The 118646-nt window shown below is 50.6% G+C and overlaps 2 protein-coding genes across 7 annotated transcripts; both read left to right on the top strand.

Annotated features, from left to right (window-relative positions):
• The first annotated feature begins 22519 nt into the window (after window positions 1–22519).
• On the top strand, window positions 22520–36712 carry PDLIM4 (PDZ and LIM domain 4). Of its 5 annotated transcripts, none has more exons than XM_062189776.1 (7): window positions 22520–22612; window positions 27170–27321; window positions 31192–31273; window positions 35362–35543; window positions 35765–35928; window positions 36211–36325; window positions 36419–36712. In XM_062189776.1, exons 1-7 carry the CDS (start codon window positions 22520–22522, stop codon window positions 36621–36623), a joined length of 993 nt encoding a protein of 330 aa, XP_062045760.1. In that variant the 3' UTR covers window positions 36624–36712. The 5 variants fall into 5 exon arrangements, with proteins under 5 accessions (XP_062045760.1, XP_062045759.1, XP_062045763.1 ...); XM_062189775.1 differs by having other exon boundaries at window positions 36138–36325; XM_062189779.1 differs by lacking the exon at window positions 36211–36325 and having other exon boundaries at window positions 36419–36569.
• Window positions 36713–52578: 15866 nt separating this feature from the next.
• On the top strand, window positions 52579–96842 carry SLC22A4 (solute carrier family 22 member 4). Of its 2 annotated transcripts, none has more exons than XM_062189203.1 (10): window positions 52579–53130; window positions 67332–67435; window positions 68514–68668; window positions 75017–75188; window positions 81144–81270; window positions 84955–85055; window positions 87484–87698; window positions 88551–88733; window positions 91354–91489; window positions 95915–96842. In XM_062189203.1, exons 1-10 carry the CDS (start codon window positions 52738–52740, stop codon window positions 95988–95990), a joined length of 1662 nt encoding a protein of 553 aa, XP_062045187.1. In that variant the 5' UTR covers window positions 52579–52737; the 3' UTR covers window positions 95991–96842. The 2 variants fall into 2 exon arrangements, with proteins under 2 accessions (XP_062045187.1, XP_062045186.1); XM_062189202.1 differs by having other exon boundaries at window positions 95895–96842.
• Window positions 96843–118646: the final 21804 nt, after the last annotated feature.

Genomic DNA, 118646 nt, shown 5'->3' with positions numbered 1-118646 from the left:
TGCAGCTGGAGAGGGGCCACCTAGTGGTAACCTTAAAGCTTCAGAAACAGTCTGTCTGGGACTGTGGTCCTATGGCCTGGTACTGGACCCTAGAGGAGGAAAAGGGAATCTGACAAAATTTCTAGAAGCCTGTGGGGCCAGCCCTGGGCAGGGCCAACTGGACCCCAAGAGGCTGTCCTTTTCCCCAACCCCTGAGCCCACTTGTGGGTGCAAACCTGAATCAGACCCCTAGAATGGCTACAAGTTCATTCCAGCTGCCTCCCCAGGGGACTTGCCATCTAAGACAGCAGGGCCAGCACTGGCTGAGCAACTGTTAAAGCACCCAGGCCCTTCAAGGGAAGTAACTACCCAGCAGGCCCAAGACAGACTCCCCACAGTAAAGAGAGTAGGCTTGGACATTAGCTCCACCTCATCAAGTCTCCAACTTGTATAAAAGGCTCTGAACTTGTGCAAAAGTCCCAAAGACCAGGAGTCAGCTGGGTAGGGTGCTTATAAGTGCTGATGTTCTGATGCATACAGTGTGGAGCACACTTTTTTTTTTTTTTTTTTTTTTTTTTTTTTTTTTTGACAAGCAGTTAGACAGTGAGAGAGAGAGACAGAGAGAAAGGTCTTCCTTCCGTTGGTTCACCCCCTAAATGGCTGCTACGGCCAGTGCGCTGCGCCGATCCGAAGCCAGGAGCCAGGTACTTCCTCCTGGTCTCCCACGCAGGTGCAGGACCCAAGCACTTGGGCCATCCTCCACTGCCTTCCCGGGCCACAGCAGAGAGCTAGACTGGAAGAGGAGCTACCAGGACAGAACCGCGCCCCAACCAGGACTAGAACCTGAAGCGCCAGCACCACAGGCAGAGGATTAGCCTAGTGAGCCACGGCGCTGGCCAAGCACATTTTTAAATGTTTATTTTTTTCAGAATTGCACCTCCCTCCCTTTTCTCTCAGCTGTAAGCCCTATTGAGGCTGCTTGAGGACTAGGGCTGGGTGGGGGTGAGGCTTGAGGAAAGCTGCTGGGCACTGGACTTAATCTACTATTCAAACGGCCTGGGCTTCAAGGGGGATAACAGTGTTTTAAGTATTGTCAAAAAGTCTGGAAGAGGGCCGGCACCGTGGCTTACTTGGCTAATCCTCCGCCTGCGGTGCTGGTGCCCCAGGTTCTAGTCCCGGTTGCTTCTCTTCCAGTCCAGCTCTCTGCTATGGCCTGGGAGGGCAGTGGAGGATGGCCCAAGTGCTTGGGTCCCTGCACCCACGTGGCAGACTGGGAGGAGGCACCCAGCTCCTAGTTTCGGATCAGCACAGTGCCAGCCATAGTGGCCATTAGGGGAGTGAACCAACAAAAGGTAGACCTTTCTCTCTGTCTCTCTCTCACTGTCTATAACTCTCTCTCTGTCTCTTTCTCTCACTGTCTAACACTCTGCCTGGCAAAAAAAAAAAAAAAAAAAAAAGTCTGGGAGCAAGAAGAGTAGTGGTGGTGGTGGGGTAATGACAGGTAAAGCTTCAGATGCCCCAGAGGTGGACACCTGGGACTTCAAGGGACCCAGAAAAAAATCAGATGCTGACAGCATGAAGCAGCCACCCCAGAACAAAAGCCAGAAAAGGGCAGGCTCAGACTGGGATTTCAGAGGGGCACCTCCTCCATCGCGCGTGCAGGAAGGGGAGAATTAAGAACAGGGCTTGAAGCCGGCGCCGTGGCTCAACAGGCTAATCCTCCGCCTTGCGGCGCCGGCACACCGGGTTCTAGTCCCGGTCGGGGCACCGATCCTGTCCCGGTTGCCCCTCTTCCAGGCCAGCTCTCTGCTGTGGCCAGGGAGTGCAGTGGAGGATAGCCCAAGTGTTTGGGCTCTGCACCCCATGGGAGACCAGGAGAAGCACCTGGCTCCTGCCATCGGAACAGCGCGGTGCGCCGGCCGCAGCGCGCTACCGCGGCGGCCATTGGAGGGTGAACCAACGGCAAAAGGAAGACCTTTCTCTCTGTCTCTCTCTCTCACTGTCCACTCTGCCTGGCAAAAAAAAAAAAAAAAAAAAAAAAGAACAGGGCTTGAGGGTGACTGGGGAGGGGGCTGGAGCCATCCAGGTGATGTGAATTGAGGAATGGCGTCTGGAAGAGCAGTAAATAGATTTTTTTAAAGATTTATTTTTTATTTATTTGAAAGTCAGAGTTGCAGAGAAAGGTAGAGGCAGAGAGGTCTTCCATCCGCTGATTCACTCCCCAGATGGCCAGCAACGGCTAGAGCTGCACAGATCCAAAGCCAGGAGCCAGGAGCTTCTTTCAGGTCTCCCACATAGGTGCAGGGGCCTAAGGACTTGGGCCATCTTCTACTGCCTTCCCGGGCCATAGCAGAGAGCTGGATCTGAAGAGGAGCAGCCAGGACTAGAACTGGTACCCATATGGGATGCCGGTGCTTCAGGCCAGGGTTTTAACCCACTGCAACACAGCGCCAGCCCCGTGCAGTAAATAGATTTAAGAGTCAGTGAGGAGGGGCCGGCACCATGGCGCATTAGGTTAATCCTCTGCCTGTAGCACCAGCATCCTATATGGGCGCCGGTTCTAGTACCGATTGCTCCTCTTCCAGTCCAGCTCTCTTCTGTGGCCTGGGAAAGCAGTGGAAAATGGCCCAACTCCTTGGGCCCTTGCACCCGTGTGGGAAACCTGGAAGAAGCTCCTGGCTCCTGGCTTCAGATCGGCACAGCTCTGGCCATTTCGGCCATTTGGGGAGTGAACCAACGAAAGGAAGACCTTTCTCTCTCTTTCATTGTCTGTAATTCACCTGTCAAATAAATAAATAAAAAATATTTAAAAAAAAAAAAAGAGTCAGTGAGGAGTCATCAGCCTTATGGTACAGCAAATTAAGCTACTACCTGTGATGCTGTTATCCTATAAGAGTGCCTGTTGGGGACTGCTCTGATTCCAATTTGGCTCCCTGTTAATACAGTTGGAAAAGTAGTGGGAAATGACCCAAGTAGTTGGGCCCTTGTCACTCTCTTGGGAGACCTAGATGGAGTTCCTGACTCCTGGCTTTGGCTTGGCCCAGCTCTGTCCATTGCTGTTTTTTGGGGAGTGATCCAGCAAAAAAAAATTTCTCTCTCTCTCTTTCAAATAAACAAATCCTTAAAAAAAAAAAAAAAAAGAAACATTAACAAGGAGTCTCTTGGCTTTAGGGCTATCTTCTTTTTTTTTTTTTTTAAAGGATTTTTTTTTTTTTTGACAGGCAGAGTGGATAGTGAGAGAGAGACAGAGAGAAAGGTCTTCCTTTGCCGTTGGTTCACCCCCCAATGGCCGCTGCGGCCGGCGCATCTCGCTGATCCGAAGCCAGGAGCCAGGTGCTTCTCCTGGTCTCCCATGCGGGTGCAGGGCCCAAGGACTTGGGCCATCCTCCACTGCACTCCCTGGCCACAGCAGAGAGCTGGCCTGGAAGAGGGGCAACCGGGATAGAATCCGGCACCCAAACCGGGACTAGAACCCGGTGTGCCGGCACCACAAGGCGGAGGATTAGCCTGTTAAGCCACAGCGCCGGCCTAGGGCTATATTCTTAGAAACCTCCATGCCATGAGAGCCAAGAGGAGGAAGAAGTGAACACAAGGCTGAAATGTAAAAGATGAGACAGAAGTCCAATTACACTGTGAGTTTGTGTACATGATGGCCAAAGCAGCAGAAGTGAGGAATGGTGGCGGCCAGGCGCAAGTTGGGCACAAATTGCTGGGCTGCCCACTGCTCTCTACAGCTTGTCCCCTGAAGGGTCTGAAGCTCCCAGCACCACTGGATTGCCAGAATCACCAGTGAGACACCCACCTTGCTGACACCAAAATACCTGATGGCCCTTTGCCCTGGGCCAGTTCTGTTCTCAGTTGTGGCTGAGGCTACCACAGGTACAATAAACCATTTCTGTGCTGGTTAACCAAAGAATAATAATAATAATAATAATAATAATTAATGAGGTGGTAAAACAGGAGAGGCTGTGTGCCTACACTCACTCGTTAGAATGCTCTGACCCCCAAGCTGAAGTCTGTTTTTGGAATGAGGCCCCCACTCATCATCCAGACCCCCTCAACCCTGTCACCCTACAGCAGGTCCCACTCACTGAAGTAGTGGCAGCCCCAAAACAATGCCAGAACAGGACAGGGGCGGAGAAGCTGGCTTCCCCAGGAGCACACGTCAGCGCTTCTGGGTTTCAGGCTGACATGGAATCCTCATCACCACATCTCCTTCCCTCAGTTGCAGACTGCTTGCCTTGTAAGGTAACCACCCACTTAATGATGGCTTCAGCATCTACTCTCCTGGCGCCACCCTTCCTCTCCCCGTGGCTCACCCCCCCCCCCCCTTATTTTTAAATGAATGCACTTCATCTTGCTGCAGTGACCCGTGAGTGAGGCAACAGGCATCCTTTTTTTCGGAGTGAGACAGATCATCCACGAGTGTGCCTAGGCCGATCAAGTCGTAGAGTGGTGCCCTGTGTGGCACAGGGGGCTCGTTTGCATCCCAGACATCCTGGATTTGCATAGTCATTATAACCACTTTGCAGCAAAGGGAAACAAAGTGAATTGAAACAGGACCTGGCTTTTGCTACATTGCACAAAATCACCATGTTCTAGCTAGCAGCAGCTGGTCCTAACAACAAACTCCCACCATATAATCACAGGAGCCCAAGTCACCAGTTTCACAGAGGCCAACTCACACCTGCCTCAAAGACCCCACCCTCCGTGACCCTTTCCTGTCCTCAACTACTCTGCTGATTTCAATTCTGCTTGTGCCTCTGACCCTCCCCCGTCACTTGAGTAGACATCATCATTTGAATTTGCTCTGAGAGCCCCGTGGGACACTGTGCAAGGACTCTGACCCACCACAAGGAGGCCAGGGCACTCATTCTTCTAGAGGCTAGATGACTCACACCACTTCAAACATATCCCAGTACATATCCTGCAGAAACATGTTCTGTGCATGACCAGGAACACATGGCTGGGCTTCAGGTGACAGTTTCCATGATCTAATGTTACATTTATTGGCATTTAGCATGCACATTTACTTTTCTAAAGTTTACAGCACTTTTTCAAGTCTCAAATGCTGGCATAAATCTGTGAGAAGCTTGATTCTCGCGCCTGAAAAACAGTGACCTAGTGAGACATGACTCCTAGAAACAGGGCCCTTACCCATGACACACACATGCACGCACACAGAGAGGGATTCACAGGCATACACAAGCCTCTCCTATGATGAGGAGGAGGTTCTATCGTTTGTCCTCTGACTGCATTTAACCTTGACTCTGGTCCAGAACCTGATGTTGCTTTGAAACAGAATCTAATCTTATTCCTTATCCTGAACCTGCCTGGAAGGAGGAAGATGTTTACCTCCGTTATCTGCTGTAATCAGAGACCCCAGAGAGTGCACACATGGACAGCATGCTTTCCTGGTTGAAGAGTGGTGAGGGCAGAAAGATGGCTTTATTAAACTGGCTGAGCCATCAGACACCACCATTGGTGGTATCAGTCATGAGGGCTTCCATCCTGACGTTGCCCACAGCTAATAGGCCAGGGTGACCCCTTGCCTTCATTCCCGCGCACCCCACTCAGGGGGCCTTCTGCGAGCTTTGCTGCCCAGACGGCTGTGTCTGCACAAACGAGGATGGCCACCAGAGGGCGCACGGAGCCCTCCACGGGACACCCAGCGACAGGCGCTGCCCCGACCTGGCTCCAAGAGCCCTTTAGGGGCTTAGTCGGTGGCCCCGCCATCCCCCCCACCCCACCACCACCACCACTTGCCAGAATTTAGCTGTAACCCTTGCCTCGAGCTACGTGAGCATAAACGACTGAGCGGATGGAGTTTTCCAGGCCCCAGGGAGCGGCTCCAGTGCTGAGACCCCTAGTGGAGAGGAAGACACCGACGACGCCGGGAAGGCCCAGCCAGCAGCGTTGCGGTACAGCCCTGGGGGAAGCCTCAGGCCGCAGGAGCCAGGGGCCCTGAGGACCAAGGGCTGGCGGTGCGCTCAAGCTGGGGAAGGAGATGGGATAGGGAGGCCGTCACAGGACCCCGGGCCCGCGCGGAGTCCCGTGGAGCTGAGCCCCCTGAGGACAGGGGCCACAGGCGCAGGACATGGCGTCCTGGTCTGGCTTCCTGTGAGGCCCGGCTGCTTCTGCGAGTGGTGAGCTGTCCGGGCACCGAGTAACCTAACGGCAGATGGGCACGCTCTGTGCGGGAGCCCGCCTGCTTGTCCTCAGTTCCCTCCCTCCGCCCCGCCCGCTCTGTGCCCTGACCTTGCACTGTGGACGTCCACGAGTCACCTGGGGGTCCACCAACGAAGAGAACCGAGACAAGGTCTGCGGGCAGGTGGAGGCCGGCGCTGGTCAAGCGCCTGCGGCCTGGCCTCTGAGGGAGACGCCGGCTGCCCTAGCCGGGCTGGGGCGCCACAGACGCATGCGCTCTGGAGCCCTCGGCGCCCCCACAGGTGACCCCACAGGTGGTCAGCCCATAAGCGTCCTCTGCTGCCCAGACTGGCCAGGCCGGGGCCCCAGGGACTCAGGAGTCAGACAGAACTCCTGGCTGCGTGGAGTGCGTGTGGTTTTGGGTTTTGAGAGGAGAGGAGGCACAGGTGAGGAGACTAACGGTGAACCCCGGGGCCTGAGGGGACCCTCAGAAGGGGCACCCCCTGTGCTGCGTGGTCGGCGTAGGGCGTGGATCTCCCTGAGGAGGCACCCGGCGGGAGGGCTGGCTGTCTGGGAGAACCGTGGTGTTCTGGCCGAGGAGACGGGGGAGAGGTGGCCCAGTCTCTGGGAGGTCGTAGGACGTGGTGCTGCTCACCACTTAGATGTGTTGTAAGTAACGTGGTGTGTTATTATGAAGGAATGCGCTGTCACTTTAAATAGTCAATATTCCTTTATCTTACCCACTTATTTGCGTTTTCGTAAGTTGTTTGTTGTGTTACATGTTTCCATATGGAATTCTCTTCCTTTGGCCTGACAAACATCCTTTAGAATTTCTTACAGTGAAGTTCCGCCTGTGACAAATTCAGCCTTGGGTTGTCAGAAATGTCTTTAATTTGCCTTCATTTTGAGGGATATTTTCACTGGGTAAACACATCCATGTTTCCAGGGTTTTTCTTTCTCTAATTTAAAGATGTCATTCCACTGTCCACGAATCCTGTCATTTCTGTCTAAAAGATAGTTGACAGTCTTAGAATGGTACTGAGAGTAATAGGCCTGCTTCCTCACTTGGACAACTTTCAAGTTTTTTTTTTTTTCTTTGTTTTTCAGCAATTTGACTATAATGCGCCTGCAAAACAAAACAAAACAAAAACAAAAACAAAAAACCCTACAAGGCTTTCTTTTTTAAAATCTGTGAGTCGATGTTTTTTTTTTTTTTTTGAAGATTTATTTATTTATTTGAAAGTCAAAGTTACACAGAGAGAGGAGAGGCAGAGAGAGAGAGATAGAGGTCTTCCATCCGCTGGTTCACTCCCCAGTTGGCCACAACGGCCAGAACTGCGCTGATCAGAAGCCAGTAGCCAGGAGCTTCTTCTGGGTCTCCCACGTGGGTGCAGGGGCCCAAGCACTTGGACCATCTTCTACTGCTATCGCAGGCCATAGCAGAGAGCTGGGTCGGAAGTGGAGCAGCCAGGTCTTAAACCAGCTGGGATGCCGGTGCTTCAGGCCAGGGTGTTAACCCACTGAGCCACAGCACTGGCCCCGATGTCTATTTTTTTTTTAAAGATTTATTTTATTTATTTGATAGGCGGAGTGACATACAGGGAGAGAGAGATCTTCTATCTGCTAATTCACTCCCTAAATGACCACAATGGCCAGGGCTGTGCCAGGCCAAAGCTAGGAGCCTGGAACTCTATCTGGGTCTCCCATTTGGATGGCAGGGACCCAAGTCCTTGGGGTATCTTTGCTGCCTTCCCAAGAGCATTATCAGGGAGCTGAAACAGAAGCAGGCTTCCGGAACTTCAACGGGTACTCTGAAAAGGGACACAAGTGTCTCAGGTGGCAGCTTAACCTGCTGTGCTACCAAATCAGCCCCTTCTATTGGTTTTTAAAAATGTTTGGTAATTAACTTTTTTGTTCTAGAGATTTATTTATTTATTCGACAGGTAGAGTTATAGACAGAGAGAGGGAGACAGAGAAAGAGAGAGAAAGATCTTCTATCTGCTGGTGCACTCCTCAAATGGCCTCAATGGCCAGAGCTGGGCCAATGCGAAGCCAGGAGCCAGGATCTTCTTCCTGGGCTCCCACACGGGTGTAGGGACCCAAGCACTTGGGTCATCTTCTACTGCTTTCCCAGGCCATAGCAGAGAGCTGGATGGGAGGAGGAGCAGCGGGACATGAACTGGTGCCTATATGGGATGCTTTACCCACCACACCACAGCTGGCCCCAGCAATTATGTTTTTAATATCGTCCTGATACCTTGTCTCATCTCCTTCTGGGATGCAGATTACACCTGCATCAGTCCTTTTGCTCATGTTTCACAGTTCTCTTATTCTCTGCTGTATTTTCTTTCCTTTTGTTTCCTTCTGTCTGCTTCATTCTGGAGATTTTCCTGTTTACTTCCCCTGTCTTCTGCCATATCCAGCCTGCTGCTACATCTGTGTATACTAGGAGTTCTTACTTTCAGATGTTATATTCTTAGTTCTATATTTCCATTTGACTCTTTTTTATATATTATAATTCTATTTTTAAATTTTCCAATTTTCATCTATTTTATTCTTTTCCCCTACTGACCATTTTAATTATGACTATTTAAAGGCACTCGTGGGGCTGACGTGGTGAAGTAGGTTAAGCCTCTCCCTGCGAAGCCTGCATCCCATATGGGTGCCAGTTTGATTACTGGCTGCTCCATTTCTGATCCAGCTCCCTGTTAATGTGTCTGGAAAAGCAGCAGAGGATGGCCCAAGTGCTTGGGCCCCTGAGCTCAACTGGGAGACCCAAAGAAGCTCCTGGCTCCTGACTTCATATAGGCTCAGCTGTGGCTGTTGCAGCCATTTGGGGAGTGAAGCAGAGGGTGGAAGACCTCTCTCTGTGTATTTCTCTGTCTCTGTCTCTGTAACTCTAGCTCTCAGAAATATAAATAAATCTTAAATACATATATGTATATATCCACTCATTTCTGAAACATCCATAGGTTTCTTTCCATTAACTGATTTTTCTCTTGATTTTCATTTTTTTTTAGCATGACTCATACTTTTCTATTGGCTGAAACACATTTTGAATACAAAATTAGAAAGACTCTGGATGATGCTATCTTCATCCAGAAAAAAACAGTATTAAGTAAACAGGTTGACGAACAGTGTTAAGAATGCATGATGCTGTGCCTTCTTATCTGTGCCTCCATGGCAACCAGACAAGTCCCAGTGATAGATATGTTTCCTACTGGTCCACAGGCCCAGTAAGGCTGATGCATTTTCTGCTGGGTAAGTCCTTGGCTAATGCCCGCTACTGAGTAACCCATATGAAAGGAACCAGCCATGTGGGCTGCTACTACTGCTGCGGCTGCCTGAGTCAAGAATCCCCCACCTCCTACAGCTCCGTGAGTGGTCTTGCAGTTCTCACCTCCCCGTGCCTCAGTGTCCCCAGTGACCCAGCACGAGTCCGACAGCTGGGTTCTGATAGATCACCTTACTTCTTTTGAGGCTTGGTTTTCTGCTGTGATTAGGCTGACATGGTTCACTTTGGTCCTAGGGCATAACTCGAACTCTTTCCTAGGGTGTGACCCTTCTGGGGACTCAGGTGAAACCAAGGTGTTTACCCAGGCCTCTCCACCTTAAAAGAACTTCAGTTCCAATTGGTCTCCCCGGCACGTTGAGGCTTTCTAACACCTGCTCGGTTCTTTGGACTTCAAGCCACTGTTCCAAAGCAGGACAATCAGTTCTGAGGTTTGTGTGCAGCTCTTTGGCTCCATCTCTGCTGTTTCCTCCTCTCTGCAAGGTTCCAGCCCCTTTGGCAGTCCAACTCCGACCTCTGTGTTCTCACTCTAGTAAGATTGATGCTTTCTGCATGGTCCCTGCATGGAAGAGCCAGAACATAAGTGGACCCCACCACACAATGCTCCCTTTTCTCAAGAATCAGAAACCCTCAGTTCTCACCTGAATTGGTTGTTCTCCCATGGCTTCCAACAGCTGGCATCGATGTTTTGTCCAACTTTCATAGCTGTTTTTGACAGGAGGGTTAGTCTTGTTACAAGACTGACTTCTATCTGTCTTGTCTGGAGTTGGAAGTTGTATTCAGTCCAATTTTGATGCCACGTCAGAGAGAACTGAAGAGGGGTAGGCCCACCTGGCCCAGCTGCTGTCAGCAAAAACTTGCATCTCAGGCCCCCGAGGCCTCAGATCCGCAACCCGAGTTCAGGCTCCCTATTATGCTCTCCTCCCCATTCCCCTTTTAATGTTTAAACTTTTCTTGGGTTCCAGTTATGATGGAGCAACTGGTAATAAACTTACCTCCCATTGCAAACAACTATAAAACTAGATAAAATGTGTATAGCAGTTGAACGAAGGCATTGGACGTCAAAGAGTGCTTATCCTCTAACGGAGCAAACTACACAAGATGAGCTCCTCATTCACCAAAGTTCTTTGCCTGGTATCCTTTTCAAACTGTGGCAGAGAGAGCTGGAGCCCACACAGACAGCAAGGACTTCAGTGTAGGCCACCAAGGTAATAGTTGGAGGGTGCTGAGGAGCTGAAATTTGTTGTGGAAGGAACCAGAGGAGTGAGCCGCCCAGAGCAGGAGCACTAGGGAGCTACACAGGGACCCTCACCAGGTCTTGCCTGAGTGGCACACATGCCGGACAGGATCTCCTGATGCCTGGCAGACAGAAACTTCCCAGGTTTCTGTGAACTAAGTGGGGACTCTGGAGGTCACACAGAGCTGATATCTGTTCTCAACAGCAAGAGTGGAAAGATCTCACTGAATATTCTGTTTTGATTAAATTAACCCATTAGCAAGTCCGCACCTTAGGAAAAGAGCTACTTTATCCCTACAGTATGCACTGCTTTTAGACCTGCCTCAGTGACATCCAAAACCAAACTTCAGTAGGATCAAATCGAGCCTCTTTTTACTGCCCAACAAAACAAACTCAACACTCTTCAAAGGACACTACGTAATCCAGACTCTCAGCAACGAATTAATTCCCAGCCTTATAAAGAAAAGAGAGATCTGTTACTGAGAGGAAAATAATCAATAGAAACAGATCCAGAGGCAACACCAATAATCGCAATTAGCAGATGAGGGCTTTGAGACAGCTATTACAAATATGTTCAAGAATCTTAAATGACAAAATGAACTTAATAAATGAACACATAAGCCGTCTCAGCAAAAAATGTAAACTACCAAGAAAAAAAAAAACCCAAATTGGAAATTCTGGAAGTGAAAAATATCATGTTAAAAATGAAAACTTTGGGGGTCTGTGTTGTGCTGTAGCGAGTAAAACCACTGCCTTTAGTGCTGACATCCCATGTGGGTGCCAATTCGAGTCCCAGCTGCTTCACTTCTGATTCAGCTCCCTGCTAATGTGCCTCGGAAGGCAGCAGAAGATGGCTGAAGTGCTTGGGCCCCTGCACCCACATGGGAGGCTTGGAAGAAGCTCCTGGTTCCTTGTTTCAGTCTGGTTCAGCCCTGGCTGTTGGGCCACTTGTGGAGTTGAACCAGCAGATGGCAGCTCACTTTCTCTCTCTCTCTCCCTCTCTCTCTCTCAATCTGCCTTTCAAATAAATAAAATAAATCTTAAAAATAAATGAAAGATTTGCTAAATGCACATAAGAGCAGACTAGACATTGCAGAGAAAAGATCACTTAATCTGAAGTCAAGTCAGTAGAAACCATCTGAGTAGAAACAGGAAGAGAGGCTGGCACCGTGGCTCAACAGGCTAATCTAGTCCCGATCGGGGCGCTGGATTCTGTCCCGGTTGTCCCTCTTCCAGGCCAGCTCTCTGCTGTGGCCCGGGAGTGCAGTGGAGGATGGCCCAAGTGCTTGGGCCCTGCACCCCATGGGAGACCAGGAGAAGCACCTGGCTCCTGCCATCGGATCAGCGCGGTGTGCTGGCCGCAGCGCGCCAACCGCGGCGGCCATTGGAGGGTGAACCAACGGCAAAGGAAGACCTTTCTCTCTGTCTCTCTCTCTTTCACTGTCCACTCTGCCTGTCAAAGAAAAAAGCTTAAGATGCCATTTGGGATAGCCACAACCCATGTCAGGATGCTTAGTTTGAGTCTCAGCTCCACTGCCAACTCCAGCTTCTTGGGAATGCCCGCCTTGGCAGACAGCAGGTAATGGCTTATGGACTTAGGTCCCTGCCAACCACGTGGGATACATAGAGTGAATTCTGGGCTCCTGGCTTTGGCTTAGCCCAGCCGAGCTGTTGCAGGCATTTGGGGAGTGAACCAGTTGATGAAACACCCCCCCACACACACTTTCAAATAAAATGAACAATTAAATACATTATTTAAGACAAAAATGATACAATACATACAAATAACATAGGGACAACAAGATAAGAATTACCATTTAGAGACATGTTTAATGGCATAGTCAGTCAAGCCACTGCTTGGGACACCCACATTTCATATCCCAGTAACTGGTTGAAGTCCTAACTATGCTGTGCTTCCAACTCAGCTTCCTGCTAATGCGCCTGGGAGGCAGAAGGTGATGGCTCAAGTGCTTGGACTCCTGCCACCCATGTGGAAGGAAAAACCTCCTGACTCCTAGCTTCGGCTTGTTAAACCCTGACTGTTGTGGCCATGTGGGGAGTGAACCAACAAATGGAAGATCGATCTCTCTCTCTCTCTCTCTCTCTGTCTCTCCCTCTCTCTGTAACTCTGACATTCACATAGAAATAAATACATCTTTAAATAAATAAATAAATAAAAAGAAATAATTTTTGGATTAAACAAGTGGAACGAATTTATTATCAGTAGTTCTGCACTACTGGACATGTTAAAGGAAGTTCTTAATGCTGAAAGGAGGTGATGCTGAGGGAAATTGAGCTGTCCACAAAGTAAATAAAACTAGTAAATAGGAAACAGATGTTCTTGATTTTAAATCACTTAAAAAACAGTTGAATGATTAAAGCAAAAATTGTCACGATAATTTATGTACAATTACATAAATCATGGTAATTTATGTACAGTTTACAGCATGTGTAGAGGTAAATGCATAACAACAGCAGCACAAAGGAAGGGAGAGGTAGTAAAATATATTATTGTAAGGTTCTTACCTAGGAAGTAATTCTGATCCTTTTCTTGTCTTTGTTTTCCTTTTGATTATCTTTATTTTTCTAGTCACAGACATAATGCAAACTTATTTATGTAAAAAAACACTATAGAAGTACACAATATGTAGGAAAAGTAAATGTCCCAAAATGCCACACCCAGAAATCACAACTACCAATAATTTGCAGCATGTGTCTCTGATATTTTAAATCTCTGTGTAACAGAAAAACATAAAGAATTTATCTTGATGGAAAAGATGTTTCCCACACCAACATTATAAAATATTTATCCATATTCTCTATCAGTCCTTTTTTGAGTCTAAGTGCCTAGGTGGTTTTCAAACACATTCATGTTGGAAAAATTGAAATACATAGGTCGTTAATACTTGAAATTCATTTTATAGCTTGGAAAATTCTACAGTACAGAAGATTATAACTTGTTTTTTTTTTCTGTGTAGATAAGCGACAGACCTTATTTGCTGAATAAACTGTCCTATGAATTACAGTCACATGCTATGCACTCTCTTGTTTTCCATGGATATATTTGTGGGTTTTTTTTTTTTTTTGCTGCTTTCTCACTCTGAATTATTTTTAGCTTTATTGCATATGTGCTTTGATGTCTGAAGGACAAATCTCACCTTGTTAGTCTTTTAATCCAACATTTTATTTTTCTTCCATATTTAATTTTTTAGTTGATCCTTAGAATTATCTTAACTCCTTCCACCCAAATAAATTGAATGGAGTTGATTAGAATTTATCAACTAGTAAATTGAAAATATTAAGTTGTTGTTGTTGTTATTGTTTTTTTTGACAGGCAGAGTGGACAGTGAGAGAGAAAGAGACAGAGAGAAAGGTCTTCCCTTTCCACTGGTTCACCCCATAGTGGCTGCTCTGGAGGCGTGCTGCGGCCGGTGCACAGCGCCGATCCGAAGCCAGGAGCCAGGTGACTCTCCTGGTCTCCCACGCGGGTGCAGGGCCTAAGGACTTGGGCCATCCTCCACTGCCCTCCCAGGCCATAGCAGAGAGCTGGCCTGGAAGAGGAGCAATCGGGACAGAATGCAGCACCCTGACCGGGACTAGAACCCAGGGTGCCAATGCCGCAGGCGGAGGATTAGCCCAGTGAGCCGCGGTGCCGGCTGAAAATATTAAGTTTTCTAAGAGAATTGCATGCATCTCCATTTATTTGCTTCTTTTAAATATACCCTGGATAAAAGTTTATAGGCTTTCAATGTGCCCTAAATTCATTTCAAGATATTTTTCATGGTTGATTGTTACTGTGAACAGTGAATGGCTTTGGTTTTGCTTCCTAAATGGTTTTAACACTTCTAAAAGCAATGAAAACATATATGCATAAATGAATTTACCTTACTCTGTCCTGTCCTACTGGATCCTCCTACTGGCCATAACAGTCTCTCAACTGAGTCTCTTGTGGAGGTACAATCATAGTAACATCTGCAAACAATCATCATGTTGACTTTCTATTATCTAATACTTGTTTTGCTTACTTTTCCTTCATTTCTTTTTTTGACCTGATTGTGCCAGTTAGGACCGCCAGAGCAACACTGAGCAATAGTTGTGGAAAGGACACTGTTTGGATTCCCATAGTTTTTTTTAAAAGGCTGATGTGTTTATTTGACAGGCAGAGTGACAGAGGGAGAGAGAGATGGAAAGAGAGAGATCTTCCAACCGCTCATCTACTCCACAAATGACTGCAACAGCCAGGTCTCCGCTAGGCCACATCCAGGAGCCAGGAGCCGCATCCTGGTCTCCCACATGGATGGCAAGGGCCCAAGCACCCAGGCCATCCTCCACTGCCTTCCCAGGTGCACCAGCAGGAAGCTGGATTGGCAGTGCATGATCAGGACTTCAACAGATGCTCTAATATGAGATGCCAGTGTTGCCAGCAGCAGCTTAACCCACTTGACCACAACACCAGCTCCTGCGTTCCCATACTAATGGAACTTTCTAGACCGTTAAGTCCAACACTGGCTTTGATTTCTGATATATGTTCTTTATTGTTAAGATCAATTCCTTCTCCTTAGTTTTCTCAACTTTCTAGTGTGAAAGACTGATGAAATTTATCAAATGCCTTTTGAGATGATGGAATCTTCCTTTTAACCTGATAGATTAATCATTTGATTTCTTTCATGAGAAAAGTCTCCAGTTTGGTAACAGTGTTTTAACATATCATGGAAACCAATTTGCAATACTCACAAATTAGATGTGTCCACCGTTTTCTTACCGGTGTAAGGACAAAGAGGTCTTCCCAAAGGCTGTGGAAACTCTCCCTGTCTCTCCAGCTCCGGAATGCCAGGATCCCCAAGGGAGAACATGCATGCTCCTTCCCTGGGCCAGCAATGCTTCATGCTTCAGTGCTGCATGTCACAGCTCTTTGTGGTCAGCTTGTCTTAGTCCTAGATGGAGCTACTTCTCAGGCTCTGCCAGTCCCACAGTGCTGAACTCCCACACCCACCTCCAGCCCAGACCCAGCCTTTTGTCCTCCTCTTTGCTGAGATGAGACAGCTTCTTGTTTAACTCTCAGCATGCAGAGTTCTCATTATCCTGGTGCTTGTTATTCTCGTACATTCTCTTGGAGCAATCTGGTTTCTGGTTCAGGTGAGGCGGGGCAGGTCTACCTTCCCATTAAAACAGTGATCTCACAGGCAGCAAACAATCTGACAGCCACCCTCCTGGTGGGGGCGGGCTGGAGTCCCATGAACGCACCTGCCATCGTGGGTGGGTGCTAGGAGCCTGACCTGCACAGAGGAGTCTGCCTCCTGCTCCACACCACTGAGTCTGGCTCAGCAAGCTATGGATCTTGCTTTCGAAGGGGAAGTGGGAAAAAATTGTGAAGACTCTTGGGAGCCAAGAGATTAGCCACCAGGGACATGAAGCTCTGTTTTGACCCATTCTCCTGTAGGGCCTCCAGCAAACTCAGCCCAGCTCCATCCTCCTGGGCCTGGATCTGGCTCTCCCAGCTCTAATCCCCGTGGCCCCCTGCACCTGGATTCCCAGACCTCTGGGCCAGCTGGCAGCCTCTGGACTCTGGTAGCCTGGCTCTGCCCTGCTCTCCCAGCCACACGGGCGGCCAGGCTCACACCAGGTGGCCACAGCTGGGGTGTCCAGTGGCCAGGCCCGGAGGTGAGGTCAGCCAGAACAGTGCCTGCCAGCCTGTGATTCATTCACCACTGGCAGTGCTGGGCACCACTGGACAGAACACACCCCCAAAACCAGTGGCTCAAGGAGCTAACCCTACATGGGAGCAGGCCGACCATCAAGGACAGAAAGAAGTGTAGGGGTCTTCACTGTGATGTAGCGAGTAGAGCTGCCGCCTGCAGTGCCAGCATCCCATATGAGTGCTGGTTCAAGACCTAGCTGTCCCACTTCCAATTTGACTCTCTGATACGGCCTAGGAAAGCAGTGGGAGATGGCCCAAGTGCTTGGGCCCCTGCAACCATGTGGAAGACCTGGAGGAAGCTCCTGGCTCCTGGCTTTGGATCAGCGCAGCTCCAGCCATTGTGGTCATCTGGGGAGTGAACCAGCGGATGGAAAACCTCTCTCTCTCTCTCTCTCTCTCTCTCTCTCTCTCTGCCTCTCCTTCTCTCTGTGTAACTCAAATCAATAAATAAATCCTTTTTTTTTTTTACAGGTAGAGTTATAGACAGTGAGAGAGAGAGACAGAGAAAAAGGTCTTCCTTCTCCCCAAATGGCCACTACAGCTGGTGCTGTGCCAATCCGAAGCCAGGGGCTAGGTGCTTCTTCCTGGTCTCCCATGCGGGTGCAGGAGCCCAAGCACTTGGGCCATCTTCACTGCCCTCCCAGGCCACAGGAGAGAGCTGGACTGGAAGAGGAGCAACCAGGACTAGAACCCAGTGCCTATATGGGATGCCGGCGCTGCAGGCAGAGGATTAACCAAGTGAGCCACGGCGCCGGCCCCTAAATAAATCATAAAAAAACCACAAAAAACAGGAAGAAAGCAGTGTAGGCTGGAGGCAGGTTGACGCTAGCAGGATTCCTGAGCAAGCATTCACCGCCTGTCCATCTGCATCACAGCCCCTGTGGCTCTCAGAAGCAGAGGAGAGAGGCCTGATGTCAGGGGGAAGCCGAAAGCTGAGAGCACAGGGTCAGGCCTCTAGCTGGGGCTACAGGTCGAATGGAAGCTTTCTTTTGCTGGGGGAGTGTGGGTGATCTTGGGCAGGCTGCCTGCACCTCAATGAGAAAGGAAAGAGTGTAAGGAGGAAGGGTCTCCTTGAGGCGGGGGTGAGGCTGGGCACCTTGACAGCTGCTTTCCCGAGGCCCCAGTTGCTCAACACTCCGAGACATGGGCCTCCTGCCTCTGCTGACAGCCTGTTCTGTGGCTTCCCTGCCTGGGCTGGGCCAGGCCGCCTCTGGCGCTCCCACCTGTCTGCTGCCTCCCCTGTGTGAGACACCACTCCTTCCAACAGCCTTCTACTCCCAGGCCTCAGGCCCAGGGCCTCCCCGGACCCAGCTGGGTAAACCTGCCCCCGCCCTGTCACCTGGCAGCCCCCTTGTTTCTAGTTTTCTCTTTGAAAACAGAGAAGGAGCAGATCTGCCAGGGGTGCTATGGGCTGAGACACATCCAGTCCCTTGTGCAAGGGGCGTGCACAAATGCAGCAATACAGGGTCCCAACCCCACACCTTACTGTTTGCAGTGTGAGCCTGCAAGGTCACTCACCCTCCCCCAGGCTGTTTCCTGAAGAGAATCGGTTCTGTTTTTGTGCGGTCCCTGGATTCTGGCAGAATCAGCTTTGTCCCTGTTTGGACCCTCGGAGACGGGCTCCCTCCAGAGCGCCCACCCTCTCCACCCCCAGGGAAGTGTGGCAGCGTGGGGAGTCCCCCCCACACCCCCAAGTCTGGCTGACCAGGTCTGCGCTGAACATGGAGTGCTTGGTATTTGTTCAGGGGTTGAATGGCGCCAAATGAGCTGGGGAACTCCCTTGGTCACGCCCGCTGTGTGTGCTCTGCAGAAGCAAACACAACTCAAAGACCAGCTTTGTTGCTTCCTGGACCAAGTCCTGTCCTCCAAGGACAAGCTGGCCATCAGTGCCCAAGCTGCTTCGCAGGCCCCAGACCTTCTTCCTTCTGGGTGCCCAATCGTGCCTATGCCCCTGGCTGCCTCCAAGCCTTCCAGAACCCCTTCCAGATTCTCCTAGGGTCTACCCTGGTTCCCTTTTTCATAAGCTCCAAGTTTATTTCATTTTATTTTTTAAGATTTATTTATTCACTTGAAAGAGTTACAGAGAGGGAGAGATGGAGAGAGACAGACAGACAGACAGATCGATCTTCCATCTGCTGGTTCACTTCCTAGAAGGCCACTACAGCTAGGACCGAACCAGGCTGAAGTCAGGAGCCAGGAGCTTCATCCGGGTCTGCCACATGGGTGGCAGGGTCCCAAGCAGTTGGGCCATCTTCTGCTGCTTTGCCCAGATCACAAGGAGGGAGCTGGATTGGAAGTGGAGCAGCAGAGACTTGAATCAGAGCCCAAACGGGATGCCAGCACTGCAGGCAATGTTTTTACCTGCTCCACCACAACGCAGACCACATAAGGCCCCAGTACAGCCCTGTGGGAGGCCCCTACATGCAGCTCTGCCCTTCTACAGACTCACAGGCTCTTTGCCTTGACCAGCAGTTAGGCCTCTTGGAGAGCAGACCCCTAGGGAGGCCGGGTCCCCGGAGCCTGGAGCTGGGCCAGACAGACCACACTAAAATAAGAACTTCTTGAATTTTCGCCCCTGACTGCTCTCCAGGGCCCTGGAGTAGTCAGTGCTGTCGACTGGGCATTCTAAGAAGGAGGAAACCAGTGATTCAGATCTCTCTGGAATCCAGGCTGTTGACTGGAGGAAAGGAACTGGCCCTTGAAGGAGGGAGATGTCAGCTTCCAGGAGCTGAGCCTGAATGGGCAGACGCCACTCAAAGACCTGTGACCCCTGGGCCAGGGTCCATCAGGTGTCTGAGCTGTCTGGGCAGCCCCACTGCCTCACCGGAGGCACCCTCAAGCGCAGGCTCACCCCTCACCCAAGGCTTGGGGCAGTCTTCTGGGCTGGCCTCTAAGCTGACCTCACGGTCAGCCTGAGGTTGTTCCTGCCCCACCCCTTCCCTCTCCCTCCCTCTAGGCTCAGGCCCAAGGGCATCTCCCAAGGGTGTCTGCTCCAGCTGCAGCCTGCCAGCCCTGTCTGCACATGGAAGAAAGAGCCTCGAGGTTTCTCCTGACCTTGGACAGATCTGGCCACATACAGGCGGCCTGAGCATTGCACCCTGAGCCTCTTGGGGTTCCCCGGAAGAACGAGGTTACCGAGTATGGCCTCCAAGGCAGCAGCAGCAAAAGCCTGCACCCTGTTAAATCTCCCTCGTGGGGCCGGCACTGTGGTGCAGTGGGTTAATGCATCCCTATGGGCACCGGTTCGAGCCCCAGCTGCTCTGCTTCCAATCCAGCTCTCTGCTATAGCCTGGGATAGCAGTAGAAGACGGCCCAAGTCCTTGGGCTCCTACACCCATGTGGGAGACCCAGAAGAAGCTCCTGGCTCCTGGCTTCGGACTGGCGCAGTTCTGGCTATTGCGGCCAATTGGAGAGTGAAGCAGTGGATGGAAGACCTCTCTCTTTCGCTCTGCCTCTTCTCTCTCTGTGTAACTCTGACTTTCAAATAAATAAATCTTTTTTTAAAAAAGCACCTATTTCAAAATCAAGAACAACAGCTAAGAAGCAGTGTTTAAAAAAAAAATCTCCCTCGTGCCTTCCCTGCCTCACTCTGGGTCGTAGCCAAGGGGTGAGCTAAGATAGTAACTCCTATAACAGTGATAATGTTGTTAATAGCACATGTTGGTGAACACCTTGTGTGTGCCAGCCTCTCTGCTGGGTGCTAGGGAAACAGAAATAAACAGACACAGCCCCCGCCTCCGTGGATGCTTTGACCCAGCCATGGGCAGGCACAGGCCTCAATACATACATTGAGGCACAGCACTCAATACATATCTGTTGAATGAATGACGAATACATGAAATGAGCAGTCTGGTTGTACCCTGTAGCACAGATACCTGGTAGGGTACACAGCAAAGATGTGAAGCCCATGAAGGCACACAGGAGGCAGGACCCTCCACCACCCATCCCCACTTTGGAGAGGGCTCCCAGACCCAGTGGTGGTGCCCAGTGCCATACAGACTCCACAACACAGCAGTCCCTGAGAACCAAGGCCATGAAAGGGGAAAGGAAATCCTGAGCGCTTACTGGAGGGAGTTTTGGGGGGAAATGGTAGGATCTGCTCTCTGGAACCCAAGCAACCTCAGGAGTGCTCTGCAGTGTGGACCTTAAGGTCTGCTCCAGCCTCTGGGCACACAGTCTGGCCCAGGCCTCTCTCAGAGGTGAGCCTCTGATGTTCTCTCAAGTCAGAGAGGCTGTCAGGGGCCCATGTGGGGGACAGAAGGCACGGACCTGGGCATCTTGTGTATCAGATTCTCGAGGGGTTATTCCCCACCCCACCCATTGTCCAGGGGGTAGGAAGAACATGCTGCAGAGTACCCCTGCTGGGAGGGGTTACACACACACCAGACAGAGGCAAACAGGCAATCAGGGGACTTCAGAATGGGGGGAGGAAGGGAGGCAGCCCCGGGATGTACTCACTGGGAGAACAAAGCCAAGTCTGAAGTGGAGATTCAGGAGTCCACTAAGGGGTACCCAGGATGGAAGCCATCAGAGTGCCATGTGTCCCTTCTCCGAGCAAGGTTCTGAACTGTTGGCATTCACCGTGGCTCCTGACCCAGAGGACAGTCTCAGACCACGGCAGCCAGTGACGAGGGGTGGTTGCCCTCACTCTCCACCCCCTTTACAGGGTCTTGGTTCTGGAGGGCTTCTGGGCTATGGACCTCAGAGAGACCGTCTCCTACAAGCCCTTCCCCCTGCATCTACCTGGGCCCAAGAATGCAGGGGGCTGAGCAAAAACCTCCTCCACCACAGAGTACTGAGAGCCCTATGGCTGCTGTTCTGTGGGTCCAGACATCCCCAGATACACAGTACACCTACTACACACACACACACACACACATCATGGCCGCACACACACTCATGGGGCTTTCTCTCCCAGCTGAACACAGAGCAGCATCCCACCTCCCAGGAAGGCATCCACATTCCACCCAGAAGGAGCCCCCTTCCTTGGACCACCCTAGCTTTGCACTTCTCAAGTCTCCCCCCTCCTTGGGTGTTAGAGACCCAGGGAACATGCCTCACCCTGCAATCTGTGAGCATCCTCAGAGCAGCGCAGCCCTAACAGGAGCTTGGATAAGAGGACACGGACCCCTCAAGAACATTGGATGAACTGGGGCCTCAAAGAGCTGTGCAAAGCGGCAAATCATTCCCTGGATGTAGCCACACAGAGTGCCCAGCCAGTCAGCGGGCCTCCGCCACGCCAGGGGCATCCCTGGAGGCTGTTCAAGGACATCTGTGGAGGACAATGGTTGAGAGTGGAGAAGGGCTCTGGGTAGGGCTGCCCACACTTCCACCTCTTCCACTCCACAGCCACTGCCCCAGCCATGCTAGCTGTTTCTCTCCTAGGAAAATTAGGCAAAAGCAACTGGCACAGGAGGCGGGGAGGGGGCTGTGCAGAGAGATGGCCCCGGAGGTAGTGGCAGCAAAGAAGGCCTGAGTGTCCCAGGGAAGCTGGGACACCTAGAAAGACAAAGACCTTGCTTCTGTTCGGCTCTGGGGCCACCTCTTCCAGGTAGCTTTCCTGGCCTCCTCAATCTAGTTTGGGCTTCTTTTCGGGTCTACCCCTATACTTGTCCCGCCCCTGGCCTGCTCAGGCCCAGAGTCCCTGCGATCGGTGCTCCGTTCCAAGGGCTCCTATCGCGGAGGGTTGGGACTGCAGGTTCAGTTGCAGAGACCTGGAGGAGGTTTTGGAGCCAGGCGCAGTCCCATCCCCCATCTGGGCCGACCCCCCGCGCCCCAGCCCTCCTCTGACTGGGCGCCGCCCCGCAGAAGCGACATCAAAGGGCCTGTGCCGGGAGCTCCCGCACCCAGGCTCGGGTCCGCGGCCTGCAGCTCAGAGGCCCCGGCAGGACCCTGAACGTCGGGGCCACCCCCACCTGGGGGGGGTCTCTGGGAACCGGGTTGGGGGCCGAGTTACCGAACCCGGGCTCGGGGGCGGGCCCACGGAGCCCCCCGGAGTGGGAGGGTCGCACGGCCGCGGGGCCAATCCCGGCGCGCAGGGCGCGGGGGCGGGGGCCGGGCGGCGGGGGCCGGGGGCGGGCGGCGGGGGCGGGGCGCGGCGTCCGGGCGGCGGCGGCGGCGGCTCCTCAGTGTCCGGCTCCGGCTCTTGCGGCGGCTCCTGCCCGCGATGCCCCACTCCGTGACCCTGCGCGGCCCTTCGCCCTGGGGCTTCCGCCTGGTGGGCGGCCGGGACTTCAGCGCGCCCCTCACCATCTCGCGGGTGAGTCCGGCAGCCGCGGGGCGGAGGGGCGGTGCGGGGTCTGAGACTAGGTCCTCGCAGTCCACCCTGGACGCAGATCCCCGACGTGTCCGAGGCTTGAAAGCAGAGGGCTGGCCCGGGTGACCCGCGTGTGCCGTGGCGGCCTGCGGGCAGGCCAGCGCCGCGCCGTCCCCTCCCCGCCCCGCGCGGGGCATACCATCCGGTCCGGTCCGGTCCCAGCCCGTCCTTGGAGGATCGCCCTGGTTCGCACGCCGGTCCCCCGGTGGCCGCAATCGCTGGGGAGTCCCCGAGGGCTAGGGGAGGACCTGCAGATACGGGCCGGGGGTCTGGAGAAACTTGCAGAGGCCCAGACCCAACCCTACCCAAGATTTGGGGCAAAATGAGCGAGGGCGCCCCGCCCCCATGGAGGGGCCCTGCGGGGAGCCCTGGTGGCTCTGGGGGTCTGAGTCCTCTGCGAGTCCCAGAGGAGAAGGATCCGGCCACTCCCCACTCTGGGCTTCAGTCTCTCTCCTGCCCTCAGTCCTCCTAAGGGGGAAGTGACCAGGAGGAAGCTCTCGAAAGGGACACCTCAATCCGAGACTGTGAGACGGACCACCTCCCTGTAGACCACCCAGGGCCAGGAGCAGGGATAGCTTGGAGCCCAGCTCCTCAAGGCCCCCCAGGGTGCAGCTCTGCCCCAGCTTGGGACAGAGGAGGAAGAGCAGGGAGCACGACCGCAGGGGGCCTGGGGAACTTTGAGGAGAGAGGGCAGAGCAGGGGACCTGTGCCCATTCTGTGGGACATAGGTCCTGGCCCCGTCTTGGAGTCCCATTTTTGGAGGAACAGAAGAGAGGACTTGGGTGCTGCCTTTGGGAATACTCCGCCCAGGGGACAAAAGAGGAGAGAAACCAGGCCCTGGCCTTACAGAGTCCCAATCTGGAGGGGCCCGGGGCCACCCCCTTGCCCCACAAAGGCCCTGGTCCTTGGGGACCTGTGTCAGGGGAACTGAAACCACCTGGCCCCACCCAGCTGCCACCTCCTGCTCAGGGTTGGGCGGGGCCACTGGGCTCTGGGAGACTTCTGTGCAGTTCTTGGGAGGGGGTGGCACTGAGCAGAGCGTGGAATCCTGGAATCCGTTTCTGGGGACTGGGGTGACAGGCAGGCCCAGCTGTCCCAGGAGCTTCTCACATCTGCCCTCACAGCCAGGTCCCTGGGGCTGGGGGAGGTGGGCCTACAACACATCCGGGGGCCTTTGAAGTGCCCTGTCCCTGCGGGATCCGTGCTGGCTGTGTGTGCGCACGCAAGCGTCTGCGTCTGCCTGTGTGTGTCCCCGCGGTGCGGGCTGGTGGGGCGCTAGGCGGGCCAGCAGGCCAGGCACCCTGGGCGTGAGGCCGCTGACAGGCTGGGCTGCAGCGGCTGACGGCCACAGGCGGCAGAGAGCTGAGACATCTGTTGCCCACGCGGCCGCCTGCCCGCGGAGGAGAGGCCGCCACACGTCACAGCGGCGGCAGCGGCGGCGGTGGGCGGCCTTGTTTGGAGCTGATCGGGATACAGGGCCCTGGCAGACAGGCAGTGTGGGAGAGGGTTTGCCAAGAAGAGCCCCCCCTGTTCCCCAAAGTCACGCGGCTGCAGCTCAAGCCTAAGGAGCCGGGATGGCTGAGCCTAGATTTGGTTGAGATCTGGGGGGATTTACAGGACTGGGGATGCACAGGCCACAGCTTGCCTAGCAAGGTACCTACAGGGATGGGGTGATACGTGGGAGTGTTCTCACCAAGGGGGCTAGGATCCAGTCCTTGTGCTGTGCTCCCAGGCTCCCCCTCCCAGAGGAGGCTGGCCGCCTGGCCGGGCTACAGACTTCAAGCCCAGCCCTGAAGCTCTGGGGATCCCCGAGCACATTGTCCAGGACTCCTTCCCCACAGACAAACCGTAGTGATGGCTGCCTTTGGCTGAGCACCCACTGCATGCCAGGCCCCACCCTCGTGGGTGTTGATACCAGCCCCCCAGCAACCAGTCCCTGGAAGCAGCTGCACTGCACCACATGCCTGACTTCCTGTGAGGGCTGTTGGTACCCTGATTGTCTCTGGTAGTCCCACAACGACTTTGAGAACGGAGCAGTCCTCTGGCCTCACATTGAGCATGGAGATACTGAGGCACAGAGAGGTACATTAGGTGGTGTACCCAGAGAAGCAGAGTAAGGGCAGGGATCCATGCATGGCCAGGGTTTGCTGTGATGGTATGGGGACCATGTGGCATCTGACTCTGATTGTGACCCCCTGCCCACCACGGTGTCTGAGCTGGCTGGAACAGATGCTGCGATGCAGCTGCTGCGGGGGCCTGCTACCTGCCCTCACTGCCCTGTCTCCCTTCCTTTTATCAGTTTATCCTGCACTCAGCAGCTCGAGGGCCTGGCCTGGATTCAGTTCCGACCTGTCATTTCCCTGTTTAGAACTTTCCGTAGTCCCCAGTCACCCATCAGAAAAGGCCCTGCAGGATGTGGCCTCCACCTGGTCTCTCACCTCACCTGCCGACTGTTCCCGCACCAACAATGATGCAGCCACACAAACATCCCTCTACTGTCTCCTTGTGTGTGCTGGTCTGTCTACCTGGAACATTCGCTCCACACAGGATACTGTGTCTCCTCTTCCTCTGCAGACAAGCGTAGTGGTTAAGAGCATAGGTTTGGGTTGGGAATTGGTGGACCTGGAATAAAATCCCGAGTCAGCTGTTTATCAATCCCAGGTCCTTGTGTGCTTCTCTGGACTTTGGGTCCTTCGTCTGGGAAATGGGCTTGCCTTGAGGATGAAGACAATGCCTGTCAGGGTGGCTGGGAGAGTCAGGGTTTCCTGGCCTCGTGCCCTCTCTGACCAGAACTCTGCTAGCTAAACGGGGCTGGCGGCGGCCCAGCCGCCCCTGCTTTCAAGAACTTCCTCCGCCCACAGGGGCCTGAATGGACCCCTTGTGCTGGCTGAGTCATCCTGCAGCTAGCTGCCCCCTGAGGAAGAAGACTCCTCCAGTGTGGGGACTCGGGCGGGGCACCCTCTTTTTTCATCTGTAAAGTAGGAACAGAACTGCCTCTGCCTTGCCCCGTGATTGACAGTTGGCTGTGAGCGCATCGGGGTTAAAGCACTGAACCCCTTGGAAGGTGTGGGGGAGGGGACCAGAGCAGGTCCCTGAAGGGAGGGGTATGGTGCCAAGTGGGTGTGTCCCCCAGGGGGACAGGCTGAGCAGGTGCCCAGGCCCTGTACATGCACATTCATGACAGGCTGGCGGGCTGAGGGTGTCACACTTTGGAGAGGAACGTTCCTTGAGGAAGCCTATCTCAGGGTGGGTCAGTTTAGCAAGGCCCATACCCAGCAGTGCCTCAGCTTTGACTGCATACTACTGGGAACTGGCTGGACTGAGCCTAGCTGGGTTTCCAGGAACCCACTCCCACGAATGGGAACGGGGTCACCCATGGCCTTTGAGCCATGGCTTGGCATTGGTTGGAGATGCTATAGAAGAATGAGGGTGCTTCAAGCCTGTTTCCAAGGGTGGGCTGGGGCTGGAACAGGGTGACTGGTGCCCTTTTTCCAGAATCCCGCTGGATTCCTTACTCAGCCTCTCTGTGACTCTGTCTCCACCCCCTCCGTGTGGCCTTCGTCACATGCCTAGCATTGTAAGAGTCTCCAGTTGTAGACAGTGCTTGGCCCTATGGGGTCATTGGTGACACTGGGGTGGCCTTAATGCCTACCTTGCAGGACAGGTGGAGGAGGAATCATGATCCCACAGTGCAGGCTGGCAACTGGAACTAGAAGGCCTTGGACTTGCCTGGGGAGGTGATGTTCAGATCTGCGCACTGTAACTGGAATGAGGCATTAGCCACACAGGGGACAGAGGTGGGAAAGGGGGGCATGCAGGTACTGAGAGAGCCCAGAGGAGAGGCTCCCAGGGGAAGTAGCCTTTATGTGGAGACCTGAAGGGTGAGGGGAAGTAAGCTAAAACCTAGGACCTGGAGTCAAAGGAGAGAGGTGCAGGTGGAGGGAAGGTGTTTGCAGAAGTGTGGAGGTGGCAGGTAGATGGAGAAATTCAGATAAGCTGGACAGGGTGTAGGTGGGAGGAGGTGAGTGCAGAGTGAGAGTGCGGCGAGATCAAACAGTGGAGCACCAAGGTCACTAAGGGCTTGAATGTTAGGTTAAGGGGCTGCAATGCAGTCTGGCTAGGTGAGGCATTGCCGTGAGGGCATTAGTGACACATCCATGCTTTGTATGTATCTGTGAGTACATATGTCCTATGTGTGTGTTCCTTGTGTGTCCTTGGCATATATGAAACTTGCATGAATGACATCCTACTCGTCCCAGCCCTCTCATCCATCCTCAGCCTTCATTAGGCCTCCAAGTGCTGGAGTCGGGAGGGTGTATGGAGCAGAAGCTGCAGCAAAGCCACAGGGCGACCTCAGCCAGCTTGTTGGCTTTACACCCACGGGTCACACTGGTGGCAGGGCCACACTGGCCAGAATCTCAGGGTGCAGGAGGTGTAGAGCAGAGCCTGCAGCGGGCCACATAATGACTGTGTCCAGCCGTCTGGCTTGCCCGCCCACAGGTCCATGCTGGCAGCAAGGCTGCGCTGGCCGCCCTGTGCCCAGGAGACCTGATCCAGGCCATCAATGGAGAGAGCACAGAGTTGATGACACACCTGGAAGCACAGAACCGCATCAAGGGCTGCCATGATCACCTCACCCTCTCCGTGAGCAGGTATGCACAGGGCAGGCTGGGCCAGAGGCTGGGGGGGCAGGAGGAGGCAGTTACGGTCAGCCAGTGGCCTGGGTGTGCTGCAGCTCCCAGGCACCCCATAGGTCCTGTTTAAAAGAGTAGTGATTGCGGGGGGCCTGCTGGGCACTCTTTACAGCTGGGAGTAGCTTAAGAAAGGAAGTAGCCCCCTCTGCGTTCAAGGCTGGAAATGTGTTGGGCTCTGACGGCAGGAACTGCAGGCAGCTGAAGGAAGGCCTTGGGTATCCTCTCTGGCGTTTATTTCAGTCCTTTCTCTTCCCCAAGGGACCACCTGGATGACCATTTCAAAGCAACTTCTTGCCCAATCCCTCATGTAACCCTCAAGTCAACTTAAATGGGTAAAACCTGTTATAATTCCCACTTTAAGGTGAGACACCTGGAGCTCAGAAAGATGAGAGGGGGGCAAGCAAAATCTGACCCAGGCTTCTCGCTGCTGAACTAGTCCCTTCCTTTGGCTGTGACCACTCCCGCCAGCACCCTGCTGTCTGGTCTCGGCAGAACCCGGCATGGCCCATGCTCCACTCTGGTGAAGCCTGGATCTGAGATGAGCTTGCTACCATGGACTGTGTACTGCTGTCCTACCCATCATGAGGGGAAGGTAGCGGTCACCAAGGCCCACCTGTGCCCCGTAGATGGTGCCAGGATAGAAGGTCCCCCTGAAGGGTCCCACAGCCGTCCTCAGGTCCAGAGACTTTTGTCAGCTCCAACAGGCAGTTGGCCTAGTCCAGGCTGAGCAGGATCTCTCTGGACCCAGAGAAGTCAGACCCACCTGCTCAGCTCTGCCATGTTCACGTTAACAGGGACTTTCCACGATTCTTGTGGAAGTGTGTGGGCAAAGCCTCCCCAAACCACAACATAGCTAACCATGCATTAGAGCTGGCAGGGCAGGAGGTGATGTGTTGGCTCAGAGCCATTAGACATGGTGGGAAGGCTTATGAGGTGGCCCCATTTGTGTCTGGCCCAAGTCCAGGTTGAGGTCGGCACCCCTGGCTGCGTCCTTGGTACTGAGCGGGTCCAGCTGCAAGTCCTGGTGCTCCCCTTGGCGCATGATGAAGACTTCCTAGCCAGAGCTGGTCCTCATCCAGACTCTGGGATCTTAGGTACCCAAATGACCTCTGTGAACCTGGATTTCCTTTCCCATAAAAAGTGGATCGTGTTCATCACCTTCTCCCAGACTGAGATATGGGCCGAAGAAGGGAACTGTCAGCACTGCTGTGCCCATGAGCGGCCTCTGAGGCCTTCTCGCTTGGCTGGGTTCCTGGGCCCTGACTCACCTCCGGCTTTGCCTCTGTGCTGCTGAACAGAGACAGCCCGGGTGGTGTGGAATGGGGGAGGCTCGCAGCGGCCTGAGTCAGGAGATTCCCAGAGAGAATGATGTCAGGGAAGGGTGTGGGGTGGAGGTCCCCCTTCCTTCCTTCTCTGGTCATTTGTTCCAAGCCAGGCATGGAAGGAGCCAGGAGTTCCAGCCCCAGGGCCACCTGGCCGTGGAGCAGCTGAGAGCACATTCTCTGTTGTCACAGAGCTGGGCTGCATCCCGGTTCTGCACTTAGAGACCTGTGCTGTTCCTCAGCCAGTGATCTAGTCTCTGACCCCTAACTTCCAAACAGACAGTCTTGTAATCCGGGCACTGTGCGATAGTGCGGTATCAGGCCTGCTCAGTTGGGCCCTCCAGCCCCCATCTCCAGCCCCCACATATGCACACTCTGAGGGATCAAGACGTGGGAGCCACCTTCCCCCCTGCCAGCCCTCCGGCCCAGTACCCTTCCTGCCTGCCGTGCCAGGACTTGGGTTTGGGTCCTAAAGACACATTCTCCCCTTGCAACATGCACCTTGTGCAGGATTAGCCTGGTTTGCCGGCTGCAGTGGGCTGCTCTGTGTTCCTACTGCAGGGACCTTTACCAGGAGCAGCTTTGCCACCTGCCCTGAGTGCACAGAGAAGTATAGTCAAGGCCCAGCTCCCCTGCTAGGCTTAATTTGTTTGGAGTTCATAGCTAGGCATCTGACAATCCAAGTTAACCCATACTTCCTGGGTATGTTCTATAGGTCCAGATCCTTCCTGGCACCAACTCTAACCTTGGGTTTCTTGGGGGAGTTCCTATTGTGGGCCACAGTGCCTTTGCCCAGCCCACCCTTCAGCTATCATTTTGTTTTAAATGGGTAGGTGGAGCCACCTGCCCAGTAGGAAATGGAGTTTGGGGGTGAAAGCTGACACCTGACTAAGCCCTTCATTCTTTTTTGTTTTTTAAAGATTTATTTATTTTTATTTGAAAGAGAGTTATGCAGAGAGAGCGAGAGAGCGAGAGAGAGAGAGAGAGAGAGAGATCTTCCATCTGATGGTTCACTCCCCAGTTGGCCACAACGGCTGGAGCTGCGCTGATCCAAAGCCAGGAGCCAGGAGCTTCCTCCAGGTCTCCCATGCGGGTGCAGGGGCCCAAGGACTTGGGCCATCTTCTACTGCTTTCCCAGGCCATAGCAGAGAGCTTGATTGGAAGAGGAGCAGCTGGGACTAGAACTGGAGCCTGTATGGGATGCCGGCACTGCAGGCCAGGGCGTTAAACCACTGTGCCACAGCGCTGGCCCCCAGTCCTTCATTCTGATCTGATTCCTTGGGCCTTTCTCATGGCACAGAACACTTTGTGCCCTCTGACCCTTAGACTTGTACTGGTCTTCTGGGGAGCATTTCAGGGAAGTTCTACAGCCAGCCAGCCACACGAGATATCCCAGATTCCTTCCCGTGGGATAGGTGGAAGCTGCAGAGCTGTGAGTTAGGGCAGTCCCTCAGGAGCCTGGAGACAGAGGCTGCGGGGCGGGCTTGCCCGGGGGCAGCAAATGTCCATACCAAGGGCCCCTGGAAGACTGTGGGGTAGGAAAGCAGCCTGCCAGGGGCCAAGGGATGTGCAGAGGTGAGTGTGGACTGCAGGTGTAGGCAGATTATTAAATCACTTGGCTGACAAGGGGAAAGAGACAGGTTTGAGCTTCTAGGCCAGCGATGAAACCTCAAGAAACCTCAGGGGCCCTCTTGGGGCCAGTTGGGGGATGTTATTCCCCTTTGGTTTCACTTCACGCCCCACTCCCAGTCCAGGGCATGCACCCTCCTGGCCTGCCTTCTCCCAGCGCTACTGAGCAGCAGGGCTGGGCCTGAGGCCCATAGCCTCTAGGCCCGCCTGCCTTGCTCATGGCAGGTTTATGATGTTTTTCCCCCTCCTGAGTGGTGTTTGGCTTTTGGTTTCTATGGCGAAGCAGGAATTTCCTAATGGCCTGTTTCCCATCTGGGCTGGGCAGACATCGGTGATGACTGTGTCGGCAGCAGTGGCTACAGGGGGAACGGCACGCCCCGCAGAGCCTCCCGTCTACCTCCCACAGGAGGATGGACGCCCGACCCCCAGGCCCAGGCCAGAGGCTGGGGATGGCTGAAGGATGAGTCGGCGGCCTCCTAGCTGATCTTATGTAAGGCCTAAGTTGCCTTGTGTGGGCTGAGCCTTTTTGATCGGAGCTTCTGTAGGGCACAGAGAGGGTGGAAGAGTGGAGAAGCTGCAGGGCTTCTACTGCACCCTTTCCAGGAATGAGACCAGAGAGCACTGGGGCGGCTGGCAGGGGAGGGAACACACAGCCCTGCCCAGGGGTTTGAAGACCTGATCCTGTGGCTCCATGCTGCCATGGACACCATCATGGTACATGGAGAAAATGCTGAGGTGGTGTCCTCCTGCAGGGTCCAGGCCTGGTCCTGGGCATGGCTCTGGGCTCAGAACCCACCCCTTTTGGTTCTGGGTCTGGTTCCCAGGTGTGGCCAGCATTGTAGGCAGATGTATCTAACCATCCCAATTCCTGCTGCAGGCCTGAGGGCAGGAGCTGGCCCAGTGCCCCTGACGACGGCAAGGCCCAGGCTCACAGGATCCACATTGATGCTGAGGCTCAGGTATGTACAGACACCGCCTGGCCCGGCCTGGCCTGGCCTGGCCTGGCTCAGAGTGCGACCAGGGCAAAGGGACCAAGCTTGGTCCACAGAGTCACCTGCTTGGGGTGTCCTCACTGTGCCTCTCTGAAGCACAGGACATAGCCTGAAGCAGAGGCCTTTCTGACCTGTGCCCACATTTCTCAGATGATGAGCACCCAGTGGGGGTTCTGTCTCTCCTCTGGGAAGTCCTGGGCTCTAGATGAAGGTCCCTGTCATGGGCAGGGGCTGGGCCAGACCTTGAACATGTGGCTAGTGTTCACTCTGGTGCCCAGTGATGCTGCCTAGCAAGAAATCACCAGGTTTGGCAGGGGATAGGGTTGGGGGTGGTGGAAGCCTCGAGCTGTGGAGCGACTTGGGTGCCATACCTTCTCTCCTGGCTTGTCCTGACTCTACCCTGCAGACCTATCATAGGAGTCCAGTTCTGTTCCTGTCCTCAAGGATAAGGAGGGGGCCGGGCTGCTCTAGGTCTCATTTTGCCATGGCTGAGACTGAGATATCCAGAGGCAGCTCAACACAGATTTGGGCGAGGTGGAGATGGGGCTGGTCTGTGATAGAGCCAGCACCATGGGACCAGCATGTGGGTCCATGGTTTCCTGGGCTTGCCTTGTCCAGTCTCAGCATGGAAGAAAAGGGACCAGTTCAAGAAGAAAAGGCGTCACTGAGCCAGGGACAAGGATCTGCCTTGCCGCCCCCGCCCCCGCCCCCCATCCTGGTCCCTGTCCTGCTCTCCTTGGTCCACATCCCCAAGGCCAGCTACTAATCATATGCCCAGGGGGTACCCACCCTGGCAAGGGAGAGGCACATAGAAGTTCTGGGGTAGGTGGAGCCCAGAGTAGGCATAGGACTCAGCCCAGGGGGTCAGAGAAGGCTTCCTGGAGGAGGAGGTATGTGAGCCAAGACCCAAAGGCCTAGGAAGAATAAGGCAGGCAAAGGGTCATGGAAGAGGAAGTGTGTTCAGGAAGCACACACAAAGGCCCAGAGGTGAGACTGTGCACACCGATTCAGAGATCAGAAAGGTCCCGGGGGTGGGAGGGTAGAGTGAGGGATGAGGTGGGGCAGGACCACAGAGAAGCTTTGGCTTCCTCTGGGACCTCAGCTATTCTTGCAGGGGTTCATGGCCACATCTGTGTTTCAGAAGCTCGCTCTGGTGGCCCCATGCACCCCAGGGCCCTCAGGACCCAGAGGGAGCAGATACTGGCAAGGACAAGTCAACCAGGCTTGCCAAGGGGCAGGCAGAAGGGAACAGCACAGTGTGGGCCCCTGGTGCATATGTGAGGCCCAGTTTTCCCAGAGAGATCAGGGCCGGGCCTGAGGTTTGGAATTTGAAGCACAGCTGTGCTTAGGCTTCCAGGAAAGGCTCTGGGCCAGTGGGGTCTGGGGGGCTGGGGTCTAAGGAGCAACATCCCTGCCCCAGTGTTTACCCTCACTCACGCTCTCCAAGAACTGCTGCCCTTGGTCCGAGCTGGAGGCAGAGGGGCTTTCCATAAGCAGCAAGGCAGCCCCTCAGCTGCTATCCGCCTTTTGTGCTTAAAAGGTCATGGGCTCCATGGGTGGCGACAAAAACACCCCTCCCCATCCCTGCAGGGCTCTGTCCTCACCAACACACAGGGCTCATTGTCTCCACACTGCTCCCACCCTCTGCCTGCAGGCACCCGTTTGGGGGGGGCCTAGCTGTAGCCATCAGAGGAGGGGAAACCCACAGCTAGCCCTGAGACTAGCACAAGGTGCCTGTGGCCCATATCCCCAAGTGGGGTGGGACAGGGCCAACTGCAGCCTTAAGCCCACCTTCCCTGTATGGCCACCGGAGACCCTTCTCAGACTGCAAGCGGGAACACAGGAGGCACTCAGCCTAACCAGAGTGGAAGGGTAGTGACAAAAAGTTTCCTGGAGAGGTGCATTGAAGCTGAAAACCAGCTGCCTGGTAGAAGCAAGCCAGGTGGAGCAGGCACACTCAGCCAGTCCTTCCAGACCAGCAGAGCTGGGACTCCATCACCTACATTCAAGTTGAGAGTCCCAGATTCTGACCTTGGTCTTCTGGCGGTGATGAGCCAATAGATGGTTACCCCCTTCTGCCGAAAAGCCCACGGAGGCTGCAGCTTCCAAGGCCGCAGCAAGCTGGTACTTGGGGAGAGGGGCACATGTGGCGGGAGGCGCACCACCACCCAGAGACAGTCCAGGAAGTCCTATGACAGCCGTTCTTCCAGTGGCATTTGCTGTGTGCCAGACGTGATGCTGAGTGCTTTGTGTGCAGCTGACTTATTTGATCCCTACAGTGAACCTAGTATTTAGAAACCATCACACTCCTCCATTCATGGATGAGAAACCTGAGGTTGAAAGAGGCAAAGAGACTTACCCAGTTAGTGAGAGAGAGAGCTGGGACTCAAACAAAAACAGAGGTCACCACGTGTATCCTAACCACTGAGGTCAGAGCTAGGGCTGCTGCCTGGGTGGCCATGGGAGGGGCAGTGACTGATGACCCTGCGTGGACTCTCACACCCTGCTGAGTGCAGGCAAATGAAGGCCTCCCTGCTCCCAGGCCCTGGTCCCTCACACTCCAACTCCCCCTTCCCTGCCCCCACCGACCACAGCCCATCTGGTCCCCATTAGAGGCCAGCCTGGCCTGCCTGCCTGCCTGCCTGCCTGCCCGATAGAGACACATGTGTAAATGCTCAGGTTTCTCAGGGGCTTTTGTTAGGCTGGATGAAGACGGGGTCTTGCTGCCGCTGGTTCTGGTGCTGCTGTTTTGATGGGGCCTCACTGGGCAGCAAGATGCTCCTCTGCGTCTGTTGGGACAGAGGACTTGAGGGGTCCTCACCTGACCCACCCTTCCCCCAAGCTCCCACCCTGCAGAAAGCAGGGGACAGTCAGGACCGAGCCCCGCAGGCTCCGTTGAGCCCCAGTGCCAGCAGCTGCCTATCTGTAAGCCAGACCCTTTCCTACAAGGTTGGATGTCTCTTTCCACCCAGTCTCCCTGTCCACACAGTGGAACAGAGAGAAGATTTACATGTCACTTCCCCAGCTGAGATCTACCCCCATGGCCTGGGCTCAGACCTAACCTAAAATCAAGCACTACTGGTTACCATCCCAGTCTCAGCCACAGAGGCTGCCCCCGGCTGCCCCACGGTGCCCAGTGCTGGCTGCAGGTGTATGTAACCATGCTGTGTGACTGGGTGTGTGCAGGTAGGTAGCTGCCGCATGTGTGTTGCCCTGTGCCTGTATGTGTCCTCATGTACTTGTGAGAACGTGCATGCCTTGTTTGTCTTGCTACCTGTGTGCCTGAGTGCAGCTCTCAGCTCTGCAGAGACCAATATCTGCAGTCCCCACTCAGACCCACACCCAGAGATACTGAATCCCTCTTCATGGCCTAAGGGGCATGGTCAGGGCCCACCTCACTGAAATGTTTGAGCTTGCTGTCATGGGGTAGCAGGACAGGAGCCTGGCCCAGCCTCAGCTCCTCTTCTGCCATCTCTACAGAAGGCTACACATTGTGACCTGGGAGGCAGGAAACAGGCTGCAGGTGCAGGCCCAGAAGGAGCTGACCTCCTGATGGTTACCCTTGAGCCTCAGCCTGCCCCCTAAATAGACACACAACTGAGGATCCTTCCTGGCTACAGGACAGGGGTTACCTTTCTGTGTTGCCAGCAATGGGCCACGTGGTACCAGGCCCACCTCTGTACCAGGCACGTGAGACCAGGACCACCTCTGCCAGGAAGCCACATACCCAGCTGCAGCCACCCTGGCCTGTGCCAACACCACCCCTCCCAGGCACTGCTGCTCAGGACCACCACAGGGCTGGGGAGGGCAGGTAGGGTCGCAAGCACTCAGGTCTTCATGTCTGACTTTCCGCGGAGTTTTCTTATTTCTTTAGGGCTTGAGGCTCAGCCATTCCCCATGGACCCCTTCCCTGGCTGGGCACCAGAGTCCCAAGATGCCGCAGCTGAGGTAGTCAACCAGCTTCCACCAGGACATGGCGGAGCAGCGTCGGGGTGGGCGGACAAGGAACGGCCAGGAACGGAGGGGCTGGCAAGTGCCTTCCCTCTCTCTCACAGGACGGCAGTCCAGCGACCAGTAGGCGGCCCTCCATCACTGGGATTGGGCCAGAAGATGGCAGACCAGGCCTGGAATCTCCGTATGGACAGCCCCCTCGCCTTGCGGTCCCTCACAATGGCAGCAACAGCGAGGGCGTCCTGCCAGCCCAGATGAGCGCCCTGCACGTATCTCCACCCTCCAGGTAGTACAGACACGTCATGGTCTTTGTACACATGCCTGGAGCCCATCTTAATCCCATCAATCCCATCCAGACCCTTGCACCTGCTCCCCGGAACTCAGCTGGTTGCATTCTGACTCACAAAGCTTCACCAGACCGCCACCCCACCCCCACCCCCCAGCCGCGCCGGCTGAGGGAGGGCTGGAGCTGCAACCCTGTCCGCTTCCCTGTCTCCTCCGGCCCAGCGCTGACCCAGCCAGAGGCGTCGCGCGGAGCCGGGACTGCAGAGTCGACCTGGGCTCAGAGGTGTACAGGATGCTGCGGGAGCCCCCGGAGCCCACGGCCGCGGAGCCCAAGCAGTCAGGCTCCTTCCGCTACTTGCAGGGCATGCTGGAGGCCGGCGAGGGCGGTAAGCACCACCCCCGCCGCCTTTCCCCACCAGCCAGTCCCCTCCTTCCTGAGCCGACGCCCCTCCCAACTGTGCGACATCCCCCCCCCCAGTCCCGCCTCCCCGCCGTGCGCCCCTCCTAGGCGCGGGAGCGCCCTCCCCATGCCCGCGACGCGCCACTCCCATTACTGCCCCTCGACCCTTGCGCACAAGCCAAGCCCTCTCCCCAGTATGGCTACCGACAGCCCCAAGCACCCAGAAGAAGTGGCGTCTGATGTCCCCAACCCGCGCTCCGGTTTTCAGGGGAGCGGCCAGGGTCTGGCGGGCCACGGAACCTCAAGCCCGCGGCCAAGCTGGGCGCCCCGCTGAGCGGCCTGCAAGGCCTGCCCGAGTGCACGCGCTGCGGCCACGGGATCGTGTGAGTACTCGCCCCGCCCCATCTCTGGCTCCCCCGGACCCAGGTGGGGGCGCCCCGAATCCGTCCCCCGACGCCGCCCTTTCCCGCCCGCAGAGGCACCATCGTCAAGGCGCGGGACAAGCTCTACCACCCGGAATGCTTCATGTGCTGCGACTGCGGCCTGAACCTCAAGCAGCGCGGGTACTTCTTCCTGGACGAGCGGCTCTACTGCGAGAACCACGCCAAGGCGCGCGTCAAGCCGCCCGAGGGCTACGACGTGGTGGCCGTGTATCCCAACGCCAAGGTGGAGCTCGTCTGAGCCCGCGCCTCCGCCCCGTGCCCGCTCTCTCTAGCTTCCGCGCGTGACCGTGTAAATAGACGCTCCCCTAGCCTCTCTAATAAAGCCCCTCAGCGCCTCCTCCAGCGTGTCAGTGCGCGGGCGTGCCCCGCTCCAGAGCAGGCCTCGGCCCGGCGTGCTCTGAGACCTGTGCCAGGTGCCAGGTGCCAGGCGAGAGCGAGCCCGAGGCGCTGGGTGCCGGGGTGATCCAGGCAGGCACCATGCCGGCCTCAGGCGCCACCGCCTGGGGAGATGGCAGCTGACAACTACGGGCGTGAGGTGTGGGGCGCTGCCGCGCGATGTCTGCGGGTCCCATGTGGGTGGGGTCAGGGCCGGTGTCAGCAGCGAGCTAAGACCGGAGCTAGGCGAGAGCGCCGCAGATGAGAACCGTGCCGCCACCCTCTCCCCTCCGCGCAGCCTCCTGAGAGGTCGCCGCGGGACACGGTGGCCAGGAGGAGGTGGCCAGGGCCGCCGCAGGCTCCCACCTCCCGCCTACTCCATTCTTTTTCTTCCTGACCCGTTTGTTTCTCCCTTCCCGCTCTTCCACAGCAGGGGGCGCGCTTCACTTTCCAGCGTGAGACAGAAGGGCGTTTTTTTGTTAAGATAGAAAAAGACACCCCCTCCGGCTGCTGTCTCCTCCGTCGGAGGGGAAATTCCACGCCTCCCGGGGGCTCCCCCGCAGTGCCTGCGCGGTGACCCTGCCCTGGGCCGTCCCTGCAGCGCACAGCAGGACAGACCCACACTTAGTAGAGACAGCAGTGGAGCTGTCCGGGAGGTGGTGAGCGGTGGCTGTCCCCCTCCTAGGGCAGGTTCTGGACTCAGTCGGAGGCATCTGAACTGGAAGCGGCCTCCCTGCGTTTAGGTCCCGTTTTTAGGGACCCTCGAGACAGGTGCGTTTGTGCGCCTGACCAGGGACAGGAGAGGATCGGTTGATGCTTTCCCTGGCAGCACTCAACGAACCTGTATCCTCCCAATCTCGCCAACACAGGATATTATCAGTCCGTTTACACTGTGGCCGATCTGATGAGCGAAGCATGGTCTATAGTAGTGTTTTATTTTGCCTTTCTGATCGCCAGAGATGAACATCCAGTGACTTCAACACAGATTGATGGGTACTTGGTGGGAGCCAGTCCCCGAGGAAGCGGAGTGGACCTCACTCTAAGAGTGGTTCTTTTGTGAATTCCACTAAACCCTTCACCTCTTTTCTCAAGGTGTGTTTAACGTCTTCTTAATGATTGGTAGGGACTTCTCATACTTTTGTAAGTCCTTGTCGCTGGATTCTATTCCTGCCGTCTATTTTCCTACCCCTGTGACTGTTTTAATTACCCCTGTGTTAGGGTTTCATAGCCAATGTCTAACTCCTTGTTCTTCCCTTACAAGCATGTCAGGCTATTCCTGTACGTTTCCGATGGTCAGAAGTCTAGATTCTGTGCTTCGGATCCTGGAAAACAGGCCTCTCTGAACCATGACTAAGTGCCCTGGGGAGAATGGGCATGGAGCACTTTCCTCCAGGAGAGAACTGTGATCGCACTTACTCTGCCTTGCTCTCGGCATCGTGAGCACCTCATAAGTCTTTACTTCTGCTTTCTTCTCATAGGTCTTCTGTCTGGAATTAGATTTGCTCTCGGGATTCCTTCCAAAGGCTTCTTCCCCAGTGCCTGAGAGAGCATAGCTCAGGGCAGTGAGCAGGTGCACCCAGGGTAGGGAGGCAAGGAGAGTAGAGCTGGAGTCCTGGACCCTGCCCCACCTTTGTCCCTTGTGGCTTCGTGAGGGGTCAGTGAGCAGCAAAGCCCCACCCGTGTGATGGGGACAGAGGACACCCTGTGCACACACCCTCTCCAAGGCCACCCTCTAACAGGGCGGGGCAGTGGGAGAGTCTGCCCTTCCCCCCTCTTCTCACCCCACCCAGAGTTGTTCTGCGCCAGAGGGGATGACTGGCAGCCAGAGCACAGAAGCTTTTCCACAGAAGTGGAAAAGCACTGAGAGCCACAAGCACCAGCCCCAGCCCTGGTACACACTCACTTGCAAAACACTCAGCCCCCCACTGTCACCTGTCACACCATCTACCAGCCCCAGTGCCCACCTTCAACCGGGGGGCTCAGTCTCGTCCTCTGCCTGCAGGCCCTACTCCCCAGATGGTGCTGTCCTGGCCCCTTGGTCCTGCCTGGGTGTCCTGCTGGGGGTGTTAGAAGAGCAGTGAAGGGGAGTGGTACCCAGAGCTGCCAACCTGATTTATACTTTCCCAGACTCACAGCCCAGTCTCTAGTCCTGCACCCCATTTCTGCCCAGGGCCCTGGCTGGGCTCAAGTGTGGTGAACAGGATCTATGTCCTGCATGTGGAACAAAGCCTCTGTGACCAGGATTCCAATTCTTGGGAGAGGGGTCAGCAGATCCTGTCCAGAAGGGGAAGCCAGAGCCAAGCTCCCCAGCTCTGCGTCCCAGACCACCTGGCCCATAACCAACTCTCACTGTTGTCCCCAAACTGCTCCACACACCCTCAGGTCCTTACCTGGGAGCCTTCACAGGGACCTGGACCTCAGCCTCTACAGCTTACTCTTCCCCGGGTCCAGAGCTCCACCTCGGAAGCATTTCTAGGACATTTCCTTGCCCAAAGCCTTCTAGCCCTGAGGGCCCTGAGAGTCTGGATTGTGGGTGAGCATTTCAAGCCCCTCGAACCTCAAGCTGCTGACTGCTTTGTTGCCTCTGAGCTGTCACATCTCCCAGATCTTTTCTTAAACTCAGAGATTTTCTTTTTTGTTTTTCATCCAGCAAACTCCTACTCACTCTTTAAATCCCAGCTTCCTCCCCCCACCCCCAGCAAAGCCTCAGCCCCCACCCCCACCCCAGGCAGTGTCAGCAGTTCTCATCCTGTGTCCTCTACCCTACCCTTCCATTCCTGCCCAGTGCCTCTGGCACAACCTGTTATCTCCTGGATCAGAGCCTAGCCCAGACCTATCTCTCTTTTCCCCTGACCTCAGGCCAGGCACTGGAGGGTGCACAAACACAGGCACTGGTCCTTCCTGCTTCCCAACACCTTCATCTTCACCTCCTTCTCCAGGTTATGCCAGAGCCCCTGGTGCAAAGCAAGTTTTTGTTTGTTTTTTAAGATTTATTTATTTGAAAGCGTTACAGAGAAAAGGAGAGACAGAGCAAGATCTTTTACAGGCTGGCTCACTCCCCCAACAGCTGGCAGCTGGGCCAGGCCAAAGCCAGGAGCTTCTTTCAGGTCTCCCATGTGGGTAGCAGGTGTCCAAGCACTTGGACCATCCTTTGGTGGTTGCTGGGAAAGATGTCTTAAGGGCCACTGCCTGCCCCTGCATCCTCAATCTCCACTCATTCATTCCACTAAATGTTCTACCTCGCTACTTAAGCCTACTGTGTATCAGGCAGTGTGCTATACACTAGGGAAACATTTTGAACAAACATATCAACCAGGTACAGACTGTAAATAGTGCTATCAAGGAAATAAAGAGGGTATTACTGTAAGGAATAAAGGATCACATAAGGAGTCTGAAAATGGTAGGCAGGAAGGCAGATTGTACCCCATGTGTGAGAGAGTGGCTAAAGAACAAACATTGGAATTTGGGGAGTGAGCCTGTGGATAAAAGGTCTCTCTCTCTCTCTCTCTCTCTCTCTCTCTCTCTTTCTCTCTCTGTCTCTCCCTCTCTCTGTGCCTTTCAAATAAATAAAATAAATTGTAAAAAATGCCTTCATAAGGGATAGCAGGATATCCTACTATTGTGATAGAAGAACTCAGTAAGGAGTTTTTCCACCAATAGCAGCTTCCTGAGAGAATCAGAAGAGATAGGTAAAACATGCTTTCCAGAAAGTGCAACAGCCTTGATATGACAAAAGCAAACTTTGTTTATTTTTTGCTTTTTTGAAGACATATTTGAGGTCTTCAGTTGGCTCACACGAGTAGGTGGACTCATCCTATGCATGTACCATTGAAGACTCAAGAGGTAAAAGTTTAATTCTTGACAAATGTACCCAGCTTGGAATACTCTGTAATTTAACTGCAGTAGAACTACCCAGTAGCACCTGATAGGGTCCCTTCTGCTTAGTCTGTAGTTGATCAGGCCTTCTTTCCAAGTCTTTTAATAAACTAGATCTCCTGGGGATATTAGCTGTTTGTAACTTTTGGAATCTGGTACTGGGAGAATTTTGTTACCATACTCCCTCAGAAATTTTTGCACCTGACCTTGATTATCTGATCTTGAATGTCTGAATCCAAGAGGATGTCAGAGGTGATGGAGGGCCTTCCATATAGCATTTCAAACAAATGGGCTAAGTTTTAAAGCAGCCTCAGATGTCATTCGCATCCTGAGGAAAACTGTAAGCAATAGGTTAAGCCATGATTCTGATGTCTCTTGGTAAAGTTTAGCCAAAATTTTCTCCATTTCAACTTTACCTGATGACTGAGGCCTCCAAGAGGCATGGAGGTGATAAGAGATCCTTAGAGCATGACTTTCTGCTGAGTTACTTTAGACACAAAAGAGGGTCCATTGTCACTTTAGTGTGATTTTTGGGAGGCCAAGGCAAAGGGTTCTTTCTTTTAGAGTGGCTTTAGACATCTCTTGAGCCTTTTGTGCTTGGGTTGAAAAGGTTTCCCTCTCTCCATCCTTTGAAAGTATTGATAAGGACTGGTAGATTTCTGTAATGATTTGCTGAGGGCAAGTTACTGAAGCCTTCTGGATATACCCTTCTCCTTTGCACAGGAATGAGAGAGGGAGGTGGCCTGATGTTGTTACCGGAGAACCCTAGCTTCTCCCGTAACAAGATCATTCAAGCTAGCTGCCTCAGTGCTTGCTAACATCATAACAAATGTCTAAACTTAGAAGCTATTAACTTGAGAGAAGAACCCAGGGATGATAGCAAATCTCTTCCAAGCAAAGGAGTTGGACACTCAGACATCACCAGAAACTGGTGAGAATTAAGAAAATCCTCTATCTGGAAAACTAAAGGCAAAGCAAAGCTTTGAGAGTGTGGTTTTCTAGCAACTCTCACATTAACACAACTGTTTGAAAATAAGGGTCCTGCATGGGAAATTAGTACATAGTGACTCCTGTTGTCGGCTAAACAAATTGACACCTACCTATGACATCGGGAATCACCTAGGGTCCTTGATATGAGTTGCTCAGGCTGTGGAAGTCTTCAGATCCCATCAGCCTTCAGACAAAACCATGAGCAGAGTAGAAGCTCTCTCTCCCTTAAGAGGAGGGGACATTCCTTCTTTCTAATGACCACTTTTCTTGCGCTGGGGGCAGGGACTACAGGAGTCCTTCATGGAGGGATGGTGCTTGGAATGCCTGAAACACCATCCAGACCAGAATGCCTTCTGTGCTGACTCTGAGGTTGAGTGCTAGTTGCGGCTGTTGCCATTCTATGAGCCTGCTGTCTGGACTGTTTGCCATGCTGGAATACCCTTTCCTCTTTAGCCCTATCTCTATCATTAAACATCTGAAATGTTATTTTTACTGAGCCAGCTTGCTGAAACTGTACCCTTAGGAGTGAGCCCATAAGAATAAATGCAGGGGCCGGCACTGTGGTGTAGTAGGTAAAGCCACTGCCTGCAGTACTGGCATCCCATATGGGCACCGGTTCGAGTCCTGGCTGCTCCACTTCTGATCCAGCTCTCTGCTATAGCCTGGGAAAGCAGTAGAGGATGGCCCAAGTCCTTGGGCCCCTGCACCCACGTGGGTGACCTGGAGGAGGCTCCTGGCTCCTGGCTTCAGATCGGCACAGCTCTGAACATTGCGGCCAATTGGGGGAGTGAACCAGCAGATGGAGGACCTCTCTCTGTCTCTCTCTCTCTGTCTCTGCCTCTCCTCTCTGTAACTCTGACTTTCAAATAGATAAATAAATCTTAAAAAAAAAAAAAAAAAGAATAAATGCAGTCATGTAGAGCTGACCTGGGAAGACAAAAGTAGACATGGCTCTCTGCAAGTCCAGTTATGCTAAAATATGTGATTTGAATTTCTTGTATTAGATGAGATTTTTTTGTACCCCAAGATTAGTTTCCCTGTTCCAGCCCATTTTGTGGGGCTCCCTGCAGGCTGATCTAAATCTGGGGCATTATCCCAGACCTGAAGCAACTGGAACAATTGCCTTTATATTTCTGGGCCTTTTTACCACCATGCCCAGGTATCTGGCCTCTAGTGGACACTGTCCTTGCTTCAGTCCCAGCAAACCAGAAGAGGCAGTTGACATGCACATGAGATACATTACTCAAAGCCCTTTCCCTGGAACCCCAAATATTGTCAGACCCTAGGGAGCATAGAACATCATGCCTGGGATCTGTACTCCAGGGTGAGAGCAGCCTTCAAAATGTGTTTGACGAGGCTGGTGCCGTGGCTCAATAGGCTAATCTTCACTTGCGGTGCCGGCACTCCGGGTTCTAGTCCCGGTTGGAGCACCGGATTCTGTCCTGGTTGCTCCTCTTCCAGTCTAGCTCTCTGCTGTGGCCCAGGAGTGCAGTGGAGGATGGCCCAAGTGCTTGAGCCCCTGCACCCGCATGGGAGACCAGGAGGAAGCACCTGGCTCCTGGCTTCGGATCAGCGTGGTGCACCAGCCACAGCGGCCACTGGGGGGTGAACCAATGGCAAAAAGGAAGACCTTTCTCTCTGTCTCTCTCTCACTGTCCACTCTGCCTGTCAAAAAGATAAAATAAAATAAAATAAAGATGAGCAAAATGTGTTTGACGCAGAAACCAGTGTTGAAGCACCAGTGCCCCCCGAATATTTTTCAGGAGTTTGCACCACAGCATCTGGGGCTCTTGACCCTAGGAGACATTGATCCTCAGCCTTCAGGGTGGTTCCAGCATTGGGCTGAAAATTTACAGCACTGCCAACATAGCAGGCAGTGTGCGATCAGGAGTGGAGGCTGCCGTGATGGAGTGGAGTTTGCCCATCTGTGTTCCAGCAAAAGTGGAAATCTTGTCTGCTGCAGTGGCTTGTGGTAACTAGGCAAAAGAATGCATTTTACCACTTCCTACCTACTGCCAGGCAAAAAGGTGGAGTTACCAAGCCATGAGACCAATTTGAATTAGGAAGAAGCGCCAAGTCAGAACCTAGAATGAAATTGGTCAGCTACTTAGAGTCCATCTATCTGAGTTCAGTGCTAGGAGCTGACCTGTCTGAAGAGCATTTATAAATTATATGTGAATATCCACCAGCTGGCCCATTAGTGAACAGCTCCTTGTTGCCCTTGCCCTGCAGCTATTAACGTTAAGAACAAGGACACTCAGATTTGCATTTTAGCAGACCTGCCAAATAGAGACAGTGAGATGTGACAAGGGATTTTACAGGCAGCTAACAGCCCCGTGTAGGTGAGACAAGTTCAAATTCACTCACCCACTGGCACTACAGCTTTCTCAAACTCCTGGCTGGCTCATCGATATGATGTGGACAAGAGGTATATGCACAAAGACACATTCTAAGTGCTGACACACGTAAGGTACACAAAGTGATCAAATTTATTTAAAAGGTAAATAAGGGAGCACACGCAAACATGTGAGCCTGGGCTTCCCCACACAGAGAAACACCCAGCATGAGTGGGCAGTGGGCCTGAAGATTACCCAAAAGGAAGGGGGAGGTGGGGAGACGGAAAGGTCTCCTGGCAGCACCTCCAGCTGTGGTCTGTGAGGAGGGGAGAGCCGCTCCCAGTTCTCAATCTCTTTTACGCAGTAAAGGATGGTGCCTCCAGACAGGAAGCCACCTGGGAATTACATGGCACCTCCACAAGTTCCACGTGGAACTCAATATCCACATTTTCACGGTGTCCTCGTTTAGGTCTTGAGACAGGGGCTTTTTGATGGATTGACAAGTAAGAGGATAGAATTACATGGGGGGTATTGAGGGGGAGGGTGGCTTGCAGGTACTTCCAGCTGGTCAGACCTATCTAGCTGCTTACTTATCCCATATTACCAGCCTTGTCTGAGGGTAGCTTATGGGAACCTTCCCCACAATATCCATATCCATAAAAACTCCAGTCTGAATGCAGACTGGGCTCTTGGTTCTTTGTTGAGATGCCCATCTGAGCTTCATATGTATTCTCATTCAGCTTTGCTATCTTGCTTACTGCTTCTCTGTCTCACATCTGAAATGCTTTTCTTACACAACGACCCCTGATCCAGCCATCTCTGGTAACAGGAAGACCTCACAGATAAAGCAACATTGGACCAGAGTCCTGCAGTGGCAAAGGAGCATCATGGGGGTGTCTGGGGCACTGCATTCTAGATAGAGAGAAGAGCAAATGCAAGGACCTGGCCGGGCAGTGGGGGAGGTCTACGCCTGCCATGTATAAGAGTAGCCGGTTGAGTTCAGAAGCTAGCAGTTGTGTTACCAGAGACAGGTAGAAGAGAGGTCCTTGTCTTTGCACAAGAAAAGAATATCAGACGAGAGACAGAGATTGACAGTAAGCAAAGTAGCAATGTTTAATGAGAGAATATACCTGGTGGGCCAGGCAGACAACTCAGCGAAGAGTGGAGCTGTTATGGGTAAGGCCCCATCATTTCTTCTCCCCCATCCTCTTCTTCTGGGATATTGCTAAGCAGAGGGCTTTCTGGTGGCAGCCAGGGATTTTATCAGCATGGTGCTATTGACCTGATAGCTCCCTGGCATTGGGTGAGAAAGATTCCCCTAAGCTGCCCCTGGGAGAGGGTTGCTACCCACCTAACACGGTTAATGGTCTTAGTAGGACTTGTGACGGGCAAATGCTGGTCTGCTTCAGAGGCTTGCTTCTTCTTCCATCTTTCAACCACGCCAAATTCATACACAACCACATAGGCTAATGTCTACCTTCTTACCTCCATAGTTGATGAGGTTCAAGAGGTGTGGGAGTCATAGCCTGGCCTTGTCGACCCTTGGAAGGCACGGTGAGGCCTTTGGCTTTTTATCTGACAAGGGAAGCCCGAGGAACAGCATGACCTGGACTTGGGTTTTAATGAGGATCACTTTGGCTGCTCTATGGAGACGAGACAGCAAGGGGCAAAGGTGAGGGCAGGAAGACCAGTGAGCAGACATGACTGCCTCCCTGCAGAACTAATCCCTAACCAGCCCACTCCCCTCTGCCTCGGGCACTCTAGCTGCTGTGCAGGCCCCCATCACCCCCCTGCCTCTGTAGTGTGACAGCCTTGGCCTAGCCTTTGTCTCCTGTCTGACACCTTAGTCTTTGCCTCGTGAATAGCAAAGGGAGATTTTTCTTAAATGCAATTCTATGTCTCCCCTGTCTATTAAAGTTCCAAGGTGCATCCCTGCTCATAGGACAAAGTTTAAACTCCGAATCTCAGCTCACAAGGCCCCACGTGGTACAGCCCCTGCTGACCTCAGCTGACAGCTCTACCTCATGCTCCCACCACATGAGTTGTGCTGCTCTGGGAGTTCAGCTTCATCACCCTCTTCTCCAGACTCCTCCAGTCTTCTTTGACCCTCCAAGGAAGTTAAAACAGAATGGAATTCTTCCTTCTGCTTCTCCAGGTTATGAACTTTATTATGCCTTGCCATCTTCCCCGAGAGCCAAAGAAAGGGCTACCTGCTACAGTAGGCCAGATGCTGCTGAGCCTAGCAAACCCTCCTCAGCCAAGCACCCATCCCCTCCAGCAGGTTACTAGGCTGGCCCTGGACTGTAGAAGCTGAGTTGGAGCAGGGCTTTGGTCACAACAGGACATGCAGAAGCCTATGCCAGGGGCCTCGACAGTCTCTTTGCCCACCTGATGAGCTCCTTGCCTGCCATCTACCTCCAGGGTTGCCTGCCATCCTTCTGCACACGCCACTGCTGTTCTGAATGGGTCCTTCTCACCCTGCTGACATATTTCCCTGGGGCATAGAACAGTGGAAACTGGGTTATGTCAAGGTGACCCCTGAAGCTTTGGGGAATGAATGTGGATGAGATTGGGAGACACAGTACCTAATCACCAATTCTTGTATGCTGGAACCCATCAGCTCGCCTGCTTGATTTGCTCCTGGAATTGGGTCATGATCTCTGCTAAATGGGCCATTCCAGCTGCTCAACAGCTACCCAGTGGCTCCTAGAACCAATGGGAGACAGCCTGGAGCAGTCCCCTGCCAGCCCCCAGGGCACTGTGCTCACGCGCTCTCTGGTATGTCCCTAGAAGCCAGATCCAGAAGGAATTCTAGAACTGGAGCCCTCACCTTATGGACAGAAATAGACTGCACTATGGTAGATAAATGGCATGATCATATCCCCAGCATACAATAGCATCATTTTCAACTGGGAGACATCTTACCTGCAGGAACATTTGATAATGTTTGGAGACAATTTTTTATTATCACAGCTGGGAGAGTGTACTACCGGAGCCCAGTGAATAGAGGCCAGAGACACTGCTAAACATATTAAAATGCACAGGACAGTCATCCTTGATTAAAAAAAAGTCCAAACTTCTGTCCCAAAGTTGCAGTAGTGAGAAGATTGAGAAAGCCTAATTATGACACAATATATGAGAAAATGGTTATTATAAGGATAGTAGAGTTGACTACTAGCATTTACTGATGGCTGTAGAAGCCTTGGGGGAAAAAAAAAAACAACACCTGAAGTCAACCACTTAAATCAAGGCAGCTGTGAAGCCAGGGGGGCTCCATAGCAGCTTTGAAAGAGACTTAGCTCCTGTAGTCACGGGGCGGACTCTGCTGAAGAGCATGCCCAGGATTCAATTAGAAGGGTCCCAGAAAAGGCTGAATACACAGCACAAAGCCATGCCCTGATAGGAAGTGTCTGGAAACTTGGAACACAGTGTAAAGACATGTGGGTAGATTAAGGCGAGAATTTTGAATTCCTGGATGCCCCTGAACTTTGAAGGTCAGCAGAAACCGCTGTTTCCCCCCTTGGAATAGGAGAAAAGCCTCTCCTTGCCTGGAGTCCCTGCCAAGCACCTCCTGAGGGAAGAGACCTCAAAGATGATGCTTTTTTCCACTAAGGAAACTCCCCTCATTGCCTCTGGACCAGTAGCTAGGGTTAGGTCTCAGCACAGCCTAAGTGGGGAAACACAGTTCCTGACCGGCAGAAGACGAGCAAGCACATTGAGAATATTACAGGTCCTGTGTCCTGGCAGGAGCAAGGGTAACCTGTGTGAGAATTTATGAACCTTGGCACACTCTTTTATGACTCAGTGATTAGTATCCAAGCAAGGATACATACAACTCTCTTCATCTGCTTCTCAGATAGCTCTTTGAAATTTGGATCCAGTTACTGCTTAAGGAATGAGGTGAAGAGGCCATGACTTTCTTGGAAGAGTACTGAAGGAGTGAGAAGCTCAAGGGGATGAGAGGATTGGACTGTAGTTACCAGTTAGCATGCATGCCTGGAAGATCTACCACTGTACTTCAGTCTTCAGGAAGTCCAGAGCACCCCTCCTTCACTGGGGCAACACAAAGTGCAAAGGGAAAGGACCCCCAGTGTCAGCAGGAATGGGAGGCTTCTAGAATAGCAGACGCCAAGTGGGAATACTTAATCCTTAAAGTGGACGTCATCACCACAAAACCAAAGTGGCAGTCAGAGTTCTAAGTTCTATAGTGGGCCCATGGCAGTGGCTAATAGAACACTCCTAATGGCTAGTAGAACACTCCTGGTGTTTCCAGGAGTTCAATAGATTGGTAGGTGACCAGGTGTTACTCTGACAATACAACAACTGCGCTGCCAAAATCAGAATCTAGACTATGGAAGGCAAATGACAGCTGCTGCAATGGAAAATAGTATTTCCTTAAACTTCTCGGATCTGGGCCAGTTCTCAGGGACTTCAGGGAAGGCAAACTCTCTTTCTAGAAGAACCTTCCAGTGCTACCAAAAATATACATGTTAATTATTTCCCCAGTCTTTCCCCATTAGTGATCTGTGGCTTTTTACCAGATTAATTCTGGCTGGGGAAAGGAAAAGAACCAGACCTCTGGAGGGCTGTTGGCCACGGTGCATGAGCTGGTGTCAACTCCACCTGATGGAAAACACCACTACGGGCCCCCAGTCAAACCAGGGGCTCATAAAAGCCAGGGGATAAATGGAGTTCCTGTGCAAACTGGTCCAGTGAGTCTGAAGATCCACACTGGAGGGTTTATCTCGTCCCGAGGTGAATAACTGGCATAGACACACGTAGCAGCTGGCAGGACCCCGACGTTTACTCTCTGTCCTATTTAGAGCTGTTTTGGTAGGAAAGGCCGAATGGAGAAGGCCCTGACACTTCCATCTTGCTGAGCAGTAAGTGCAGAGATTATCCTAACATCAAAGACTTTCTAAAAAAATTTATTTATGTTTTTGAAAGAATTACACAGAAAGAGGAGAGGCAGAGAAAGAGAGAGGTCTTCCATCTGATGGTGCACTCCCTAATTGGCTGCAATGGCCAGAACTGTGCTAATCCAAAGCCAGGAGCCAGGAGCTTCTTCCAGGTCTTCCATGTGGGTGCAGGGGCCCAAGGACTCGGGCCATCTTCCACTGGTATCCCAGGCCATAAATAGCAGAGATCTGGATGGGAAGTGGAGCAGCCAGGTCATGAACCGGGGCCCATCTGGGATGCCGGTGCTTCAGGCCGGGGCGTTAACCTGCTGTGCGCTGGCCCCGGCTTTCTTTTCAATATCCTCCCTAAGGTGGATTGATTTCCCTTAAATGACCTCTTCAAAACCCATTTTGAGTTTTCACTGCCACTGTGACAGTGTTGGGAGGTAAAAAGCCGTTTAAAAGGAGGTTAGGTCCCAGGGCCTCTGCCCTCCTGCATGCCCTGATGCTGGATGAATTCATTGTGGAAGTGGCCGTGTTGTAAAAGCAGACTCTCCACGCATGCCTTCACGGGGCGGTGCCCTCTGCCTCATCACAACACCGAAAGCAAGCTCTTGCCACCTGGCAGCACCTTGAGGTCAGATTCTTGGCCTCCAGCACTGTGAGAAGTGAATGTCTCTTCTTTATAAATTGTACAGTTTGTCGTATTCTGCTAAAATAGTGGAAAATAGACTAAGGATCAAAAGCTGTTTGCTTTTAGTGACAATAACAGCACTCCATACTCAGTCTCTTGCTCCTGGGCTATGCCAATTCTCCTGCTCTGTGTCACAATCAAGTATCTAATGAATGGCTGTCTTCATATTCCATAGGACATCATGCTAGCACAGAGCATGTATGACATAATGGTGATCTGACTAGTGAGTGAGAATAAGCAAATACGCTCCACGGCCTGGGAAGACCGTGCAAGCCAGAGGATGGGAGATAAAAAGAATTAAGATTCAGGCCCGCCCGTGTTGATGAAGTATTTTCTTACCTTTAGTTCTAGAATAAGTTAAATGAACATGAAAGTAGGCAGACTAGTAGAATGAATTCCTAGAACCACTATCATGGCTATTCTTTTCTGTATCCCTGCACACTTTTTCCATCCCATATTATTTCAAAACAAATTGATGCATTATCAGGAACATACTAGGTTATGCCCTGTAATGTCAAGGCAAGTGGTGTCCCATACCGCATAGTGCTTGATGATTCTTACTCTGGACCATCTCTTGGGTGTCTTGGAAGGCTCCCCATTTCAAGTGAAGTCCAGAGCAAGAAAGAGCTCTACAGTGGGCCCAAATGTAGTGCAAACTCCCTTGCCGTTTACACCATTGGTCTATGGTGAACAGAGATGCTGGCGAGAGGGTCTGACAAGCCCTAGTAATAGAGCTGTAGCGCACATCTCCAAGGCAAGACCATCATCTGCAGCAGAGAGATATTTGACTTTTGAAAAGCAGCTGTTGGGCCTTAATAAAACCTGAGGGCCTGTCAATGGGACATCAAAGTTTTATGCAACCAGAGGTGCCCAGTACGATCTGGGTATTGTCAAATTCTATCAGTTCATCAGCAATCTCTCACATAATAGAAATGGAACATTCAGGATCAGGACCAATCAGATCAACGGTGTGCACATAAGTCAATTACAGTTGGCTCAGCCAGTAACAGCCAAGGTTCACCTCCCTTGGCTATACGGACACTTCTCTGTCAGTTCAAACCTATGTCCACATGGAGTGGGTCTCTAACCAACGGATGGAGGGAAAGGGTACTCAGCCCTAACTCACCAATGGTGAGCTGGCTATGTTCATCCTAAACAAACAAACAAACAAAAACAAAAAATCCTCTCAGTGGGCTGAGCTGTAAGCAGTGCACCTTGTTCATTCACCACGTATGGAGGGTGAGCCACGTTCAGGGTAAGGGTTCGTGTGCAGTGGTGAGCAATGGCAAACCTCTCAGTCAAGTGGTACCTGTTCATCTTTAACATATATGCAACCCGGAAGTTCAGAGGAGTTAACCAAGAGAGAACCAGGAAACAAACACCTTCTCATTCTACATGGCTCTTTAGAAAGGCCCACTCACAGCAGTGGAGACTGAGATAAAGCTGAGGTAAGTGACAAGAGCAAGGCACTTGCTTCCAGTGCAAAATGTGAGAGGGTGTCAAGAAGTCTAGGCATTTGGATCATGTTTTAGTGCAACATTTTTAAGAATCATAATTCATGCAAAAATTCTTAATGAGCACAATATTGAGGTTTTAAATAAAGACAGGATCGATGGTGCTTATTTTTCCTGTAGCTTCAGTAGGGCCCCTTGGCTTAGCACAGGTATCAGTCAACGACCAGCTCACTTTCATGGTCGTATGTTGAGTTTACCCCCTTCCCTCACCACTACTCAAAATAAACTGCCTCACACAAGTTCTTGTCTCAAGCTTTGCTTTATTATTTGGGGTAGGGGGCGGAGGGATGAAACACAAGCTGAGACAATGACCATGAGATGCCATTCAAAGAAGGTACTTATGAAAGTAAAGAGAATCTGTTAGTAGTTTACTGGATTAATAGGCGTGAATCTGAGCTGTTCTGGCACATCGGTGTCCCAGGCAGCAGGAAGCTAGTTTAAGAGGTGGGGTCAGACTGTTAGGTACAGATAGGTCCCTCTGCTTTTTTATGGGGTATGGGGTTCTGGAGAAACAGCTTCCCCAGTGGAGATCTCCAAAGTCATGTGCTCGTCCGTCTCACCTGCCTCGGGCCCCTGGCAGGCGCACACGCCCACAGATCCGTGTTGGACCTGGGCCTGAGCGGTGGGGAAAAGGGTGGGACTGGGGCTAGGGGCTGTGGTCTGCCAGCTCCAGGCGCCAAGTGGGATGTTCTCCTCCTCCCTCTGTTCCTGGACCAGGGACAGGCCCTTCTGCCAACCGAAAGCTGCCAGTCCAAGACGGCTTTGGCAACCTGCCCCAACCAAGAGCCCTGGGGGCGTGGAGAGAATTAAGGCACCAAAAACGGAAGCCGGGCGCGGTGGCGGCAGCGCCTCCACGACTGCGCTCTGGCAGGGCCCGGGTTCGGTGCTGAAATCTCTGAGCCCCACGAGGGCCTCGGGCCCATCCCGGGGGCGACCCAGTAGCACCTGCCCCTGCCTGCCTTCTGCTGGGACCCATCCCGGTCACAGTGTGACCTTACTTATCCCTTCCAGGCTCTGGGCCCGTGTCCTCTTTCCAAGGAGAGGCTCCGGGCTGTCCTGAGGCCTCCCTCCCGTGATCGGGCGCAGAGCAGGCGCCGGGTTAGCAGCACCTAGTGCCCGCGCCTTGTCGGGGAGCCCAAAGCGAGGAGTTTCCCGGGAGCCTGGGACTCCGCTGCCGCCGTCCGCGCCCCGCAGACTTACACTAGGGACCTGGACAGCGCAGGGACCCCTGCCCGAGCCTAGGCCTGGGAGGCCTCTGGAGACCTAGCACTCCTGCTCCAGCTCCTCCCTTTCGCCCGCCCTCCCACGTGGGGCCAGGGACTGTAAAGTGCGCACTCCGGCACTCTCCCGGGACGACCGGGTGCGGGCAGAGCTTCCTCCTCCGCTCGCAGGCAGGCGGCACGGCTGAGCCCGGCCTGGAGCCCCGCCCAGGCGGGCCCCGCCGCCTCCCTCCGCCGCGCCCGGCTAACAGGGAGGTGTGGTCCTGCGCGCATCCAGCGCAGCGCCGAGCCCCGTGGAGCGTTTGCTTGGGACGGTGCCCAGCCGTGCGCCTCGCTTTCCCGAAGCCGTCCCGTCCTCCCCCGGAACGGTGTGCCTTTGGGGGACCACCCCGGCCCGAGGACGCTCTGTCACCCTTGTTCCAAGCTGTAGCAGAGCAGCCGCGGGAAGAATGCGGGACTACGACGAGGTGACCGCGTTCCTGGGCGAGTGGGGACCCTTCCAGCGCCTCATCTTCTTCCTGCTCAGCGCCAGCATCATCCCAAACGGCTTCAATGGGATGTCAGTGGTGTTCCTGGCGGGGACCCCCGAGCACCGCTGCCGGGTGCCCGACTCGGCGAACCTGAGCAGCGCGTGGCGCAACCACAGTGTCCCGCTGCGGCTTCAGGACGGCCGCGAGGTGCCCCACAGCTGCCGGCGCTACCGGCTCGCCGCCATCGCCAACTTCTCGGCGCTGGGGCTGGAGCCCGGGCGCGACGTGGACCTGGAGCAGCTGGAGCAGGAGAGCTGCTTGGATGGCTGGGAGTACAGCCAGGACGTGTACCTGTCCACCATCGTGACCGAGGTGGGTGCCGCGCCCGGCCGCTGGGGTCTGGGTCGCAGAGGCCCAGGGCTCCGGGATCATCAGGTCCCTAGAGAATCCGCTGCGGTGCCTGAGGTCAGCGCGCCCTCGCCAGCCATCACACCTGCCTGGGGTGTGCTTCTAGGGACAGGTGCGGTCCCAGAGAGAGCAGCAGGACGCATTCCCGGGTCGTTTATGTCTAGTATGGGCGTGATGGAGAGGGGAACGTTGTCATCAACTGTTCTTTTCCTCTGAGTTTCACAACAAATGGAGTTATTTCCTAAGAGTCTACATGCTGTTCTGGGAGGCCCAGTCCCAGGCTGCCCCAGATTGGCAGCGTGAGTCACCTTCCTGCCAGGGCTGGGAGGAGGCTTGTGAGGGACTCTGCTGAGCCCTGGAGCCCTGGGACGCTGACGGACTTTCTGCAGAAGCAGGGTGCTCCTGATGCTGGCTGCATGCAAAGAACTGGAGGAGGCAGAGCCCTGGCCCCAAGGCTCCAGCGGAGAGAGAGGCTCTCTGAGCACTGGCCCACCTGGGGACAGGGGCTCCTGTTTGTGCCACCAGCCCCTCCGTGTCCTGAGTCAGTTGGGTGGCAGCTTTCTAAGTTTCAAGAATCAGGATGTACATACAGGTCTCCTCCCCACTCCCAGTGAAGGCCAGGAGATGCTGGGGCAGGGCACACACAGGGTCCAGTTCCTGTTCTGGATCAGATGGATGGGATTCCTTTGCTTCTGGCCCCTCCTCTGCCCTGTGTTTCTCTCAAGTAAAACCCATGAATGGTGTTGGCTAATCCTTTATCCCTTCTCCCCTGTGCAACATAGCACCCATTGGACACTTTGTGTCTGGCCTGCTGCAAGGCTCTGAGGTATAGACATCTGGGATGTGGGGCCTGCACTCAGAGCTCACCTGTCCAAGAGCACAATGACTATAAGGACTACATCAACCCTGGTTAGCAATGGACTTCTGGAGTCCAAATTCAAATCCTCCTTTGTGTGCTAAGTGATCCAGGATATACAAACCACCCTCTCTGTGGAATAACAAGGTGAGGAAATACTCCAAGAAGGGATGAAAAAATGTGAGCTGAGTCTGGAAATGTGGTAGGATCCATCCAGTCACAGAACATGGATACTTTTTTTTTTAAGAGTTATCTACTTATTTATTGAAAGGTATAGTTACAGAAAGGCAGCGAGAGAGAGGAGTCTTCCATCCGCTGGTTCACTCACCCATTGGCTGCATCAGCTGGAGCTGCGCCAGTCCGAAGCCAGGAGCTAGGAGGTTCTTCTGGATCTCCCACATGGGTGCAAGGACTTGGGCCATTTTCTACTGCATTTCCAGGCCATAGCAGAGAGCTGGATCACAAGTGGAGCAGCCAAGACTTGAACCGGTGCCCATATGGGATGTGGGCACTGCAGGTGGCGGCTTTACCCGCTCCACCACAGTGCCGGCCTGCACATTTCTTTCAATAGCTGGGGAACTCTAGAAATGGACTTCTCCTAGGTGGAGGTGGTTGGAGCTTGGGGGATGCCAGGTGAATTCCCTACAGGCCAGTTCACTGTGGGCCACATAGGTACCATGAGATGTTGACTTTGTTCTGAGGTCAGTGAGGAAATAGTGCAGCCAGATTTGTGTCTTTCAAGGGAGTTTATTGTAGCTGCTGTGAAAACCAACAAGACCAGTGAGGAAGTTTGGGAGTTCCCACTGCAACAGAATGGTGGCAGCCAGTGGTGGCAGCTGTGGGGTCTCTAGCCCGTGGGCCGCCTTAGATGTCCCCAGCAATAGCACCATGCCTACTTTGGTGGCTGTTCTACTCTGGCTTTGATCCCCTAAGTGGAGGCTCTGGGTGCTTGCCCACTCCTAGTTGGGTGGCAGCTAAGTCAGGGGCCCAGCTCATCCCATGTCACTTCCTGCAAGAATTGCTGCACCTGTAGGGGAGGCAGGACCCACCAGCTGCAGCCTTCTCTGAGAGTTGGGCAGACCTGTCTGCTTTCCACTTCTCTGCTGGTTTGGTTGACTTGTGGGTAGGAGAATGGGTAGCTTCTGGCCTCCGGGTCCTTAGCTACACCTATTGTGATCCTTTCACATGCCCAGGCACCAGGATTCTGTTTCTTCAGCAGCCTTTCCCTTCCTTGCTTCCTTTATTTGGGGGTAGGAGTAAAATAAAGGGCAAGTGAGCACTGGTGGTTGGGAGGAGGAGCAAGGAAAGCAAACCTCAAGGTGAGTCAGATGGGTGAACAGGATGGCACCCAGAGGGCGGTGCACACGGTGTTCTGGAGTCACACTTGCTGGAGGGCCAGTTTTGACAGCACTGCCCACTGTCTGGCTGACTTCAAGTAGTTAACACTGGTCAAAGCCTGTTTCCTTATCTGTGAAGTGTGGATACAAACACATGAAATGATGCCCAACATCATAATCATTAGGGAAATGCAAATCAAAACCGCAGTGAGATACCGTCTCCCACATGGCCATGAGGATGGCTACTGCCAACAGCAACAGAAAGATAGGAAGAAAGGGAGGGAGGGAGAGCGGGGAATAACTAGCCTGGGTGAGGAGATGAGGGAGCTGGAACTATTGCTGGCGGGGATGTAAAATGGTATAGCCGCTGTAGAAAGCAATTTGGCAGTCCCTCAAAAAAAACTTCACTTCTAAAAGTTTCTGCAGAATTCATATTATGAAAAATGGCATGAATTTCAAAAGATTTTTGCTCCAAAACAGTTATCTTTTAATTCCGCATTTCCATGATACTTTTGCCTTGTCTTCATATTTACAAAAGAATTGAAACAGAGTCTCAAAGAAATATTTGCGTCCTTATGTTAGTCATACTAACCAAGAAGTAAAAACAGCCCTGATGTCCATCTGTGGATGAATAAACAAAAGGTGGTATCTACACACAATAGACTATTACTATTCAGTTTTTTAAAAGGCTTATTTATTTATTTGAAAGTCAGAGTTACACAGAGAGAGAAGAGGCAGAGAGAGAGAGAGAGAGAGAGAGAGAGGTCTTCTATCTGATGGTTCACTCCTTAATTGGCCACAATGGCCGGACCTGTGCCAATCCGAAGCCAGGAGCCAGGGACTTGGGCCATCCTCTACTGTTATTCCAGGCCATAGCAGAGAGCTGGGTCAGAAGAGGAGCAGCCGGGACTAGAACTGGTGCCCATAGGGATGCCAGCACTTCAGGCCAGTGCGTTAACCTGCTGCACCACAGTGCCGGCCCCTATTACTATTCAGTTTTAAAAAGGAAGGAAAGTTTGATTCTTCCTGCAATGTGGTTGAAACTTGAAGCTGTTATGCGCAGTGAAATAAGCCAATTACAAAAAGACAAATAGTATTTGATTTCCCTTATGTGAGTTGTGAAGAGTGGTCACGCTCAAGGGAGCAGACACTCAATGCTGACTGTCAGAGGCTGAAGGAGTACAAGAATGGGAGGCTGTTGTTAAGTGGACGCTGGGTTTCAGTTTTGTAAGGTATTAGGCATATTGGAGATTGCACAATATCAATTCTGACCTGCACATTTGAAATGGATCAAGTGTTAATTTTATGTTGCATGTGTTTTCTCACAATTAAAAAAAAAATAAGGGTAGTAAATGTGCCCATCTCCTCTGAGTTGTTGGGAGGACTCAGTGAGTCCATACCCCAGGCTACATCACATGATTGCGGGCACAGAGTTGGACACCAACAAACGGGCTACTGGCCTTTGTCTCCATTAGGAAGCCTCGATCACCTTGAGTCCTGGTTGTGGGAAACTGAAGTAGGCACTTCCCTGCTTCTCCTAAGTGCAGATGCTGTGAAAGAGCTGTGTGTGCTAAGGACTAGACTTCTTGGTGGCCACCAGTGGTCTGTGTTGGGAAGGCTTCCATACTGTGGATAGTTCTGTCCTTTTCTACAAGTGGCTGCATCCTCCAGGAGCCCCAGAGTGGAGCTTCCCGCGGCTACAGCCTTAAGCATTGTTGATGTGGATTCGTTCTGAGAGGAGGAGCGCGGAGGGGGCAAGAGGCATAGAGTCAGGACACAGACACCGGGAGTCAGGTGAAAGTGGGCCAGAGGTGAGCAGCTGGCAGACTCACTGATTTCAGTTGGTGCAGCAACTTATATAGCCAAGGCAGCCAATCTGGTCAAGGGGTGGTTTATGCTGTAACCAATAAGAACCTGTTTCCAGGGAGGCTCCTTTGCCAGGTGGGTTCTGAAGCCATTTCCTGAGTAACTGACACTCGCTTGCCAGTGCCATCTTGGCACAGCCTTCTCATTGCACCACAAAACATGATAGGACCCAGGCTTGAACCCTGGAAGCACTAGCCTGTGCTGTCTATCCAGGATCTGGGCAGGCCACACTGATTCCCCACCCAAAGCCCCAAGGTGGGTCATATACATGGAAGAACAAGAAGGTCTCATCTCCTGCTAATAGGGAGCTTCTAGAAGGCATTGGGGACAGCAAGAAAGGGAATGAGGAGATGCACTAAGCCTGGCATGTGGCTGGCCCCAGTGTGGGACTTCCTATGGGTATTACAAGGCTGGATCTTCTCCAGGGTCTAGGGGGGCTCTAGCAAAGGGGAAAAGTTGACTGACAAGCAGGTGGGTAGTGTTTCCTTTCCATCGGGTCTGTGGGCTGCCCTGGGACACTGCCGGCTAACATGGAGACTGGCAGATTGGCTGTCAAGATGATGTTAATATTAACTGAATTGCTTGGCCAAGTCCACACTCAGACGTGCCCTTTGGCAGGCTCCAAAGGGGAAAGGTGGGGGTGGGGGACTCTATCTCCAGCCAGCACCAGAAAGACGTTTATTTGCAGACAATTCTTCAGAAAGCAGATTTTGCCAGAGAACAGTTGGAGGAGCCTCAGGGGCTGCCCCTCGTTCTGGTGTGAATGTGCTTCCCTCTTTGTTTATCAGCTGCCTTGCCCCAAACTGTTTGCCTGTTGCCTCTCAGCTGTGTTTCTCTGACAACGGCTCAGGATCTTAGAATGTGCCTTTCTTTGTTCAGAGGTTGCTTTATCTGCACCTCCTGCCAAGTCTCTGGATAGACAGACTTTGCCCATCCCTCCTGCTGATCAGCAGGACCATCAGAATCCCCGGTAGTGAGCTGACACAAACAAGGCATGGCAGACTGGGCAAGAGAAGCTGCAGGTACCTGGGGTCTCTGAAAGTTCTGTAACCCCACACCCCCTGTCCTGGTTCATTTATATTTAAGGCTAAGGTATCTGTCATGTAAAGCCCTGGTGTGCTTTTATTTTGTTTTGCTTTATTGTTGTCATTGATTTTTATTTAATTGTTTGAGAGGCTGAGAAGAGAGCTCTGGTCCTCTGGTTCATTTCCCAAAGATGCTCAACATCTGGGGCTTGGCCAAAGCCATGAGCCAGGAACTTGATCCTAGTCTCCCATGTGGGTGTTAGGAATCCATGAACCATCACCACTGCCTCCTGGAGCGTGCGTGAGCAGAAAGCGGAGTCAGGAGGTGGTACCCGTAGTCAAACCGAGGTAATCTGACGTGGAATGTGGACACCCACCATTTGATGTGTTTTTCTTTTAATATTTCTGTATTTCCTTGAAAGGCAGAGCTGCAGAGACAGAGGGAGAGAGACAAAGATTCTGATTCACTTCTTTATAAATGGAAATATGAGTAGACGAGTTAAATGGCTAGAAAGATAATCCACATAATGGGAATAAATATTGACATATCTGATAAAGGATTTATATCCTGAATATAAAAAGGATGTGTACAACTCGACCATGAAAAGACAGGCCTAGATAAACATGGGTAAGATCATGTTCCCATTTTGAAGATGAAACATTTCTCAGAAGAGGAAAATACAAATCAATAAGTACGTGGGAAGAGACTTATACCTCCAAAATGTCAGTAAGAGCCACTGCACAAACCTGCTCCCAGGGAAACAGCCTAAGTGGTTATTAGACACACGTGCACTTGGAGAGCCTCTGGAGATTTTCCTGCAGACATAAAGCAAATGAAGATGCACTTCTTCAGGAGAGGCAACCACACAGGAACAAGAACACTGGGAGTTTGTGGCACCTGAATCACAACCCTTCCATCCCTCCCCCTCCCCCTCCCCCACAACCCTCCCTTCCCTTCCTTCCCCCTCCCCCTCCCCTGAACACAGAAAGATGGAAGCACCACTCTAGGTGTGTGTGACCAAGCAGAGTTCTCTCTCTCCTCAACTCCCAGCCAAGGGATACAGTCAGTGTCTCACCGAGAGGGGCAACCAGTCCCCACCCCTGCTTCCCTGAGCTCTAAGTTACAGGCTGAAACCCCAGAGAGCGCAACTAGGAGATCGGGGCAACCCCGTCCTCTTCCCCGCACTGCTCCTGCGCTGGGGGCTGCTTCTGGGTGCCACAGGTTCACAGCAGCGGCGCTGTGATTGTACTGGCCCCAGCTCATTGATCAGGGCCGGGTTCCACACGAGGGGGCGCAAGACAGAGAGACTCCCATCCAGTGTGTTACTCATAAAGTTGGGGTGCCACCCTCAGAGAAACTGGCCCAGTGAGGAGGGGTGTCCGAAGCTTTCCCCACAGAAACTAACCGTTCTTCAGAGTTTGTGCAAAGCCAAGCCTAAGATTGCTCTTGAAAACAATGGACGTTTTGGTGGTAAGCCCTGAGGAGAAGACTGTAGCTCCATGACAGCAAAAGCTAACCTGTGGAGCCGCTGTCTCACCAGAGAAGGAAAGCAGAGAGAGACAGCGAAGTTCAGACCTTTCAGCGTCACAACCTCAAGGACCTCAGAAACAACTGCAAAGGGCTTCACGTTCGGTTGGAGCAGAATGTGGGACAACTCATGGCCCGGGGCATTGTCCGTAACAGCAAAGCACTCGCTCAGCAATACGGGGCCTAACAGCTGCATGGAATGTCAGCAGAGGCAGACAGCTTAATAAAAACACAGGGGGAGGGGGTGTCAGTATACAGAGTTTCTATATTATCTAAAATGCCCAGTTTTTAACAAAAAATACAAGATATGCAAAGAAATAGGAAATTATGAGCCACACACAGTGGGAAAATCAGGCAACAGAAACTGCCTTACAGAGACTTAAAAAACAACCATTTAAATCAGTTCGAACAACTAAAAGGTGTCACAGTTAAAGGTAACAGAAAATATGATAAAAACATCTCATCAAATACAGAATACCAACAAAGAGGTAGAAATCAGACACATACAAAAAATCTGAATAGAAATGTTGCAGAGGCCGGCACTGCTGGCGCAGAAGGTTAAGTCTCTGCCTGCAGTGCCAGCATCCCATATGGGTGCTGGTCTGAGTCCTGGCTGCTCCACTTCCAATCCAGTTCCCTGCTATGGCCTGGGAAAGCAGTGGAAGATGGCCTAAGTATTTGGGCCCCTGCCCTCATGTGGGAGACCTGGAAGAAGCTCCTGGTTCCTGGCTTCAGCCTGGTCCAGCCCCTGCTGTTGTGGCCATTTCGAGAGTGAACCAGCAGATGGAAAACCTCTCTCTGTCTCTCTCTCTCTCTCTCTCTCTCTGTCTCTCTGTGTGTGTGTGTGTGTGTTTCTCTCTATGTGTAACTCTTTCAATAAATAAATAAATCTTAAAAAAAAAGAAATTCTGAAGTAAAAATCTGCAACAATTAAAATTTAAAAATTTACTAGAGGGCCTTAATGGGATACATGAACAGACAGAAGAAAGAATCACCAAATATGGAGATAGAGTACTGGAAATTATGCAATCCAAAGACCAGAGAAAGAAAGGAACGGAGAAAAGTTAAGGCCTCAGAGAAATGTGGTATACTCTTAAGGACATCAATATACGTATAACGGGAACATAAGAGAGAAGGCAAGAGAAAAATACACAAAGAAATAATGGTGGAAAACTTCCCAAATTTGATGACAAATATTAAGTTACACCTCTTAGAAATGAACTCCAAGTGGAATAATCACAAAGAGATCCACACCCGTTACATCACAGCAAAACTGCTAGGAAGAGCCAAAGCAGCAGAAATATGACTTCTTACATACAAGGGAATTCCAAGAAGATTAACTTCTGCTGACAAAACGCAGTAAGCAAAAAGTGGAAACAACCAGATGTTTACCAGATGATGAACGGATAAACAAAATGTGACATATTCAGACGCTTCAACCTCAAGAATGAATAAGCATGGATTAACCTTGAAAATGCTGTGCTGATGAAAGAAGCCGGGCCCAAAAGCTTCCATACTGAACGCTCCATTTATATGAAGTGTCCAGAACAGGAAAACCATAGAGACACAAAGTAGGCTTGCGGACACCACGCGGGCTGAGGGAAAAAGAGAATGGGCGTGAGTGCTAATGAGTGAGATTCTTTTCAGGGGTGAGGAAAATGTTCTGAAATTAGATAAGGCTGATGGTTGCCAAACTGAATACAATAAAAAAAATACTGAATTTACACTTTACAAGAGTGAATTGTATAGTGTATAAATTATATCGCAATAAATCTGTTACAAACAAAACAAGTTAAATAGCCAGGGGTTTTTTTTTGTTTGTTTTTGTTTGTTTGTTTGTTTGTTTTTTTGGTTTTTTTGACAGGCAGAGTGGATAGTGAGAGAGAGACAGAGAGAAAGGTCTTCCTTTTTGCCGTTGGTTCACCCTCCAATGGCCACTTCGGCCGGCGCATCTCGCTGATCCGAAGCCAGGAGCCAGGTGCTTCTCCTGGTCTCCCTTGCGGGTGCAGGGCCCAAGCACTTGGGCCATCCTCCACTGCCTTCCCGGGCCATAGCAGAGAGCTGGCCTGGAAGAGGGGCAACCGGGATAGAATCCAGCGCCCCAACCGGGACTGGAACCCGGTGTGCCGGCGCCGCAAGGCGGAGGATTAGCCTGTTAAGCCATGGCACTGGCCTAACTAATTATTACTTCTTACTTCCCCCCCCAGAATAAAGAATAAGCGGACCGTTGCTAATTTTTCATTCATAGTCATTTCTAAGATTAAAGTCTATTTGTAAAAGGATTTCATACTTTGTTGTAAGAAATGTCCTACTTTAGGCCGGTGCCACGGCTCACTAGGCTAATCCTCCGCCTGTGGCGCCGGCACCCCGGGTTTTAGTCCCTGTTGGGGCGCCGGATTCTGTCCCGGTTGCTCCTCTTCCAGTCTAGCTCTCTGCTGTGGCCCGGGAGGGCAGAGGAGCATGGCCCAAGTGCTTGGGCCCTGCCCCTGCATGGGAGACCAGGAGGAAGCACCTGGTTCCTGGCTTTGGATGGGTACAGCGCGCCAGCCGTAGTGGTCATTTGAGGGGTGAACCAACGGAAAAGGAAGACCTTTTTCTCTCTCTCTAACTCTGCCTGTCAAAAAAAAAAAAAAAAAAAAAAAAAAGAAATGTCCTACTTTGCAGTAACTTAGCAGGAGAGTTTTTATTTCTCAGAATCTCTTTCATGGGGTCAGGTTTAAGTGCAACGTGCTTTGTTTATTTTTCCATGCTGTTCTAAGCCATGATTTTGCTATGACAAAGACATGATATGGCCAAGTGGAAAGGGAACTACCACTTAATGAGGTCTACATTTCCTGGCCAAATACTGTCACCTCTTTTGATATGAAGAAACAGGTTGGTAGAGGTGAATGAGGGGCCCAAACTCTTGGAGCTGGAAGTGGCAGGTCACAAGGAAGCCGGTGCCGTCTGCTGCACACAGGCTGCCTTCCTGAGTTTTCAGTTCTGTGCAGGTCAGCGGGAGCTCACTGACTGTTGTGCTCCTTTATCAGCAGTGTTAGGCATCCACCATACAGGCATCCCTGTGCAACTGTCATATAGATTTTTCAGGCTTTAGAACTCTGTCCTGGTGAAGGGTGACAGGGGAAAGGCATTTCTTTTCTTCTCTAGCTAGAGATCAAAAGCAAAATGTCCCAGAACAGACCTGCCCCTGGGCTCATGCGTGCACATGTGCACACCTGGTCCGTCTGGTAAAGTATGCTTGACCTTGGGCCTCGTGAGGGCAGGGACTGCGTCCTTGTGCTCAGTGTCCATTGAATAAACTACTAAGTAACTCCTTTGGCCAATCTGCTAGGAGAGCTTGAACTGGTCACATCATTGCTCCCAGTCTTCTTCTTGTCCTCATTTGCAAAATGGCCATGAAAAGGGTGCCTGTGTCTCGTGGCAACTTTGAGGTCCCCAGGGATAATACAAGATACCCAGTAAGCACTCAATGGAATCATCAGTCCTATGACTGTTACTGCTGAGGTCATGAGAGGCACATCCTTGTATGCCAAGAGTGACCGCCTAACCTCCTATTGTTGTGTGACCTGGAGTTGGGTTTCTTCAAGCAAAGCTGAAGGCTTGGCTGTTCCATTCTCTGCTCAGAGGTGGAGGGCAGGTTGTATTTTGGAAATGTTGCTTCTTGGCTTGAAAGCACAGCCCCTGGCATGATGCCAGTGAGATCCTCACCAGGACATCCACCATTAGCCACTGAGCTGGCTGTGTGCCTGTTGCATGTGTGTGCATACGTGTGCCGGGACCCACTGGGGCAATTGTGTCCCATCAAATGAAAGCAACACCCTCACCCCATCTACAGGGAGTAGGCCCGATCACTATGAACCACAGGGAGTTCTCTGAGCCCTGACTAGTGGGACCCCAGGACATACTCCTCAAGCCCCAAGGGGCTGTGAGAGGCAATGTCTGGCTTCCTCAATAACAGCCCATTGGAGGAAAGGGCTTCTATTTGGGCTGGCAGCTGGTTTACTGGACTCCAGCCCCAGGAACTGCAACTAAAACTTTGTGGGCCTCCTATGCTGTGTTGCCAGGCCCCTCGCAGCTCTCCAAAAAGCACTTTGGGCATAGTGACTCTCCCCAGAGGAGAACCGGGTCCCAGAGCCAACCATGGCTGCCTTCCCCTGCTGGTTGCGAGCGGTGTCCCCTGGCAGAACCCTGCCTGGGCCTGCTTTTCTCTGAGCTACATGACGCTGGCAGGACTCTTGGTCGAGGAAAGTGGGATCTGCAGACATGACTGCACAGACATCAGAGGGGAGAACCATGAGGAGCTGGCCCTCACTTTCCAAGCACAGTAATTCAAAACTCTGTGTCTGCTCCATTCCTCAAAGACCAGGCCTGACCCGCTGCCAGGGCCAGGTTCGTGGGCACGCATCCAGTTCGGCACACACAGCCTTGCATTTGGTTTCAATGCTCAGCTTCTCACGTCTTGAAATTCCGAATAATTTTTGAACAAGGGCTCGTGCATTTTCAGGGTGCACTGGGCCTGCAAATTAGGAGCCAGTCCTGCCCCGATTTTTGCTCAAGTAATGCTCAGCTCCACACCTGGCAGCCTTCCTCTCTCCTTTCTGTCTAAATCCTCTCTATCCTCCCCTAAGGCAAAATGCCGACTCACTCACACACACACACACACACACAAAGAAAGAAAGAGAGAAAGAAAGGAAGGAAGGAAGATAAATTGCAGAAACCTCAAAGGAGAGCACATTACACAAAGCACATGTCAAAAAGTGGGTGGAAAAAATGGAACTGAAAGATGTTTGTTTTGGTGCAAATAATTGGAATCCATGCAGTTTTTCCTAACACACATTTCCCTGTGAACTTCTGGAAGGCCCTGGTATCTGGAGTTTTTCTGCTCCAGTGCAGATGGATGGTGAAGGGTGCTGATGGATATGTCAGCTCTCCTACAAAGCTGGAGATTTTCTTGGCTCTGCCCAGAGTCGAGGCTGGGGTGGAGCCTTCTGCCTTGGTCCTGGGCTCACGTTCCTGGAAGAAGAGCAGAGTGTCCTATTCCAGAAGCTCATTTTGTCCTGCCTGTGGAGCTCATGTCCAAAGCAGGACAAGGGTGGGTTCTGAGGCCCACGCTGGCATCCAGCATGCCAGCTGACTTGCTAGGATTTCAGTCTCAGAGCCTCGATTTACTATTCTGCAAAATGGGTCACATTCCACATCGTGAGGCATTGAGGCTTCAATCATTCCTCACCCTTTGTGTCAGGGGCAGATCCTGAACTTTTCTAAAGCTTAGGCTGGTTATTTTTTGGGGTAGGTGGCCATTAATTCAGGCACATGTCCTGTGAGTTATTTATTTTAAATGCAGAGTTAGAGAGAAAGAGAGAGAATCTTCCCTCTACTGATTAACTTCCCAAATATCTCCAATGTCAGGGGCTGGGCTGGGCTGGGCCAAAGCCAGAAGCCTAAAAAAGTCCATTCGAGTCTCCCACATGGGTGACAGGGGCCCAAATACTTGAGCCATCTGCTGCTGTTTTCCCAGGCACGTTACCAGGGACCTGGATTGGAAGTAGAGCAGCCAGGACTCAGACCAGCATTCATATGGGATGCTGGCATCACAGGTGGCAGCTTAACCGTCTGCACCCCATTACAAGCCCCTGCCTACCTCTTCTGATCTGTGGGCTGGGAGAGCATGTGTATCTGGCTGTGTAATTTTTAGGGGATTCATTCCCCTTTTCCCTGAAGCCCATTCAGGGACTCCAGGTGTCTCAGTTCATGTTCTGTGGCTTTAATACTGAACACTGCAGACTGAGTGATTTATAAAGAGTAAAGGTGTATTCAGTTTGTGATTCTGAAGGTTGAGGCGCTCCAGGTGAGGTGGTTACCTCTGCTAAGGACCCTCTTGCTTGGGGGTTGGGTTGGGGGCAGGGGGGGCTCTCAGCAGTGTCCCAAGGCCACACAGGCCATCCATGGGGAGACAGAGCTTGCTAACTGGAGTCCGTCCTCCTCGTCTCTTTTCGTGAATCCACACGGCCGTACTTCTGGCCTCATTCAACTGGAATCATGGTCCCACCTACTCCCCATGGTCCCACCCACAAATATCGTCACTGGATTAAGTTTCTACCCTCATCCTACCTCACAATGGGGATTGAATACCAGCAATAGTGCTGGCGGGGATAAGCCACAGCAGTGGGTGAAGCAGTCGCTCTCCAGCACCCTCTCAGATTCATCCTGGGACTGTGCCTGTGGGGCAGAGTGCTGCTTCCTGGCCATGGTTTTCCTTCTGCACAGCCGTGTTTGGGTGGCCACCTGCAGACAGCATTGCGTGTGCACTGAGAGCAGCCTCAAGAGTCTTGCTGTTGTCCCCAGGACGTTCTCCTAACCTCAGAGTGGCCTCTTTGGGGCAGGACGTGTGTAGAGCCTCTCAGGTCTCGGGACTCAGCAAGTCTGCTTCTCCAGGAAGAGCTTAGAAGTCCCAGAGGGGACTTCTAAGAGCTGAGAGTCTGAACACTCAGAGCCGGGCTGGAACCCCGCCTGGCCCTTGGGCAGGAGGGCCCGTGCTCAGGGTCACCTCTAGCTTGGTGTCTGCAACCTTCCTCTCCTTCACTTCCCGTTTGCCCTGATTCCCTGTGTGTGTATGTGTGTACCGAGGAGTGCGGGGTTTTCCAGAAAAGTCTGCTCGGAAAATAAAATTCCACAGCCCCTGGAACTGATGTGGTCTATGACTATGCCCGCATCTTAAATCCAGGCTCTCGCCTCCCGCAGAGGCAAATACTAGGTGGAGGCTAGTATTATATATAGTATTATATATAGTATTATTATAGTATTGCACAGAAAAACAGTTTATTTAGCGGTGAGGGCATAAACACACACGTGCGAGAGTGGGCTGCCCCACAGAGCAACACCCAACATGAGCGGGCCAAAGGGTTGCCCGTAATTGACAGAAAATTTCCTATAATGGAGAGGACCCCCGTGGCAAGAGCCCTCTTTTCATAAGGAAGGAGGCGGTGCTCCAGTTGGAGAGACAAACGGGCGGGGCCTTAGCATCCTTTCCGCTTGCGACAGGTGCATCCTGGGAAGGTGGGCGGGTCAAACGGACGGTTAAAGAGACAGCATCTCTGCCGGGATACAGGAGTTCCGGCTCGCCAGAACTTAGACTAGTTACACCACACCGGAATCATTCGCAGTTCTCAGCCAGGGAGAGGAAATGGTTACCCCTAGCCCAGGAGCCCGTGCCCTCCACCTGCCCTCGTGCTTCTCAGACACCTGCGCTCCACGCGGGCGGCCTCCTCAGAAACCAGCGCCATCTTTGCTTCGCCGCTGAGGGACGGCCAGTCACAGGCGGGGCCCAGCTCGCTTCTTTCCCTGCAGCCTAAGCAGCCCAGGGGCCTCACCCGCCCTTCAGAAGAGGAAGCTGCACCCCAGGGAGGGCAGGGGTGGGCTGCAGGTCAGTCGCCGCAGTGCGTGGCGGACTGGGAGTCCAGGCCTCCTCCCTGAGCCGGCCACGGGCCCTGGCATCTGGGCCGGGGCTGGCGCGTGCGGCAGGGCCAGGCTCACCGTGCCGTCTTCCCCGGCAGTGGAACCTGGTGTGCGAGGATGACTGGAAGACTCCGCTCACCACCTCCCTGTTCTTCGTGGGCGTGCTTATCGGCTCCTTCGTGTCCGGCCAGCTGTCCGACAGGTAGGGACGTGGCAGGGTGGGGGTGTAGGGAGGGCCCCCGATCGGTCACAGCCCGCCAGCAGCCGCCACCCGGAATCAGGCCTGACAGTGCGCGCTCGCCGTTCCCTCGCGGTTGCTGTGGGCTGCAGAGCCGCGCCACGCGGGAGGCGGTGGCCCCTGCTGTGCCCTGGTGGCCAGAGCAGGAGGTGGGAGCCCCAGTGACCGTGATGGGGAAGGCTTCCCAGAGCAGTGCCTGCCCCACGCCAGCTCTTGGGACCTCGAGCCAATGGGCTGAGACCTGAGTTTGGAAAAAGGGGCAGGAGGGCGCTCGGCTCACACCTGTGCTCCATTCTGGCCAGTCACTACCAGCATGTGACTTAAACCCCCTGCCGTGTCACCAGCAGCCATCGCTGGAAACGACATCTTCCCCTAGAAGTGTGGTTTGCAGTTCTCCATATGTGTGACACTGCGATACCTAAACCGCGTCCCCGACAAGCAAGAATCTCAGGAGGCAGGGTGCTGGCTTCAGCACAGACGCCCTCCACGGTCAGTGGGGTTGCATCCTCCTCAGCCCATTGGCTGAAAATACGGTAACTGACAATTCTTCGGATACACCTGGCCTACGGCAGTGCTAGCTTAGCCACCCAGCCGCAGAGCTTCCCCTGGTGAGGAAGGGGCAGACTGGGAGCTGCACCCCCTGCAACCAACGTTAAGAAAAGCACTGTCCTAGGGGATCTGTTGGTTCTGGGTTCACAGAATCCCCACATCACTACTGCAAGAAGCATTGGCAGTCTGTGCTGTACCCACTTTCCAGAAACATGCTGGCAGCTTCCAACTATGGCTCCAAAAGAGCGGACCTCCACCCGGCGCTTGCAAGGCTGCCCTGGGGTTTCAGGATGGCGTGCCTCCACAGGGAGCTGAGAATCTCAAGGAAGCCTCCCCGCAGGCGCACTGCCTGGGACCTCGCCAGGGAGAAAGCTGGAGAAAATGTGTCGGAGCCCTGAAAACAGACAAGTGTGCAGCACTGCCTGACTCAGGGCTCACACCACACCCGACTCACAGCCTTGCCACACCCTGTACTTCTGTGTTCTGTCTCCAGGTTTGGCAGGAAGAGCATTCTCTTCTCGACCATGGCTGTGCAGACTGGCTTCAGCTTTCTGCAGATTTTCTCCGTCAGCTGGGAGATGTTCACCGTGCTGTTTCTCATCGTGGGCATGGGCCAGATCTCCAACTATGTGGTGGCCTTCATACTCGGTAGGACTGGCTTCCTCCAACCTTCTCGAAGGCCGGGGAAGAGGGCCCCCGCCATGAGCTTCTGGAGCTTGATCAGCCTCCAGTAGTGTGTGTTGGGGAGGGGCTGTACCCAGAGGCTCCTCCAGCTAGTCACAGGCCTGGGGCCCCATGCAGTTACTCAGGGTGGGTGATGTGCCCAAGACAGAGTTGGGGGAGCCACGTGCCAGACAGCAGGAGTCTGGTAATGACCTGCCATGCTGGGGTAGATCTGGTCTCCCCCTGCGTCAGAGCTCACCCCCTTAGCTATCAGCTCTGCTGCAGGCAAGCCTCGCTGCTCTGATAGCAGCCTTGTCTCCGACTGCAGCTGCCGGGACTATCAGGCTGCAGGAGGGAGAGTAGTCAGTGACAAGACCCTGAGAAGGCCCCCAGGACCTTCACCGGCTCTTTCTGGGAGAAACTGAGGTGAGCTCCGGGCAAGGTGATCAGAAGTGGAAGTCCCCCACCACCCTCTGAGCCCACCGTAGGGGCAGGGGAGCACAGGGGAGATGAGGGGAGCATTTGATGGCGACTGCTGGCCTCTCTGGTGGGATCACACGGCCCAGTGGCTCCTTGCCACTGCAGGGCAGTTACTAAGCGTGCCCCTGTGACGCAGGTTCACATGTTCCCCTTGTCTCTAATGTCTGGTCCTGGTTAGGTGGCTCGGTGTGCTTCTAGGAGTCTCATGACTCACTGGCCGTGGAGATGCCACATTCACTTAGCTGACGACTTGACAATGACGTGCATACCCTCTGTCAGATTGCCAATCTGGCATTGTTCAAATTCCACTCTTTAATTAGGGGCGAAGATTCTTGCCCTGGGTCCAGCCTCAGTGTCTCCAGAGAGGGGAGGTGGGAAGGGCATGCCCAAGCCACATGATCCCTGCAGCTGGCACGCACTTCAGCAGACCTCAGCAGGAGGGGCCGTGCTCACCCCTGCAGGGGGACAGAGGGAGCAGGGGTTTCTGGAAGAAGGCCCTTGTGTAGAGGGCACAGGGAGCTCCAGGCTGGGGTGCAGGAAACTGGAAAGTGGAAGGACTTAGGACAGAAATTGCAACCTGCTGGTACCTGCAGGCCATGGGAACAGAGCAAAGCGAACAGGCATGGCACAGCCTATTGTTCTTGTGTTCTGAGTCTCCAGACCCCATCTTCCTTACGGTGACCCTACTGGCGAGCAGCTCTGCTTGTGCTAGAGCCATCCCAGAGAGCGCTGTGCCTGACGCCAGCAGGCCCAGCCACAGGAGGACTGGAAGGAGCATCTGGAATGCCAGGGCGGGAAGTCACAGTGAGGCCCCAGAGCCCTGTTCCTGTGCCAGGCTGTGGCAGTGCCGGGCCTTGCAGAATGGCCAGTGTTAAGACCTGCCTCCCCAGAGGTGCAAGGTCCTTCTCTTTGGGGCCTCCCTGTATGAGTGGGAGAGGCAGAGAGTGTGCACACAGACCTCCTGCAAGTAAGGCCTGCTCCTGTGTCTCTGATACCATCCATCTCCTCACTGCTCCCCATACAACTTGTGGTCCCATGTGCAGTGCTGAGGGTCACCATAGCCTAGATGTGTCAAGCCAGCTATCAGTGGGTAGGTGCCCTGGGGACCTCCCTAGCTGTTGTTTTACTCCCTTGTGCTCTGTGGGAAACTGCTGACTTCTGTGTCCTGACATGAGACTTGTTGGATTGGGTTCTGGGGTCTGAAAGTTTGAGAGTATTACTGAAAACCGTCTGGGAGTGGCCGTGTCCCCCCTGTGCCAGACACAGGCAAGAATAAGGTGGCTGCTGGCTTTCCTGAAGCACAGCAGCGCCCTCTAGTGGCTCAGGGCTAGCATAGCCAGATTTCAGGTCATCTTTAGAGTGCTGCCTCTGAGACGGCGGCTGTGCTGAGCTGTTTGTCCCTTCAATTCTGCCCTTGGATCTGGGGAGGAAGGGGCCAGCAAGGCCCTTGGTGAGAATATCCTGTCTCAGGAGACTTTAGGTGATTTTGGAAGGCCTGATTACTCCCATTCTCAAAGCGGTGCAGGAATGGTTCCCCTCCTTGGGCCACTTTTTAAAAAGTAACAAACCAGTCAGTTGCAGGAGGCTAGAAGCTGTAAGGAAACAGCAGAACTGCCCAAAAGTGTCATAGAGTGGACACACTAGTGATGGTACTGCCAGAGTGACACTGGTTAGGGAGGAAATCACCACTCAGGACCAAAGATACTGGCCCTACCCCCTGTGGCTGCCTCACCAGCTCTGTTTCCCAGGAACGCTCTCGATTTGTCCAGTCTGCTCTTCCATCCCCATAACTAATGGCTGAAACGCATTCTGCATGGAAAGTGACTGGCCCTCTGTCCTGGGTGATGCTTCAGTCAGTGCAGTGTTTCCTGGGACTCCTAGTATCAACCCCCATGCGACATTGCTTTGGACATGCTGAGCCGTTTAAGGCTTTGCTTCCTCTGACCAGCAAGACATTCCTGCATTTAATAAGAATGTAACCGGCGGCACCTTCCTTATACCTTTGGCTACAAGGAAGCTCAAGCAAATGTGAAATCCAGCTTTGTCAATTCAGCCGCTTCTGTCAGCTGTGTATTTTTCAAAAATTTTAAAAAGCTTATTTTATTTATTTAAAAAGCAGAGAGTTACAGAGAGGGAGGCACTGGGAAAAAAAAGAGTGCTATCTTCCATCTCCTGGTTCACTCCCCAATGGCTATGACAGTGCTGAGCCAGGCCAAAGCCAGGAGCCTTTAACTTCATCCTGGTCTACCACATAGCTAGAAGGTGTCCAAGCACTTGGACCTTCTTCTGCTTTCCCAGGCACATTAACAGGGAGCTGGCTGGGAAGTGGAGCAGTCAGGACTCAAACCCATGCTCATATGGAATGCCAGCATCATAGGTTGACGTGCTGCCTGGCAACAGTGGCCCTGTATTGAAATATAATTTTGTTTTAGTCTGCTTGGAATACCATTTTAAACAATGCCACAGTCTGGGTGACTGAAGTAATGGAAACTTATTTTTCCTCAGTTATAGAAATCCAGAATTAAGGTGCCAATGGAGTTCAGGTGTGTTGAGAACTCTCTCCTTGGGTTTTCCCTGTGTGCTCACAGCGAGAGCTCAGGCAGGGAGCCACTGTCTTCAAAGTCATCAGCCACATGGCTTGGCTCTTCCCCCAGGGCACACATTTTTTAACTTTCCTTTACATTTTACTTTAGTGCTATCCTTATTTCACTGTACTTCAATATAAACTGCATCAAAACCTGCCAGGGATGAGGTGGCTACAAATCCACAGGACGAAGATCATCAGTGCAGTCGTTACTAATGATGTGGGTCACAGATAGGAGGCAGTTAACGTTGCTGAGTATACTTTTTATAGCTGTATTTTTCGTTTTATTCAAAAGACAGAGTCAGAGACAGAAACAGAAAGAGATCTCCCATCCACTGGTTCATTCAAATGTCCCCCACAGCTGGGAGTGCACAAGGCTGAAGACAAGAGCCAGAAACCAATCCAGGTTTCCCATGTGGATGGCAGGGACCCAAAGGTTGAGCATCACTGCTACCTCCCTCAGGACATGTTAGCAGGAAACTGGGATAGGAAGCAGCCGGGACTTGAACCCAGACATTCTGACATGGGATGCAGGCATCCCAAGCAGCTTAACCACTGCTCCAGCCGTCCATCCCAGAAAGGTCATTTTGACCACAGCGGTCTGTGCAGGCTTATAGATGAGAGTGGGGAAGCCCTGAGTAGGGGACATCTACTGATTTGATGGGAATTCTGGGTGTTTTCGGGGGGCGTCAAAGTACTGCTGTCTTCTGTCATCCTTGTGGTCAAGTGCTCTGAAGTTTCTCTCTTCCCCCTGATGTGCAGCATAATGCAGCTGTTTGGGGGGAAGGGAATAAGTACCCCTGAGTGCCTACCCCATGCCAGGCACTTCCCATATCTCAGTCTTTACAACAGTCACTCTAGGAAGTAGGACTTAGCAAAGTCACTTGGTAGCACTTTGGTGCCAAGGAGCCCGGCTCTGTCCACATGCCTGATGGAGGCACTCCCAGCTCAGGGAGACTGGGCCCATCTCTGTCCTGGCAGCGGCACCACCATCTTATCTCTCTCTTTCTTTTTTCAAGATTTATTTATTTTTTTGGAAGGCAGAGTGACAGAGAGGCAGAGGCAAAGGCAAAGGCAAAGGCAGAAAGAGAGAGATCTCCCATCCACTGGTTCACTCCCCAAATGACCACAATGGCCAGAGCTGGGCCTATCCAAGGCCAGGAGCCAGGAGCTTCTTTTAGGTCTCCGATTCAGGAGCAGGAGCCCAAGGACTTGGGCCCTCTTCTCCTGCTTTCCCATGCTATAGCAGAGAGGTGAATCGGAAGTGGAGCAGCCGGATCTTGAGCCAGCACCCATGTGGGATACCAGCCTTACAGCTTTTACCCACTATGCCACAGTGCCGGCCCCCTGTCTCGCCTCTTGAGCTGTGTCTCCTGCCAGCCTCTGTTGGCCATTCCTGCTGTGTGGAATCGGCTGATTGACACAGAAGGGTCCTGATCTACATGGGAGGGAGCCTGGCCTTCTCTGAGTTGTGCCTCTTGGAGGCAGCATTCCGATTCAGGCAGAGGCCATGGCTCCGAGGGATGATCTGCAGGAATCCAGGCTGTTCTCCTGGTGTCCCTCAGAGGGCCTGGGGCCTCAGTTGGTCCAAGGACCAGCCCAGGAAGGGAAAACACAAGTCCTCCCTACCCATTGGTCTCCCCTAGAGCCCCAGCTGAAGACGGCTTTGCAGGGCTGAGGCTCTGCCCCAGGCGCTCTTTGCTTGGGACCTGGATCAGAATCCATAATTCAAACAGATCTGGTTCAGATTATTGTTCCACTACTGACTATGGTTGAGTGAATTCAGGCCACTGGCTTTAACTCTTTCAGTCTCAACCGATGATGTGTAAAACAGGAATAATATCAGCTCTTACATAATTGCCACAAAGAGACAAGGAGATAATGTATGTAAACCCTTAGCCTGGTTCCTGGCAAAATACTCAGAACATGCTAGGCTGGAAGATGATGAGGCGGATGATGATGATGATGATGACGACGACGACGACGATGACAATGCTGTCTGAGGAAGGGTGACTGCCCGCAAGTCAGGTTGCAGGGAGCAGAGGCAGCAGGGAATTGTTTAGGTTTATTCCATCCCTCTTGTTTGGTACTCAGAAGGCAGAGAGGCCACTGTCAGAGCTTCCGTCCCCTACGTGGACTCTGCAAGGTTACAACTGTTGTTCCGGTTCAAGCTTAGAGAATCACCTGGGACCCTATTGTGTAACCTTTTCTCTTCTGTGGCCGGGGTTATAAAGGTAGGTGGGAGCTCCCTGACTTTGCAACCAGACTAGACTGCGCCATGATCAGTTTCTCTGCCACTTCCCTTCTAAACCCCTGCTCAGGAATAAAGCACGACCCTGCCCCGCCCCGCCCCGCCATCAGTTCCTCTCCGAGGTTCAAGAGCCAGGGCACACAAGAAGGTCTTTCATGAGGTAAGATCTGGAGTCCTGCCCATGTCCCCGAGCATGCCAGGTCCTATCTGGGTAGTGCTGGCAGCCCAGGATCCACCCTGGACAGGGCAGAGCAGGAGCCATCAGCTGCCTCAGTCAGAACAGCACCTGCCAACACAAAGTCGTGGGCCTTTGAGGTGCTCAGGGAAAGCTTTATGGAACCCCCTGGGTATGTGGCCAGCCCCGGGCCATGGGCTGCAGAGGCAGCAGAACAGCTCCTTCTTTCTTTCCTTGGTCTGAAGCTTGTGTCTTCCTGGGGCTGCCCTCCAGGCACACTGTGGAATCCAGCCCTGCATGCTGGGGGCCCTGCCCCAGGCTCCTGCGCAGCCAGCTGGGTCCTGTTGACTTGTCGGGACTCAAGGGCAGGCAGGGGTGTCCTCAGGTGGAGGAGGAAACTGTGAGCTACATACAGTCATCATCAGTTCCCTGATGGTCCCCTGTCTGCCAAGGCGCAGCTGAGAACTGTGGGAAACACTGATGGCACTGGTGTCCCGCACTGCTCTCTGCCTCTCCCGCTGGGCTCTTATCTCGGAAAGGTGGCGTTCTCAGAAGGGTTAGACCTCCTAGAGTGGGCATAATATTTCTGGGACTCAGGATGGCCTTTAAAAAATAAGTCTCTGGTTTGTTTTGCAACCTCCTGAAAACTCATCCTTCAGAGCTGCCTGGGGTCATTCCCCTCTTCCTCCACTGACCAACCACCGCTGCTGCTCCTGGCCCTAGGCAAACGCCTTTTCCCTTTCCTCACTGGTTAAAGTCTGGACTCCAACTGCCGGATGGTGAAAAAAACAACACATATTAAAGTGGATTAAAATGCTAATACTCCTCCCTTGTTTTGAACAGGAACAGAAATTCTTGGCAAGTCAGTTCGTATTCTATTCTCTACGTTAGGAGTATGCACATTTTTTGCAGTGGGCTACATGCTGCTGCCACTGTTTGCTTACTTCATCAGAGATTGGCGGATGCTGCTGCTGGCGCTGACGGTGCCGGGGGTGCTGTGTGTCCCGCTGTGGTGGTGAGTGTGGCTCGTCCCAGCTGGGCTCTCTGCTGCAGGCAGGCACACCTGCAGCCGAGAACCTCCCACTGAGCTGGCCTGGGCTTGCGTGACCTCCACTGGGGCTTGCTCAGGCCTCTTTGTGGGTGGGCCTGTATGCTGGGGTTTCAATCTGTGCCCCTCAACGCACTATTCTCAGGAATTCTAGTCCCTCCTGGACTCTCCCCACTTTTTTTTTTTTAAAAGATTTATTTATTTATTTGAAAGGACACATTACTGAGAGAGAGAGAGAGAGAGAGAGAGAGAGAGGAAAATCACTCTCCAAATGGCCACAACAGCCAGGGCTGGGCCGGGCCAAAGCTAGGAGCCAGGGACTCCATCCTGGTCATCCATGAGGGTGCAGGGGCTCAAGTGCTTGGGCCATGTTGAGCTTTCCCGGGTGCATTAGCAGAGGACTGGATCAGAAGTGGAGCAGTCAGGACTTGAACCAGTGCCCACATGGGATGCTGCAGTTGCAGGCATCAGCTTAAACCTCTGCGCCACAACACCAGCCCCTCTCCTCACACTCAGGCATTGCTGGTTGTTGTGTGGTGATGGTGGTGTTGGGTTTTGCTGTTTTTACTCTGCCCCCAGATGTCATCCCTTTTCTCCCTCTAGTGCATCTTTTTCTCTGTTCAGTTACAATACGGTCAGCTCTCAGTATTTCTGGGCTCTGCATCCTCAGATTCAGCTAATCGAGGATGGAAAAATACAGTTTTTTTAAGAAAAACTCCATCTGTGGTGCTGAATGTGTACAGACTTTTTTCATTATTCCCTAAACTATGAAAACACCTACTTGCATAATATTTGCACTGGACTAGGTATTACCTGTATCTAGAGATGACTTGAAGTATGCAGGAAGATATGTGGAGGTCAAATGCCATTTTCTAAACAGGACTTGAGCATCCTCAGATCTTAATGCCTGTGGAGGGTCCTGGAATTCCCCATGGACACCAAGGAACACCTTAAAGTAATTATAAGCAATGATAACTCCAAGGTGTGCCTGTTCACCTGCTTTATCTTGAAGAGTGAGATAATTTTTTAAAAGATTTATTTATTTATTTGAAAGTCAGAGTTACACAGAGAGAGGAGAGGCAGAGAAAGAGAGAGAGAGGGAGAAAGAGGTCTTCTATCCGATGGTTCACTCCCCAATTGGCCGCAACGGCCAGAGCTGTGCCGGTCCAAAGCCAGGAACCAGGAGCCTCTTCTGGGTCTCCCACACAGATGCAGGGGCCCAAGGACTTGGCCCATCTTGTACTGCTTTCCCAGGCCACAGCAGACAGCTGGATCAGAAGAGGAGCAGCGGGGACTAGAACCTGTGCCCATAATGGATGCCGGCACTTCAGGTCTGGGTGTTAACTCGCTGTGTCACAGCGCCGACCCCAGAGTGAGAGAATTAATTTGTTTAATGAGTTGTTAGAGAAGGGCTCTCTTTTCCCCTCGCATACCCTACAACTTAATTTTGACCCAACATTTATGGGAACAGCAGTGTTTGGAGATTCTGGTCTCAGTCTTACCCAACATAGTTATCTGGTGGGGGTGGATCTCAGGTGAGAGAACAGATTAAGAATATGGAATAAGGTCCCAACCATACCTCCTCTTTTGTGATTTGCCATTTCTTTGCTTTTTCACATTTAAGCAAGTGGAAAGAGGATTTCTACCACTGGTGGATCTGATACCTGCCCCTGTTAGTGCTTCTTGATCTGGTTTTATTAAATTAAAATCCAGTTTTACATCAGTGACTGGTCTTACTGCACTGCTTGATTTGTATCTGCTTACATATGATACAAATTTCTTTGATCATTTTTTGACCCATTTCTTTGATTATAAACTTGACCCTGAGGCTGCCCTCCCACACCCCACCTGGAAGTTCGGTCTGGAAGGTCCTTGTTCCCTGGTCCTTGCTGTAACTCTTTGGCCACTGTACAGATTGACAGGTCTGACCAGGTGGCTCTGGCTAGACCACCCAAGCTACTGTCCTTTTATGTCCTCTGAGACTACTACACTTTTCCAGTGTAAACTCTTGGTGTAGAGTGGAAAAGACATGTTTTTTCTTTTTCTTCCTTTCTTCCGTAGAATTTGAGAGAGCATTATTTAAAAGTTAATATTATTTTGATTTGGAGGTTTCTCCTGGAGCTCAGTCTGAGGTCAAGAATGCCTGTGTGAGAGTCAGTCCAAAAACACCACTGTAGATCTACAAGGGCAGAGTTGTTTTCTGGAATGAGAGCATCGTCATCATCATCATCATCATCACAGCCTTTGTCCCTCTCGCCACAATTGCTTTTGAAATGTGAAGTGACCAGATATTCTCTTAAGACACAGAAAAGATGTTCAAATATTTTTTTCTGTCTCTTCACATGATTGATTTTTTTGTGGTTTATCTGATGTATATGAAAGATAGAAAGAGACAGAGAGATAAAGACACATCTCCATCTACTGGTTTATTCTCCAGATGTACTCGACAGCCATGAATGAAGGGCCAGGCTGAAGCTGGGAGCCCAGAATTCAATCTGGGTTTCCCACACGAGTATCGGGGACCATCACTTCCTGCCTCCTAGAGTGCACATTAGCAGGAAGCTGGAATGGAGAGTGGAGCTGGGACTCACACCCATGTGCTCTGCTGTAGGCAGTGGGTATCCTAAGTGGCAGCTTAACCACTGTACCTAATGCCCAACCTTCAAATGAATGTGTTTTTTTTGTTTGTTTGTTTGTTTGTTTGTTTTTGACAGGCAGAGTGGACAGTGAGAGAGACAGAGAGAAAGGTCTTCCTTTGCCGTTGGTTCACCCTTCAATGGCCGCTGCGGCTGGCGGGCTGCGGCTGGTACACCGTGCTGATCCGATGGCAGGAGCCAGGTGCTTCTCCTGGTCTCCCATGGGGTGCAGGGCCCAAGCACTTGGGCCATCCTCCACTGCACTCCCCGGGTCACAGCAGAGAGCTGGCCTGGAAGAGGGGCAACCGGGACAGAATCCGGCGCCCCAACCGGGACTAGAACCCGGTATGCCGGCGCCGCAAGGTGGGGGATTAGCCTAGTGAGCCGCGGCGCCGGCCAAATAAATGTTTTAAATCATCTCTGTTCTCTGGCTTTAGTTGTCACTTTGGCCTAAGAAAGCAATACTTTCAAAATATTTAAAAATCAACCTGATCACTGTATAAGTTTATCTGAAACAGAGGGAGGGAGAGAGAACAAACTGCAGAGCTCCGATGACCACACAGAGGATGGTAGCAATTGGCTCAGCTCAGGACCATGTCCCATAGCATGGAGCAGCTCTGATGGGTGTCCCGTGCCCACCCTCTCCCCCTGCCCTGAGTTCCCAGAGGAGAAGGTCCATCCACAAAGAGCTGCTCACTCGACCCCAAGGAGAATTCTTCCTTCTGTTGCCCACAGGCTGATGCATGAGTGCTCCCGTTTATGATGGGCACCCAATTCCAGCCCAGGACTGCCTCAGATAGAGGGCAGCACTAACAAGCTAGGTATTCAAATTAAAAGTTTAGCCACATACTTGTCATTTTACTGTGGAAACTAAATGGCTTACTTTTTTTTTTTTTTTTTAATTTGATAGGCAGAGTTGGACAGTGAGAGAGAGAGACAGACAGAAAGATCTTCCTTCCATTAGTTCATCCCCCAAATGGCCGCTACGGCCGGCACTGCACTGATCCAAAGCCAGGTGCTTCCTCCTGGTCTTCCATGCGGGAGCAGCACCCAAGCACTTGGGCCATCCTCCACTGCCCTCCCAGGCCACAGCAGAGAGCTGGACTGGAAGAGGAGCAACTGGGACTAGAACCCGGCGCCCATATGGGATGCTGGCGCCGCAGGTGGAGGATTAACCAAGTGAGCCATGGCGCCGGCCCCTAAATGGCTTACTTCTGAACATCTTGTCCTTGAGGGCAGGACTTCCTGAAGCAGTGATTGGCAGTCACTGGACTGGGATGATGGGGTGACACTTGGAGCTGCTGTACACCCTGCTCATTTGTGTGACACAGACTCTCCAGCAACTCCCTCACCATGTATAATCTGAACTAAATCTACACAGAGAACATAGTATGCATTCGCATGTAGCACTCCATCAACTTTTGAAATGATCAACTAGACTGAAGTTTGTTGTTGTTTTTAAGATTTATTTATTTGAAAGACAGAGTTACAGAGAGAGAGGGAGATACAGAGAGAAAGAGATCTTCCATCCACTGGTTCACTTCCCACATGGCAGGACTGAGCCAGGCCAAAGCCAGCAGACTGGAGCTCCATCAGGGTCTTTCATGTGGGTGCGGGGCCCAAGTACTTCAGCCATCTTTCACTGCTTTCCCAGACACATAAGCAGAGAGCAGGATCAGAAGCAGAGCAGCTGGTACTTGGCACTCCAGTATGGATTGCTGGCGTCACAGGTGACAGCTTAATCCACTGCACCACTATGCTGGCCCCTAGACTTGAAATTTTGTGCACCTGAGAAAACCAAGGCAGTTCAAAAAGTGGAGATCCCAATGTCCTGGAATTTCCAGTGAGCTAGAAATGAGAGGGAAATTTGAAGCGAGCCCCTGCAGATGTCCCAAGTTTCCTTTCAAAGACCTGGCAGTGAAAGGTCACAGGTGTGCGCAGCTGGGGTGGGGAAGCTGTGTGGTGTCTGGCTTGCTGCACGTTAAGAGTCAGAGGCTGTAGAAAGACAAGTGTGGTCCTGGTAGGCATAACCTGGCTGGGGAGAGACACTTCCAGCAACAGAGGTGTGTGTGAAGCACTCACGTGTGCGGTGGCTGCTCGTCAGACCTCTGCGTGTTGTCTCATGCGGTAGCCACCAGTCGCGTGCAGCTCTTTGAAGTAAAAAGTAATTAGCTGTTCATTTCTGAGTCCCAGTAGCCACACTATCTCAATGGCCACATGTGGGTGTGGCTACTATACTGGACAGCACAGATATAGGACATTTCAGAGGCTGGACAAAGGAGCTCTAGTTAGGAAGGCAGTGACCTAACATCGTCACAGTTCCTATGGGAATCTTCCAAATCAATCAAGGGAATCTTCCAAAAAATGCAGAAAGGGCTTATTTTTTCAACCCATGTGCTGCTAGGCTGGGGAAGGGAGCTGCAGGTTGGCCATTTGTCATGTTGGGTTTCCCTCTAAGCTAATTCCCAGTGTAGCATTGCGGCCTATTCATTATAGGAGGCCTCTGTATTTGCTACTTGTAATCTATTTTCTAGAATAACTAAGTACTGACAAATAGGTAAGGAAAGCAAGAGAATGGCTCAGAGCGTCTAAAAAATAAAACTTAGGCAAGGAGAGAAGCCTTACATTTGTAACAGTATTTGAGCGTGAGTTATAAATGTGTATACACTATCTAAGTTAAAAAATTAAGGGTTGAGACTTTAAAAATAATAATAATAATAAAAAGATTACATCTTCCAAGACCCAGTTTGTCACTCGCTGACCTGGGAAACTTTAAAAGCCACAGGGACAACTAAAGGAGGCCCAGTGCCCTCACCTTCTTCTCTCATTTCAGGAGGTTCTGGGGGGACGCGAGTGCTCTGGGCTTTACCCGGTAAACTTGTGACCATCCCCAGCTCAGGTACCAGGAATCCTCCAAAGCAGGGACTTGCCAGGAAGATGGTTTCTGCTCTTGGGGGATTTAAATCTACTGGCTGTGCTTCTTTTAGAATAGCCCTGCCTATGTGCTGGCTCAGATATACCCGTAGTTAAGTCACCCTTTATGGTCTGGTCTCCAGCACAACTGATAACCAGTCTTGTGATTAGATCTAAAGTTTAAAACTTGAAGATGCTTTTATTTATTCCTATGATCCAATGGAAATCTTTGGAAGATTCTCTCCCAATTAACCATAAAAAGAAGCAAAAAACTAAAATCTTATAAAATTAAAATAATATGGGGAAGCTTATAGTTAATAGTGTCACACCCTGCTGATATGAAAAGTTATAAACTATTAAAAATGAATTCTAGGTTTATTCCTGAATCTCCACGGTGGCTGATATCCCAGAGGAGATTTAGAGAGGCTGAAGAGATCGTCCTAAAAGCTGCCAAAATGAACAAGACAGCAGTGCCAGTGGTGATATTTGATCCTGTGGAGGTGAGTGTCCTCAGGTGTTTCCTGTGAGTATCAGCTATGCATTCTTGGCTTTATGGAATTTAGTTTAATTCAGTATTTGTTAAGTGCCCACAGTGTACCAGGCATTGTACTAGATATGAGGAACGTAATTGTGAATATGTTTTGAGATACAATGCATCTGAAAGGGCTGTTTAAGAATTAAGTCTTGGACTGGGCATTTGGTGGAGTGGCCAAGACCCCGCTTAGGACACCAAGAGTGCCCTGGTTTCAGTCTCGGCTCTGCTCCCAATTTCAGCTTCCTGCTGATGCCTACCCTGGAGGTAACAGATTATAGCTCAAGAACTTGGGCCCCAGCCACCCACATGGGAGATGTGGATTGAATTCTTGGCTCCTAGCTTCAACCTGGCCCAACCCCTGTTGTGCAGGCACTTGGGGAGTGAACCAGTAGACAAGAGATGTCTGTCTTTCAAGTAAATAAATCATTTTAAAAATTAAATGCAGCAGTATATATAAACTGCTTACCAAACAGCAAGTATTATTAAATATTAGTTGCCTTCACTTTGCAAGTTTATCTCCACCTTTTTATTTGCGTTGCTTCAAATCATTGACTCATTTATGTACTGATGATATGTAAATGTGCACATTAAGTGGAAAAAAGTGTTTGAGAGCTGGTCCACCCTTGGTTCCGTCCTGTGCCTTCAGCCTTCCCAAAGCCTGCTGAGGCTCTGTGTTTATCTTTAGTATGCTGTGTGTCACGTGTGGAGCCATAAGGCCTGTGATCCCAGGCTCAGGGACTCTCCCCAGAGGTGGTGGCTGTGAGGAGGAGCTGGTAGTGCATGGCAGCAGCCGTGCAGTCTAATGGTTAGTGAAGATACACGGTGTGCTGTGCCCAGGGCCAGTCCCTAGAGAAAACAACAAAAATAAGGAGCAGCCCTTATACTAAAGGAGCATAGAATGTTATGAACGGGGCAAAGAGGATACGTTGAAGAGATAAATGATGACATCAGGGAGGTGACATTGGGCCAGCAGTTAGAGAAGGAAAGCAGAGTGGCTTGAAGGCTGAAGAGGCAGGTGCAAGCCAGGGAGGACAGTAGGATTCACTGCGATGACTGCAAAAGATGGACAGGGTGCTCTGGGCTATAGCAGTGGGGGCTGCTCAGGATCCTGGAGATTCTAGCGGCTGCAGTGGTGGTATGTGTGCCCTGTGCAGAAGTGTGCACTCGGCTTCCCCAGAGAGCAGACTGTGGAAGAAGTGGGTGTGCTGTGCTCTGCCTGGGCCTTCATCCACCCCTGGCCCTCAGGACCGTCTCCTGAAGCAGTGCCCTAGAGGCTTAATTACAGTGACTCTGAACCCAAGCTCTCAGGGAGATACCAGGAAAAAGTGTCCCTTCATCCTTTGCCTTTCAAACCTAGAAGTCCATTCCCAAATTAGTCATTTTCATTGGGAGTAAAAACAACAGTGGGAGTTCTGAAAGCGTTTGCCCTTCAGGGCTCTGCTGAGTGTTGGTATTTATTGGGATGTGACCTGATTGTTATCACTGAGAAACTTCCAATCTGGTTGTAGAGATGAAATGAAAGCAATTCTAAAATAGATAAGAGATACACAGTGATGGATAAGATAGAATTAAGTCCAGGGTCCAGTCACATGCTCTGACCATGCCCTGCTTCTTCCGGCTGAACTTGCCCATTGAGCCTTACATGGACAAGCTTCCCTCCCACTGAGTGCTTTCCTGCCTCTCTGTCATTTCCCCCGCTCACCTCCCAAGACCAGATCCTGTTCAGGAGGTGCAGAACCCTGTGCCAGCACATGCAGCTGTTCACAGTGGCAGCGAGGAGCCCACCAGATGCCTGGTAGCGTAGTTGGCTCAGACAACTCGTACTGATCTCACTAGTAGATACTATCAGCAGCCTGCTTTTCAGGAGAAGGCAGTAACTTGCTTAGGAGCACACAGCTGGGATTGGCAACCAAGGTCCCTGGTGTGAATGTGTGTGTTCCTAACAACAGTGCTCTGCATTCTTTGTGTTAGAGGCAGGGCAGACAGGAAAACATACAGAGCAGCTCCATTGTAGAAAGTGACTGGAGTGTCCCTCATTGCAGATGAAGCACCTTCAGCTTGCTCATGGTACCTGACCCAAAGGTATTTTACAGGAATATTCTTGACCTGTTGTTTGGAAACCCTGCTCGTCAACAGTTATCCAAGGAGCTTTAAAAATATGGATTCACCAGGCTCTGAGCCCTAGGAGGGTCAGGATAAGCAGGCCCAGGGTGGGACCTGGCAGTCTGCTCTTTAACAAGAGCCCTGGGGAAGTGCCAAGTGGGAGTAGGGTCTGAACCACAAGTTCTTTCTGTGTGCAGCACTCTCAAGACCCTCCATGAGGACTTCTTTGTTGTAGTAATGTGATTATGCCTCAGGGGCTGGAGCTAGGTATGTCTCCAGGTAGCACAATAGAGAAAAGACAGTCTGGCTGTGAGCTGTGTGAGTGTACGATTACCATGAAAAGATAGGAGCTAATATTTGGGGAGCACCTGCTATAGAGGCAGCCCCAGCACCCTCACTCTGTAACAGGCACTTCTTCACCTGCTTTACTACACCACAGGACCAGAGTCCTCGCGCTTCATCTCCAAGAGATTTCCCACCTCAGAGCTTTGCAACTTTTATTTTAGCATCAATTCTTACCAGCCTAGTTACCCAGATTCATAGTTCAAGGAAGTTAACATAAGGGAATTTAAAAGAGGGAGAAATTGTACAATGGTTAAGATGCCACTTAGGATGCTTGAATGGCATACCAAAGTGCCTGAGTCTGAGTGCAACTCCATTCCCAGTTCTGGCTTCCTGCCAGTGTGGATGCAGCAGGCGATGGCTCAAGTGCTTTAGTCCTTTCCACTCACATGGGAGAGCTGCACTGAGTTCCCAGCTTCAGCTGCAGGCCAGTTCCAACCACTGTAGGTATTTGAGGAGTGAACCAGTAGATGGAAAGATTCTGTGTATATGTGTGTGTGTCATGCCCCCCTTCGAATAAATAAATAAACAAAACAGATATAACCCCAAGACAGTTTGGGGCTATGTGGCCCTACCCACCCAGTAGACCCTAGGATCCTAGGTCAGTGTGATAAAGGCCATCCACAGTGAAACCGTGAGCTGGAGAAGGCTACGGGAGCAATCAGGCTTTGTGTAAGGGACACTGGAGCTGATGTTACATATTTAAAAGGCCAGGGACAGGCATTTGGTGCAGCAGCTGGTTCACTATTTGGGACTCTCACTTCCCCTATTGGAATGCCTGGGGCTACTGTGCTTCTGATTCAGTTTCGCTAATATACACCCTGGGAAATAGCAGATGATGGCTCAAGTAGGTGGGTTCCTGCCACCCAAATGGAGTTCTGGGCTCCTGACTTCCACCTGTTCTAGCCCTGGCTATTGCTAGTATTTGGGAAGAAACAGCATATGGAAGATATCTCTGTCTCCCTGTATCTCTCTTTCCTTGTGCCTTTCAAATAAAGAAAATTAAAGATGAATCAATCGCATACATGGGTGCATTTTAAAGTGTTAGAATAATCATTGAATTATATAGATGCCCTTATTCCCCTCAGTTTCCAGACTTCTAAGCATATTCAAGGTGACGTGAGAGTAGCGTGTGTAATTCATTCCTGTGCATCATGGCCAAAGATAGTTCCTCTTCATCTCATGCTTATTTGCATTATTTTAGCTACAAGAACTAAACCTCCTGAAGGAGCAGAAAGTTTTCATTCTGGACCTGTTCAGGACTCGGAATATTGCCACAATAACCATTATGTCTGTGCTGCTCTGGTAAGTAAGGAGTGATCTGGAAGTGCAGATGTTCAGCACCTAAAGCCCGTTGTCCTTCCCTCAGGGAAACACACAAAATACGAAGAGTGAATGCCAAGTTAATTAGAAATGTCTTCTTTCAATTCATGGCACTTGATCCAAGCCATGGTGTTCAGGTCTGCAGTGCTGGGACCCTCAGGAGAAGAGTTCCCTTCCCTCCTACCCTTATGGGATGCAGACTAACTGCCCTGGGGGACAGATGCTCCTTCAGCTCCTGCTTCCTAAAGCTTCTCCAGCCACCAACTCCAGTTAGGAGAACCTGAGTCCCCACTGCCTGGCTTAGCGTCTTGCTCAGCTTTTTACATCTGCCAACAGCAAAAAGCAAGGGCTTATGTGGCACACAGATAATGAACTGACTTTGTAGATTAGATCTAATAGTGTGTCTGCCAAGAAATGAAGAAGAGGGGCTGGTGCTATGGCATAGTGGGTAAAACTGCTGCCTGCAGTGCCAACATCCCATATGGGCAGTGGTTTGAGACGTGGCTGCTCCACTTCTGATCCAGCTCCCTGCTAATGCACCTAGGAAAGCAGATTAAGGTAGTCCAAGGATTTGGGCCCCTGGACCCATGTGGGTCAGTTCTGCCTGAGCTGCCTCTGTGGCTAAACGTGACAGTCATCATGACCCCTCCAGCAATAAGCTTTTGTTTTTGTTTTGTTTTATTCCTTATGCTATTCCACGTGGTATAGTCTGTCTAAAAAAAATCCAGTGAAGTTTCTGAAAACATCCATGCTAAGAATAAGCAGGTTCTCCAGGGGATTCCGTAGCACAGTTATTTCTTATCACAGAGAAGTTTCTCTGTGCACGTTAGCTGGGGCGCAGGGTGTGCACTCTGCCTTCGGTGATGTTCTGAAGCATTCTGAAACCTTCACTTTTTTCCCAAAATCAGTTTTACTAGATCAGAATTACTAGATGTTGACCTCATAGTATCACTCACCTAGGTATATCTGCTCTTATTTTTAAATAATGAGATCTGGATTTTGTACTCGCTGATGAGACTGACATTTTTTTCTTCTGATAACAACAGCTCTAAGGAATGAAGAGGTACAAACTAGTCAGGAAATAGTGAGGTTTGAAATCAACTAGTGGGGATTGGTTACTATTGAATATTGGGGTGTGTAGACCAGCACTATCCAGTAGAACTTTCTGCAGTGGTGGAAATGTTTTATATCCATGTTGTCCAGTACAGCAGCCACTGGCCAGGTGTGGTGGTGAGTCCTTGCAGGGTGACTAATATGACTGAGGAACTGAATTTGAAGTTCTGTTTTTCACTTTAAAAAATTTTATTTTCATTTGTATAATTAAACTTTTTTTTAGAGATTTATTCATTAATTTGAGGGGCAGAGTTATAGAGAGAAGGAAAGACAGAGAGGTCTTCCTTCTGCTGGTTTACTCTCCAGATGACCGTAAAAGCTGAAGCTGGGCCAATCCAGAGCCAGGAGCCAGGAGCAGGGACCAAGCACCTGGGCCATCTTCCACTGCTTTTCCCTGCCCATTAGCAGGGAGCAGGACTGGAAGTGGAGTAGCTGGTACTCAAACTGGCACTGCAGGCAGAGGCTTAACCTACTATAACACAGGCTGTCCTTAACTTTTTATTTTTATTTATTTGAAGGGCAGAGAGACAGATAGATCTCCCATCACTGTTTCAGTTCCCAATGCCAACAACAGCCAGACTGGATGAAGCCAAAGCCAGGAACATCAAACTCAGTCCAGGTCTCCCATGTGGGTGGCAGGGACTAGAGCACTTGAGCCTTCAGCAGCTCCCTCCCACAGTGTGCATCAGCAAGAATCTGGAACTGGGAACAGAACCAGCCCTCAAATCCAGACATTGCAGTATGGGACGTGGTAGTTCCAAGTGGCATCTTAACTATTGGGCCAAACACCAGCAACTATTTAAATTTTTAATTATTTATTTGAAAGTCTGAGTAACAGAGAGAGAGAGAGACACACACACACACAGAGGAAAGAGTGAGAAAGAGAGAGAGATCTTCCATCCACTAATTCACTCCCCAAATGGCCGCAACATCAAGGGCTAGGCTGGGCTAAAGCCAAGAGCCAGGAGCTTCTTCTGGGTCTCCCATGTGGGCAGACCCAAGCACTTGGGCCATCCTCTGCTGCTTTCCCAAGCACATTAGCAGGCAGCTGGATCTGAAGTGGAGCAACTGGGACATGAAACTGGAATCAGCTCCCAGATGGGATGCTGACATTGTAGGTGGCTGTGGCTTAATGCATTGCACCATAAGTCTGTTCTCCCTTATTTAAACTTAAATAGCCACATGGGTCTGGTGACCACTCAGAGACAACAAGGTTTAGGTATTTTATAGACTACTTTGAAATTTTAGTGTGACTGAGGCCATCCTTTGGTCATTTTATCTGTTTTTTATCTTTCAGGATGCTGACGTCTGTGGGTTACTTTGCTCTGTCTCTGAACTCCCCTAATTTACATGGAGATCCCTACTTGAACTGTTTCCTCTCAGCCTTGATTGAAGTCCCCGCTTACATTGCAGCCTGGCTGCTGCTGCGCACCCTGCCCAGGCGCTATATCATAGCAGGGGTGCTGTTCTGGGGAGGAGGTGTGCTCCTCTTAATTCAGCTGGTGCCTGCAGGTAAGCAATTAACCAGAGTGAACAGCTTCCCAGAGCAGACCCAGGCATGGCTGGGCCATTTGTGTGTGAGTCACTGCTCCTTGTTTTGCAGCCTTGACATCAGAGACCATTCACAGGTCAGTTAGACAGGTGATTGCTCATTATGTAATTTTCCATGTTCAAAGCAACCACTTGAGTCAGCTTTCGAGAAGTCAGCAGTGAAAGGGAAGAGTCACCCAAACTCATACCGCTTTCTTGGAGTCAGTCATGATTACCACTTGCTTGAATTTTTCTCAGTGTTTTGAAACCTTTTCTCTGAGATATATGTTCAAGTGTTAGAGCTGGAAACACGTGCTGGCTCCAGTCTAAATTCACTGATTCTGTGGTCTGAATCATGAAGAAGTTAAATAGCATGCAAAGCGACATCTGCTTCCTTCTCTATGAGTAACTTTCTCATATTATGGAAGTGTTAACTCAGTACCTTACTGATACAGGAAATACATGGAAATCTGCATTGCTTCATAACAGGAAACAAGATGAAAAGGATTAGCCCTTTTCTTCCAAGATTAAACTTAACTATATTAACATGCTAGCAGTTTACTGTGGAACTCTTGAAATAAATAAAAAACAAATGGACAAAGGTCACTAGATGTGTTAATGACCTAGAGTAACAGCAAGCAAAATGCAAAGGCACTCCTCACACTCCATCTTTGTCCATGTCTAATTATTAGGACATTTGAAGAGAAAGTGCTGTTTTGGGAAGACCACACATTGATAAAATCATTCCCAATGAAGCAGAAAAGGACAATTAAGGCAACTGAGTTAAGTGTCGCTTCTAAAAGCACCCCTGTTTACACTGGGTCTCTTTTCCAGATTATAACTTCGTGTCCATTGGTCTGGTGATGCTGGGGAAATTTGGGGTCACTTCTGCCTTCTCCATGCTGTATGTCTTCACCGCAGAGCTCTACCCAACCCTGGTCAGGAACATGGCTGTGGGGGTCACATCCATGGCCTCCAGGGTTGGCAGCATCATCGCTCCCTACTTCGTTTACCTGGGTGAGATGCACCTTGTCCTTCTGTTCTTTCTTTAAATCTACTTTAAATATAAAAGTAATAGATTTGCATTGTGAAAAATTCAAATGGCATGGAAAAATACAAGTTCACCTCCCCTCTTCCAGCTGTCTGAATTGCCTAGAAGTAGCCAATATTAATGGTTTGCTGGGTAGCCCTTCAGTCATTTTTTTGCATAGCATATATGTGTGCAAACACATATAGATAAACATGCAAATAAATTATATGTAGCAACTTTTTAAAGCTTAACATTGAATCAGAATATCCTTTTCAATGGATATATTTTATTCTTTTGCCATCTTTTTAATAAACACAGTCTTCCAATGTACATACATAAATAATTTATTTAAATACACTCCAGAGGCAGAGCATTTAGGTCATTTCTGGGTTTTTGCTATTTATTTTTTTTTAATTATTATTATTATTTTTTTGACAGAGTGGACAATGAGAGAGAGAGACAAGGAGAAAGGTCTTCCTTTGCCGTTGGTTCACCCTCCAATGGCCGCTGTGGCCGGTGTGCTGCGGCCGGCGCACCGCACTGATCTGAAACCAGGAGCCAGGTGCTTCTCCTGGTCTCCCATGGGGTGCAGGGCCCAAGCACTTGGGCCATCCTCCACTGCACTCCCCGGGCCACAGCAGAGAGCTGGCCTGGAAGAGGGGCAACTGGGATAGAATCCGGCGCCCCGACCAGGACTAGAACCCGGTGTGCTGGTGCCACAAGGCAGAGGATTAGCCTATTGAGCCACAGTGCTGGCCTTTGCTATTTATTTTTAAAGATTTATTTATTTATCTGAAAGGTAGAGTTACAGAGAGGCAGAGGTAGAGAGAGAGAGGTCTTCCATCCAGTGGTTCACTCCCCAGATGGCCACAATGGCTGGAGCTGTGCCGATCCGAAGCCAGCAGCCAGGAGCTTCCTCTGGGTCTCCCACGCAGGTGCAGGGGCCTAAGGACTTGGGCCATCTTCTACTGCTTTCTCAGGCCACAGCAGAGAGCTGGATCAGAAGTGGAGTAGCCGGGACTCGAACTGGCACCCATATGGGATGCAGACACTGCAGGCCGCGGCTTTGCCCACTATGCCACAGCACCGGCCCTGGGTTTTTGCTGTTAAGGTTGAACATCCCTAATGTGAAAATCCCAAATCAGAAACTTTGTGAGCACAGAAGCTTCAATAGCTTAGGATAATACCACAGAAGGGCTTCAACAGGATTCAGTGGGATGTAGGATTTGGTACTTCATACCCAGTCCTCATTAAAGACTGTACTGGCGGGAAATGTGGACACACCTTCTCATTCTTTCTAGTCGCCTCCTGCTTCCAACTCACATACACTCCCTAAATCCCAGAGAAGACTCCTTGTGCATCCTTGCAGACAAAGAGAAACATTTTCCAAAGAGAAACCACCCCCCAACCCGGACTGAGAGGGTACATTACACAAAGTGGAGTCAGCTTTCCTTTCACACTCTCCCTGCTCAGCTCGCTGGTGGGGCAGGAGGAGGGAAGGCCTCGGTGCCTGATAGGCAGAGTCCAAGAAAGAGCTTTCAGCTCCCCAGCAGCCTGTGTAGTTAACAAAGTAACATGTGATCTCCATGCAGAGGGAGGCAGAATGAGGGTCTGTGATTCTCCTGTCTGAGTAACACTGCATAAGCAAGCGGTTAGGGGGAGGAGGGCTGTTCCAGTTACATGTAGAAACAAGACATAAAATGCTGCAAAGAGAAATCTGGGGTGGGCACTGTAGCATAGTGGGTTAAGCTGCCACCTGTGATGCCAGCATCTTTTATGGACACTGGTTCAAGTCCTGGATACCCCAATTTCTATCCAGCTCCCTGCTGATGCACCTGGGAAAGCAGCAGATGCTTCAAGTGCTTTGCATTCTATACCCATGTGGGAGACCCAGATGAAGCTCCAGACCCCTGACCGGGCTCTGGTTGTTGCAACCATTTGGGGAGTGAAACAGCAGATGGAAAATTTCTCTCTCTCTGTCTTTCCCCCTCTGTCTCTCTGTTATTCTGACTTTCAAATAAATAAATAAATAAATAAATTTTATTTAAAAATGAGAGATAGAAAAACCAAATCCAAGCACATATCAGTCATTATTTATCGATTCACATATGATGTTTTGGTGTGTGTTTGAGATTCTCGTGACTCTATGTACCTCACTCTCCCCTGCAGCTATCTGCTGTAGGCAAAAGCAGAGGCCACCCTTCACTCAGAGTGACCAGACCTGCCCTGAAATATCCCAGCCAACCTTTTCCCCTTGATGTCCTCCCAGGCCTCACCTCTAGTCACCTCCACCTTTAGCAGGGAACTTGAGGAGGAGAGACTTTTGCACACATGATTCAGCAGTAGTTTAGAGGATACTAGTTGATAGGAAAGTGCAAAACCTTGTGACAATGTGAAATCAAGCAGATAAATTATTATAGAAATGCAAAGACAACAACATATGCAATCAAAAAACTGCTGTTTGCTTGTTTTTTTTTCCCTTCTGAAAACAGATTGAAAGTTGCTCTTAAACCCTATTTGTCACGTTCACAAATTGAATTTAGGAGTTCAAAAGCATCCAGAGAGTTCCTGTGTCGACCTGATGTTCTCATGTTCACTGCTCCACAGGTGCTTACAACAGAATGCTGCCCTACATTGTCATGGGCAGTCTGACTGTCTTCATTGGAATTGTCACCCTTTTTTTCCCTGAAAGTTTTGGAATGACTCTACCGGAGACCCTAGACCAGATGCAGAAAGTGAAAGGGTAAGTGGGACTTAACCAAAAGATACCAGATCCCTCGGTAGAAGGCGTTTGCCGGGATACCTAGACAGAGCAGGATGGATGGGCAGTGAGTAGAGAACAGCCCTATCAGATAATAGCATACGTTGTCAAGCAGTGGTAACACAGTGTGGTGATGGCCTGGGCATAGAAATCAATGGAATGGGGCTGGTGCTGTGGCACAGTGGGTTGAGCTGCTGTCTGCAGTGCTGGCATCCCATATAGGCACCAGTTCAGGTCCCAACAGCTCCACTTGCAGTCCAGCTCCCTGCTAATGCACCTGGGAGGGCAGCAGAAGATGACCTTGGTGCTTGGACCCCTGACTCCTGGCTTTGTCCTGGCTCAGCCCTGGCTACTGTGGCCATTTGGGGAGTGAGCCAGTGGATGGAAGATATTTATCCCTCTGTCTCTCCCTTTCTCTTTGTAACTCTGACTTTCAAATAAATAAATAAATTTGAGAGAGAAAGAGAGAGAGATAAATCAATGGAATAGAATACAAATCAGGAAAATTAAAAATGCAAGAATTCAGTGTGTGATTAAAAGCAGCTCAAAATCAGTGGGGTAAAAGTTAGATTTTTTTCAGTAAAAGATGTTAGAACATTCGGCCAGACATTTTGAATAATTAAAATAGTTGAACCCTAAAAAAAAAATCAAGATACATTAAAGAAAGATTAAAAATTTAGACCTAAAATGTAACAAAAGTTGTTGTTCTAGTACTAGTGGTTGAACTCTATAATTAACACACAATTATTCTTAGGTGTTTAAATTTTAACTGAAAAGTGATCCCTGTTAAATTTAAGAGTGGAAAAAGAGAGGGAGGAGATGTACAATTTGGGACATGCTCAATCGGACTTGCCCCAAATGATGGAGTTAGAAATGTGCCAAGGGATTCCAATACAATCCCATCAAGGTGGCATGTACCAATGCCATCTCACTAGTCCAAGTGATTAATTTCAGTTCACAATTGATGGCTCTGATAGGTCTAAGAGTCAAAGGGATCACACAAACAAGACAAGTGTCTGCTAATACTAACTGATAGAATCAAAAAGGGAGAGAAAGATCCAACATGGGAAGCGGGATACACAGCAGACTCATAGAATGGCAGATGTCCTAAACAACACTCTGGCCTCAGAATCAGCCCTTAAGGCATTCAGATCTGGCTGAAGAGCCCATGAGAGTATTGTAGGCATGGAAAGCCAAGATACCATGGAAAAGAAAAAAAAAAAAAAAAGAAGAAGACCTAAATGAAAGATCTCTTGTGAGTGAGATCCCAGTGGAAAGAACGGGGCCATCAAAGAAGGAGGTACCTTTCTCTGAAGGGAGGAGAGAACTTCCACTTTGACTATGACCCTATCAGAATAAGATCAAAGTCAGCGAACTCTAAAGGCTTCCATAGCCCTGGCAACTCATGACTAGAGCCTAGGGAGATTACTGACGCCATGAACAGGAGTGTCAAATTGTTAAGTCAGCAACAGGAGTCACTGTGTACTTACATCCCATGTGGGATCTGTCCTTAATGTGTTGTCTAATGTGCAGTGATGCTATAACTAGTACTGAAACAGTATTTTTACACTTTGTGTTTCTGCGTGGGTACACACTGATGAGATCTTTACTAATTATATACTGAATCGATCTTCTGTATATAAAGATAATTGGAAATGAAAAAAAAAAAAAAACCTGGTGTTAAATTGGAAATGGCATAGAAAATTAATTGATTTTTTAGAAAAATATCATGTAGGATCTCTGTCTTTAATGTGCTGTACACTGTTATTTAATGCTATAACTAGTACTCCAACAGTATTTTTTTTTCACTTTGTGTTGCTATATGGGGGCAAACTGTTGAAATCTTTACCTAATATATACTAAACTGATCTTCTGTATATAAAGAGAATTGAAAATGAATCTTGATGTGATTGGAAGGGGAGAGGGAGCGGGAAAGGGGAGGGTTGCGGGTGGGAGGGAAGTTATGGGAGGGGGGAAGCCATTGTAACCCATAAGCTGTACTTTGGAAATTTATATTCATTAAATAAAAGTTTAATTAAAAAAATTAGGCCTAAAATGTAACAAAAATATAAATATTTTTATAACTTTAGAGAAAGTGTTTTTGACCATAATGTGAAAATCAAACAGCCATAAGGAAAAGATTGATGTACCCATTATATAATTTTAAAAACTATTGACAGGGCCGGAGTTGAGTCTAGTGGTTAAGATACCAATCAGGATTCCTGCGTCCCATACAGTAGTGTCTGGATTTGATTCCTGGCTCCAGCTCCTGACTCCAGCTTCCTGCTGATGCAGTTCCTGCAAGGCAGCAGTGAATGGCTCAAGTAGTTGGGTTTCTGCACTCACATGGGAGACCTAGATTGAGTTCCCTGTTTGTGGCTCCAGGCTGGCTCAGCCCTAGTCACTGACTGCGGGTATCTGGGGAGTGAACAATCAGATCAGAGCTCTTTGTCTTCCTTGCTCTCTCTTTCTCTGCCTCTAAAATAACTTTAAAATATATTTTCTTAAATTATTGGCAAGGTGAAAAAAACCCAATATTAATAAGTCAAAGAAAAGTACTTGCTATAGACATAAGTCTAATATACAGAATTTACAGAAAGCCTTTCAGTGGGAAAAAAGACAAAACAATTAGAAAACTGGTAAAGAACATGAACAGGCAGTTTATGGAAGAGGAAACTTAAGTCTGCAGTATACTTATGGGGAAAACTTACACTAAGAAATGCATATTAAAGCAATTCAGTTACCATGTTTGGGCCTATAAGTTTGTGCTAGTTTTTCTTCCTGATGCCAACCAATTCTGACACCTGTTGGGTATCCTATAATTAATTTAAATGCGGACAAAAACTACCTGTGTCTCACCTGACAGGGTTAATAACTCAGGGCCATGATCTCGCCCTCCCTTCAGATGCCAGGTGCAAAATTGTGTCCCCAGGTTACCCATACTTCCTGTCTCACTTGGCTGCAAAGTCTGGGGTTCCCACAGTTCCCCTCCTGAGGCTTGATTATTTGCCAGTATGACCCACAAAACTTGAAAAAATGTTTTCCTTACAATTAGTGGTTTATTAGCAAGGCTTCAAATGCACAGCCTTATAAAGAGGTAAGTAGGGCACAATATAGAAGGCTACTGAGTGCAGGAGATTCTGCCCCCTGGAGTTGGGTGCACCACCCTCCGGGCACACGGATGAGTTAGGCAATTCAGTGGTTCCCAGACCCGTCCTCATCGTTTAATTGTTACTGAACTTTCGTATTTCCATCCATCGTGGGAATATTCTGTGTGGTTGTCATGAGTTAGGTGAGATAAGATGTCTTCAGCTCCAGGCTACAGAGAAGTCCATGTGTGAATGCAGTCTGATCCCTGACGGAATCTGGACAGCAGCCGGTGCCCAGTTCTGAAAAGTCATTGTTTTCTAATGATGTAATAACTCCTGCAGTCCCAACTTCAATTACTGAAAACCTCATGCTTACCCCAGTAGCCTTCCCTCAAAAACCTCCTGAAGGAGTTTCAATTCCAGGCTTGGGGCAGGTGTTCAGCCTGCTAGTTACGCTGCTGGTGGGGACACCCATGTGAATGCCTGGGTTCAGTACTTGGCTTTGGTTCCTGATTCCATCTGCCTTCTAACATGGACCCTGGAAGGCAGCAGAGATGAAAGTAGTTGGATTCCTGCTACCATGTGAGATTTGGATTGAGTTCCCAGGTCTCACCTTCAGCCTGGCCCAGTCCTGGCCATTGAGGCCATTTGGGGAGTGAACTAGTAGATGGAAGTGCTCTCTTCTCGCTCCTTCTCCTCTCTCTTTTGTTCACCCTTTCTGTCTCTCAAATTAAAAACAAAACAAAACAAAGAAATTTTTTTAAGATTTTTATTTTTATTTATTTGAGTTACACAGTTAGAGGAGAGGCAGAGAGAGAGAGACTGAGAGAGAGAGACAGATCTTCCATCCAATGGTTCACTCCCCAGTTGGCCGCAACAGCCAGAGCTGCACTGATCTGAAGCCAGAAGCCAGGAGCTTCTTCTGGGTCTCCCACATGGGTGCAGGGGCCCAAGGACTTGGGCCATCTTCTACTGCTTTCCCAGGCCATAGCAGAGAGCTGGATTGGAAATGGAGCAGCCGGGTCTTGAACCAGTGCCCATATAGGATGCCAGTGTGTTAGGCCAGGGCATTAACCCGCTGTGCCACAGTGCTGGCCCTAAAAAAAAAAAAATTTAATAAGTAGTGGATTTTATGCTTAAATGAGAAAATGGCCCCAGATGTTCAAAGTCATAATATACGAGACCTGCACTCGTAAGGTTCTTGTCATCGCTTAAATAATTATTGATTGATTGATTGGGGAAATGTTTTTCAGTGTCTGGCATTTGAGGAGGTAAGTTTTGAATATTTCATTTTCTAGAGCAACAATTTTATTTTCAGGTTCAGCTCTGGGAAAAAATCTAGAGATGCAAGAGAGAGAGGAGAAAATCCGAAAGTTCTAGTGACTGCGTTCTGATAAAACTTCTCCCCTGTTTGAGCGAACTGAAAATCAGAGACTGTAAAGAAACCAGAGCCCGCCCCCCCCCCCCCCCCCGAAGAAATGAACTGTGACAAGTAACACGAAGATGGGCCTTGCTGTGGAGAAACGGCTGTCGTGTGGGGGACTCTGGACCACTCTGCCAGATAAGCTCATTCTTAGAAACAACCATCTCTAGTGTCCTCCTTACTAACGAACTCAATGAAATGAAGCTTACAGGATTTTTTGAAAAGGACTAGTAAAATCCATACCAAGATTAACATTCACTTCCAAACATACAGATACTATCCAAACAAAACAAACGTCATTGGATGACCACAGCTTAAATGACAACAGCATGTGTGTACATGTACAAACGCGTGTACATGGGAATGGGAAGGTATGCAGGTGGTTTTTGACATTCACTCATATCCTGCTATGACTAAATGATTACGTGGGTCCGGTTGCACGTCGTATCTCCATGGAAAACCCTACATTGTTGCTGACGTGTCGCTGTAGTTAGGACTGAGATGGTTGCTTCTACAAGGAACTTGGAACAGACCTTTAGCTCGTCCATATACCCTAAACAACATAACAAGTATTTACATTGGAGTAGATCTTAGAAGCCACCTAGAGGCTATTTAAAGCATACTGAAGGTGTGAACAGGTTGTATGGGAATGCCACATCATTTGACGTGAGAGACTTGAGCATCTTTGGGTTCTGGTGACTGTGGGGGCGTTGCCCTCGCAGTACTACATACTGAGCAATGACTGTATGTGATATCCTTAACCAGAAAATGTTATACATTCCTTGTGGGTGAATCAATGTCTGTCAGAGAAATAAATAAGTAAACAAACCACTTTTGCTCTCTAGCCTTACACTCCACACAGAACACTCCTGTGAGCACGTGTGTTTGCATGTGCATGTGCGTGTGTGTGTGTGTTTGTGCGCGCGCCTAGTTAGGAGTATGTTCCTCATACAACAAGCAAGTCTCCAGCAGACACCTGTAATTTAGCACCACCCGAATGGTGTCAGATCTCTCGGGATTGAGGGCTCAATCCCACAAGACTGCGCTTGCTTCACATGCTGACCACCACACCAGGCCACTGTCCTCCTGACCAACTGACTACAAGCCAAGGACCCCTTCCTTGGGTTCAGTTACTTGGCTAGGATGACTCACAGAACTCAGGGAAACACTGGTGTTGGTCATTTTATTATGCAGGCCTCAAAGAGCCAGATGGACAGTTGCAAAGGGTGAGGTCTGAAAGGGGCTTGGACACAGGCATTCCTGTCCCTGAGACACTGGGGTGCACCCCTCCCCCACCCCAGACTGTGGCTGCAGTCACCACCCTACTCCACTGTCATTTGGCTTTTCTAGTTGCCAGCCCCATTCTGAGGCTGTCTAGGGGCCCCTCCCTTAGGTACCTCACTATCATAAACCAGGGGTTGTTATAGGGGTTCATTATGTACAACAAGACATGACCCCAACACTCAGGGGATTGCAGGGTTTTTAGGAGTGCTGTCATTGGGACTAGGAACAAAGATCAGAGACATTTCATGGTATTCCACACTGGCAGATAGAAATAGTATTTTACAGGTAAAATGCAACAAGAGATCAAGTAGCATGGCTCATCTGCTTTCCAGAAAGGAGCAGGGCCATCCCCCAGTTTCAGCAGCTAGAGAAAGTCACTCGTGCACGCTTGCCTGGACAGTGGTTTTTCTGAGCGCAACACGGTTAACCCGTTAGCACATCTCGGGTGGCAGCATGCTCATGGGTAGAGTCACACTTCTGGTGTGCCGCTGGGGGGTCCTCACCTCCTAAAAATAACTACTGCGAGATGCAAACTTCCTCTATCAACCTATCTTTCAGAGGATCCTTTCATGGAACATCTTGATAAACAGCCATCATTTCTAGATCCTTACATGAATTAGGACCATTATTCTGATTAACTTGGAATACTTCTTTGTATTATATTTCTAAGACACATTTTATATCCAGCACGCTAACACACTGATCCTACTCTTTTTTGATTCTTATTTACAATCCATGAATTGTCTTAGAACAGTTTATGATTGGTCACTGGGGATGTAGGGCCACAGGCTCAGCTGCCCCCTGTTTTTCTCTCCCTCCCTGTCAGCCATCGAGCAGGTCAACAGCCTCCCCAAAAGCTATCCTGGGACTCACCGGCCACTGGCAGTGACTGTCCACCCCTGTGCTGTCCTAGTTCCTGTGGCCCTGGCTCAGTCACCCTTCTATGTGGCATTGAGTCCTGGGAGACCAGGGACCTAGGTTTTTATCCCACCCCCCGCCAGTGCTGTGTAGCTTAGTGCTGTGATAAGTATCTATTTTTAATTAAAATACAAATTTTATTTAAATTTTTAATTAAAATACCTTATAATTTTAAGCAATGAAAATACTGTTTGATATATACACGTTTGAATTTTTGGACACCCAATATTACTCTTAAAGTTTCTTCCAAATATAAGAAATAAGGATGTGCTGTTTAACCTCTATTAGTGTTTTTATAGGTGTTCTGTAATTTGTAATAGTAAGAGATGACTTTCTAAAATCTGCTTATGAAAAGGCAGAAAGTACATAAATGATTATGTCTTAGGTCGTTCAAAGACCAAGTCGATCCATATATGCCAAAGTGATAGTTGATTAAATTCAAATAACTGTTGATTTCTGAAAACTGCTTTTTATGATTTATGGCATCACTTACACATAAAGTAAATAAATTTTACTATAAACTTTTAAAAAGTTCTGTGCATGAAACAATGTTAACATTAACAGAAGTGGGAAAAATACTAACAAGTATATGAGACAGAATTACCATTCTATTTATGCATAAATTTTTAAATGCACATTAATATTCCAACTAAAGCAAATGGTAAGAGGGCTGAGTACAGAGCCTTTGGAGACAAGTGTGCCTGGGCCCGACCTTGGGTCTTCACTTACCAGCTCTGTGGCCTTGAGGAAGCCGTAGTCTTTCCCAGGCGAGCTGGGGACAATTTTGGCGCCTGGGGTGAGGATTTCACAGGATCACGCACATGCTTACTGCCATGCCTCATGCGGATTTAGCTGTCTTCTCTGTCGCTTGCTCACACCCTCACTTCTCTTCTTATCCAGCTTAATTCCAGGCTTAATCATTACAGCCAGTTTTCTTGCCTGTTAATCCACCTTACTCTTTTGGGCAAATAATAATGCTAGTTCAATCCTCTCCAACACTGCTCACTGGCATCTGACAGCTAAATATCCCTGGTGGAAATAAGCAAATTCATTCTCAGGACCTCCCAGAGGACCTTGCTACCCTGGCCCAATCCCCGTCTCCCCATGCCTGCTTGCCCTGTGGAGCGCCGGCCTCCGTACTTGATCAGCTGAGCCTTTGCTTCCTATTTCACCTAGAACATTTCTAACACAAGAAATCATAAATGAGGTTGAAATAAAAGCAAAGATGGGGCTGGCGCTATGGCACAGAAGGTTAATCCTCCGCCTGCGGCACCAGCATCCCAGTTCTAGTCCCAGCTGCTCCTCTTTCCATCCAGCTCTCTGCTATGGTCTGGGAAAGCAGTGGAAGATGGCCCAAGTCCTTGGGCCCTGCATCCACATGGGAGACCTGGAGGAAGCTCCTGGCTCCTGGCTTCTGATCAGTGCAGCTCTGGCCACTGTGGCCATTTGGGGAGTGAACCAACGGAGTGAAGACCTTTCTCTCTGTCTTTCCCTCTCACTGTCTATAATTCTACCTCTCAAATAAAATCTTTAAAAGAAAAAAAAAAAAGGTGGTTTTGATTTGGGTACAGAATGGATTTGTAAATCAGGAGACACAGGGTCAGGAATCAAACAGGTGTTCCCTCCAGGAAGGGACAGAAGGACTGGGTTTTTCAAGGGAAAAGCAGGGACACTGGAGTAAGGTGAACAACCTGTGTGCAGGAATCTTCAGTTGGCCCTGTGAGTTACACAGTTGTTCTGCGTGGATTTAGATTGGTGCTGAGGGCCTGCCCAGACATTAGGTCATCCGTGATTGGCAGCTGGGGGCTATCTTGAGGGGTGATGGGTAACAATAAGTCTCTCCAGACAGTCGAAAGTCGGCAGAAGCCCCAGGATTGGAACTGTCGCTATCGGAGGTCTTGGGAGCACGTTCTTTCCAAACAGCCTTCTGTGTCGCCGTCTAGATGTTCATTTCTTCAGCTCCACCAGCAGGAGCCGCCAGCCTGAACAGCTGCAGCTGTTCGCATGCACCGAGTTTTCTCCTCCCACTCGGCATAAATGGCCTGTGCTCCTAGCACAGGCCCCCAGCCCCCCTCTCCAAACCCCTCCTCTACCCAAGGATGACTGCTCCAGGAATTCTGAATCCTACGGTCCATTGCCCCCTCTCTGCTGGACCTTCCGCACACAGCACGTGATGGACCCCATGACTGCCCCATTCCTCCCTGTCCCTTTGCACAAAACTCAAAAGGTTGCTGTGGGCTTGCTACTCAGATTTCCCTTAGTTTTCTCTTGAACCTGCTACAATTAAGCTTTAGCTCCCACTTTCACCACAACAGTTCTACCAAGGTCCCCAGTGACCTCACATTTCTAAATTCAAGAGCCAGTCCATGGGGCTGGTACTGTGGCGTAGCAGGTAAAGCCACCACCTGGGGCACCAGCATCCTATATAGGCAAGGGTTTCAGTCCTGGCTGCTCCACTTCTGATCCAGCTCCCTGCTTATGGCCTGGGAAAGCAGTGGAAGATGGTCCAAGTGCTTGGGCCCCTGCATCCACGTGGGAGACCCAGGAGAAGCTCCTGGCTCCTGGCTTCAGATCAGCCCAGTTCTGGCGACTGCGACCATTTGGGGAGTGAACCAGCGTATGGAAGACCTCTCTCTCTGTCTGCCTCTGCCTCTGCCTCTGTGTAACTCTGCCTTTCAAATAAATAAATAAATCTAAAAAAAAAAAAAAAAAAAAAGGCAGTCCATAGTCTTCACTGTACCTGGCCTTTCAAGGCCTTAGCCTCATCTCTCTCTCCCCTGAAACACATCTGAGGACACCACACTTGCTTGGTTTTCATCTTCCTTTGCTGGCTGCTCCTTCGCCATCTCCTTTGCTGGCTCTTTCTTTACCTCTCCTACTGTCCATCACTGGACTTCTCAGAACTTAGTCTTGGATCCTCTTCCTTTGTAAAACAAACAAACAAAAAATACCCACATTCATGGCTTTAAGTGTCTCTACATTGACGACAAGAGAGTTTAACCCCAGGCTCACATACCAGCTGCACTGAATGTTCTCATTAGTGTGCGTAATGAGCACCTCACACTTGGCACATCCAAATTCACCACGTGCTGCTAACGTCCCACCACAGCTGCTCCTCAGAAGGCCCCCTCACCCCAGGAGGTGAGGTGGCACCGCCATTATTCTGGCTGCTCTTTCTCTCACAACCCACATCCAACCTGTCCAGAGTCTTTGGTCATACTTTCAACATACCCAGAATCTTGCATGGCATCTGTTAGCTTCCTAACTGGGCCCCTCCTCCTTCGCTCAGTTCCTGCTCCCCTTCGGTCTCCTGTCAGCATAGCCAGCAGGGTGAGTTAAGCCAGACCATGCCACCTTGCTGCTCAACACTCCAGAAGAGGCACAGGTGTTCAGCTGAGCAGTTAACATGTCCACGTCCCGTTTTGCAGGATCTGCATCCAGTTCCTGACAGGCTTCTACTGTCAGGTTCTTGCCAGTGAGCACCTTGGGAGCCAGTGTTGATGGCTCAAGTAGTTGCGTTCCTGCCATCTATGTGGCAGACCTGGGTTGAGTCCTGAACTCCTTCCTGGCTTTAGCTCAGTCCAATCCTGGCCATTGTGGGTATTTGGGGAGTGAACCAGTAGATAGTAGTTCTTGCTGTCTGTCTGTCTCTCTTTCTGCCTCTCAAATAAAACTTTGTAAGTTAGGCCGGCGCCGTGGCTCACTAGGCTAATCTGCCTTGCGGCGCCAGCACACCAGGTTCTAGTCCCGGTCAGGGCGCCGGATTCTGTCCCGGTTGCCCCTCTTCCACTCCAGCTCTCTGCTATGGCCAGGGAGTGCAGAGGAGGATGGCCCAAGTGTTTGGGCCCTGCACCCCATGGGAGACCAGGAGAAGCACCTGGCTCCTGCCTTTGGATCAGCGTGGTGCGCTGGCCGCGGCGGCCATTGGAAGGTGAACCAACGGCAAAAGGAAGACCTTTCTCTCTGTCTCTCTCTCTCTCTCACTGTCCACTCTGCCTGTCAAAAAAAAGAAAGAAAAAAAAAAGACATGGTTTGGGACGCCTGCATCGCCTGGTTCCAGTCATAACTCCTCCACTTCTGATCCAGCTTCCTGCTATCACAATCTGGGAAGCAGCAGATGATGGCTCAACATATCTAGGTCTCTGCCACCCATGTAGGAGATTTGGATTGAGTTCAAGACTCCTGGCGTTGGCCTGACCGAGTGCTGGCTGTTGTAGATATTTATTTATTTTATTTTTTACAAGATTTTGTTTATTTATTTGACAGGTATAGTTACAGACAGAGAGAGAGAGAGAAAGGTCTTCCCTCCATTGGTTCACTCCCCAAATGGCCGCAACGGCCGGAGCTGTGCCAATCTGAAGCCAGGAGCCAGGTGCTTCTTCCCAGTCTCCCATGCGGGTGCAGGGGCCCACGCTCTTGGGCCATCTTCACTGCCCTCCTGGGCCACAGCAGAGAGCTGGAAGAGGAGCAACCAGGACTAGAACCACTGCCTATATGGGATGCCGGTGCTGCAGGAGGAGGATTAACCTAGTGCACCCCGGCGCCAGCCCCGCAGATATTTAGAGAGTCAATCAGCAGATGGCAAATGTCTTCCCATCTGTCTTCCTGCATTTCCAATAAAATGGGGATATTTTTAAAGATTTATTTATTTATTTGAAAGGCAGAGTTATATAGAGAGAGGCAGAGACAGAGAGAAAGATCTCGTATCTGCTGGTTCACTTCCCAAATGGCTGCAACAACCTGGGCTGGGCCAGGCCAAAGCCAAGGACCAGGAGCTTCTTTGGAGTCTCCCATGTGGGTGCAGGGGCCAGGCACTCAAGCCGTCTTCTGCTGCTTTGCCAGGTGCATTAGCAGGGAGCTAGATCGGAGGTGGAACAGACAGAACACTAACTGGTGCCCATATGGTACAACAGCACTGCAGGCGGTGGTTACCTAGCTGCACCATAGTGCTCGTCCCCAAAGGTTCTTAATTAAAAAACATAAAAAAGAGTGGGCATTTGACACCGTTGTTAAAAAAAAAAAAAAAAAAAAAACTCGGGATAACCACATCTCACGTTGGAGTTCCTGGGTTCAAGTCCTAGCTCCAATCATGATTCCAGCTTTCTGCTAATGCCCTGGGAAGCAGTAGGTGATGGCTCGAGTACTTAGCTCCCTAACCCATGTGGGAGGCTGGAAATGAGCGTCCCTGGCTCCTGGCTTCTGCCTGACCCCGTCCCATCTGTTGGAGGCATTTGGGAAGTGAACCAACATAGTGGGAGAATCCTTCTCTCTCTCTCTCTCTCTCTCTCTCTCTCTCTCTCTCTCTCTCCGTCTCTCTCTCTCTCTCTCTCTCTCAAACAAAATAAGTAAGATTTAAAAATAAAGAAAGAAAAGAAAGCCTGAGCCCTTGCCATGTGATGAGTCAGAGGACTACAGGTCCCCGCCAGGGCAGGGCAGTGCTGACGGCCATGTGCTGAACTTGTCAGGAGGAGGTGCTCCCCATTTCCCAGTTAGCTCTCATGAGGGTCTCTAGATGGATCCAGGAACAAAACAACACCAGGCTGATGCACAAGGGAAGAGCACACCTCTTACCAAATGTGCAGGTACACAGGGATCTTCACAAGAGAGTAGAGCCTGAAGAAAGGACCAAAGCAAGACATTTTACACCTTTTTAGTGCAGGAACAATACATTTGTGTGGGATTGACAAGTGGCTCTCTGGACCAGGGTAAATTCTAGGGCTGTCACCAGGAGATATGTAGGGGGTATAAAAGTTAGGGTCACTCCAATGAATTCCTTACTGAGGTTCATTACAGCCCCAACTTGCAGACTCTGGTGATGAAGGCTACTGTCTGCCGTGTCATGGGCAAGACTCCCCTCCCAAGAGAACCTGTGGCTTACCACATGCAGCACAAGACAGGCCGCATGGCCGTTTCTGCAGTGACTGGTCCTCAGATGCCATCAGCTGGAAATCATCAGTACACCAGTCTGGCACAGATGGCGGTCTAAGGGAATCATCGATATCCCCACCCCACCTTCTGCTCTAAAATCTTCTCCATTTGGATGTCTCCTTGATGGTCACCCACCTTACAGGGCTCTGCTCTGCCTGCAGCCCCCTCCTCCCTCACTGGTTCCCTGGCCTCATCTCTTGTTGCTGTCTCCATTGCTTCCTTCCTCCAAGCTGCCCAGGCTCTGCTGTTCTTTGGACACACCAGACAGGCTCCCAGGTTCCCTCTTGCTGGGACCGCTCCTCCCACATGGCTCCATAACCTGCTTCCTTACCTCCTTCAGGTCTTGGCTCAGATGTTGCCTTCTTAGTAAGTTCTTACCTGGCCACTTCACCACGAGAGTGGGTTCTCTGTCCTAACCTGACCCTCCTGCTTCATTTTTCTCCGTGGCATTGATCATCTGACATGCTAAGGGCTTCCTCATGTTGCTTATTCTCTTTCCCCTCCAGTGAGGACATAAGCTCCTGACAGTTAGAACAGTGTTGGGCACATAGCAGGTGTTCAGTAAACACTTGTAAAGCAAACACACGGATGTACTGCCACTAAGACAGTTGAATGGGCAAAGGTAATCATTCACTTTCTAAAGAATAAGCTTTGACTAATACACATACAGAAAGTATTCTGATTCATAAGCAATTAGGTGAACACCAATTGCATCAAAAATTTGGTGTCATTTCCCATGCATTAGCAAAGATTACAGGATGGTAGTACTCAGCATTGATGAGGATTTAACGAGGTGACCTCTCCTATTCTGATGGGAATGTAAATCTGTTCTTCTGGAAGAAGCCTTAAAGTGCTTTGCTTGTGGCTTTTTTTTTTTTTTTTTGAAGTCTTAATTCTACGACTAGGACAAAAACAAATATATTAAATATGCATATAGTTGTTTATTACAGCATTATGATGATTTTAAAAAGCAAGTATGAGGGCAGGCATTGTGGTATAGTGGAATAAGCCACCACTTGAGCTGCCCATATCCGGTACCAGAGTGCCTGGTTCAAGTCCTGGCCACCCTGCTTCTGAATCCTCTTCTTGCCAATGCACCTGAGAGGCTGCCAATGATGGCTCAAGTACCTGAGTCCCTGCTGCCCATGTCAGAGGCCAGAATGGAGTTCCTGGCTCCTGACTTCGGCCTGGCCCAACTCTGGCTGTTGCAGGCATTTGGGGAGTGAACTGGGGATGGAAGCTTTCTCTCTGTCTCTCTCTGTCTCTCTCTCTCTCTGTCTCACTCTTTCAAGTAAATAAGTCTAAAAAAGAAAACTAATTATGGAAATAATTAAAAATGGTGTGTCCATATGAAAGAACATTATGCAACTTTTTAAAAAAAAAAGATTTATTTATTTACTTGAAAGTCAAAATTACACAGAGAGAGAAGGAGAGGCAGAGAGAAAGAGCGAAGTCTTCCATTCACTGGTTCACTCCCCAGATGGCTGCAACGGCCGGAGTTGTGCCAATCCAAAGCCAGGAGCTAGGAGCTTCTTCCAGGTCTCCCACATGGATGTAGGGGCCCAAGGACTTGGGCCAACCTCTACTGCTTTCCCAGGCCATAGCAGAGAGCTGGATCAGAAGTGGAACATTTGGGACTTGAACCGGTGCCCATATGGGGTGCCAGCACTGCAGGCAGCAATTTTACCCACTACACCACAGCGCTGGCTCCCATTATGCAACTTTCAAAAACTGTTTAAGAATTATTTTTAGTAACATAATAAAATTTTTAGGATATAATGCAAGTATTGAAAAACAGTAGATGAGCATTAACCATATAATGAATGAATGAGTGACTGTGTTTGAAAGCTAGGTAAAAAAAAAAAAAGCCTGGGAGAAAGCATGTCAAAGTATTAACATAAGGTATGTTTGGGTGATGGGATTATAGATGACTCATTTTAGTGTGTTTCCATAGCTTTGCCTACCTTATAAAAGCCTCACAAATAACCTATATATTATATAATATTCTAATCATGAAGAAATTAAAGACAAGAACCATTTACTCAGCACGGACTCAATGGCAGGTCTTGGGGAGCACTGAAGAGCTTGAAGAAGGCAAACCCAGGATCTCAGGGGGTGCAGTCTAGCCGCACAGCACAGCCCATGGCCTCAGGGCCTGGACTCCGTGGCAGCAGATACCCAGGTCAAAGTCGTTTTCTTCCAAGCGGAGATGGGCCTGCTTGGGCAGCAGTCATCTCTTATCCTGATTCAGCCCAAGTGAAGCTTGTTCTGCAGGGACAAATTACCTTATCACCAGGGTTATATTTAACAGACTGCTAAACAGATTGTAAAAAATTATGGGGTTCTGAACTATCGCCCAGTGCCCCTGTCCGTGTTGGCACAGAAGTCCAAACCTGGTTCTGCGAGCCTTGGCATGATCTTTATCCCGCATGGCCACGTCGGTCCTTCTTGTCCAGCCCTCCTCTGCTGGCTCCCTGCTCTGACCCCGCCACTGCGGTGTCCCCCAGCACACCCTCCCTCCGTCGCTTCCCTCGTGTCCCCCAGGCTCCGATTCCATGGTGGACAAACAGCTCCGTCTTCCCCAGCATAAGCCCCCTCCATCTCCTCACCTGGGCAGAAGTCTGGCCTTCCCCAGAGCCCTCTGCTTCTCTGTCTCTCACGTGGACGCGTCTCTTTTTCCCCTTGCTGTGAACCTGAGGTCCAGGGAGAGTCTCAGCCTCGTTCCCCACTGCTGGCTCCAAACCACGACACCTTCAGTTTCTCACACAGAGGTTTCTGCTGCCGAGTGAACCCTGGAGAGCCCAGGCAGAGGTTGGGGTGACCTGTGTGCACGGCAGGATGCGTCATTCTCTTCCTTGGCCTCACAGCACCTGACCTTTGTATGTACTTCACTCTCTGGCTGCCAAGGACACGCCCTGGGCTGCATCATCTGTCACAAGAGCTCCACCTCGCTCCACAGCCTCATGTCTTGCGCCCAAGTCTTCAGCTCCGAGCTCACACCACCTCCTTTCCCTTCCAGCTTATGCCTCCCGGTGCCCTCCCTCCGCCCATGCTCGTGCTTCTGTTTTCTCTTCTTACAAAATCTACGCCGAGTCAGCTCAGTTTCCTCTTTGTTCTGATATAGGAGACAGCAGTGACTGTCGGTGGGCTGGGAGTCTGACTACAATAGGAAGTGTCCCTTTGTGCAGGTGCTGACTCGCATGGCCTGCAATTGACAGGGCACGTGCAGGTGACTGGCTTTGGGGCAACGTGCAAGCCGGTGGAGCGCCTGAGGCACAGGACAGCTGTACCCAGACCGGAGAGGAAAGGGAGTGAAAGCAGAGCAGCTTCTGCTGGCCCCAGGATGTTGTGTCCATCTGCCTTCCTCCTCCTTCTGTGGGGTATTGAGAACCTGGCCCAGGGTTCAGATCCAGAGCATTCAGGAGAATCAGTGAGTCAGCCACACTCAGGTGACAGCAGCAGCGCAGGCTCTCGGGCACTATCCACCACCAACCAGATGTGACCGTGCTAACAGGAAAACCTTAGGAGGCACATGAAAGGGACCTGGGTTGGATTTCGTCTTCCAGGCTAATGAGATGCAGCGTTAGTAATTAACAGTGCAGACCTGGAGGCAGACTGCATTAGTCAGGGTTTTCCAGAGAAGCAGAGCCAATGGGAGACAGACAGAGGTACAGATACAAATAGAAGAGGAGACTTACTCTGGGAACTGGCTTACACTATTATACAAACTGACAAGTCCCGTGACTCACCATCTGGGAGCTGCAAACCAGGAAAGCTGCAGGCGTAGTTTGTTCCTCGTCGGAGGGCCTGGTGAGGATGGGAGCGCTCGTTAGTCCCAGGGTCAAGACCTGAAAACCAGAAGCCCCGATTTCCCAGGGGCAGGGGAAGTGGACATTCCAGCTTTAGGCAGGAGAGAGAAAATGAGAGCATTTGCCTTCTTCTGCCTTCTGTTCTAAGCAGGCGCTCGGGGACTGGGGGATGCCTGCCCACACAGGTGGGCTGGATCTTGTTTACACAGTCTACAGGTTCAGCGCTTTCTGATCTCTTCCAGAAGCACCCTGTAACAGAAATCACGGTGTGCCAACTACCTGGACATCTGCCAGCCCAGTCCAGGTGGCCCATAGAGTTAACTATCACACAGACAGACCTGCGTTCCATCTGAACCTGCCTCGGACTAGCTAAAGCACCCGGTAACTTTACTTCTCTTCAGTTTCTTTCTGTGTCGTGGGAAGGCAACAGGAACATCTGTCTCCTAGGACTATTGTGATTACAGGAGGTCACGGGCTGTGGCTAGCACAGCCACCTCACTAAACAAAGGACGTGTGTTCTCGGGAATGCGTCCTTATGCAGTTTCCTCACCTAGTGAACATCACGAAAGGACTTAGACTTGGGTGGGAGTCACCTGTGTGTAGTCGCCAGTCATCAGAGGTTTCTTCAGAATCTTCTCGAATCTTTGTTTGTCTTGTTGCCTTCGACCAAACAGATCTCTGAATCGCTTCCATCCCTTTGTTTCTGTTCTTCGAGATCGTGGCTTTGGTGGAATGAGACACGCCGGGCTGGCAGCAAAAATCATTACGGTCTCTCCGCCTCCCTAATCCTTCACCACATTTAATTTTGTCTCCGGATCAGTCACTTAACACGGCCTCTTCCTGGCAATGTTACCAGTAGGTGTTGTACATTCAGGGGGCCGTCAAGAATGCAACACAAGCACAAGAGAAAATGATGCAATGCAGAGATAGGTCAAGAGCGCCATGCGCTCACCCTTCCTGTCTTCCCTCCGCCATCTTTCCATACTGCCAGGACAAAGGCACGAGTGTCTGAGCTGATGCTCTCCAGTCAACGATGCTGAAAAGACAGGCAAATCCCAGTTCTTATTACGTCCTGCTCCAATCAGTTTTTTTTTTTTAAGATTTATTTATTTATTTGAAAGGCAGAGTAACAGAGAGGCAGAAGCAAAAAAAGAGAGAAAGAGAGGTCTTCCATCTGGTGGATCACTCTCCAAATGGCTGCAATGGACAGAACTGGGTGATCCAAAGGAGTCTGTAGCTTCTTCCACGTCTCCCACATGGGTGCAGGGGCCCAAGGACTTGGGCCATCTTCTACTGCTTTCCCAGGCCATAGCAGAGAGCTGGATTGGAAGTGGAGCAGCCAGGACTCAAACCGGCACTCATGTGGGATGTCGGCACTGCAGGCAGTGGCCTTACCTGCTGCGCCACAGTGCCAGCCCCATAGCTCAGTTTCTAACAGCAATGATGAAGCATGGTTACTCTGACAAATCTGAAATCACTGATGAGCACAGAATCAGGAAAACTGTTACTGAACCTCACAGGCATGCTGAACAAGAGAGGAACGATCAGCCCCAGGTAGGATGTGCATCTCAAAGACCTGGAACGAGGGCAGAATAGTCTGCTCTCATGATGTCAGCTTGGTTTCAATGTCCCGACAGCCTGGCGTTGTGCAATGTGAAGGAGAAAGATGCAAACACATTGCAGAGGAAATCCTGGAATTCTTTTTCTGGGAATGTGATGCATACAGACAAACGAAATGCCTCATGCACAATCAGTGCCCATGAGCTGTGCGAGGCTGCTGCATGTTTGAGTCCACGTAGACTGATAACTCATTATGCGGCATGTGGCTGTGTTATCGCTTCTAAACACCATAGCAGAGTCAATCAACCCCTGCCCAGGACCTTATTTGTTTTTTTTTTTTTTAAGATTTATTTATTTATTTGAAAGAGTTGCACAGAGAAAGGAGAGGCAGAGAGAGAGAGAGAGAGAGAGGTGTCTTCCATCTGCTGGTTCACTCCCCAATTGGCCACAAAGGCCAGAGCTGTGCTGATCCAAAGCCAGGAGCCAGGAGCTTCTTCCAGGTCTTCCACATGGGTGCAGGGGCCCAAGGATTTGGGCCATCTTCCACTGCTTTTTCAGGCCATAGCAGAGAGCTGGATTGGAAGTGGAGTTGCGGGTCTCGAACTGGCACCCAGATGGGATGCCAGCGCTTCAGGCCAGGGTGTTAACCCACTGCGCCACGGCGCTGGCTCTGACCTTCTGTGTTTCTAACAACTGCTAGCAAAGTTATTAAAATTGCTGACTGAGAGGCCAGCGCTGTGGCTCAGCGGGTTAACGCCCTGGCCTGAAGTGCCGGCATCCCATATGGGCACCGATTCTAGTCCCAGCTGCACCACTTCTGATCCAGCTCTCTGCTATGACCTGGGAAAGCAGTGGAAGATGGCCCAGGTCCTTGGGCCCCTGCCCCCACATGGGAAACCTGAAGGAGGCTCCTGGCTCCTGGCTTCAGATCGGTGCAGCTCTGGCTGTTGCGGCCATCTGGGGAGTGAACCAGCGGATGGAAGACTTCTCTCTCTGTCTCTGCCTCTCTCTGTAAGTCTGTCTTTCAAATAAATAAAATAAATCTTAAAAAAATAATTGCTGACTGAAGCATGTGTAGTGCTACTTCAACCTCAACTCCTGCCTCAGAACAGATGGACGTTACCTGCGAAACCATCAGGGCTGTGTGAGTCAGCGGGTCACCCGTGGATGCGCAGCTGCACGAGGCTTAGGCCTTCACCACATGCATTCTTCCTGGAGCAGCTCTCAAAGTGCTGGTAGTCTAGGTAGCATCTGCACCAGGCCTTCACGGGGATTTCACATGGCTGCCAGTTAGGATAATTCTAACTAGGTGCCTCCCCACCTCTGATTCCACAGGTTTCTTTCTGATATTACTTTAAAGCCATGGTCGCGGTGCAGCTTCCTAACCAACCTCTTCCCCTAGGACAGTGAATGGCAATGGGACTGGAGCCAGCTCCACAGCACCCATCTCCACGTCTTCCACCCAGAGAAAGACGCTTGTCCAGGGCCTCTAAATTCCCACCTGGCATCTAGCTCAGAGCAGCACATTTACACAGTTAATAACACACACACACACACAATCTCAATCTCCAAATTTAACTCCGGAAAGCCCTCCTGACACTTCTCTATGGAATTTAACTCTAAGATAACTGGATTCCACAAAGAGATCCACGTTCTTATGCATCTTCTCTCCTAGGTGTTCTGACCCCGACCCTGGCTGTAAATACCAGTGACTCCCTAATTCATAGCTCATTCTGATCTCTTTTATGATCTTCAGACTCATATTTCCAACTGTCTAGTTACCATCCCTACTTAGATGTCTAACAGGCATCCAAACCCATATTTTAATAAAATTCTGGAGTCGGTGCTGTGGCGTAGCAGGTAAAGCCAGCAGCTGCAGCGCCGGCATCCTACGGGCACAGGTTCAAGTCCTGGCTGCTCTATTTCTGATCTAGCTCCCTGCTAACATGCATAGGAGAGCAGTGGGAGATGATCCAAGTCCTTGGGCCCCTGCACCCATGTGAAAGATCCAGAAGAAGCTCCTGGCTGCTTGCTGGCTTCAGGTCTCCCGAGCTCTGACCATTGCGGCCATTTGGGGAGTGAACCAGCGGGTGGAAAACTTCTCTCTCTCTCTCTCTCTGCCTCTGCCTCTGCCTCTCTGTAACTCTGCCTTTCAAATAAATAAATAAAAATTTTAGAAAATAAAATAAAATTCTTATACAGAAAACATGGATGAACTGGAATACTCAACAGTTTAAACTTCTGGGTATGTGTTCAGCACAGCAATTAAGATATCTCATGGGATACCTGCATGCCATATCAGAGTCCCCTGGGTTGTTTTTTGTTTGTTTGTTTTGTTTTTGTTTTACAGGCTGAGTGGAGAGTGAGAGAGAGAGAGAGACAGAGAGAAAGGTCTTCTTTTTTTGCCGTTGGTTCACCCTCCAATGGCCGCTGCGGTTGGCGCGCTGCAGCCAGCACACCGCGCTGTTCCGATGACAGGAGCCAGGTGCTTCTCCTGGTCTCCCATGGGGTGCAGGGCCCAAGCACTTGGGCCATCCTCCACTGCACTCCCTGGCCACAGCAGAGAGCTGGCCTGGAAGAGGGGCAACCGGGACAGGATCGGTGCCCCGACCGGGACTAGAACCCGGTGTGCCGGCGCCGCAAGGAGGATTAGCCTAGTGAGCCGTGGCGCCGGCTCTGGCTTACTTTTGATCCAGCGTCCTGCTAAATTGTATCCTGGAAAGCGGTAGGAGGTGATGGCTCAAGTACTGGGATCCCTGCAAACCACTGGAACACCTGTATGGAATTCCTGGTTCCTGGCTCCAGCCTGACGCAGTCCTGGCTGTTGTAGGCATTTGGAGAGTGAGTCAGCAGATGGAAGATCATTCTTTCTCTTTCTGTGAGTATATTTATGCCTGTCTCTCTACCTTTCAAATTGAAAAAGTAAATTTTTAAAAATTGTTGCAGGGGCCGGCGCTGTGGCGTAGTGGGTTAACACCTTGGGCTGAAGTGCTGGCATCCCATATGGGTGCTGGTTCTAGTCCTGGCTGCTCCTCTTCCAATCCAGCTCTCTGCTATGGCCTGGGAAAGCAGTGGAAGATGGCCCAAGTCCTTGAGCCCCTGCACTCGTGTGGGAGACCTGGAAGAAGCTCCTGGCTCCTGGCTTTGGATCGGCGCAGCTCTGGCCATTGCAGCCATCTAGGGAGTGAACCATTGGACGGAAGACCTCACTCTCTCTGCCTCTCCTCTCTCTGTGTAACTTTGACTTTCAAATAAATAAATCTTTAAAAAAATTGTTGTATAATAGTCACCAACCTTTAAAAAATGTAAGACATCTGTGCATAAAAGGACATGATCAAGAAGAATGAAATGGTAATCCACAGAATCAAAGAAAAATATTTCCCATTCATTTATTTGATAAGGGGAAATATCTGTAATGTATAAAGAACTCCTACAATGTAATAACCAAACCAACTTGATTACAAATGACTTGAATTAGCATTTCTCCAAAGAAATTATACAAATGGTGAATAAAGGTACTTAACATGACTAGTCCTTAGGGAAATGCAAATCAGAAGCACAATGAACTGTGGTCACAATTGCTACTGAATTCTAGTCCCTGGGCTGCTCACCTGCCTCACTGCTGTTGGCTGTCTCTGAGTTACAAGCCGGTTCAGAAACCAGACTGCAGCCACAGCTTTCGCGGGTACCAGAAACACACCTGTGGAAGCAGAGGTGGAGGTCCATGGAATCAGAATCGCCCTCGCCAGCTGCAGTGTGGAGGCCCTGGGGAAAGTGGGTGCTGCTTGGATCGCAGGTGCAAAGGAAGAGTGCAAGAGCAGCTCCAATGCCCACCAAGACGTTGAAAACCAGCACGAGAACACCTTGTGGTGAAGGTCCTCCAGGGGATCTTTTCCAGATGAGAATCCACAAGCAACTCATCGACTTGGACAATCTTTCACGGATTGTTGAGCAGGCAGCTTCTATCAGAATTGAGCCAGGTACTGAAGTTCAAGTCAACATTGCAAATGTGTAAGTCAACCAGTTTAATAAACTGATTATCGTTAGCTCAAAGGAAGCCACAGTGATACATCGCTTCAGGTCTGTATTAGCCGGCTTTGAGTTATGATCATGAGCTACCTGGGGCAGGCTTCTTTTTTAAAGAAAAGAGGTTTATTTTGGCTCACGGTTATGGAGAGACAAGGTCTGCAGTTCTCATCTGGTGTTGGCTTGCTTGCAGGCTGAATGCCACAATGATGTAGAGCATCAAACAGCAAAAGATAGGCTAGCATACATGTTTATTGCCCGCTCCTTATAAAGCTACCAGGATTCAATCATGGGGGGAGGGGGTCTGCGTAATGACCTAATCTAAACCAATCACTATCCAAATGCTCTAAACACCATGGCTGGATTGTTTCCACCCTTTTAATATGAACAAAAGACTTTGAGGAAATAAACTCCTACATGATGAGTTGGAACAAATCTTACTTAAACCATAGCAAAACCTATTAGGATGGCTACTAGCAAAAAAAAAAAATAAATAAATAAAATAAAATAAAGCAACTATTGTTGAGGATATGGAAATATCAGAACTCTCTTTGTCTGTTTTTGCTGGAAATGTAAAACGATACAGCCTTCAGTGAAAGCAGTAATGGCTGTAGCTCAAAAAGTTAAAAACAATTATGACCAGCAGATGAGTTATGCAAGTATACTCAAAGGAATTAGAAGCAGGTACTCAAGTATACACTTTTTTATTTGCATGCTTTTAAATAAATACAACATTAGGAACATAGTAATTTTCCCACCGTACTTGCCCTCCCACCCCTCTTCCTCTTCCCTCTACTGTTTCCTGTCCAAGATCTATTTTCATTTAACTTTATATACAGAAGATTAACTGTATTCTAGGTAGAGTTTAGCACTTTGTATGAGAGAAAGAAAGAAAAAGAAAGAGAAGAAAAAACAAAAAAAAAACAACTTGTTCCTCAACAGTCCAGACGAGGGCTGTTCAAAGTTATTGCATCTCGTATTTCGCTTTTTTTTCTTTCCTTCCCCTTTTTTCCTTTTAGAAACTTAATTATCTTTAAAGAACCCAAGAATGATACATCTTTTGCGAGCTCTTAGACAGAACTATAACTTATGAGATATAAGAATATCCTCTACTAAATACACTAAAAGAAAATGATTCTTTGATAATGAGTTTTACTATCAAGTCTCATAATACAACTCTTTGGGGACAGAGGTCCTGCATGAGAAGTTAGTGCACAGTGACTATTGTTGTTTATTTAACAATTAATACTCTTATGTATGATGTCAGTGATCACCTGAGGCTCTTGACATGAGCTGCCTCAGCTATGGAAGCCTTTTGGATCCACGACTCAGCAAGGCAATAAGCAAAGTGGAAGCTCATTCCTCCCTTCAGAGAAAAGTACATCCTTCTGCTTCTTTCCACTGGGGTCTCACCCAGAGATCCTTCATGTAGAACATTTTTTGCCACAGTGTCCTGCTTTCCATGCCTGAAATGCTCCCCTGGGCTTTCCAGCCAGACCAGAATGCCTAAGGGGCTGATGCTGAGATCAGAATGCTATCAAGTGTACACTTGTACACACGTGTTCTCAGCAGTGTTACTGACAATAACTAAAAGTAGAAGCACGATCCTGTCCCGGTTGCCCCTCTTCCAGGCCAGCTCTCTGCTGTGGCCAGGGAGTGCAGTGGAGGATAGCCCAAGTGTTTGGGCTCTGCACCCCATGGGAGACCAGGAGAAGCACCTGGCTCCTGCCATCGGAACAGCGCGGTGCGCCGGCCGCAGCGCGCTACCGCGGCGGCCATTGGAGGGTGAACCAACGGCAAAAGGAAGACCTTTCTCTCTGTCTCTCTCTCTCTCACTGTCCACTCTGCCTGTCAAAAAAAAAAAAAAAAAAGTAGAAGCAGTTTCTGTATCTGTCAATGGAAGAATGGGCAAACAAAATGTAATCTATACATAAAATGGAATATTATTCAGTCTTTTTTTTGTAATTCAGTCTTTTTTTAAGATTTATTTATTTATTTGAAAGGCAGAGTTACAGAAAGGCAGAGAGAGAGAGAGAGAGAGAGAGAGAGAGTCTTCATCTCTTGATGCACTCCCCAGATGCCTGCAATGGCTGGAGCTGGGCCAATCCAAAGCCAGGAGCCAGGAGCTTCTTCTGGGTCTCCTATGTGGGTGCAGGGTCCCAAGGACTTGGACCATCTTTGCTTTCCCAAACTATAGCAGAGAGCTGGATCCTAAGTGGAGCAACCTGAACTCGAACCAGCACCCATATGGGATACTGGCACTGCAGCCAGTGGCTGTACCTGCTATGCCACAGCGCCAGCCTCTGTAATTCAGTCTTAAAAAGGAAGAAAATTCGGACACATATTATTGCCAGAGGAACCTCGAGGATGTTAAGCTAAGTGGCAATAAACCAGTCACAGATAAATAGTGCATGATTTTCTTTATATTAGGTATCTAAAGTGGTCAAATCCAGAGACAAATTAGAATAGGAAGTCACTGTTTAACGAGTGCAGAGTTTTGGTTTTGCAGTAAAGAGTTCTGGAGCGGGATGGTGGTGGCTGTACAACAGTGTGACCACTTAGTGCCACGGAGTTGTACACAAAAACGGATCAAATGGTGAATATGCACATTGTGCTATGATTTTTTTAAGAGCAAAAATAATTTGAATTTAAATCAAGTTTTTAATTTATCACCCCCCACCTGCCCAACAAATTTCCCCTTTTCAGAAACCAGCCACTTGAAATGCCTCCTGTACTGTAGTGTTCGTTCAAGTCCCAGCTACTCTGTGCTCCTTCCAGCTCCTTTCTAAGGCAGTAGATGGTGGCCCATGTACTTGGGTCCCTGCCACTCACATGGGAGAACCAGATGGAGTTCCAGGCTCCTGGCTTCAGCTGGCCCAGCTGTGGCTATTCTGGCTGTTGTCGCCATTTGGGGAGTGAATCAGTGGATGTAAAATCTCTCTCTCTTTCTCTGTCTCTCTCTTCCTTCTCTTACTTTTACCCTGCCTTTCAAACAAATAAATCAAATAAAAATCCTAAAATAAAAGTTTTCCCTAAAGCCACCATGTTGCTTAGGCTAAAAATCCAGGAGTCATCTTTAGCTTCCTTCCCCTGTGCCTGTGTCCAACAGTACATCCTGTCGCCTTTGGCTTCAAAACATGTTCTGGGCCCATCCACTCACTTTTCCCACTGATGCCACTCTGGCCAGGCCACCATAAGTACTTACCTGTGACACTGCAGTAGGTTCCTAATGGGTTGACATGTTTTTATCCTGGTCTGTTTTGTCCTGCAGTCAATTCTCGACATGGGCTGGAAGGCTCCTTTTATGATAGGAAGCAGACCTATTCTTCTCTGAGTATAAATATCCTGAGAGTGTCTCACCTAGAATAAAATGCAAATGCCTTGCTACAGTCTAGGAGGCACTGGATGGCCTGGCCCCTGCCAGCGTCCCTGCCTGGCGTCCCCAGGCCTCTGGTTTCGATCATTAGGTTCCAGGCATGCCATCTTCACTGCAGCCGTGGCACCTGCTGCACCTCCAGCTCTTCTGTTTGGCACACTGGCCTCATGCCCACACCACAGCACCGGTGTGCACGCTCTCACTGTTCAGGCTAAAGCAATAAGCTCCTGACTGCCACACTGACATGGCCCTCTTTTATCTCTTCTTGCCACTGATCTCCGTTTGAAATTCGTACTTGGTTTTGCCAGTTTATTGTCAGCTCTCCTCTCCCCCAACCAAAATGGGAACCCCACAAAGATAGATATCTTGCTTCTTTCCTCAGTTCCCAGAACCCACAACAGTTGGCTTGTAACAGCCTACTCGTGTTTGCCAAGTGAATGGAGAATTAAATAACACTAGCGACCCAGTAGTCCTGCTGTATCGTGTATGTGTGTGTGTATGTGTGTGTATCTTTCAGAAAACATTGGCTTTTGCTGATGTCTTCTTTATGTACTCTAGAATGTGATAAACAGTCTTCAAAACACAAGTGGTTTTTTCATACCTCATTTTAGGCAGCAACAAGATGGTGAAGTTTATGGCCATGCATAATTATGTCCATAAATTTTAAAAAGTGTCCTGTATCTCTTGAAGCCAAACTGAATTTTCACACTGGAAATTATACTCATCTAAAGAAAAAGTTTGGACATCAAGTTCTTAAGTGATTGTTCAAAGTATTTTATTATATAATTTTTCTAGTCTTCAAATGTTTCAAGGCCCATTCTCTTCATGGTAAACACAGATCAAGGTTAAAAATGTAGGATCACAGGGGCCAGTGTTGTGATACAGTGGATTAAGTTGCCACCTGTGCCACTGGCATCCCATGTGAACACTAGTTCAAGTCCCAGCTGCTCCACTTCTGATCCAGCTCTTTGCTAATATACTTGGGAAGGCAGTGGAAAATGGCCCAGGTGCTTGGTCCCCTGCCATCCACATGGAGAATCGAATGGAAATCTAGACTCCAGGTTTTGGCCTGGCCAAGCCCGAGCCATTGTGGCCATTTGGGAAGTGAACCGGGAGTTGGAAGATCTCTTCCTCTCTGTCACTCTGCCTTTCAAATAAATACACCTTTAAACAACACACGTTTACTATCTCACAGTTTCTCAGGATCAGAAACCTGGGAGCTGCTCACCTGGACATTTCTGCTTCAGAGCCTACCCTGAGGTTGCAGTCAAGCTGTCCATGGTCATTCAAGACAGCTGATACTGAATTTGATAAGATGGGGGAATGAACACCAGGAGGCAGGGAGCATTCAGTGCCACCTTGGATGTCAGGGATGACATGTGCTGGTGTTTAAATCTTCCTGCTCCAGGGCTCTGAACTCTGAATTTGCTCTCTGCCACACAGACCTGTTTCTGTTTTTCTTCTACATAAAATTGGAACATCCCTCTCCAGATCTCTAGGGATAAAAGACCTCAGGTAATTGAGTCGAATCCTGAGTTCTCTCATTTCAAAGATGCCATGTAAATAGTAGTAACACCTAGACCCGGAAGGCCTGGAAGTCGCTCTTTGCTTTGTGCTTTGGACAAGTCGTCTGTGAAAGACGGTTTCTTTTCTTTTCCGCACCTGCAGCTTCCATGGTAGTCTACTCAATTGTGAAAGCCTGTCAGGAGTGCTTTCTGGTGCCCAA

This window comes from Lepus europaeus, chromosome 4 (genome assembly GCF_033115175.1).
Source record: "Lepus europaeus isolate LE1 chromosome 4, mLepTim1.pri, whole genome shotgun sequence".
Lineage (NCBI taxonomy): Eukaryota > Metazoa > Chordata > Mammalia > Lagomorpha > Leporidae > Lepus > Lepus europaeus.
Note: the sequence above shows the minus strand (reverse complement) of the source record. Positions and strands in the feature narration are given on the sequence as shown.

Excerpts from the sequence above, each read along its gene's own strand:
- PDLIM4 (XM_062189775.1), top strand. The coding sequence starts at position 22,520 with ATGCCCCACTCCGTGACCCTGCGCGGCCCTTCGCCCTGGGGCTTCCGC. Across the intron at positions 31,274-35,361 it reads ACATTGATGCTGAGGCTCAG|GACGGCAGTCCAGCGACCAG; the intron begins GTATGTACAGAC and ends TCTCTCTCACAG. Across the intron at positions 36,326-36,418 it reads CGCTGCGGCCACGGGATCGT|AGGCACCATCGTCAAGGCGC; the intron begins GTGAGTACTCGC and ends TCCCGCCCGCAG.
- SLC22A4 (XM_062189202.1), top strand. The coding sequence starts at position 52,738 with ATGCGGGACTACGACGAGGTGACCGCGTTCCTGGGCGAGTGGGGACCC. Across the intron at positions 53,131-67,331 it reads TGTCCACCATCGTGACCGAG|TGGAACCTGGTGTGCGAGGA; the intron begins GTGGGTGCCGCG and ends CTTCCCCGGCAG. Across the intron at positions 68,669-75,016 it reads TGTGGTGGCCTTCATACTCG|GAACAGAAATTCTTGGCAAG; the intron begins GTAGGACTGGCT and ends TGTTTTGAACAG.